Source organism: Pongo pygmaeus, chromosome 11, assembly GCF_028885625.2.
Source record: "Pongo pygmaeus isolate AG05252 chromosome 11, NHGRI_mPonPyg2-v2.0_pri, whole genome shotgun sequence".
Classification (NCBI taxonomy): Eukaryota; Metazoa; Chordata; class Mammalia; order Primates; family Hominidae; genus Pongo; species Pongo pygmaeus.
The window spans coordinates 79,627,955-79,772,133 of NC_072384.2; the positions used below are offsets into that span (position 1 = coordinate 79,627,955).

Consider the following 144,179-nt stretch of genomic DNA (forward strand, 5'->3'; position numbering starts at 1 on the left):
TCAACTGGTGCAAAATGTCAACAGTGCTGAGGTTAAGAAACTCTGGCCTATAGCAAGATGCAGAGGGAAAGGCAATGTTTAAGACAAAACCCCTGCTCCCAATGATTGTATAACCTGCTTGAGGGGGTAAGATAAATGATAAGGGTATTTCCTAGGTTTTCTTCTAGGATGTTTATAAATTGAGGTCTTACACTTAAATCTTTAATCCATCTTTAGGTAATTTTTGCAAAATTTTTGTAAAAAAGTTTGTAAAAGGTAAGAGTCTAGTTTCATTCCTCTGAATATGGCTAGCCAGTTATCTCAGCACCATTTATTGAACAAAATAAATCATCAACAGAGTAAGCAGATAACCTATAGAATGTGAGAAAATATTCACAAATTATGCATCTGGCAGAGGTCTAACATCCAGAATCTATAAGGAATTTAAACAAATCAACAAGCCAAAAATAAATAACCCCATTAAAAAATGGGCAAATGACATGGACAGGTACTTCTCAAAAGAAGACATTCAAGTGACCAACAAACATGAAGAAAATGCTCAATATCACCAATCATCAGAGAAATGCAAATCAAAATCACAATGAGATACCATGTCATACCAGTTAGAATGGCTATTATTAAAAGTAAAAAAAAAAAAAAAACAACAGGTGCTGACGAGGCTGAGGAGAAAACAGAACACTTACATGCTGTTGGTGGGAATGTAAATTACTTCAGCCACTGTGGAAAGCAGTTTGGAGATTTCTCAGAGAACATAAAACAGAGCTATCATTTGACCCAGCAATCCCATGACTGGGTATATATGCCCAGAATAATGTAGATTATTATACCAAAAAGACACACACACTCCTATCATCATCACCATGCTATTCACAACAGCAAAGATGTGGAATCAACCTAGGTGTTCATCAATGGTGGATTGGATAAAACAAACATGATACACATACACCATGGAATATTACACAGCCATAAAAAATGAAATTATGTCCTTTGTCGCAACATGGATGCAGCCAGTGGTCATTATCCTAAGCAGATAACAGGAACAGAAACCAAATACCACATTTCTCGGTCATAAGTGGGAGCTAATATGGACATAAACATTGGAACAACAGACACCACAGACTACTAGAGAGGGGAGGGAGGGGATGGGGATGGGGGCATGAGTCGAAAAACTACCTATTAGGTACTAGCTCATTACCTGGGTCTCACATACCCATGTAACAGTCCTACACATGTATCCCCGTATCTAAAATAAAAGCTGAGGCCAGTCAGGGTGGCCCACGCCTGTAATCCTAGCAGTTTGGGAGGCTGAGGCAGGCAGATCATGAGGTCAGGAGTTTGAGACCAGCCTCGCCAACATGGTGAAACCCCATCTCTACTAAAAATACAAAAATTAGCCAGACATGGTGGCAGACGCCTGTAATCTCAGCTGCTCGAGAGGCTGAGGCAGGAGAACCACTTGAACCTGGGAGGCGGAGGTTGCAGTGAGCCAAGATCACACCGCTGCACTCCAGCCTGGGTGACAGAGTGAGACTCTGTCTCGAAAAAAATAAAATAAAATAAAATAAAATAAAAGCTGAAATTTTAAAAAAGGATAAATGATAAAAATGATCTCAATGCACAATGCATTAAGTACTGATCACAGGGTCTTTTAACACATGGGGCTTGAATTGCATACTTTTATGAGTAGCAAGGTAGATGTGCTGAATTTTGAAAGATTTGGATAGGCAAACAGAAAAGGATATTTCAAGTGGAGGGTACACTGGAGGCAGACATCCAGAGATGAGAAAGAACAACGTCTTTTCAGGACAGTAAATAACCAGCCCTGTCCAGCAATGTTTGTGCAGCAAGGCAATCAGCAAAAAACGTTTTCACTTGTCAAGCGGGATCACGTGACTGATGCAGTCCTGGCTCTGCCATGTCTTAGCTGGGTAAACACCAGTGTGTAAGCTGTAAAATTGGGATATCTCTTACCTTACAGTTGTTCCTGTAAAAATCAGACACTGACATGCCTGTCACATCGTCTTGCTTTTAAAGGATGGCAGCTCCTAGAGCAAATGTTAAGAAAAGACAGGTTGAATTTGGACTTTAAAGAAACTAAAGTAACAGGGTGGAAATTTACATTTATCCTATGGGCTGGAAGAGTCATTGCTTCAATGTATAAGGCAGTGACAAGATGAAAATAATGCTTTCGATTAATCTGAATCTAGGTGGATGATACATAAGTGGTCTCTCAGCTTTTCCAAATGGCTAACATTTTTCAAAGTATAAGTTTTTATTTTTTAAAAAACTTGATTATTTTCTGCTTCCTCCTGTAGTAATTTAGGCTCAACTGAGAAGAGGTCCCCGTTGCTCATGGCTGTATCCTCAGCAACTAGCATAGTACATGACACACAGCAGAGATAACCAATAAACTATTGTCTAACAGTTGAAACAGAAAAGAAAAAGTAAAAAGGGCCAGAACTATGGTGACAGCAGTTTGTGTGGGAAGATAGGGGTGCATGCCAAAGTTTTCCAAAGCAATTTGGTGATTTGGTTATAGACTAGCAATGAAAACTCAGGTGATGGGAGATTGGTGGAACCAATTGCAGGAGATTAGAAAATATGCAGATTTTAGGAAAAACCAATTGTATTTTACATCCCTGGATTACAGGGAGGGAGTAGACCAACGAAGTGCAGAACTAAAACTTGACAAAAGTTTTAAAGCAATTTAGCTAGCAGGGATTACTGAGGTTAGCAAAGTAAAAGGTGTTTCAAGAAAGATGAAGGACCTTATCTTCCCACTCTACGAGGAGCAGAAACTGAAAAATGACCTTCTATGTCGAACACTGCCATTCCAGAATTAAGTAATAGTTTTTGAGCGTCTAGAGTGGAGTCACAAATTAGCTACTGTAAAGTTAGTTTGCCTGTAGATCATTTTGTTTGGACAGCTTAATTCTGGCCTATTTAATAGTCAACATTTAAAAATCAGAAGCTCCATAAAAATTTGGATTCTTTAATTCTTTCAAATACCAGGGAAATGGCCAACCTTGTCTTCATTTTAACAGGCAGAATTGGATGAAGTTGAGTAAATGGTGCCACCTTTAAATGACTCCAATTCACTACCCAATTTGTCTCATTTGTGATATTCACCTGGCCCCTGTAGGTATTAGAGTTTGCAATTCCTGGTCTAATGGTATTATGTCAGCTTTAATGAAAATGGTTAAGAATAAAACCAGTAACAGCAATAATAGCACACTGAGCACTTAGTTGCAGGCACTAAGTATGCCACAGAGATCACCCACCATTTGAGGGAGGTGCTATAATTGTACCATTGTACAGGTAAAAAACTAAGAGGTTCAAAGACCTGCCTAAATGTCAACAGCCAGAAAGGGGTAATGGTAAGATTAAAAATCCAGTCAGACTTAATTTGCAGTTGCCAAATAGTATTCAAATTAAATGGTACTAAGTTACTCTATATGAAATCTGAGTCTTTTCCTAAAAGCAGATACCTCCATTTCAGCCACAGGAACTTGTGCACTTTTCTGCAGTATGTACACAGACATGCACAGCTCTGTGTGACTTTGGGTTGTTATCTCATTGCCTCTTACCTGTGCCTAAGATGATCTGAGATGAACTCAATAGCTTAGTTTCTCACCATAAATCATGAACTTTGGGTGGCAGGAGGGGAAGGTGGGAGTGGTAGAGACAATTGTCTTCATTTTTATGTCTAGTAAACATAAAATGCATAGATGCAATTAACCAACTTCAAGAAACTGAAGTTCTAATTGGAGATATGCAACAGACTCAGAGATTTTTAATGAGGTTTAGTAATAAGTGGGTGAGTATAAATGGAAGTCGCAGAGCATATTCAAGGTTGAGGGGACACAAGACATCACAATGAGAGCCAGGACCACCATTTGGAGATGTTTCAGTGAGTGTTTCAAAGTGTATAATGTGAAAATGTCCATGTTAAGGGAACAGGTTTCCGAGATGTCACACTGGGCACTCTGAGCTCTCTCCTAAAGTATGAGTGGGTGTTAAAGTTTGCTTGGCCGAATAAATATCCCATGGAATATACACAGAACAGAATGAAAGAACTTGAAAGATCAGACAGAAAAGACATTTGACTACATTGGAAGAAGTGAGAATTGGATTGGAAAACAAAGGCATCAGGATTCTAAAAAATAAGGCATCAGGATTCTATGGGGAAGATTTTAATCTGCTAATCTATGAATTTTGGAGGGGGGGGATTACATGTCAGTTAAGTCAAAATCAAAATGGTGTAACAAAGCAAGTCAAGAATAAAAACCTCACTCATAACTATCTTGGATAGCCAAAACCTTTGTTTCTGATAATACATTTGAGAAATGTGAAGTAGTGGTATAAGACACAGGAAGTAGGTTGCTTGACTAACAGGATATGTACATCTGGGAAACAGGTACTATCATAAAAGTGATGGATAATTACTCTGTCACACCTTGACTCCAAAACAATCAATTCATTTTGCTGTGCTACTTTAACATGATTCTGTTTTTTTTCAACTATAAATGGCATTACAGACGGAATGAAGCAATCAGTGAACCAGTTGATGAGCCTGATTTTCTTCCAAATCTTTGCGGTATGCTATGAAAAAGAACTCTGCTGAATGCCCACTGTGTTACATGGTATTCTAAGGCCTTTGACTTCATTATTTCATATAATTATCACTACAACTGTGTAAGGTAGACAAAAGTATTTTAAAGGTGAATCACAAGGTCAGAAAAGTGAAATAATTTGCCTAAGTTCACACAGCTGCTAGGAGACAGAGCTGATTCTCAAATCCTTCTCTCTGGCTTTTATTCATCTTCCAGTTGTGCTTTGGAATGAAGATGATCTGAGTTAAATCCTGCTACTTACCAACTTTGTGGCCTGAGCCTAATTAGTCTCTTTGGACTCCAGTCTCCTCTTCTGTGATGTAGGAAGACAATATCAATTCTCATGGGGTTGTTTTGAAAGAATTAAATTCGTTATTTGTTCATTTATCTATTGGAATGATAGATCATGGAATGAGGGAAGTAAAGAAGTGCTGGGGTGGGGATTGGTAACTGATTATAACAAAGTCAATGGATCAGAAGGTTTGCTGAGGTGAAAGGATTTCTAGAATAGCAGTACTAAAGCAGGTGAACTGGTTGGGAAATGGCCAAAGTATGATGCTTCAAGGAGGGATTTCAGAGGTGGTATGATTTGAAAGCCAACCTAACGGGGATGACAATGGGAGTAGGTAGCTAGGGATGTAGAATTAGAACTTTGGAAGTAAGGAAATTGAGAAGCTGAAAAGGAATGAGCATGCAAAGTATCTAGAATTCAGTTGATCCTTAAAAAATACTAACTCTGAAATAGTGTAAAAATATAGAAATAGCAAACATAGGCAACATGTTTCTTGTTTACACATTAAAAGAATGAAGGTGAAAAATCTGCCTGAGCGGCAGACAGTACATGTGAATACATCATAGTTGATGCTGCAGAAATGCATTTTCAAAGCAGAACAGGATAGTTCCTCAATCCAGCTTCTAGTCTCTGCTTCTGATATAACTCACTTATACTCAAAATACTTCTGCTAGAGGTAGTTAGGTATTAATTGCTTGTATAAGAGTATAGAACATAGTGAGGAACACACACACACGACAAAACACAAATTAAGTAGAATAGGAAATGTTAACAAAAATTTCCAGGCACTATTTTCTATCAAAAAACATCTGTATTACAGCTGTTCCTTCTGCCTACAAGGTTCTTCCCAAGCAACCCACATGTCTCAAGCCCTCACTCTGTTCAGATATCTGGGCAAGCATCACCTCATCAAATAACTGCTCTGTCTATACACCCTGTCCCCCAATCACTGTCTCGCCTTTCTCTGCTTTACTTTTCTTCATAGCACTTATCACTACTGGATATATCACATATTTATTTACTGTCTTTGTTTACCATCTCCCTCCCCAGAACTATGGCTCAATGAGTAGAGACTCTTCACTGTTTTATCTCTAGTACCTAAAACAAACCTGAGCAAACAGTAGAAGATTAATACATATTAATAACATTTTAAAAATAATCGAATAACTCTAAGGTCTTAAGCACTTAATAAAATGAATGGGTTCCCATTTTTACATGTAAAAGTCATGAACTAAGGTTAAAGTGTAGAAAATAAACTAAAATTTCTAGTCTACTGCTTTTTCCTTTTTACCAACCCTGAAGATGAGGGTTCAGGTAAAAAAAATTAACTGTTTCCCTTAGGGCTCATGGCCTACATGTTTGTTAAATCCAATTTGCTCAGCTTGTAGTTCTGTGGAATGCACTGTCCATGATGGTCCCTTCCAATGACACCAAATTTTAACCACCACAAAGGGAGAAAACACTAAAAGGAATTTATCCAAGCTGTCTCATTCGAATGAATGCTTTTTGTGAGTTGGTGGGGAGAAGGAGCGGATATTTCTTTACATGAATTTTATTGTTATTTATACTCAAGTTAAACAACAAAAATAGGAAACATTTTGAATCAGCATATGCCCAAAAACTAAACATTAAAATGGTGGTCCCACTATTCCTGAAACCAAACATTGGCTAAAATGAACTATATGCACTTTTAAGGTGAACAAACACAAGAAGTCTATATTTAGCAAGGAAGTTAAAATGCTTGTCAGCAAGTCTAATATCTTAGAGGAAATATTTATTTCAAAAGTAATAACTAATGTGGTCATATTAATTAATTGGTTAACAGTTACAATGATGGAAACCCTTAAAATTCGTATAAAAAACTGAAATTACAGTTAGGCTGCTTGCATATTTCACAACTATATGTTTTCCAATGATCTATTAACCTAAACTAAAAATTAAATACACATTAATTCATCAACAGTGATATAACTTCAAGGCTGAGAAAAATGCACTAATCACAAAGAATTTCAATTAAATGATATCAAGGAGTCCAGAGAGAAGAAATATTTCCTGTGGGAGAAGTTCTAATTATAAATAACTGTGTATTGGTTTAAAGACTAACATACACCTAGCTTTACCAACACTTGTGAAAAAAATTACACATTACATACTTTGTTCAAAGCCTAATATGAAAATTGTAACAAATCCTCTACTTAAAAAAAAAAAAAAGTGACTACCTGAAAAAGATTCATAACATCTCATTAACAAAGCAAAAATGTTAAACTGAAAAGGTTCACCTGTTTTGGTCTTCAGTTACAAACAAAAAAGCACTGATAATTCACTATAACAGCTTCTTAAACAATTAAAAAATATTTTGTCAACTGAAAAAACATCACTGAATCAATGAGCTTTTGATCATTTTATTCACAAAATATAAGCGAGACTTACATCCCTTTCTGGTGAAAGTTTTCAAATAATTTTATGTGTAGGGCCTTGAGATGTACCAATTATAAAACATGTTAAAATGAAAACATTTTTTAAATTTACAAATACAAACCAATACTTTATACAAGAATTCTCTATAAAGTTCGTCAATCAAAGTAAAAAATAATTTGTTTCAACTGAATATAAGGCATGTCCAGTTTATGTTATTTTGTAGAATTATTTTTGTTTTGCTGGAGACTTTTCTCTTCGCCGGTCCTGATTTTTCTTTGATTCTCTGGATTGTTCAGAGTATCTGCTAGATTTTTCCCATCGTCTCTCAGCACCATTTTGATATCTATCTTCATCACTTCTTGAGCCTGAGTGCCTTCTATTCATTTCCCTTGACTTTGATCTATCTTTTCTTCTGAAATTTTCACTGTCTTTATTTCGGTGTGTATGCTTCTCATTTTCAGAAAAAGAATTTCTTCTCTCTCCTCTCTTCTTTTTCGGATCACCATGCTTATTTTCCAAATCTATATGCATTTCTTGGTCTCTGTCATTCGCAACTCTACTGTAGTTATTTCGTTCAGAAGGAACATCTTTGTCTGATGTGTACTTTGTTATAGGATCTCTCCAATTTGAATCTCTTGAATTTTGATCTCTGTGTTTTTCTGATCTTCTTTCTCTCTCAGTCCTTGTTTCCTGGTGCCCGTGTTCTTGTCTTCTTTCTTTTTGTTTCCTATCATTTGTTTGCTGGTTTCTGATCAATTTATCTACCTCTTTACTTCTGGTCTTCCCATGTCCCTTCTTTCTTACATCATTAGCTGCGTGTGTAAAATAAAAGACAGTTAGCTTTTATTTCAATCTTAATTTCATAATTATAACAATCACATTTACTGATACAGTGTAGGTTTACTAACTCAGATAAACCAGGTGCAAAGCCAAATTGATTGAATAGAAAGTCTGATGACACAGAGTCTTACCAAATGCTTAATTTTATTTTTTGAGACAGTTTTGCTCGTTGCCCAGGCTGGAGTGCAGTGGCGCAATCTCGGCTCACTGCAACCTCTGCCTCCTGGGTTCAAGTGATTCTCCTGCCTTAGCCTCCCGAATAGCTGAGATTGCAGGCGTCTGCCACCATGTCTGGCTAATTTTTGTATTTTTAGTAGAGACAGGGTTTCTCCCTGTTGGTCAGGCTGGTCTCGAACTCCTGACCTCAGGTGATCTGCCCAGCTCGGCCTTTTAAGAATATACAACATTTCAGGCCAGGTACAGTGGCTCATGCCTATAATCCCAGCACTTTGGGAAGCAGAGGGGGTTGGGGACAGACTGCTTGAGCCCAGAAGTTGGAGACCAGCCTGGGTAACGTAGCGAAAACCCCTTCTCTACAAAAAATTCAAAAATTAGCTAGCTGTGGTGGCGTAAGCCTGTAGTCTCAGCTACTCAGGAGCCTGAGGTGGGAGGATCAATTGAGCCTGGGAGGCAGAGGTTGCAGTATGCCAAGAATGCACCACTAGACTCCAGCCTGGGTAACAAAGTGGGACTCTGTCCAAAAAAAAAAAAAAAAAAAAAGGGAAGGGGAGGGGAGGGAGGAAGGGGAATATATAATATCTCAACATTAGTTACTAAAGTACTGTTTTGATCTTGAGATTTAAGACAGTAAACAGAAATTTTATAGCAAATGTAAAAATTTTAGAAAGCAACTCAAATGGTACATTTCTACTTAACAAATTGAATCCAAAAGCTAAAATTCCAGCCCATAGAGTGTTATTCATAGGACTATTAAGTCAGATCAAAATACAATGATCACCCAAACTAGCATTCACTTCCTAAACATAGGAGGAGTAGAATAACTGGGTTTGCTTAACAGCATGAACATGTATTTCTCAATGAAAGGCCTCTTCCTGCAAAAACAATAGTTCTCCCATTACTATCAGAGAGGCACTAATTGCACCAACAAGAGCAGATATGTTAAGATTTACAGTCATAGGCTTTAGTTTCTGTAGAAACTCTTCTGAAAAGACCTCAAACAATTTGATTTTGCTGATATAATCACAACTATAAATATAAAATGGCTATACTGAAATAACCACTTTAAGCAATAAAACAAATTTAATCAGTTTATCTGTTAATTTGGGTGCATAAATCAAAGATGCTAAGATAACAAAAATTTCTGTCAAATTCATACATAGACAAGAAAGAGAAAATATGATAGAAAAGTGCCTCTTGTCACCCTAACTCTACCTAAATCTCACTGTACCAGCCTCTATTTCTTCCGCTAAATGCATATCTTTGGCACATGGTACAGTCAGTTGGTTTGCCACTAAGGACCTATTTCTCTGGTTCCTATCAAACAGCTCAGCTGAGCTGCAGCTACCCAAGCAGAAACCATCTGGCTCTGTGCTAAACCAGCGTCCCCCTGATCCTACTGTACACCACTGTCGGGCTTTACTGATATTAAAACCCAGCCATATAACAACAGGCAATCTCTTCTCCGTTTGCTATGTTTGCATTATAATTTGCTAATTTTGGGGCAGTTCATGCTGCTTTTATGCTATTTAATATTTTATTAATAAAACAAAGTTCTCTACTGAAATTGTATGAGAAGGCAAATTAATTTTGAATCAGCAAGCTTCCTTATTGCAGCAATTCATGCTGTGTTATCATCTGTTCTCAAAATGGATACCATGAAATAACAAATTCTGTAGAATATAAAAATGGTGAATGTTAAATGAACAATGTTTGTACACTTCAATTCATGAATAAAAGTTCCTGTAAGCAAACAATCTTTCTCTGATAATACAAAAAACAGTCCCACAATTCTGGATGTCACACAGTATGTAAAACACTTTGAAACATAACCAGCTATGGAACAAAGGTGTAAAGATTAGCCTTTCAATTTAAGGCTACAGAGGAAAGTACTGATGCCATATTTGATGAAATATTGCATCCAAACAAAACAAAATGAGAAATGACATGCATGTAGGATAAGCAGACAATCCCTTATTTGGACCAAGATACTGTAATGAAAGAAAGCAGAGCTGACCTTGGGTAAAACAACACAGATCTTTTCAGAAACTGTGAACCAGATCAAACTTTGAAAACATCTTTTACTATAGCATTTCCACTTCCAGGTAGGATAGAGAAGACTGTGGCAAACCTGTGCTCCTGCTGAAAATAACTAGAAATGCCAGATACAATTTTAAAATGTTGCATTGAAAAACGTTGAAAAGTACACAGAAATCAAGTTGAAGGAACTCCTAATTGCCAAAGCTAAGATGATTTGAACAAAATAAATGACAGTATTGGACTTTAACCCACAGGATAAGATAAATAACCGTGAGTCTATATTGATATATACAGTTGACTAAATAAATAAATGAGGGAAGAGGGACAACACTTTCTTATAGAAGAAATTCAATTACTAGATGTAGAAGAAAACAGACAAATAAAAAATCACCATTAGGAAAACACCATAGTAAAAATAAGCGTTGCAGACAAGATCCAAAGATGGATGTTAAAATTAGTGAGTAAAAGCTGGAGGAAAAAGAGATTTGCATAGTATCAAGTTACCTCCCTACAAGATATTTTCACAGAGAAAAATAGTTTCCCTGAAGACATCCAGTGGACACCACCTTACTCAAGTGATCAAGGTTGTCACCCAAAATAAAATTACGAACCTCTTGATAAGATGCACGAAGAACAACACATTGTTTCTAATGTACTCTTGCCAAAAATGTCTAATCTCATTCTAATAATGAGAAAACATCAGACGAAACTCCATACTGAGGGACAGGTTACAAAATAAGTGACCAGAGGACTTCAAAAGTGTTAAAGCTATTAAGAACAAGGAAAGCCTGAGAGGAACTATCACAGAATGCAGAAAACTGAGAATACAGTTAAATGCTAGCAGAATCCTGAAATAAGAAAAACGACACTAGTGGTAAAACTGGTTTTCAAATCACATCTGTAGTCTAGTCAATAATGCTGTTCCAATGCTAATTTCCTAGTTTGATAAATGAACCAGGATTATGTAAGATGCTACCATTAGGGGAAGTTGGATGAAGAGTATATGGAAATTCTCTGTACTGTTTTTGCAACTTTCCTAAGTCTAAAATTAGCTCAGAATAAAAGGTTACAGTTACAAAGTAAAAATTATAAAGGCATCAGAGAGCTAGTGGAAAAACAAGGACTAGAGGGGCCAAGATGCAGGAGAAAGCAGAAACATTGAGAAGTGATGTTCTACAGCCACTTTCTCCCTGGGAGCATCTGCTGATTCAGGGAAGCTACTGAGGGACAGAAGACACCAGAGGTCTGGTAGCCTTGCAGGGCTAGAGAGACAAGAATGGGACTGGTTATTTGCAATACACATATGTACAAAAGATATCATATCTAGAATATGTAAAGAAAACCTACAAATCAACAGAGAAAACAACTTAATTTAAAAAAATTGGTAAAATACTTGAACAGCCGCTTGACAACAAAAATCCAAATGGTCAATAATGGGTAAAATGGCATTTAACTTCTTTAGTTGAAATGCAAATTAAAACTAAAACCACAATGCAGTACCATTACACATCCACCAGAATGGCTGAAATGAAAAAGACTGTTAATTTGAAGTATTAATGAGAATGGGAGCTACTGAAACTCTTATACATGGCCGGTGGGAGTGTAAATTGGAATAACCACTTGGAAAACTGACAGTATTCACTAAAGCTAAATATATGTACATCTTATGACACACTGACTCCACCTATAGGTATATACCCAGTAGAAATGTGAAAAAATAAATAACGTCATCAAAAGATATGTGCAAGAATATACATGGAATATCACTTGTAAATCTAAAGTCTGTTGAGCAAAAATGATAAATATATATTGTGGTATATTCATATAGTAGGAAACTACACAGCAATATTACTGAATTAACTATAACTAAATGCAGTAATGCACCTAAATCTCACAAACATAATGGTAAAAAAATAAGCCAGACATAAAAAGGAGTCCATAATACATAATGCTAAAGGTAAAAACAGGCAAAATTAATTTATGAAATTACAAACCAGAATAGTAGCTGCCATGAGGATGGAAGGAGTAGGAACTGGGAGAGGAAACACAGAGAACTTCTGGGGTACCGGTATGTCTTGATCTGTGTGCTAGCTATGAGGCTGTGTTCCCTTTATAAAAATTCATATAGCATCTGAGATCCATATTGAATGTATGATATATGTCAATTACAAACAGCTTTAATATTAAAAGTAAAAAACTAAAATTTATTTAAAATAAAAACATCAGGATAGCTCCTATAAACTAAATTACAAACATTATGAATGGATGGTTCATATCAGTCATCACTCAGATAAGTATCTGCGAATGAAATATTTTCATTTCTATGATGAGGATGTCAAAAGGTAATCCCAGGATTATAAATGTTGTACTACAGACTGCAAGAATGATAGATGGGACCATTTGTATTAATTGTGGCTTTTAAACAACTGATCTCTAAAACAAATAAGCAATCAAATTATTTTCTTCCTTCATATATATCAGCAATATATTTATTAGAAAAGAGCAAGCCAAATTACAAATGAGCTTCAATACCTGAGGCAGAGCTATGACTACTGATGGATGAAGAGTCGCTCTCTTCACTGGAAGACTCTGAACTGCTATCACTGCTGTCAGAATCAGAGTCGGATGAGTCAGACTCTGAAGAGGAGGATGCTGAAGAGGAAGAGGATGGGGAGGATCTATTTTGCTCAACATCTGGTTTCTGTGCCACGATGACCTTTGGTGTATTTTTGAGATGCTCACGCAGTTCATCCCTAATTTAAAATATAATCTGTTAGATTCTATTTCAAAGACGATTATGAGATGATTTTATAATCTGAACATAAATTCTGAGAATAATCCTTACGTTAAACCTCCAAGACCTATAGAAGTAAAGAAGTTGATGGCAAACCGAGTGTTTCTTGGATTATCTCGGGGTAATAATCCTTCAAAGAATGGCTGTAGAGTTCTAAAAAGGAAAAAAATAAACAAAAGAGAATACATTGCTTAAAGATAAAAAGGTAAAATCCTTAGTCATTTTTCAGACTTTTCATATATTAAATTACTAAATGAAATACAACCAAGTAACTAGTTGATGTCATTTATTAGGTTAGGTTACGTGCTATCTAAACGAAATGAGTAGGGTCAAGTAATAATGTACCAAACTTGATTTCTATCATTATACAATGTAGGAGGTTTTTAAAAAACTTTTTTTACACACACATAGAAAGATAAATATATACACATATATACACGTGTGAATATATATAGTGTGTATATATATATGCACACATATGTATATAAGTGAGTATATGTACAAAAAATTTTAAAAACCTTCTCTGTTGTATGTGCATGTACACACACATACATAGAACTGTGTCAAGTACTGGGGGAGAGGTGTAAGTCATCAACAGGGAGAAATCAAGGATGAAGACCATATAATTACAATATATATGGAGTGAGACAACCAGAAAGACACTAACAATACAAGGTGGTTTTGGACATTTGGTTTTCAGCACCACACTGAGTAACTACTCAGTGGAGTCAGAAAAAACTTTCTCACAGAAAAAGGTAAAATATAAGAAGAATGATTAAGAGTTTGCCAGATAGATCAATAAGACAGGAAAATGCCAGCAGTGGGAACTGAGGTAAGGAAGCATGAAAGAGCCAGATGTGTTTAACAAGCTTGGCAGTGTTGGTATGGCTGGAGTGCAGCTTGCTGAAGAGAGAGAAGATGAGCCTGGTCAAGTAGACAGGGACCAAATAAGCAAGTATATGAAGCCAAGAGAAGTGGATGGAATAGTCCAGAGACAGCGTGTGGAACCCAGGAACAATGAAGAGGCAGGCTGAGGAGAAGACTGAGAGAGGAAGTGAGAAGAAAGTGTGGAGCCACAGTGAGTAGGTGGTCAACTGCATAAGTGAGGCAGAGAAGTGAAGAGGCATGCAGCCTGAGAAAGACAACTGAATATGGCAGGTGGTCACTGAGAAATCTCAAAGGATGATTTCAGTAGTGTCAATGGAGTAGAAGTCAATCTAAGTGGCAATCTGAACAAATAGGAAATAAGAAAGGTGAGAGAGGATTACATAATAGTCCTGAAATAAGGCTCTAGTTCTATGTAATAATTTGAACAATTATTAATAGATGAAATATATACTCAAAACTGTCCACTGATAATATTAGTTATCATTCTAAGGCTTAAAATTAGGGTAAAAAGAAAATAAAATTATAAATATCGCTGGAGAATTCAAGTGAGCATACAAAAATAATTCTGTATTTTCTAAGAAAATTTAAAAAGGCATTAATCTGAACTCCACTTAAACTAAAAACCACCACTAAAAGTTGCATGTTGTCCTGTGTGACATAACATGAGATTCATAGTGATTCATGGATGAAGAAAGTCTCAGGGGGCTTAGTTCTTGTTTTTACAATCTCGGATGGGCTTATGTCTGCTACAATGGGAGAAAACCAGAGGTCAATAAGAATAAAAAGTGCTTAATGGCAAACTTACTCATCCTTTAATCTTGCATTAAGTTTAGGAAGACCCATGTATTCACACAGTTCCTGGAAAAATATTTTGACAAAAATTCTACTGGATGATGTAGTGGTTTCTTCACTCAGTTTTATACATTCAAGAACCTGAAAATTAAAATCAAAAAAGACAAGTATATTTTAATTTATAAAAGACAGGACAGAGTGACCAATATTTGTAGGTTTAAGTGTTTCTCAAAATTACTATTTATTCCCATCTTCAACCAGAGTTATCTCTGAATATCTCCCCTTATGCTGACATAAAGTTTAAAACTACTTCTTTATACTAACTTTCAAAATGTTAAGATGCTACAGAAATAGATTTCATTCTCTGTTTTGAGTAATGTGCTTTTTATAGCAGGGAAGATATCCTCTCTTGAGCATATAATGGTAAAGATTACTAGCTCCTAAACCTTACTCATCAAAATGTGGTGTATATGAAGGTTTGGGGCAAAATGCCACTTAGCACTTTAGGCTACAATTTTGTTTAGCACATATAATATATGATAAAAAAAAAAAAGACAGAAAGTATAATGGTTTATTCAGAATATTAAGAATGTGGCTTAAAAACTGAAATGCCTAAAGAAATATTTTTAGGGCAAATAAAAATAAAAGTAACCTCTAGTTTTTATGGGTTATGTGTTTGGGGGGCCCATTAGTTAGCTAATTGTTTAAAATTCTCACTTCATTTTCTCAAAGAGGGGAAAAAAAGAAGTCAAAAATTATTACAATTAGTCTCCTGGGTTAGATTACAAATGCCTATTAATGTAGCTGGACATACTTGGTACTTAAAGTACTAAAAAAATCTAACCAATGTTTTTAAGTTTGAGATATTGCCTCATTCTACCATTAGTAGGATGGCACTCTACAAGATAATCCTGTTCTTTCCTCCTGGATGTCATTTCTCTTCTCTTTCTTTCTTTCAATTCCTTTAGCAATTTTGCTTTTCTTAGAATCTAAGACTTTTTATTTTGTATCATTGCTATGGGCATATCTTACCTCTGGTCTTATACTGTAACCCTCTTGAAAGGAGGGGCCATGTATAATTCACTTTGAATACCCAGCACCTCTCTCAATGACTCAGTATATAAGTGGTGGCTAACTAACATTGGTTGAATAATAGCTGTAAAATAAATGCCAACTTAATGAATGCCTTTCAAATTTCAATCCAGGGCACATTTTCCCATCAAGAATATATCTTTCTTTGTTCTATGACTATAGGATATTCTCTCTATAGCTTACCCAACTTCAATGTCTGCTAAAAAGAACACATCCTTCTAGAACAATCATTTTTTCTTAAACACAACAAGAGGACCCATGGAGAGTTATTCCCTCGGGAATCAAGGGAGAGTAATTCAGAGACACATTTACCACCAAAATAGTGGCATATGTGGATGTGAGTGTGCATGCATGTGTGTGTACACGGAGAAGATGAAAATCTGCAGTATTTTTCCTGAAGACACTCCTAGCCATCACTATTGAAACACTGGCATGTTTGGACTATTAATATAATACAAATATAGTATTTCTTGTATATTATTTACCTAGCTTTCTGATTCCTTATTACATGACGATAATCTCAAAGACAGCAGTTCTACACATTTCATTTTAAAGCACATTTCATAATAGGATAAATATGGCTAGCTTATATGAAAATCTATTTGAGAACAGGGAATTAGGAAGGAAGTATAAATATTGACCCATGTACTTACACTCCATGGAAGTGAATCAGTGTATAAAAGGTGAGCAAACATCTTAGCAACATTTCTCAATTTGTTTGTTTCCAAGCGATGGATGGTATCATACTGTTCTTTGAATATACCTTCAAAGGATTCCATGTACTCTTTCTTTAGCATGCAAAATCGCTAATAAATAAAAAATCAGTACCATTAAAAATTGAATGTTAATAAAATTATGAGCATATTAAATCCTAAATTTACTGAACCAAAACTTAATAAATATGTTTTATATTTTCAAAGAGCATATATCACTAAATCCTTTTGTGCCATATGATGCTCAAAAAAGAAGTTAATATATATGTTTCTAATTACCTGAGATTTACATGTTAAAACAAAATCATACATGTAGCTGATCACATGTGGGTAGAGCTTAAAGAAATATTTTAGATCATGCTTTAATTGTGCTGCCTGAACATGTACTTGACTTTAGACACTGCTTTGAGATTTTGAAAAGACAGCATTTACTTGTCGTCTATTGGGAAATTATTACAAATCATGGAAAATTCCAAAAAGCTCTGGAAAAGTGATATGCAAAGTTAAAGCACTGCAAAAATGAAGTAGAAAAAGAGGAAGGTGAAGAGAGTGGGAAACCTGAGGAAGGAGATAATAATTTGCTTTTAGCAAAAGTGGTAATATGTTGTTATATGAGACCAGACCATAAAGCAGACACCATTAATTTACAATATTTGTTTTAAGGATTCCCTCAGTAGAGGCTGGAACTCACCCCAGCTAATAAGCCAAAAAATTTTTCGTATGTCCTCTGTTGGGCACAGCAATCAAGTATCATGTTGCAGAGTTCTTTCTATTTGCGGAAAAAAAATACATTAATGATTCAAAACACAAAGAGACTAAATATTGTATAATTTACCAGTATGATAGTGACTGCCTGCGTTTTTAAATAAGGGTTTAAAACAGTTCAAAAATTTTGTAAATAAAATAAAAACCTCAATCTATGTCAAACTCATAATTTTTTACAGCCTTGGGTCTGGCTGACAGCTTCCACAGTCATTTATGCTAATTACATTAATTATAAAATTCTAAATTCATGATAAGTATGAACCACATCAAGAAAACCTAGTATAGGAAACAGACATATGAGGGAGAGATTTAATACACTGCATTCTTAAAGGATTCTATGCAGAATTCTTTTAAATACAGTCTCACCAACACAACATCTAACAATTCAGTTACATATGTCCCAAGGATATGAACTCAATTGCTAAGGAATATATTTAGCATGGAAAAGGCAGATCATTATTAGTCTTTACTGAGGCATAAGTCGGTACAACTTCAACGTTAACATAAAGTTAACGTTGATAAAGAAACATCAAAAAATACCTCTGTGGATGAATTTTCTCACCTCAAAATAAATGTTATTCATATAGACCTATCTATATGGATCTATACAAATAAATGGAATCATTCCATAACTGCTAGTATATTGTTCCAATTAGCTATTCAGGTGCCATGTAAACCTCTCTGAAAATTCTGTTAAACTAATGGATAAATGCCCAGTCAAGAAATACTATCCTCACAGATGATTTCTACTTAACAAATTAGTTTTTTAATTAACATGTTAATTGCTGAAATAATTCAAATGAAATATGTATTGATTATAGCAATGTCATAGATGAAAAAACTCAAGCAACATAAGGTGAATAGAGACAAAATGAAAAAAGGTGTTAATTCATCTACGATCAGTGTAATCTTTTCTATAAAGATTTACCAGAAACTTAAAACAATTTTCCAAATAGAGTAACTGTAATATACTTGCTTTGTGCAAACAGAAAGTAAGCATATAAAAACGTGTTGCTTTTTAATTTTTACCTTTATATTTTCAATGAACAATTTTGACATTTTGTCATATTTACTAACACAGGATATAACCTAACTAAAAATAGTAAATATTTAAAAAAATTATATTATTAAGTATTTACTGCATGTTAACAGTATTGTCAGAGACTCCAGAGGAGGACTTAGAGCAAGAGGTACGAAGGGAACCTTGGAGAAGCACAGAACAGATACTCTAGAATTATGCTGTTCAACATGGTAGCTGCTAGCCATTATGGCCAGTGGCTATTTAAATTTAAATTATGTTAAATTATACATAAAATTAAAATTTTAGTTCTTCAGCCACATTACTAGTCATATTTCAAATACTCAAAAGCCACATGTGACTAGTGACTACTGTACTAGAAAGTGCAGAATATAAATACTTCCATCAGTACAGGAAGTTGTATTGGACAGCACCGTTTTAGATACTGATACTCAAGGAACAATCTACTCAAAGCTCAAAGGCCTCACTTTACAACACAGGGATGGCTACTTTCAGATGCCATTATATTGTGCTATATATATATAAAAATATATATAAAAATAAAGATAAGTCTCAAGTTATCTCAAGTTATCGCAACTAAATGTTTATAAATGTGTAAGTTCTGAAAAGGTGTACTTTATCAAAATTTCATAAAGTACTAAAAACTAAAAATATTAGGCTTTTCTAAATTCTACCAAATTATGTTAACTTCATATATGAAAATTCACTTTCAACTTTTTTTACCAACATTACATTTTATAATATAAGTTAATCAGGTTTTAAACAACAAAACATGGTAATATGCTGATAGCACTGCTATGCACTACTTGCAAAACAAATTACCTTCTTCCCTAGACTAAACGCAATTATAAGAGTTATTCCCTCTAGCTTATAATAATTAAATATTTTAACATTTTAATTAAGTATTACAGCAATTTTAGGAGTCTTTTGAGCACATGAAAATAAATGCACTAAGATACTTTTCCAAATATTATCAAAATATACTGAGGTTATTTCTGGAATAACTATCTTCTCAGTGAATATTAATACAATTTATAATGGCTTAATTATCTTCCTCAGATAACACGACAAGATCATACAGTAATTTCAGTGACAATTATAATTTTAAAGGTTTTAATGTATTAATTTCCTTCCAGTGATGGCATATCAAGCATGGCCAGTGTACAAACAAGCACACTATTACTAATATACCAATAACAAAACTTTGAAAGGGAAAAAAAGGAATCTTTTACATTTTAAAAGATAATTTTTTGTCAAAATTCCGTATCACTATAGTTCAAGAATTAATCTATATTCTAGAACAAAGACTGGCAAACCTTTTCTGTAAAGGGCCAGATAATAAATATTTTAGGCTTTAGAGTCCATATGGTCTCTGTCAAAACTACTTATTCTGCGGCTGTGGTGTGAAAACAGCCATTGACAATATATCAATGAATGAGTCTTGCTATATTCCAATAACACTTTATTCATAAAAACAGGCAGCAGGCCTCCGCTGCAGGCTGCCAACCTCTGTAACACATAAACATTTTTAAAGGCTTTGGACAAAGAATTTATATCTAACAGTAACTTAGCTCCGATAATCAAGAAGACCTAGAAGAACCAGAAACTGAACAGCCCATCAGAGCTGATACATTCACTCTGGCATCTGTGCCCGGTTTACCACATGTAAAGCAAAGTGAGAAAAATACAATCACCAAAGCTTTGGCTCAGTTTCTAAGGATGTAATATCTAGATGGGAAGGAAGCAATATATACAATATACATTAGAAAAAAAAAAACAGAAGAAAGAGCAACTTTATCTACTTAATCTGATCTTCATTATCCTTGGCATTAGGGTTCTGATACTTTGAAAAGTGAAGTATACCAAGCTGTAAGACAGTGAGAGCCAAGATGGAGCTATCTTCTGGTGTGCCTGACATATATTATCTGCTGAATACATTTTCATTAAAGGAATTAATGAATGAAGTCTGGGAGTGGTGGCTCACGCCTGTAATCCCACTGCTTTGGGAGGCCGAGGCAGGCGGATCACCTGAGGTCAGGAGTTTGAGACCAGCCTGGCCAACATGGTGAAACACCATCTCTATTAAAAACATAAAAACTAGCCGGGTGTGGTAGAGGGTGCCTGTAATCCCAGCTACTAGGGAGGTTGAGGCAGGAGAATTGCTTGAACCTGGGAGGCAGAGGTTGCAGTGAGCTGATATCATGCCACTGCACTCTAGCCTGGGTGACAGAGTAAGATTCTGGCTCAAAAAAAAAAAGAATGAAAAAATTATATACATTTTTCTATATCCAACTAGAGCAATGTAATATGTGCTGTGATCTTTATCATTTCTACTGCAAAGAATGCGTTAGTCGCAAGCTCGTCCAACCTGTGGCCAACAGGCTGCATGCAGTCCAGGACAGCTTTGAATGAGGCCCAACACAAATTCATAAACTTTCTTAAAACATTATGTTATCTTTTTGCAAATTTTTTTTTTAGCTCATCAGCTATTTTTAGTGTTAGTGTATTTTATGTGTGGCCAAGACAATTTGTCTTCCAATGCAGCCCAGAGAAACCAAAAGATTGGATACCCCTGCAGTGCATCCAAAAGATGGACCACATAATCCATTAAAGAACAAATTTCCTACTATACTTAAGCCAAAATTTGATTTATAGGCAACAACTCAGAAATTCTACGTAAAGTGCAGTGTTTCAGAGACTCTCTTTTTACCATCTCATTTGAGCAGAAAATTTAATTCACTGGAGTGAGCAATATATCTGAAACACCCTAAGCTTTGTGTTATCTTAAAATGATATAAAACCTACACTAAAAAATAAATATTTAGTACTGAGGTATTGCTTCAATCCACAAAACGTACCCATTAACAGCCTTAAACATTTTTAAAACCAATATATACATTTCCTAATAGAAAAAGTATTAACATACTGTTTGGCTTTCAGGAAACTCCATTTTCAGCAATTTGTGAGCACATTCTTCAAAATCTAAACTGTGGAAATGATCACAATAGGTTAAAAGCTTGCAACATAGACTGTACACTCTTATACACAAGAATCTTACTTTAATAATGGTTTTAAATCATCTTTTTTAACTGTAATTTCATATTGTTGTACTGTGTATATAAGGAAAATATAGCTCTTAACTCTACAGAGAAGTGCCAATACATACAACATGGATGAATCCTTGAATTATGCTAAGTGAAAGAATCTCGACACAAAAGACTACATATAGTATGATTCCATTTATACAAAATGTTCAGAAGTAACAAATCTATGGACACAGAAAGTAGATTAAATGACTAGAAAGTGACTGCTAATAGCCTCAGGTTTAGTTTAGAGTAATAAAAATGTTCTGGAATTAGACAATGATGATGGTTGTACAACTTTGTAAATATAATAAAACCACTTGCAGTCATGCATCGCTTAATGACACGGTTATCTAATGAGAAATGCATTCTTAGGAAAATTTTTCATGTGAGAACATCACAGAGTGTATTTACAAAAACCTAGATCGTACAAGCTAATATACCTAGGCTACATGCTATGGCTGTTGCCCCTATGCTACAAACCTGTTCAGCATGTTACTGTACTTCTGAATACTGTAGGCAACTGTTAACACAATGGTAAGTATTTATGTATCTAAACACGCCTAAACATAGAAAAGGTTTAGTAACAATATGGTATTATAATCTTATGGGACCACCATTGCCTACGTGGTCTATTGTTGACTGAAAAACCGTTACATGGCACATGACTGTAAATGTATACTTTAAAAGGGTATCATAGCATGTTAATAAAATCTCAACCTTAAAAAGGCAAAAATAAAAATAAAAAAGAGGTATATGCACTGAATTGTATTACTCTCTGAAACCAACCAACTTCAAGCCACAACTAATCAGATAAAAGGGTTTCTATTCTATGTGATTTTCTTCATTTTAAGAAACAAAACACATGATGTGTAAGTTTCTCTCATTTCTGCAGTCAGATAATGCTTATCGAATGTTTTCCCACTACAAACTGGTCACTCAAGTATGACGGTAGTAAATTCTTAAGTGTTAGCAATATCTTTTCCTTCAAGCATTGGAGGATAATAACTGTATATAAAGAATTTATTAAATGTTCTGACTTGATAATCCCATATTACAGCACAAATCTAAATACTCTAAATCTGGGTAATCAGGTTCAGGTCTCAAAGAGTGCTTCCCAATGCTCAAGGTTTTAAAGAGACATAGCTGTTCTGTTCTACAATTAGTTGTTAAATAAATCTAAGAAAGAAAAAGATCAATAACTCTATTCAAAAGCTTAGATAAAACAACAGGTAGAATGGTTAACAATGAGGACAAAGAAATAAAAGCTTTTAAAAGTTAACACTTTAAAAAAATAATTACACCTACCTAAAATTTTTAAGAAATACATTTTTATTCACAAATGTACACCTAAATTAGAAATAACTGGAGGTAAAAACACCTATAGGATACTATACTGATTTAGGTTTATACACAGGATTTCAGAAGGATTTAGAGACAATCTAATTTGACTCTCATTTTTATAGATGAGAAAAATGAGACTTAGGTATTAGTATTTGAAACTTGCTCCTGGCCACATCGTCCCAGAAGTAGAACTTGAAAACAGGAATATTTACACTTTCTCACCCAATATTTCATAAGAAAAGGCTATAATTAATACTTAATTTGAAAAGTCATTTCTTGAAATGCATATCATGTGTTTACAGAAGCCAGGAAAAGTCCTAATTAAGACAGCAGCAAGCACAGGTCAAGTTTCTCTGCTTGCATTACAATCTCAGTGTGGAAGAGTAAATGATATATTATTCTATCATAACTCTATCTACTTTTACTAGACATTGCCAATTTCTTATATTTTTCTATACTGCTTCCAAGAGGTGAAAGGCGTACCAGGAGCTCAGCATGACGTTAGTGCTTAATCACTACTTTTACAAGTTAGCTTGGTTCATCCTAAACACAGGGCATCCACATTTTATAAATACCACATATAAAAATAGTAAATATAAAATAACTTGCAAGAAAAAAATATGCTTTTACCCAGTATTCATATGAACAGAATTTAAAATATTGTCAGTATAGTTCACCTAAGAGAATTAGCAAACTCAATTTGTTAATTGTTCATTGATTCAGAAATAATGCTACTATATTTGCATTTCTGTGGAATGCCCACATCCTTACTTTTGATAATACAGCATAAAATCATCACTAAGTAATGATTATGGACTTAGTTTTGCAGTTCATCTATATTCCTCAGCTTCTATTACTTAAAGGGTTTCCTAAGCACAACAGGGTAATAATCCAGGATGGTGCAAAGCAATGAAATAAAAAAGAAACCTATCAGGAAAGAGATTATATAACAGATAACATTAAACAGTATCTAACATTAAGATTAAAATACTAAATGGTAATTGATACATTTTAATAACACAGCAAAACCAAAAACATTTAAAACAGATGTGACTTTTTCTTTTCCAGCTTTTTTAAAAAACGAAATTAGTACTGAGACAAAATCCTGAAATTTCTGAAAAACAGTCAAGTAGTTGATGAAGAAATGTTACTACTTTTATCTACTAAGTGAAGGATCAGGGAGAAAGTTAGCTACATGACAGTCTGTTTTTCCTGTTCTTGTTTTATTTTGAAAGTATTTAATGACCCCCCTACACCAAGATAGTTTTTAGGTTGTACTAATTATAAATATTAAATGAATTAAATTTTCTTGATATTTTAGTTCTCATCTTAGGCTGCTAAACCAAATGAGTTTCAGGTTTAACACAAATTAATAGCAATTGAGGAGAGGGTAAAGAAAAAAGAAGACATTTACTGAATTACTGTCTTCTTTACATGATGCCAGATTCCAAGTTGTGTTTACAAATGGTTTTGTTGATGTGTCCAATATCAGAAACTTTAAACAGGTGGGGACATGGTAGTCCGTCTCCCGCTGATGTTACAACTTCAATAAAATAAAATCAGACTGGATTATCGTTTAAAAGCAAGAACAAAGAGGAATGTTTTATTTTTAATAGCAAAGGCAATTGCGTAGTTTAATGTTTTATGCATACAAAAAAGGGTATTTAAGGAGCCATAACAGAAGGAAGATAAGACTACTGGTGAGATCAGTCAACAAAAACAAATTTAAAAAATAAAATTTCCACACAGTTCAGTTGCCAGAACTTCGCTTTTGTTCACAAGATTTTCAAAAGTGGACTGTTTAAGATGCCCTCATAGCCACCTGGCTTGATTATTACATCCTATTCCTGATTTTTAGCCTGGTATATAATAAACATAAACCTCCCCTTAAAATACTACAAGCACAATTCTATATAGTTATATAGTTTTTATCCGACTTAATATTACATCAGACTGTTTGCTCACATTTAAAACAATTCTCTATTAACCTAATTTTCAGTGGTGGCATAGACTGAACATTTTGATTATTTGTGGTAGAAAATAAGATTGTCTCCATTTTTTTTTTTGCACTAAACAATTCTTTATATAATTATGTGTCCATATTTATATCTTTAGGAAATACAGTAATAAAAATCAAGGGTCAAATAGCATGAACAAAAAGCCCTTGATTCACATTGTATACATAGCAGGGTGGCTATAGCAAATAACAATGTAGCCAGATTTTGATTGTTGTTACCATAAAGAAACGATGAAAGTTTAAAGAGACAGATATGGTAATTACCCTGATTTGATTATACAATGTATAATCACCCTTAGGGTATAAATATGTACAATTATTATGTGTCAATTACAAATAAAAATTAACTAATTAAAATTAATAATGTTTAAAAAAATAACAAAAAATCCCCACAGAAAATCAACATATAAGACAGGAAATTACTGCTACTAGGACTGATACCACTATGTAGTAGTGGCTATTACTTGTTTTTTAATGCTTTAATTTTTCAAGTCTTTTGTGTGATTCAGAGATTATCAAGGTTACGTTTCTTTCAAATAATTATTCAAAGAGCTCCACTGTAACTCTTCAAAGTTAATGTTAACTGCAACACTAACACAGTAAATCTGCTGCTCACAACTGATGACTGTTGGATTTCTAAAAGGACAAACAAATGAAAGGTCAAACCCAAAGAATATTTACCTCTGACAAAATATTTCTCACTTTTCACTTTAAGTTTATATGAAAAAATATTTAATACTTCTTATGTGAACAGAAAATAAGGATAAAGCAAAAAAATTCCCAACCAATGTTTTGCTGTTTAACATTCCTCTATTTGAAGATAAACTTAAAGCCAAAAAATGTTCAGACTGAAAACAGATGACTCCTACTTATGAATCATTACTGCTATTACATCATACTAAATGGAAATATACTAAACCTAGTAATGAAACAAAACTGAGGAAACATTTCTCCTCCAGTGTAAAATGTAAACACTGTGCCTATTAAATCAATAGGTTGATTCACATACAAAGTACCAGATGCACTAAGATTTAACATCCTCATTTATTTCTCTTCAAAACCAAATTCACAGCCTTCAAAGGGAATAGGTTTTGTTTTCATGACATCACATCACACTACTTCTTACTTAGCATTACTTCAAAGAGTCCTCAAAATCTTCCTAAGTCTAATTCCTATTTCTGTTTATACTCATTTACATCTGCAGAGCAAATCACTGTCCAACAGTCATCACAACAGTGCTTCTTTGCCTAGAATCAGAACTAGAAACCAAATTTTAAAAATGTTAAATATTACATTTTCATTATAAAATTAGGTACTCTGCTATCTTGTAAAACAGAATTATTTTCAGGTTTTTATTAGTGGCACTTAACTATAAGAAATGATATAGCTAAAAAAACCATTTAATTAGGTAACACAATTAGACCTTCCAATTAAGTAAAAACAACTTGCCTGTAAAGCAAAGAACCAACAGAAGGGTACTATGAGCTTGGGCACGGGATGGGGGAGAGAGGTAGGTAGTCTAAGAATGCTGAAATGGTGTCCAGTTTTCTGTTATGAGACCCTAAAATGTATCCCTGATCTCTTTACCTATCCCTTATCAAAAACAAAAAAAGGATGAACTGAGATATGATGCCTTACCTTGACTGAATAGCAAGATAAATTGTACGACGAAATGAGACCAGGTTAATTTCTGTTTTGTCATGAATAGTTACTTTTTGTCCTGAAAGAAACATAACAAAATTACAAAACTGCAAAAATAAATGTGAAGCTAAAATGTTATCTCTGTATAGCATTTTCTTCAAAAATCTATTTAGAATCAATACAAATTTAATAATATTCTCTTTTACTGTGTAAATTAGTATTTATAGAATTGAAAGTAACTATTTCAAGTCTTTTGCTGTATCACAATGTTAGCTCAAAGAAGTCCAGAACCAGGCCAAGAAAACTATTTTTGTTTATCTGTTATCTGCTCATTTAGACACTATAAAAGGCTGCACTCATGCAGTTGTTTGCTAAAATATTATTTCTAGAGTTATAAACAATATCTTGATAATTTAGACGCACTATATAACTCATGCGTAAAAATTCAGTTTCAGAGAACACTGGATCATCACAACAGGCTGGATGAGTCCAACATAAATATATATATTTGTTAAAATTTTCTCTTATTTAATGCATGAAAACTTTCCTTATAAACATTTAATAGTTTTTATCTGAACAGTAAAATGTAGTACATGGATAGAAGATAATTTTAATAAGAAAAGTTGGAAAAAATTAAATCTATTTTTACAAAATACGTTATAGAAGAACAATTGTACTATAAGACAGAAGTATTTATTATGCCCTAAAAGGCAAATGTATACTTTTAATATCTTCACACATGCAATACATGTAAATAATGACCAGTTTATTTATGTTCTGATGTATTAACTGTGCCTTAACCAAAGTAAAGTTCCGAGCTTATTTCTGTGAAATAATGTAATCAAAGCTGAAGAGGAAGAACATACTACTTCTGTGTAAATATAGCTTTTGGCCTCTTCACTCTATTTTGCCAAAATGAACAGCAAATATGCAGTCACTCTCATTTGTCACATTCCTGCCAGGGCTACATAAATCACATGAACTCAATAAGAAAACATGTTTTTCATTGTCTAGAATATAATCAAAGGCATAATATACTAAATTAAAATTGTGCTGATGTTAAAAAATGAATTTCTTTAATACTTTTTGAGCAGTTTCTCAGTCTTGGCAATACTGGCATTTTGGGCTAGATCATATCTTGTTGTAGGGGGCAGTCTTGTGGTTTGTAGGCTGTTTAACAGCAGCCCTAGTCTTCACCCACTAGATGCCATCAGCAGCCGTCCTTGCTCTCCCCAAAGACTGAGAACTATTGTTTTAAAAGATTACATTAGAATTAATTTTAGAGTATCTTATAATATTATTTGAATATGCTACATGTTTACCTTCTTCATCTTCTTCTCCCTCTTCCTCTTCTTCTTCCTCGTCCTCTTCACTACTCCCAGCATCTTGGTCTGTGTTTGAGTCAGTATCTCCCTCATCAAGAATTTCTGTAAAGTACAAAGTTTAGGAAAAAAATGTGCAAGTCATATACATGTATTTCATTCTAAGAAGATAATTCTCAGTTCATTGAAATCCACTGTGGTGTAACAGTTTGCTAGCCAACAAAGATAACCACCAAGCCACGTGTTATTGCCTAGGTTGTCAAAAAGCATTATAACTGATTTGACTAAAGAGAGCTGTATGTATCACTCTTCTGCCACATAAAAAGTGCCCATGAAACAAGGAGATGAGAAAAACAAATAAAAAGTAGATGATGGTTTTTGAAAAGAACAAGAGCACTGGCAAATATTAGGAATAGAAGTTAGTATATGGGAGTCAAAATATTGTTTCATCATCAGAAAGAAGACAGTCCATTATAAAAAGTTAAGGCTACATACAGAAAACAAGAATTTAGGCTAAGAATGTACCTGGAAAGACAAAGAAGGGAGAGAAAATAATTGCATAATTTAGTGTTCACTTGAAATAAATAGTAATGAGATTTTTATTAAAATACATGCCTACTAAATTGAACATTACAATAAATTCAAAGACTTTTCATATATAAAACAGAAACAGAAGTTTAAAGCCCTTTATGACAACTGGTAAGACAAGCACTGTATTAGATTATCACTTTTAAAAATACAAATGATATATTCAGAACTGGATGAAAATAGTGATGTATACGAGACTACATAAGGCCAGTCATTATGTTAAAAGCAAACAAATGACAAAAACTAAAATTATATTTTGCCCAATGGTGCTCTGATAAAAGACTTTGCAAACCTTACTAACTCTTTACTTTTGCATTTCTATTATAATCAGAGGGTTTTTAATACAAAGTTCTGAGATCAATTCACTTTAAGAAAAATTCTAATTTCTTTATATTTAAGCAGTATAAATCAGGAGACACATAATGAAAGTTAGCAGAGAACTTCACATTATGAGAAACAAATCATTTTACAAAAATGAAGAGTAGTCATTTAGCCCTTATCTGACATATAAATCTCAATAATAATTCAAACAAATGTGAATTCAAGAGATAATCTGAAGTATCTAGTTTATTACTATGCAACATGGCTTAGACAGACTTTTAAAAGAAACTATTTAGCATTCAATAGTAGGAAGACAGGCATTCCTGCTGTTTTCCCAAATGCTGTCAAGATCTAAAACACAAGTACACCTGGGTCAGTCGAAGGTGCTAATTACTAAAGCTGTGCCCACTTCCTGCTGGGGCCATTTTTTTATGCCAGCTCTAGAAGAATGTTTTACAAAACAATGAAGGTGAAATGAATTGTCTAATCATTTACATCATCCTCTTCTCATCTCTCCACTTTAGACTCTACTTATTAGAATCACTTAGGCAAGGACAATTGGATTTCATTAACTGAATAAAGTAGTGGTTTCAAAGCATGGTCTAGGAGTCCATGGGGGATCACTGAGACCTGTCAGGTGGTCTGGAGGTCAAAACGATTTTCATAATAATACCAAGACAGTATCTGCCCTTTCACTGTGCTGACATCTGTGATGACGATCCAAAAGCAATGGAGGTTAAAACTTCTGTAACCCAAGCACTAATCAAGGCATCAAACTTCACTAGTAATCAATGTATTGTTTACTGCCACCCTCTTGAAGTAGAAAGCCAGTTTCATCTGAGAATGTCCTTGATGAATTTTATTAAATCTCAGCCCTGAATATAGGACTTTATCCTAATCTGAGTGATGAAATATAAAGTTCATATATATAGCCCTTCTGTTAAAGACATATATACAATGTGTGACTGCTTGCTTTGCAAGATGAATTAGCTATTTTTTTCATTTTTACTTGAAAAAAATGGCCAACTAACTATAGTTGTTAGATATTTTGCCAACAATTTCTCAAATGCAAACAAACTGAGACTGTCACTTTGGGGAAAACAACTAACGATATCTGCGACGATGATAACATTAGGGTTTTCAAGAATTTTGAAAAACCTATATCCATCTCTGCGAGCTTGAGAGTTCCCCGATACTTAGATTTTTTTGGACGAGAGCGGTGGTAATATTATTAAATGTGCTATCTAGGTATTATATGAACGTTATTGATTTTGATAATATTAATGTTAACATTTAAAAGATATGCATAACTCAGTGAATTAGTATTTTCTAAATGACTAATGCAACGTTACAAAATCATGCATGAGTAAAAGATTTATTTAAAGTGACAAATGGATTCTAATGCAACACTATCAAAGTTCATTGATATTGTTTCAGAATTCACACTGCAATTAATCTTAAAACTACTAGTTGTTAAACACTGGCATTTATCTGAAAAGGCTGTTAAAATATTGCTCCCTTTTTCTAACTACATATCTATCTGGGGCTAGATTTTCTTCATGTACTTCCATTAAAACAACCTACTGCAATAGATTGAATGTGGAAACAGATATGAGAGTCCAGCTGCTTCCCAGTAGGCCAGACAGTAAACTTTACAAATAAAATTTTATAAAATATATATATAATACAAAATATAGAAAACATCATTCTCACTAAATTTGTTTTGTAAAATAACAACTATATTTTTATTTTTATTTTTATTTATTTTTTTTTTTGAGACAGAGTCTCACTCTGTCACCCAGGCTGGAGTGCAGTGGCGTGATCTTGGCTCACTGCAACCTCCACCTCCCCGGTTCAAGCGATTCTCCTGCCTCAGCCTCATGACTCGTTGGGATTATAGGCGTGCACCACCACACCCAGCTAATTTTTATATTTTTAGTAGAGACAGGATTTCACCATGTTGGTCAGACTAGTCTCGAACTCCTGACCTTGTGATCTGCCCACCTCAGCCTTCCAAAGTGCTGGAATTACAGGCATGAGCCACCATGCCCGGCCCATAAAATAACAATTTTCATAAAAATATGTAATTTATGTTAACATATACTAGGTTTGCTATTATTTTGAAATAATTTAATAAATATTCTTTTATATTGTTTTAACCTTTAATATAGTAAATAGCAATAGATACAACCCACATAAAAAGAAGCTCTTTGGAGTTGTCAATAATTTTCAAGAGTGTAAAGGGATCCCGAGACCAAAGAATTTGAGAACTGCTATAATAAAAGAAAGTACTACTTTCCACGCATTGGCCAATTGCCTAGATGCTAAAGAAATGGATAGAGAATTCTCAAGTTTAAAAAAAGAAAGAAATCAAATCAGGTGTATCTAAGAATTTCACAAAAAACATCTGGCATTTTTCAGGGAGATTGCAGGAAAAGAGGTTCATAAGAAAAGAAGGCAAAATGGATCTATGGAGTTCTCTGTTTGGAAATGAAATTATAACAGAAAAAAAGAATCTGGCATATTACAGTAAAAAGCTCCTAGGAAATCAGCATCTAAGAAGAGAAACCCATTATTATTATTATAACAGATTTTTAGGATAATGCATAGGAATGGAAGATTTCTCCCAATTTTACTTTTCATTTCAACCTTCTACTTCTAAGCACTACTGAACAATGGAATGCAGACAGAGATAGAGTTCTAGGTTTCTGCTTTCTCTGTATATGAGACTACATAAGGCTGGTCTTTATGTTAAAAGCAAACAAATGACAAAAACTAAAATTATATTTTGCCCAATGGTGCTGTTAGCCTGAAAAAGATTTTGCAAAGCTAAGCAACTCTTTACATTTCTATTATAATCAGAGAGCTTTTAATACAAACTTTTGGGGTTTAATACAAAGGTAAATATTTATTGCTTCCATAGCAATAAATACTTCTCCAGTAAAACTACAACTCAAGAGAAATAAGCCCATAAAATTATTATGTAAGTAGGCCTGAGTGTTAGCTTTAGTTGGAAAATAATACAAATGTGAAAATAGTAACAGTAATAATAGCTATCATTGTTGGTGATAATACACAACACTGTTTTATATATCCTTCCATAGAAAGGTAACATTTAGTCTCCCATCAAACAAGTAACTTGCTACAGGTCACTCAGCTAGTAATGTCAAAGATAAATTACACATCAAAACCTGTCCAAAGTTAGTGCTTACAATATACCAATGATGTACAAATGAAAATGATCAATTTATTTTATCAGAGAGGCACCAATACTATGATTCATCCTACCAGAAGGATACCAACCTGACCTCAAGAAACAATAAAGTATAGCACTTTACAATAAAGTATACCACTTAATTGAATATTAAACTGGGTGGCACAGAATGTAAATGGTAGAGAAGCTAAATAAAGGTCACCACTAATCTACGAATATTTCTTAAGATGGGTGAGATGCAAGGGTTGCAAAGTTTAGAGGGAAAGAGGAAAGGAACAATGGGGTAAGTAATTCAGAATGAAGTAAAAAACCATGGGCAAGCACCAGGAAAAAAAAATGCCCGAGGAAACAGCTAAGAGAATAACTTTATAAGAGCAGTGATTCATTAGGTGGGGATCTCTAAATATTTCCTGTCAGTATTACATAACTACTTAAATTGCTTCTACTTATCCAAACTAAATTATTTTATAAAATTTTACACACCTTTCTTAATAGCTTTGTACTTCTCTTCATTCTCCATAAAATTAGGATCCATCTTGAAAACATCTAAAAAAAATTTTAAAAGTTAATGTTTATTTTCTATATTTACATTTGTTGGTACACCTCTTTCCAACTAACATGCCCCAGACTTACTAAGAACATCTTCTGGATTATAATCATCCTCCAGAGGGAGCATATGGGTGAATTGATCATCTTCTTCCACCAAATCAAGACCTTCTAGGATAATGGGGTGGTCCTTGAATCCATCTTTCCGTACAGCAAACATCACTTCAATCATATATTGAACTCTTTTGTCAATTTCAGACTCATGCAGAATGTTTCGAAGGCGTTCAAATATAGCTAAAGGTTAACAGAAAGAAAAGACAATAAAATAAGCAATAAATATTATAATAAAAACTTAACATCAAACTATGAATGTACACTTACCATTGATTCCTCTTGGTGACACTTGTGTTAATTTGAGGCCACATTCCTTAAGAAAACCAATAGCTACTTCAACACTATCATCTGTTGGTCTTTCCAGGAGCAAAGTGAGCATCTCTAAGCATAAAACTTCATGTGCCTTAAATAGAATACATATACAAGGAAGAAAGAAAATGCTTTTACATACATTAAATTATTTTTATAATTTCTAAAAATTAGTAAATCTGTTTACAATAATTATATTGCACATATGATGGGCAAAGTTTTATAAAGCACATGGAAATACTCCAAATATGGGATACAATTTTTCTATCACTTTTATTATCTATCTACTAAGAATTTTCAGACGACTGTTCCAAAAATCTTAATTTTCTATGCTGAATACAACTATTTGAATTATCTTCAGAAGAAATATTCTTAGCCATTACGTACAGAAAGTGTCATAGATAAAATATGTTAAAAATCATATACTACTTTCTAATAAGGTAATTATTTTCATAATTACTACATAAGAAATAGTAATATGATTTATAATACCCTTCTCCATGATCACAATTCTTTATACACATTTCCCAATTCATTCTATCAGCAACTCTGTTAGACACAAATAGTCCTTAAGTTACATGAATACTAATTTTTTCACAAAATATCTTAACAACTTCTGGAACACAACAGTTTTGAATAGTCTATCTTTCTTAAAAAAATTAAATCAAACTATTACTGGCCACGTTCAAAAACTGACATTTATAAACAATGCCAGGAAGAGTGGGAATAAAATTCTATTGAGCAGCTTTGCTAAGAGAAGAAAACGAACTACAAAGAATGTTTAAAACACCATACATATGCCTTTCTAAAGTCAGACAGTGATTTGAGATGGTGAGGAAAGAAGTCTAAATCTCAACTCAGGAGATATCTTCTTCCAATTGTGCACCACATCAAAGACACCCACTACTTCTTTTTACTAGGGGAGGAAGGGTGTCAAACAGTCTTACATCAGTGACAAGAAAATACTGCCCTGTACCACAGTTGGAAGATGCAAAAAATTTATCATATCGAGTATTTTATGGCAACGCCAAAAATCTCTAGTCTAAGTGTAGTACACATTTAAAAACGGAAATATATCTCTGTGGTTACAGATGTGAAATTAAGTTTCCATGGTCTTAGGTAGCAAGTTATCACTGTAATAATTTGATGACTAATTAGGTCAAAATCTAAAAGATTTCTAAGAGTGAAAGAATTTTCATGTAAATAAGAATCAAAATATTTAATATTAGTGAAATAAGACTAAGCATGACTTTAAAATTATTCCTGTTATACATGATATTAAATTGGAAATGATAATATATATCTGAAGGAAACTTTTGAGTATGAGCAAGAACAATTTTACCACTTTCATGGTTAAACAAAAGCTAAATCAAAACCATCAAACAATGAATACAAAATAAACACAAACTGAATAACAGCATGATAAAATTACTTGCATTTGAAACAGATTAAAATCGATCAACTCTATTCTATCAAGTGATTCTAAAAATATATGACTATACCTGTGTGGTTGCAAGGAATAGAGGTTTTTGTAGAATATCAGATATTTATTAGATTCTCATGAACAGCAGGGAATGAAGTGGAGGAGATACCAACTTTATTGTTTTATAAAAATGAAGGGAATGGTTCTTCAAAGGAATGGTTTGCAGTCAAGTAACCATGTATAGTATTAAGTCAGATTAATTTGATAAATATCTAAAGTGTTTTGATCAGCATCAAAGTGTTATGTTAAAGAATATTAAATATGGCCAGGCGTGGTGGCTCACACCTGTAATCCCAACACTTTGGGAGGCCGAGGCGGGTGGATCACGAGTTCAGGAGATCGAGACCATCCTGGCTAACATGGTGAAACCCCGTCTCTACTAAAAATACAAAAAAAACTAGCTGGGTGTGGTGGCAGGCGCTCGTAGTCCCAGCTACTCGTGAGACTGAGGCAGGAGAATGGTGTGAACCCAGGAGGCGGAGCTTGCAGTGAGCCAAGATCGTGCCACTGCACTCCAGCCTGGGCAACAGAGCAAGACTCCATCTCAAAAAAACAAAACAAAACAAAAAAGAATATTAAATACATTTATTATAGTTTTAAAATGAAAATATCATCCAACATATTTATCCCAAGGACTATAAAGCAAAGCAAAAATAGAGAGGTATCAGTGAAGTGGCATCAACTCTCTGGTCTAATGCCACTGAATGGGACCAAGTATTGAAGATAATTACTTACCACATTTTGGTTAATAAGATGCGCCACAAATTTTGAAGCAGTCAGGCAAAGTTGCTGAAAAATAAAGGTGGAAAGTTAACCTATAAACTAAACCCAATTTTCATTTATTTACATAATCTATGGCCTACTAACATCATCTGTTTAAAACATGTACCACACAAGTATAATTTTTACATTATAAGAAAGTTACAAGATAAAACACATGAAAGAGTATCCCTTCTGGTTAAATAGTTATAGTTCTACAGTTATAGCCTTCATTTTTGTGGCTCATCAATAGTGGCCAGGGATATTTAACAGAACAAAGAAGTTCTCATGTAAGACGGTTTTTAAAAAGCATTATGTTATGTAGCTGTGTCAAAATCAACCTTGCTTACTTTTGTTGATACTGGTTTATTAGTCTGTTCCTATGTATCATTCTACTTACAAGCCATTCATATATACCTTGTCATTTCTTCGATAGCCTTTTCGAAAATTAAGAATTAACCTTTTGAGGATTAATTCTCCAATTTGTGGAAATTTTGAGTTGATAATTGCCACTAATGCTGCATAAACATGGGTGAAGATTGGAGAAGCACTCTGTGCTTGCAAAACAGACCTGGACAGCAGTCCTCTGTTTAAAAAAGAATTTAAAAAGGAGTCAACAATAATCACCAAATTAATTAAACAAAACAAAAACTATTAAAATTCAGTAATATTTCTCTATAAGTAATCATAAAATCTAAATCAGAACTAACTGGAAAGAGTTTGTCTTACTAATAAATAAAAATTGTTTTTCAGAAAATGAAATGTGAATTTGTGATTTTGTAAAATAGAATGAAGATTTTACTGCAATTTATCACCAAAATTTTTCTCTCTACATATAATTCCTCTTTTCGCAGTCTGTTATATCTAATCATGAATTTGAGGCTTTTAAGGTTCATATAAATAATTTCTTTAACATTTTCAAAAAAGTAAACAAAAGCAGACCTGCTTCAAAAGTATAAAAGGTAGACAACATAAAGTTTCTACTACAGATCTGTCATTTTTATAAAATTAATTTTGTGATTAAAGACAAATTTGGGTTTAAATCTTTAAGTCTAATTTTAGTAGAATAAAATGAAGATTTGGAATACTGTGAGAAATAAAGACACAAATTAAAAGCAATGCAAGATTAATGCTAAAACAATAACAGGAAATTAAAAGGTACCTACTTGTAACTCATTTTGAAAATGGTCATGTTTCTATATGCATTTGATGAGGAAGGGGAAAGGCAAATTGGGCAAACTAAAGTTATTTTTAGCAATGTAATGACAAGTAATTATTGGATTGCCAAAAGTCAGGAAAAAAAAGTCTTAATGGTAGTTTTAGATATGACAACTGAATCACTAGAGTAGAAAATGAGAAAAAGGATGCAGCTTATAAATTATAATATCTTTAGCAATCCATAACTCTTCTAAGTCTACTTTTTTTCTAAGTAAATTGGAGAGATCTCTGCCCACTTTTGAGGATAATGGCTGTCTCTTGATCAACTTCCTGTACCTCTAAAACTTGCTGCTCCTACTTTATACCCCCACCTTTTTTGGAGAGGCTGGGGAGAGACAGGGTCTCACTCTGTCACCCAGGCAGGAGTGCAGTGGCGCGATCTTGGCTCACTGGAAGCTCTGCCTCCTGGGCTCAAGCAATCCTCCCACCTCAGCCTCCGGAGGAGCTGGGACTACTGTGTGCCACCACGCCCAGCTAATTTTTGTATTTTTCATAGAGACAGGTTTTCACAATGTTGCCTAGGCAACTCCTGGACTCAAGTGATCCTCTTGCCTCAGGCTCCCAAAGTGCTAGGATTACAAGTATTGAACGACCATGCCTGGCCACTACATTCCATATTTTTTAAAAGATGAATCATAGTCATGTAAAATGACATGAGAAAACAGCCCTCAGATTTTAAAATAATAAATACAACATGGAGTAATTCTATTTTCTGACCCTTTTAAATATCACCAATTGCTTAAAGCCACATATCATAGAATACGGTGATTCCCTTCTGCTTTTCTAAAATTTATTGCTCATCTTTCCCATTTCTCTCACATTCCCATTTCACTCTCACTAGAAATTAAATTGGAATAAAGGCCATATACGACGAACCCATAGCTAATATACTCAACAGTGACAAGCTGAAAGCTTTTCCTCTAGGATCAGGAATAAGAAAAGGGTGCCTACTCTTTCCAATTCTATTCAACATAGTACTAGAAGTCCTAGTCAGAGCCATTAGGCAAGAGAAAGAAATAAAAGGCATCCAAATCAAAAATAGAGAAGCGTGTTTGCTGTAAACAGGATCTTAATATAGAAAACCCTACAGACTTAACCAAAAAATTGTTAGAACTAATAAACTAATTTAGTAAAGCTGCAGACACAAAATCAACATACGAAAATCAGTAGTGCTTCCATATGCTTACAATGAACTATCTTTCTGAAAAATCAAGAAAATATCCCATTTACAATAGCTATGAAAAAAAAACTTAGGAATAAATCTAACCATGGAGATGAAAGATCTGTACACTAAAAATTACAAATTGCTGATGAAAAAATGGAAGAACATGCATGACATCCCATGTCCACGGACTGAAATAATACGTTAAAATGTCCATAGTACCCAAAGCAACATACAGACTGGACTCAATCCCCATCAAAATTCCAGTTACGTTTTTCACAGAAATAGAAAAAACAATCCTAAAACTCACATGGAACCATAAAAAACTCCAAATAGCCACAGCAATCTTGAACAAAAAGAACAAAGCTGGAGGCATCACACTCCCTGACCTGGAATCTGCTACAAAGTTATAGTAATCAAAACAGCACGACAATAGTATAAAAACAGACACACAGAGCTACAGAGAACAAAGAAACCAGAGATAAATCCAGACATTTGCAGTCAACTGATTTTCGACAAAGATGCTAAGAAGACACAATAGGGAAAAGACAGTGTCTTCAATAAATGGTGCCAAGAAAACAGAATACCCAGATGCAGAAGAATGAAAATAGACCTTAGTCCCACACCATATGCAAACATCAACGCAAAACAGATTGAAGACTTAAACATTAGACCTGAAACTGTGAAACTACTACCAGTTTCTAAAAGAAAAATACAAAGGAAAAGCTCCGAGACATTGGTATGGTTAATGATTTTTTGGATATGACCACTAAAGCACAGGCAACAAAAGCAAAAAGAGACAAATGGGATTACATAAAACTAGAATGCTTCTGCACAGCACAGGAAAATATCAACAGAGTGAAGAGACAACCTACAGAATGGGAGAAAACATTTGCAAACCATACACCTGATAAGGGGTTAATATCCAAAATACATTAGGCATTCAACTCAATAGTAAGAAAACAAATAACCCAATCTAAAAAATGAGCAAACGACAAGAACATTTTTCAAAAGATGTACAAATAGCATATGTGTATATATAATATATATATATATGAGAAATGCTCAACATCACCCATTATCAAAGAAATACAAATTAAAACCACAATGAGACATCTCACAACTGTTAACAATGGCTGTAATAAAAAAGATGAAAAATAGCAAGTGTTGCCAAGGACATGGAGAAAAGAGAACGCTTGTACACTGTTCATAGAAATATAAATTAGTACAGCCATTATGAAAATAGTATAGAGGTTCCTTAAAATATTAAAAACAGAATTACCAGCCAGGTGCGGTGACTCACGCCTGTCATACCAACACTTTGGGAAGCCAAGTGGGGAGGACTGCTTGAGCTCAAGAGTACGAGACCAGCCTGGGCAAAATGGCAAGACCTCATTCTCTACAAAATATTAAAAAATTAGCCCAGTGTGGTGATGAGTGCTTGTGGTCCCAGCTACTTAGGATGCTGAGGTGGGAGAATTCCTTGAGCCCAGCAATTCAAGGGGGCAGTGAACTATGACCATGCACTGTACTCTGGCCTGACAATAAAGCAAGACCCCCATCTCTAAAATAAATCAATACAAAAAAATTTTTTTTGATTATAACTACCATTTGATCCAGCAATCCCACTATTGGGTATATATACAAAGAAAATGAAATCAGTATGTTGAAGAGGTATCTGCACTCCCACATTTATTGCAGCATTATTCACAATGGTGAAAATATGGAAACAACAAAAGTGTCTGTTGTGAATAAATGGATAAAGAAAATGTATACATGTATAATGGAATACCATTCAACCATAAAGGAAATCCTGTCATTTGCAAAAACACAGATGAACTTGGAGAACATTATGCTAAGTGAAATAAGCCAGGCACAGAAAGACGAATAATGCATGACCTCACTAATATGTGGAATCTAAAAAAAACTGAACTCATAGAATCAGAGTATAAAATGATGGTTACCAGAGGCTGGGGGTTGGGGGAATTTAGATATTGGTCAATGGACACAAAATTTCAGTTAGACAGGAGGAGTAAGTTCAAGAGATCCATTCTACAATATTTTGACCATAGTTAATAACCATATATTATATACTTGAAAGCTGAAAACAGAGTAGATTTTTAAGTGTTCTCACCACAAAAAATGACAGGCATGTGAATGCATGTTAAACAGCTTGATTTAGTCATTCTACAAAGTACATATATATCAAAACATCATGATGTATACCACAAATGTATACAATTTTTACTTGTTAATTTAAAAAAGAAATAAAAAATTAAATTAGTTTGAGGTAGTATATTTTAACATTCATTATTCCTCATGAGTTTAAATTATTGGAGGCATTAAGTAAATGTCTGCAAAAACCATTATGTGAAATCAAAGCTTCTCAAAAAGCAAAAATTCCATACAACCTCTAACAGCAAGGCACAAGTTATTTCTTAGCAGTCTATATTTTTATTAGTACTGCATTTTAAATAAATATTCTCAATGACCTTTGAAATGAAGTAGCATAATAAATCAATGATTATTGTTCATGTAGATATTATATTCCTTTGAAAAAATTACTTAGAAATACTACAAATAAAATAGCTGATACTTACCTTCCTCTAACTATATTTTCTTGAAGAAGCTCTTGAATAATAATACTTATGTTGGAAATGTTGACTTTGTTGATAAGGCCATTAATTGACTTCTTTAGGGCCTCCCAACTCATCCTCTGGTATGCTAAGCTAAAAAGAATTGATTTTAATAAAGATGAAAACTTAATTACAATAATAAGAAGCTATAAGAATATAAAAACTACATAGTGTTCCTTAATTTTTAACATTATTTTCATGAAACGACCCCCAAGTACAGTAAAATATATGATGCCTATCAGGATACATAGATTATATCCTGAACCATATTTGATGTTCTGTACATATGCTTAAGTATACACCATTTTCCTTTAATAATACAATAAGATTATGTAAGGATATATAAGGATAATGTTTTGTTCTTATGTCTAGTATTTAATTTATTAGTCAAATTCAATACATGCTTATTTTACATATAATGCTTGACTTAAACTTGTCTTTAATGGAAACCTTTAAAATAAATGCAATTTAAAAAATTTAAATGGTAACATGAAATACCCAAATATAAGCTGCAAAAAAAATTTGTATGTCCCTTCTCATAAAAAGATGACAGAGACAACAAAATTAAATGTTTTAAGCCACAAAGAAATGGTAACTACAGGAAAAGGGAGTCACATGAAATCATGGGGCTGAAATACCGTTCAGAGTATTTTAAAGACAATCTCTATGTTGATGTAGTAGTCCTACAGCTACACCAGTTGAATGTTAGATAGCTGTACTGCTTTTTACCCTAGATTTTGGGGAGATTACTTGGCCTCATTGAGTTTCTTTAGGTTGAATTGGACAATGTCTAAGATCTTTCAATGCTCTACAGTTCTATGGGTTTTGTAACTGCTTTTCTGTGGAATCCGATTTCAGCTGCAGGAAGTCTTAACCTTTTTTCTTCCATACACGTCTCTCTCGGGAAGTCTGGTGAAATCAGTAGACTTTTTGGAATGATATATACAATGAATGGGATTACAAAGGATACTAATCATACTAAAATTCAGTTTTTGAAACATGAAAATAACAAAAGTTTGATATAATATTCTATGTGCTTCATAACACATTAAACAATAAGAACTGGCAGTATGTTTAATAACTACTTAAATTTCTAAGTAGCATGGCCATAATCCGTATCATGAAATATCTGTAACAGACTGTCAATACTCTGATCTATTGCCAACATTCTCAAAAGAAAAAAAAAAAAAAGCTAAACTTTAGAGAAGAGTAAAAATAAAGATTCAATTTTTTTCCCAAACACATTCATGGACTGATTGCTTGAATTCTATTCATGGACCTCTTGAGGGGCTTGTAGATTAAGAATCCCTGTTCTGGAGTGGTACAAGGAAGGTTGGTGAGAGCAGTTCCTGGTGGGTACGAATATTGTATCACTGACATTGTTTAGTATTGCTAGCATGGTGAGGATAAAAAACAGACTCACTTTGCAGTTAATTTTATTTTGTTTCTAAATTCTCTATAAATTATGTACCCCCTTACTGCCTGTACCCAAGGTGGATTATTCCACTGTTTCATAACTCCAACCTTTTGGTATCCCACTATCTCTATAAACAAGATGCATGGCTTAACAAGTGGCCTGATTAATAAGATGTTGCTCATATACAATCACAACCTATCTTATTAAACTAATCAAACGGCTACATCAACTACAATTATACATCCTAATTAGGAAGCCCACAATTCACGTATCTACTGAAAGCAAAGACTATGGCCTTCTCTTACAGATGTCTACTTCTCCTTGTACCCTTTACAGCCTACAAACAGACTTCAACTGTATATAAAATTATCCTAAAGGAATCTGCTTTAAATTGCATGTATTGCTGACTCTCCTGTCTGCTTTATTTAAAAGGAAGTAAGACTTGGACTGACAAAGTTTCTAGTCTTTTACAATCAGGATTGCTTTGGACTGGACTGGAGAAAGTGAATACCTTTCAGTAATGCTGCCACTACTGCCTTATGCATGAGCAAAACGTTTACATGACAATGAAAGTCCTACTAACCACAGAAACCATCTCCAAATTCCTTTTCAACCTAACACTTCAAATATCACTGCCAAGTGCTAAAATATGACACATGAAGAAAAACTTATTAGTTTTGAATTTAATGTCATCAAATACCCCTTTCTGGCTCTTAAATTCGGTTTTAATTTATTTCAAATCTTCATAGCTTCTTTTAGATAAATGACATTTCTTTTTTTTTTTGAGGCAGAGTCTCTCTCTGTTGCCCAGGCTGGAGTGCAGTGGTGCGATCTCGGCTCACTGTAAGCTCCGCCTCCTGGGTTCACACCATTCTTCTGCCTCAGCCTCCCAAGTAGCTGGGGCTACAGGTGCCCACCACCAAGCTCGGGTAATTTTTGTATTTTTAGTAGAGACAGGGTTTCACTATATTGGCCAGGCTGGTCTCGAACTTTGGGAGGCCGAGGTGGGCGGATCATGACATTTCTACTTCAAGCTAATCCTTGAAACAAATTTAGATTTAACTTAAATAAGGTTCTCAAGCACTTCTCAAATTGCTATTAAAACGCTCATGAAAAGATGTGGAAATATTCCTGTCTGGCTCACCTTCCATCTGTTTCTTAAATTATAACTATTAATACCTTCTATCCCAATCTTTTAACTAGTTATCTGGCAAATGAATAATCATTTCAACCTGGGACCATACTTTCCCTAGTTATCAACTCATCCTATCAGAGAAAAATATCTTAAAAACTTAGCTGTACTTTCCTAAATAAGCTCCTCACCATCTCAATTATTCTGAAAAGGGAAGGAAGAGTGTTTTAAGTGTGACTGTGTGACTGTTCATATATAAATTTTGTCTGTCTGCCTTAGAGTAGCAAAAATGTATAGTCTAATATATCATGATCTGAAGAAAATGTACAAAAAGAGATAACTGCCAGCTTCAGTTTTATAGATAAGTACAGATGTTGGCAAACTACACCCATGAGCCAAATGCAGCTGACCACCTGCTTTTGTAAATAATGCTTTATTGGAACACAGCCATGCTTATAATTTTCTACATAATGCCTATGACTGTTTTCACATTTCAAGAGCGGAGTTAAGTAGCAACAACAGAGATAAAATGACTCACAGTGTAAAATATTTACAATCTGGGCTTTTACAGAAAAAATTTGCTGACTCCTGGTTTACAACAGGAAAAGTCAATTTTAGAACTAAAATGTCAATATTACTCTTTTCTACAAAAAATAGACATTATCAATAGGAATGCATCCATGAAACTATGAAAGGAACAATAGTTTGAAAATACTATAAAAAGGGTAAGCAATCTTTTCCTCAAACTTTTTAATTCATTCATGCAAAAAAAAAAAAAAAAAAAAGAAGTAATGCGCTAATATAACGGCACATAGTGTGTGGCTCTCCAATGGAGCTATAAAGTAAAGAGGTCTCTAATTTGAGGTCTCTATCACTATAGACTAACGTAGATTCTCAAGAGCCAGGGTTAATTAAACCATAGTTGACTTATTTTTCAATGACAATTTCATGGCTTTATATACTGATTGATATAAACATGCCTGTTTTTATCTGTAATCTGTTCCTGCATCATCCTGAGCTTTGCAGGGGGAATATATGCTCCACCAGTGCGAGTAAGAAGAGGATCCAGCTCATCTTTCTTTTTCTTTGTAGCAGGTTCATCCTGAGCAGGGGAACTCTGAGTTACTGATGTTTCTGGGTTTCTCCTCCCAGGAGATGGGGATTTCCGAGACCTTTTCCGATCCGTATCTCTTTCTCTTTCTCTGCGTTTTTCTCGGTCCCTGTTTCTGTAATAGAAATTTTTTTTAAGAGCAGAAAAGACAATATAAAATACACTCTTAGCAATTAACTGCACACAAGTGAGTGAGACCATAAGTGGGTCCCACAAATTCAGACTAGGAAAAGTGGTTTAGAATGGTGACAAAGTGTTTCACAGAGAAAATTCAACAAATTAGGTCCTGAAGGCTTGACAGGATTTAGATTGGGGGCAAGTCGGCAGGAGGAAGGGGAGAGGAAGGATGACATTTTGCAACTAGTAGAAGAGGGAATACTTACTGAAAGACTGAGCAGGGAGGGGTGTTAAGGTCAGAATGAGTAGGACAATCAGGAAACAAAGGATTATGTGTCATGGTCGTTGGAAAGATGAGTTAGAGTTAGACTAAAATCTTAAAACATATGTAAAGACTTTAAGGTTTTTATACTGGAGGTGATGGGGAATCATTAAAAGTTTCTCAGTAGGAGAGTGGCATGAAAAGAGTGTTTTAAGAAGACAAATTAGCCTGTGGTGTATATGACAAATTGTATAAAGGAGAAGAAACCAGAGTTAATCTCCAATAGTGGTTACTTTAGTTTTAAGACTGCTATAGAATATAATATTTGAAATTGTTTCTTGATAGAACTAATATTTTTATTAGAAATCTCAGAATATTGGAAGCTTCTGCTTATTTGAGACAATGTGGGGGGAAAAATTTTTCTAGCCACAATAAGTCTTCCCTACTAACGTACCTGATTATCCTTTCTTAAGCTGAGGCTTTTAAAACAATCAAGGTACAGTTCTCTGAAACCATCAAGAATTAACGGGAAAGAACGAATCCTTGCTTTTTGCTATCTTTCCCCAGAGCAAAGTTTATCCACTGAGCTGCTTTTTACATATATTGCCTTGGAAACTCAGATCATTCTGTTCGTGTTTTGGGTAACCATGAGTTATATATAATATAGTAAATAAAAGTAAATTTCATATTATCACTGCATTACCAGGAAACTGTGGGATAGATTTTAGCTAAATGTAAGGAGTATGTTTGAGATGGTCTTTTAAATATATAGTAGTAAAACCTACATGGAGATTGAACAGCAGTCATCTTCCCAGGTAGCTGTGGAGGAACAGATTTTTTTTGTTCGTTTGTTTACTTTTATTTTAAGTTCAGGGGTACAAACGAGTGCAGGTTTATTACACAGGTAAACTTGTGTCATGGGGGTTTGTTGTATAGATTATTTTATCACCCAAGTATTAAACCTAGTATTCATTAGCTGTTTTTCGTGATCCTCTTCCTCCTCCTACCCTCCACTTTCCTTCACCCTCCATAAGGCCCCAGTGTGTGTTGTTCTCCATGTGTTAATGTGTTCTCATAATTTAGCTCCCACTTATAAACGAGAACATGTGGTATTTGGTTTTCAGTTCCTGTGTTAGTTTGTTAAGGATAATGGCCTCTAGCTCCATCCATGTCCCTGCAAAGAACACAATCTCATTCTTTTTTATGGCCGCATAGTATTCCATGGTGTGTAAGTACCATATTTCCTTTACCCAGTCTATCACTGATGGGCATTCTATGGCTTTGCTATTGTCAATAGTGCTGCGATAAATATACACATGCATGTGTCTTTATAATATAATTATTTATATTCTTTTGGGTATATACCCAGTAATGAGATTGCTGGGTTGAATGAACAGTTTTGAAACTGAGGTATAAGAGACTTAAATGACTCCTAGGGAGGATAGACAATCTGTATACACCAAGAGTGAACAGATGGGGGAAAGAGTGATTTCAAATATAAACCTCAATTAGTCACAAAGGCAGATGCTCTAAGTTCTCTGCACTAATTTGCAACTGAGTTGCTTCTTCTTGTGAATATACATGCTCCAAGAGAGTAGCTACAGCAGGGATTTCCTGACATTGGTTATGATTCTTCTGAGAAACACCAGGTAAGAGAGCTAGCTGGCTGATAAAATCAGATCCTTACCATTATTGTGTTTGTTCCTTTATAGTGCAGAAGTAACAAAATATTCTAAAAGTCTAAATAGAAACATTTTTGGACTGTTAGCCTTTATGTTCTGCATAATACCTAGCCTGCTTACTTCATAGTGTGACTGTGTGGATAACATGAGACTTCATTTTCATATACTAGACCTAACATAGAGTTATACTGAAGTACTAGTCAGGGATTGTGAAAAATACAGAGGCTCTGGAGCCAGAACTGAGTTCAAATTCCAGTTTCAACATCTACCAGATGTTTAAATGCAACTTCAGGTAAGCTACTTAATAAACTCAAAGCCATTTCCTTATTTGTAAATTGGAAAAAATAGTATTTAGTTTCTAAGAGTTTTAACAGTATTTGGGAAAATATACAAAAAGCTTAGCTTACCAATTATGGTTCTAGTAGTCATTCTCATTAAGGTGACAGCAGACAAGCCTGGATTTTGAAGGTTAATATAATCTGACATTATAGGATTAGGTATATACTAGAAAGTGATGAGAAGGAAATGTTTGGCTATAGATATCAAAGAATGTGCTTAGCTTCAAACTCCAAACTGCAGAGGAATTTGGTCAAAATTCCTGTGGGGGGTATAATATTGGCAGTAAAGGGGTGGATAATATCTGAGAGACATCAAAAAAAGATATTGATCTTAGTGAACAATAAACCATGAGGGTCAAGTTTTGGAAACTAGATGACTAACAAGAGAATACAGGAAAATCAGGAGAAAGCTGGTTTTATGAAAACAATGACAAAGGCAGAAAGATGTCCATGAAGGGATAATGAAAATGGTTGTTACAGAGACAAATCACAGTTCCTTTATAAAATACTAAAATAATGTTAGTTTTGTAAGATTAATTAGAAATACATTCAGAATCAACCACGTTGTTCAACAATAGTTTACCTGAACTCTTCTACTGTTTTCCATATAAAGTGCCACTGGTTCACCACTTATCACTACTCAAACTGATATGCTCAAGAAACTAACATTTTAAAGTTGTCATTTTCTTAGTATCTACTATGTTCAGACATGGTAGTAGGACAGGCATTATTTTTAAACCTAAACAACCAGACAAGATACATGTTATCATCCTCATCTTACAGATAAGGAAACTGAGGCTCAGAAGAAGTTTGTTAAGAAATTTTGCCAAATTTCTGTAACTAGTAACTAAAACTTGAACTCTAATCTGCATGAATATGGAATCTATTCTCTTTCTACCATGCAACACTGCCTCATTAAAAAGTGCAAAATATAGACATTCCAAAGTCAATTTCAAATGACCTGGAAATTGTCTGCATCACTACCCCTCTCCTAAGCAAAGATACATGCAAGTTAAGGAAATACTACCCATTATAGTGACTTCTGTTTTAAGTACTTGAGAGTATTTCCATCTGCAGAATGCTACTTAACATCTCTTCCCTATATTGAGCATCTCAAGTATCTGCCCCACTACTTTCTTTGAGACTACCATTACTTCTACCTAGAGAGTCTCTCCCCACATGTACTAAGTAACTTTTAATTCCATTATACTTTCTCCTGAGCAAATACAGAGGCCCTTTAGTGAAGTTTTAAAGGAAATTATTAAAACGCCGACATCTTTCTAACACAGTAGTCACCCTTATCTGTGGTTTCACTTTCTGAGGCTTCGGCTACCAGTGATTAACCACAGTCCAAAAATAAGTGACTACAGTACAATAAGATATTTTGAGAGAGGGAGACCACATTCAATAACTTTTATTAGAGTATATTCTTATAATCGTTCTATTTTAGTAGTAGTTACTGTTGTTAATCTTTTACTATGCCTAATTTATACATTAAACTTTATCATAGGTATGTATGTATTGGAAAAAACATAGTATATATACATGGTTCAGGTATTATCCGCAGTTTCAGGCACCCACTGGGGTCCTAGAACACATTCCCCATGGATAAGCGGGGACTAATGTATTCTCATTGTAAAAACTATTACTAATTTCTACAAGGGAGAAAAAGAATTGAAAATAAATACAAATCAATAACAAGGGGTTATAATACTCTGCCTAGTTTTCAATGAAACATGAATGGCATTTAATGTCTGACTCTTCTTAAATATTACCCCTCGGAGTCTCCAAACACTCTCATTCCAATGTTTCTTGCTATCTGCCTTCCATTCAGTTCCCTTGCCCATTTCTCAACCAAGTAAATCTTGCAAGTCTTGTTAGCCAGAGGAACAACAGGTGGGTAACCAAGTTCTCTAAAGCTCAAGTAAGAATCCTTCACATGTAGAAAAAAACTACAAATTGGAAACTTAAGTCTCAATGTCCCTCTGCCATTACGCAGGAAAGTAAATTTAGACCACTCTGTATCATACAATATAAATTTCTTTCATTGAGTAAAGAATCTCAAAAAATCACATAAGCCAACCCCTCTTGCGGTACAATACAATGAATGAGCTTGGGCTTTAGAGTCAGACAGACTTAGGCTTGCCACTATTATGTTTCAAAACATGAACAAATTACTAAACTTCTCTAGGCCTCAGTTTCTTTAGCTGTAAAGCAGAGATACTAGTACCTACTTCACATATTTACTGCAATAAGAAGTTAATTCACATAAAGCCCTTATTAGAAAGCCTAGCACCTAAGAACATTCAATTAATGTTAGCTAGTATTATCTTTGTTTTTATTACAAATATAGCATAAAGAAAGTTTAAACAAATATAATTTTCTACAAGTTAGAAATTCCCAACACTAACCGTGACTCCATGCTACTATCATAAGAATGTCCTCTTCTTGAATGCTCATAATCTGATCTGCTGTAATCAAAGTAATCTCTATCCCGGGGGGATCTTTCTTGTTCTTCATATCTAACATAAAATAAGAAAACCAAGTTGCAAATTAAAAACAACTATGTTATAAATATTTCGGAAAGTCATATATTGGTAATGGTAAAGCAACTCTATGACTGAACAACATCGTGTCAAACTGTTCTTAACAGCTCATTTTGCTAACACCCATTCATTCCATCAGAATTACAAAAGCTTTCAGTTTGTACACAGTAAAACAACTCCTAGGATTCACTTAACCAAACTTACTGGTTTAGTGAATTATCCTGATTCACTTTGTTCTCAGTAGGAGACATATATCTGGATATCATATATAGTTAGCATGAAAAAGGCTGTCCTACAAATGACTCCTTTTGCTTAGTTGGCTCGTTTATCAAAACACTGAATGTATGAGACCAAGTTCATTGGCTGGCCTCCATAAGGATCAGTTTAATTCCATACCAAAAGACCATATTCATCAGCTGTTAATCTTGAAAATGCATTAATGGACAGCAATGAGAATGGATTGAAATTATTAGCAAACAGGGATGGATAGCATCAGATCTGTTATTTGAATCTTAAAAGTCAATAAAATCAGAGAACCTTAAGAGAAGTTAAATATATACGTAATAGATACATAGTAACATAATCCATATTTTATATACATATCTACAATTAAGTTATACACACAAATACCTGTGTGTGTGTGTGTCTGTGTGTAAAGAGTTTTTTTTGTTTTTTGTTTTTAAATATATAGGGAGTAGACAATTGGTGAAAGATAGTAAGTAATCATGAATCAGGGCAATTAACTTGATGTTCACAAAGTTTTTAGAGATATTTAGCAGAGTAGAATAAGAAAGTACATATGGAGTAAGGAAGCCTAGACAACTGAAAGAAAGTTTGAAGGGTGCTTCTTCCTTCACAAATTATTTTTAATGGGCATAAAAAATTTTTTTTACAGTCATTACTTTTAATAGACCATATGCTTAATGCTCTTTCAATGATCATAAATGAAATAATTGTAGTGCTAATATGAATTCATAATGCACATTAATGTTAACATTTTTGGATCGCTGACCTTAACATAATTATACGATATAATCCAGCGGTCTCAAACCTTTTTGGCACCAGGGACTGGTTTTGTGGAAGACAATTTTTCCACAGATGTTGGGGGGTGAGGGGATGGTTTCAGGATGAAACTGTTCCACCTCAGATCATCAGGCATTAGTTAGATTCTAATAAGGGGCACACAACCTAGATCCCTCGCATGCGCGGTTCACAATGGGGTTTGTGCTCCTATGAGAATGGAATGCCACAGGTGATCTGACAGGAGGTGGAGCTCAGGCGGGAATGCTAGCAGGCCTGCTGCTCACCTCCTGCTGTGCGGCCTGGTCCATGGCTCTGGGGGTTGGGGACCCCTGATATAATCTATATAAAAATATTTTAAAGACAACACAGAGCTATGTACATGTAAGAGATAATACTAACAGTAGCAAAAGCAGCACTTCTACATAGTGTAATTTCAACTCAGTTTTCCATTTTACACTTTCATTCCATTAGTATTTGAAACATTCAAAATTACTCCCTTTCACATAAAAATTACATAATATCTGGAATTATTTACTAGAAACTCCTAGAAGAGTCATTTAAGGATGATTCCTCCTACAGCCCATTCAAGTAATATTGGTTATAAAACCATTAAAACGAAGTTATCCACCCTAAAATTAGAAATCTAAGAGCTAAATTATTACATAAACCTTACTATAAAAATTTACATTGCATTCAGAGCATATTAAACTATTTACCTGTCTTCTGGAGAGGAGTTCCTCTGATATGAATTAAGGTTTTCCCTTCTGTCATGACCAGAAGAAAGCTTTAAAAGAGGAAAAAAAGGGGAAAACGTTTCAAAAATTATTTATGTTAATAACATAGACTGAAATACATGGCTTAGAAAGTTGGAAGTACTTTAGAAATTGTATCAAAACATTTTTAAAATCATTAAGAATAATTCATGTAACCTAAACAGTCTATAAGATAAAACAAAATCTTCAGACCATCCCAGATAGGCCTGTCTGTGGCAGGCACCTGTTTCATTACGGACCAAAAACTTCTTTTTTTTTTTCTGTTTATTTTTATTTTTTATTTCTTTTTATTTTATTTTTTATTTCAATACTTTTATGTGGAACAAGTGGTGTTTGGTTACACGGATAAGTTCTTTAGTGGTGATTTCTGAGACTGTGCTGCACCCATCACATGAATAATGTACACTGTACCCCAATGCGTAGTCTTTTATCCCTAATCGCCCCCCTACTCTCCCTGACCCTTTCCGCTGAGTCCCTAAAACCCATTGTATCATTCTTACGCCTTTGCGGAACCAAATACTTCTTTCTAGCCAAAAAAATTCAAGGCAGAAAAAGATAATTCTCAAATTTTCGATGACAACTAGTTTATATTTTACTTCTATGTAATAAGTTATAATTTTTATTATTATTTTTTGAGACAGGGTCTTGCTCTGTTGCCCAGGCTGGAGTGCAGTGGCATGATCACGGCTCACTGCAGACTCAACCACCCAGGCTCAAGTGATCCTCTTGCCTCAGCCACAATATTGTACTTACCTCCTATCTCCTTTGGCTTATGAAAACCACAACTTTAGTACAGGGTAAAATAGCTAGAAGAAACTGACTCTAACATGTTTATAAAAGTTAATTTTTGTTTTCAACAAACATCAATTGAGTGTCTGATATGCATTATACTGTGGTAGGCTCTAGGGAATCGAACAACATTACTTTTAGGGTATAAGCACTATTCCAAATTTTTTGAAAAACAATCAATATACAAATAAGTAACTTCATGTAACATGAGACTGACATGAGACAGAGATGTGAACCATCCAGTTTGAGACTATATCCTAATTAAAAAATCCAAATACATTAAGGAACCAAAATGTTTACCTCTGTATATAGGTAAAATTTTTTATATAACTGGTCAACATTCAAATATCAACAAGCTTTTTTTAAGAATTAAAATAATTTTAATTAACCATACTGTAAAGAAAAATAGCATTTAACATACCTTAATCTTGAAATCTAAGATAAACTAAATCAAACAATGAGTAACTGTTCTGCAAACTTACATGCTTGCCTCCTTAATGAAGAAAGGATATATTTTAAAAAAGAAAATTATTCTGAGTAGAAATATAAGATCCAACTTCCTCTGATTTTATGACTAATTAACAGCAGTTTGAGTCTAACATAATCACAAGTACAATGCAAAACAGTCTCATTATTGAATTTTTTGAATAGTATCCACTAACTAATCTATATAGGTGAATAAGCATGTAACCAAAATTGATAACTTAAAGTAACCATAGTTTAGCTGTTACTTTGCATTAAATTCAACCATTTTAAAATTCTGTGTCTAATATAAGAAAGTTTTACAAATTATTTCACTCAGCAACACAGTGAAATAGAACTGTTCAATATATATGACATAGGTTTCTCTAAAACTTCACATAAAGATCTTAGGTCAAATACAAAGCACAAGATTCATTCAATTCAATGGTAACATAAAATACAATATTTATACTGATCACTTATTACAAGACATAGTCCTTCCTGTGTAGACATTCTGAAGGATACAATAGATAAGAAAGGCCAAGGAGCTTATGATCTTGTAGAAGACAGAGAGGCTTATAAAGATTTCTATGATTAAACACATTAGATTATATGTTCCCCAGAATGAGAGAGAGTGAGTGAGACAGACAGAGAGAGAGAGAGAGAGAGAGAGAGAGAAGAAGAAGGAGGAGGGGGCAGGGAGAGGAGAGGGGAGAAGACAGAGAACAATAAAACTGCATTATCTCCTTTATCTTTTACAAGGCAAGGAAGTTATTTTTATTACATTAAGGAGAAGGCCCCAATTCTGTGCTAATGATTTTTAACACATCTCCGCAACATCTGTTGTGAGCAAGAGGAAGAGACCAAAAATATTGAAGTTGTGAAGAAGGATTTCATAAATATGATCAAGTAACAAATGACTGGCACACATAGTAAGTGCTAACAGGAGATCTTGAGTAGGAAACAATCACTGTGGCATAGAGTGCTAAGGGATGAAAGTGGGAAAACAGGGACTTGAATTTGGCTTTGGTAGATGAATAGGATTTCACCAAGTTAAGAATCACTTTTGGGTATGAATTAAATATTAAGAACCTGAATTTCCCTATTTCTTTTATCACAGAGTTTAGATTGTAAGTCAGTGCAGTAGTTGAAAATACTATACAATCAGAATTACCTTTAAAATTTTTCTAAATTGTTCATGAAGCAAAACAAATATGGTGACATCATGTAGTAACCCATAGTCTCCAACAACGTAGGGAGAGCAGTATGAGGAGACAAGGGGAACAAGAAGCCTGAGTGCAGTGGCTTTCATGATCCACTAGACTTTAAAAGAAAGAGGAAGGAGGGGCTGGAAGAGGTAGGGAGCTTGCTAAGGAAGCTACCGTGAGGTTCAAGGGAAAAACGGGATTCTCAGTTGAAGCCTTATGAACCTAACAGGTGAGTCCTCAGAACATCAAGGGAAGAGCTGAGCTTCACCTAAAGAAAGAATCAGCATCAACGCAGCTAGTGGACCCATTGTGGCTAACAGAAAGGAGATAAATGGAAGCAGACCAAAGAGAGCTGGCTGGTAGAGCCAAGCCATTAAGTGTGAAGGGCATGCTAAATGAAGCCACCCACGGGCACGCTGGGGGAGAAAATGCTACAGGAGACCCATCTGGGCCACAAGAGGGAAGCATGGAGAAGCAGAGACTAACAGGAACCAAAAGAGGAGTCTGAGAAAGGCTAAACATTTCTCCCTTTGAGTAAAAGGCATTAGTCTAAAGATCTGAGCACTCTTGTCTAACACGGCTCTGTCAAGAGCCAGTTCTGTACAAGGTCTCCTTTACGTCCCCAGCTCCTAACCCAGAATCTGCCACCTACTAGGTCCTCAATAAATTAACTGTTTAAGTAACTATGGTCCAGTGAGTACAAGTCCCAAAAAGGCCGATTTGAGAACAATATACAAGGGTTACTGACAGATGGAACTACCTTAGGAAACTGTGAGCCCCTTGCCAAAAGAGATATGCAAGCAAAGCCTGGATGTCTACCTAACAGGGAGGTGGGTGAGTGTCTTCTCACACTTGACAGAGGTTGGAAAAGATTGCAGCAGAGGCTGCCTTACTCTACAAGTCTATCAGTTCAGCTTAATAAGCACCTACTACAGGGCCTGCTGTCAAGGAGCTTGCAATCTACTGCTTCTCTTTAAAGAAGGAACTTTAGGTGTGTACAGCTGTAAGAGGATAGGAAGGGAGGAGCGCCTACATTTATAATAAAATAAAAATACAGTTCCCCCTTTACAGACTCCAAGGCCCAAAAAGTGATGTCCTGGTTTTAAATCCATGCAGTTGAAGAGAAAAGGAAGTTGAGTAGTTTGCTCTCCTGCCAAGTCCACTCACAGGCAGAACAGTTTTGAAAGCAGATGGAATGACTGCCTTGATCTCACCTCCTACAATTCTCCCCTTCTGATACCTGCTCCACTCTAGATTCTTTGCCTTTGCTGTTCCTTTTGCCAGGACACTCTTTCCCCAGATATCGGCATAGTTAACTCTCACATTTTCAAGTCTCTGCTCAAATGGCTATCTTTTCAATGGGCCCTACTCATCCCTCTATTAAAAACTGCAACCCCTCAATGTTGAATCCCCCTACCCTGTTCTACTTCTTTTCTCCATAGGACAATTCTATTACCTAACATTCTAACATACTACATAACTTATCAAGTTTATAATTTATTTTATCTCCTCCCCACAACTATAAACTCCATGAAAACAAGGATTTGTTTTATTCACTATTTTGTTCAAAGTTCTTAGAACAATCACTATAACATCTAACAATCAACATAACATATAACACATATAACACTATTTTGTTCAAAGTTCTTAGAACAATCACTAGAACTCAATATGCATTTGTTAAATAAATGAACGCACACTGTCTAAAGTACAGCACAGAATAAAGAGACCATCCATCTATTCATAAGAAATATCCAAGAGGCTCACATTGTAAACAGATATGCAGAAATTTCCCTGCACTGTTTGTTACTTGTTTTTCTTTTACATGTGATCACTCACATGATATATGCAGGCCCTGATGCATGCATCCATGTGTACACACACACACACACACGTGCACACACATACACACACTTCTGTATGTTCTCTCAACTGCCCTCTTGCACACTAATACTTCCATATAGCTAAGTATCTACATTTAAAATTGTTTAAGTTAGATGGATCTATTAGGTTGGTGCAAACAGTAATTGTGGTTTTTAAAATTGCAAAAACTGCAATTACTTTTGCACCAACCTAACTGCCACTCTACTGTCTGGCTTTAATGTCCTCATTACATAAATGCATTTATATTTAAAGAATAGGTAATTGACTATAAGTTTACATCCTCTATTTTAAGTTTCAAACACTTACTTTTATCTGTGCCACACCACTTTTCATTTTCTGTTGCCAGTTGGTCCAATAAATCAAAGACTCCTCAAACTGGTCCAAATAACAAGTGCCCAATGCTCTGAATTCCTTGACAGTTTACTTTTTCTGTCTGTAAACATCACCTATAAAATATACCAAAGAAAGCTTTATTAACACTACTAAAGTGTGAAAAATGATGATATATATTTTCTATACAATGGATATTTGACCTCCTTATTTTTCTTAATCCATAAACAAATATAATAAAAATTGTAAAAATCCTTAAGTAGTTACACATAATAATGTATACCTAACACATACAAGTAGAAAAAAAATCCATGAACAAGAGAGCAAATAGAAGGTTTTATTCTAAGGACCAAGGGGAACAAAAGTTAATTTAAAAAGGGACGTCCTATAACTTTATTAAAAATGTTCTCACAGTGAGGGAGATATATACCTACATCATAAAATAGTAGTGTGATATTATTAAAAAAAAAACTGAGGAAACAATGATAGAAGAGAAACTCTATATAAACTGAGTATAAAAATCCAATGTTTCTATATAGACTAAGAATGAAATACCCAATATCCTTGCAATAATGATCATTAAGAAATAAATTTAATCCACATAGAAATTTAAGGTGCTAAACTACAATAATTATGTCTCAATGTGATCTATTAATGGCACAAAGCTTCAGATACATGCACATATGAGAACTAAGTATTTAGCTCAGAATAAACCTAGTCATCAGCATTAAATCTAAAATCTTCAGATGTGTCTTAATACTCTAAGTAAATTTTAGCAATCTCTGCAAGATGCTAAATTGATACTTATGTTCACAAAGAACTTGCATTCAAATATTTTATTGTAAGTACATATCTAAATGGTTTATAGTATAAGGCAATGAAATCCCAAAAATAAAATAGAAAAAAAATAAAAGGATTAAAAGATACAGAGAATGCAGAGAAAGCAACGTGCTTAGTAGCAAAATAACTGAATACAACTGGAAAAAAAATTAATTTGAGTGTCAGAAAGGGTATAACAGATTATCTGGTCCAATTCCTTCTTTTAAAAGAGAACACTGAAAACCAGATATGCTATTTCAATTATAATTATAATAACTAAATTATAATACCAGCTAAACTTACAACTAGAAACCTACCATAAGGACACCCTGTTAAGTATTCCTTTCACTGGCACACACATACAGATAGTCTTGACATTATAAAGTGATACAGAGCTGCTATCATTTAATGCAGATGGGGATGTATACGAATTACTAAGTCAAGAAAGGTTTCTATTACAATGATTGGCATGGGGTCAAGGTTAGTAAAGGCAAACTTATCAATCTATAAAATATAACTACAATCTAAAGCACATCACTGCTTATGTACGAGGCCTACAGTTAAAGAGACAAATGTGTGTAACTTTACATAATACGCTTATTAACAGGCTCTTTCTTCAATTAGTTATTATTGCAGTTGTTTAGAAAGCTCAGCCTTGTTTTCAGCTGGCAAGTTGTCCCCAAATCTTTTCTTTATGTATCTTTTTAAAGTTTATCAGCACTTTGGGAGGCCACGGCGGGTGCATCACAAGGTCAGGAGATCGACACCATCCTGGCAAACACGGTGAAACCCCGTCTCTACTGAAAAAATACAAAAAATTAGCCAGGCGTGGTGGCGGGTGCCTGTAGTCCCAGCTACTCGGGAGGCTGAGGCAGGAGAATGGCACGAACCCAGGAGGCGGAGCTTGCAGTGAGCTGAGATCGTGCCACTGCACTCCAGCCTGGGCAACAGAGCGAGACTTCGTCTCAAACAAACAAACAAACAAACAAAAAATTACTCTGGGTCCTAAATCCTAATGCCCACAGACTAGTCTATCTAGGACCTTATTATGCCCACAACTATGACATCATTGTTTGAACTTAGTTTCAGAGTAACTTTTCCTACTGGATGCTATACCTTAGATAAACAATTGAGAAAATCCAGAATAAGTAATGTAAAACACTTCATAAAATCAGACCCTGTGACGGCAGCAGAGAGGAGAGGTATGCCCCTCCACCTTAAACAGTCTATTCTGATACCATGCAAGAGTTACTATCTTAATAAGCCTATGTTATCAAAAGTCAAATAAAAAACGTGTTTCAAAGGGGAAAGAGAGGTTCGAGACTAGAGAGAATTACATTATGTTCCTCTAAGAACTTAAATAATAAGGGTGTTTTGATTCCCAGGGCCACTGGGTAGTTTATGTGGCACTTCTGAACAAATTTTTTAAAACGGTAACTGAACTTCCACTTCTGAAATGGCTAGGAAGTTCCTAATGAACCCAATCCTTTCACAGGTAACAACCATAAACTCTTGACAAAACATACAACAACCACCTGAAGGCACTGGAGAATGAACAAAACCAGGCTGAGTCTAGAGGAGAGTAGATGCCTTGAGAAAGGAGCAACATGAGTGAGTTATCCCATTTAATATAGCTTTAGTCTGAGGGCAAGCTGCAGTCTGTACCACGCAAGGGTGGCTAAAACTGATGAAAAGCTGCAGCCATTCTCATTTGAAGAACAAGAGGACAGACTCTGAGGCAACCACAGCTGCTGGAAACTGAGGGGGAATCCAGGAGGGGAGAGAGTCAGTGGAGGGGAACCCCATATGCTGGGTATAAATTGTTCCCACATCTCTGACTACCTCTGAACCAACACATGTACAAGACAGATTCCTGCCAAGAACTGAACTAAGATATGAACTGCTGCTCAAGAGACTAGAGTTTGCAATTTAAGTCCAACCAAGTTAACTGCCTAAAAAGTCACCACTCCTTAGAGGAATGTAAGGAAACCAAAGTCTCTATAACATAAAAATAATATCCAGGAGACAATTAAAAATAACATTTAAAAAATGTGGCCCAATCTTAAGGGAAAAGACAATCAAAATAGATCAATGTTGAGATGATCCAGATCCTGGAATTAGTATATAAGGTTTTTAAAGCATGGTTTTTAAAACATATGGAACGATGCAAAGAAAAATATGCCTGGGAAATTTCAGCCAAGAGAAACGATAAAATAGAGCCAAACAGAAATTCTAAAACTGAAAAATATATGAAATAAAAAATTCACTGAATATGCTTAACAGTAGAATGGTTAATAGTTAAAGCCAAAGATAAAGAGAAAAATCCTGAGAGCAGAAAAGAAAAAAACAACATATTATATACAAGAAAATAACAATTCAAATTACTGTTGACTTCTCATCAGAAACTAAATAGACCATGTTCTCATTTACATGCAGAAGCTAAAAAAGTGGATCTCATGAAGATAAAGCAGACTGGCGGTTATCAGAGGCCGGAAAGGGGAGTGGGGTATGGAGGATGAAGGAAAAAAAAGGAGTATAAATGTATTTATTACCACTGAACTGTACACTTAAACATGGTAAAGATGGTAAATTACATCTCTATATATTTTTATATCAAAATTTTTGGAAAAAAAACTAGAGAGACTTGAAAATAGTGAAGCAATTTTTAAAAGTGTTAAAAGATAAAAAAAAAAACAGTTAACCTAGAATTCCAGCAAAAACAATCTTTAAAGGAAGACAAAATGAAGACATTTACTGATTAAACAAAAAACAACAACTAAGAGAAACTAAGAGAATTTATCACCAGCAGATCTGCACTACAAAAAATGCTAAAATAAGTTCTTCAAGCTAAAGGGAAATGATACTAGATGGAAACTGTTTTTCAGAAAGAAATGAAGAATACTGTAAATGACAACTTTCTCAGGAAATACAAAATACTGTTTTATTTTAATTTATCTAAAATACATAGGACTCTTTACAGCAAAAATTATGTCTTGAGGGGTTATAATATATGTAGCCAGAGTATATATATGTATAGTATACAGAATTAGCGACCAAAATGGATCTGCACTATGCAAGGTTTTCTACATCTTTCGTGAGGTGATACAATATCGACTCTAAGTAGCACATGAAAAGTTAAGGATATATATATACTGTTCCTTAGAGTAATGACTAAAAAAAAAGTATAAAATATAGCTTAAAAGCCTACACATTAAAATAGAATTTTAAAAAATATTTAAAACAGAGGCTACCCTCTCCCTCACTTGAGGATGAGATCCCTGTAGGGATAACCCTTATCTCAGCTGGATTTTAGGACCATTTGCCTCAACAAGATGACTCTGTTGAAACCAAATTGCATGCCTCTTTCCAAAGGTCCTGTTTTAATGGCTATAAAGGTATAGAGACCCATAAAACTCAAAACTTCGCTTGACTTACTTTTGCTCAAAGATATTGGTATTTTTTTCCCTACCTCTACAAGCACAACCATTTAACATTTTTAACATATCCTTTATTACCTTTAAACCCAGTGTTATTTATACAAACATTTGTTCCCCAACAAATAATACAGCACTTCTGTTATTTGCCCAGCATCTTTCTAGGCATTGGATAGGCAGCAATGAACTACCCTAACAAAATCTCCTGTTCACGTGAAGCTTACATTCTAGGTATAAGAAACAAATCTATAATGATAAACAAAACACTAAGCCCACTCAGGCAAGGTGACAGGTTGGGCTTTTTTCCTACAGGTCAGTTTTAAATCACTACTTAACAGTGTAAAACTAGTCTGATGTCACTATATTAAAAACAACTTGAATCAAGAAAAAATGCATGAGAGGAGAATTACTTGTACATATATTGGGGCCCACCTCTGACTTACGAAATCAGAAAATGGGCAGAAAGTGTAGGGGAAACCCGTGCATACTTGTTTTATGAAAGTATTCCCAAGGTAATTCCAAAATCCAACTTTTCCCCAAGTCTCCTCAGCTTTTCAATTCTACATAAGAAACTTTGGTTCTTAATTTGTTCTCAAACCATAAGCCACTTAGGCAGACTATAGAGACCCCACAGCCTACCTACTTTATAGTGAAGAACTTAGTTGTAAATCAATTGGAAAGGGAAACAGAAAATCCAAATGTATTAATTCTTAATAATTCACAGTTAAGAAGTGTTTTTTAAACCTGAGAAATTATGGCCACAATTTATAATCACTTATACAATCTTACTCAATCCTCATAATTACCCTGTTCTGGTGATTTTTTTTTTTAGCCATGTTTTTCAGTGAAACAACTGAAGTACAGAGAATTCAAGCAATTTGTCCATGTAAATTACACCTAGTAAATGGCAGAAGCTAAACTTCAAAGCCAGGTTTATCTGATGCCAAAGCCATATATTGTGCCCCAATAAAAACGCCAACACTAATGAATTGAAGCCAAAATGGTAAATTATAAAATGTAAACAAGTACAGACTCTACTATCCAGAAAATTATCCTAGCCTAAATTGATCCATTCGTTCAAAGTTCCAGATAGCAAAGACTGTGATTTAATATAACGAAGCACTACTTCTTTTCAAACATTCATAATAATTTTAAGGATTCCTTTTTATTTAATTTAGCATACCTAGAATTCACTGTGACTAGGTATACCACGAGCAAAAAATAAAAATAAAAAATCACTTGACCCCATTGCACAAGATTTAGCATTTTCCTTTGCTATTCTCCTGGAGTCTTACACCTGGTTCCTCTTCCCAACCTACTTACACATTTCAGAACAAGCAATTTCTGTGTATTTTATTTCTATTTAAATTTACATATTTCAATTTACATATTTAAATTTAATGAGTTTTCTTTCTGATCGATATCATCTTTCCCCTTTCAACTTTCATCAGCAAATAATTTCTGGCAATAAAGTACAATCTGTTACATTTCCATGTCTCAAAACGTAAGTGTGAAAATGACAATATGGTAAAGTAGACTGCTATCATAGTTCTAACAAAAAATGAATAAAGTATTGTCATTGTCCAGATTTATACAGAATATGCCTGTTCGGAAATTCTGAGTTCAACATATGCATGCTAATACTTACACTAATTGGAAATTCCTGAAATGAGAGCAATTTATCTAGAGTTTATAGCACTCTCTGTTCTTCTAAGCATCACTATGTGAATTTTATGGTGAATTATTAAATTTCTTTCCCCCTCTCACAAGAAAGCAACTCAACAAAACCACACCTGCTCTCTCGAAGAAAAAGGATATTTTCCAATAGGAGATATAGTATTCATGAGAGCACTATTAAAAAAAAAAGATAGAGTTTTTCTTTCAGTTTCATGAAGCAGTAGAAAGCAAAATATTTAATAACATATATAAGTACTTCAGACTGTTAACCAGAAAATTGTGAATTCTGCAATTATCTCAAAAATTAAGAAAATGAGAAAATATTCAACTAATGGCTGAAATGCACTGCTTTCCAGAAGATTTCCGTAGCAAAACACTTCCACCATTGTCACTTCGGTGTCCTCAGTCCAAGTTAGAGGAACTTGCTGAAACATACTGTCGTAAAATTGCTAAAGTAAAGGAGAATCAACAGTGAATTACCTTTAGTTGGCTCCTCTGGCTTCTAAATAGTAACAACAGGTTTGGTGAATTTCAAACATTTTAACAGAGTTCATATTTAAAACAAAAACAAAAACAAAAACAAAAATCTTAGTTGCACAATGGGGAAAGTGGTAATATTATACAATACAAAATAAAAACTGTCTTAAAATTATTCTGAATGCCAAAATATAATGGGAGGGGAATTAATGGAATTCTCAGAAAATACCTCAACAAGAGCCAAGTCCCCAAGGAACGGATTTTCCTTTTCAGGGAACAAACAGGAGTAACAGATTGGCTTTGCTCTTGAACAATATAAAACAAGATTGCTATGTACTTTCCATATCTGTACTGAAGGAAAACTTACTTGTTTAGAAAAACCATTTCTTGCTATTTTTTCCCATCTTAATTTACATATTAGTGAAAAATTTGCCTCATGATATACCTCATAAGGCCCAAAAATTATAATTTGATGTCAGCATAGAATCACAATTTCAAGAAAATAAAAGGGTCAAAATACTCCTGTCTCTTTCTGGAAAAGTAACCAGGTACAGGTTGAAAATCCTTTATCTGCAGTTCTAAAATCCGTAAAGCTCTGAAAATACAAAGATTATTCTTAAGCATGTGGCAACTCACTTGACAGCAAAACTTAGCATATACTGACTTGATACTTAATGTGACTTGATACAGTGCAGAAATATTAATGTGTTTGACTAGAGGATGTTGCTCCAGACCCCAAAAGCGGGGATTACTTAATATGTAGTATAGGCACTGCAGTTTTCTAAAATCTACAAGATACTGAAATCAAAACACTTCTGGCTCCAAGAATTACAAATAAAGAGTTGCAGAGCTGTCCTCCCTTTTGCTTCCTAGTCATTGCATATGCCAGGTGTGCTGACTCATAACCATTTGAATGACTAGATTGCCAGATTCAAGTACGAGGCTAGAAGTTGTGCAGATAGTTCTGGACATTGTTTGTAAGAAGTAAGTAATATAAAAGCATTTGACTGGTCTGCAACTGTGTGTGGAGAGTAGACAGCCCAAATTTTCAGACACTTTAAGACAGTAAGACACAGATGAGTGAAAAAAAAAAAAAAAGACATTTTAATGAACCCAATGACACCATTATCTATACTGAAAACTTCACATTATAAATTGGGAAGTAGTATTACCCCCATTCATTTCCTGTATCATGAAGCTAGTCTATTTTAGGCTGTTTAAGTAGCCAAATAAAGAGTTAAGTGATCCAATCATTTGGAAATACTATTAATTTTTTTATGCATAGGAAGATTCCCCAATGTGCTTCTTTTCAACAGAATGCAGGATCTATGAGAATAGGAATTTGTCTATTTTTGTTAGTTTCCACATTTCAATAAGCTGTCTCTTGATTTACAGTACAGTATTGATTTCTATTTAAGTTGGTTTTAAAGAAAAATTCTACATGTTGAACTTTTTAATGATTCATTTAAAAATAAATTATGACATTAAGGGGCAAATTCCCTTTATCCTGTCCCCTCTCTAGTTTTACTATCTCATCCCTACACGCTATTTTGTGATAGGTAAGTTCACACTTGATGCCTCTAAGTTTTTTTTTCTTTTTTTTTTTCTTGAGACAGAGTCTTGACTGTCACCCAGGCTGGAGCACAGTGGCATGATCTCAGCTCACCGCAGCCTCCACCGCCCAGGTTCAAGTGATTCTCGTGCCTCAGCCTCCTCCTGAATAGCTGGGATTACAGGTGCGCACCACCATGCCCAGCTAATTTTTTGTATTTTTAGTAGAGATGGGGTTTCACCATGTTGGCCAGGCTGGTCTCAAACTCCTGACCTCAAGTGATCCGCCCACCTGGGCCTCCCAAAGTACTGGGATTCCAGGAGTGAGCCACCATGTCCAGCCTGATGTCTCTAATTCTTAACCTCTCCTACCCACTGTAATTTGGCTTTCCCTTCCCACTACTCCACAGCACTTACCAATGTTACACAGTAACTTTTTTTCTTGTTGCTAAATCCAGGGGCAGCTTCCTTCTTTCATGGGATATTGCTCTAGCATTTGGCACCTAATCCCCTTCTTGAAGTTCTCACTTGTCAACTTACAGGGACACCACCTTCATTTATCCATCCCTTTAATATTTACTATGCCTGAGAGTTTAATATTTGCTCATGAATTTATGTTTTGTTCATTGCTACATTCACAACACTACAGGCTCTCAATACACATTTGTTAAATGCATGAATGAATAGTCCTTATCTTTTCTTTCTCCATATTCTCTGTGGAAGATCATCTCCATCCCCATAGCTTTAATTAACATGTGAAAACAACTTTTTACTCCAGCCAATCTTCTCTAGAGTTCCAAATCATTATGTCCAATTTGCTATAGGAAACCTCTATGTGGATGTGCCAAAGGCCATCTGAACTAAAGAAATCCACAGTGGAACTAATTATTTCCTTCTCCCCATCTCAAACCAGCACTTCTTCTAAGATATGATTTGGCAATTTCCTTTTCCTTACTCCCTGTAAGTCACCAAATCCTACTGATTCTACCAAATCTGCCCATGTTTCCCCCTCATTCTGTCACTGTATATAGGAGGCTGGGGGAAGGTTCCATTTAGGCTAGGGCCATAATTGATATTTATATTCAGTGGCTGAGAAAAGCTGGGTGCAGTGGCATGTGCCTAGAGTCCCAGCCTGGGCAACATAGTGAGATCCCATCTCAAAAAAATAGTAAAAGAAGAAAAAAACAGAAAAGTGCTTACAGAGAAAATAAGGAAGTATGAAGCTAAGAGAAAGAAAGTACAGTCATGGTCTTTACTAAAGGCAGTGCCTATGTATGGTGCGGAGATATATACATTACACAACAGACAAGGCATTGAGGACTCTGTCCTTGGGTAAAGAAGAAATGTCTAAGTGCTACAACAATGTCATAAACAAGTGTTACTAGAAAAGAGGGTTTGGGACATACAGAAAGAAGTAGGTCTTGAAGCTGAGTCTTAAAGAACAAGTAGGACTTGTCCATATAGAAAGGGGAAAAGGTCATTCAGGAAATAAGATAAGCATGTGTAAAGACTCAGAGACAGAGAATTTGGGGATTCCAAGGTGTACATGAAAAACTGAACATGAATAAGATGGAACATGAGAGACTCATTAAGCTAAACTATGAAAGGCTCTGTATGAGTACACTGGATCCTCAAGGTTCTTGGTCACTGCTACACATCCAGAACCTAGGACAGTGTCTGCTACTTAATAAGTTCCAACTCTAAAATTAAATAAAAAATGGGGACTGTAGATTTCTGCTGATTACTCCTATTTCTTCGTACATAGAACTCCCTATAATGCCATTTTGTCAACTTGTTCATCAAGGAATACAACAGCAGCCTTGTCTCACCTATTAACTCCTACTTCTTGGAAATACTAAGATTTCCAAGTCTTAGTGCATCAAGACAACACTATCAGATGCCACCCCCTATTAGTCTTCACTCAATGTTAACCTGTGGAGCAGCTTGAAAACACTTCCTCATTGAGTGAGATGAAAAAAATACTAGTTCCTTTGCAGGCACTGCAAAAGGAAATCTGTCCCTGAAGGTGCAGTTCTTTTAACTTACAAAATCAACCCTAATTACTGAATATGCCATATGCCTTCATCACACATTCAAACCACTCTCTCCTGCCCCAAATCTGTTCCTCAGCTTGCCTAATTAAGTATATGGGTGAACACATTCTGCCAATTTTCAAGGCACAGCTTTGAAAGTCACCTGATTATTTAATTAGAGAGCCACGTAGTAAACCACATTCTGGTATAAAGAAAACTTGGCGGTGTTGGCCTCCACAGAGAAATTTAGCCCCTAGACAATGTAAGCACTGCATTCTACTACAGAGGCTCCTGTAGCCAGGTCTAAAATAAAGCTATCCTGACAAACTATTTCAGGACGGACTCACAGGGTAACTTTCCAGGTGGAAGTGCTGAACTCTGTCTAGCTCCACACATTTATGAGTTAGGCTGAAAGACAGGTTAAACATGAGTCACCACTGAGTTCCTCCTTCCCACTAGCTAACCCATTCTACAGGAGTTAATATGTCCCAAGGCCAAGGCAGCCCATACCCCGTTTTTGGTATCTGTTCACTAGGAAAGACTTATTAACTTGACTATATAAAGGCTGGCTTTAATCCATGCTTAAAGTTTGCACTTTGTTGTAGGCATTCAAATATCTCTTCCAATGTCCACTTGGGAAATGTATACACTGAGAAAAAGTGTAAGTCTGGGAGTTTGCTGAAACTAGTATGCTCTCTGGCTTTATTGTTCCACCACCCTCCCATGCTCAGATAAACAGAAAAGTAGGGAAATTCAACAAGGGAGCCTTCAAAGTTATAAGCGGGATGCATGAATGTATTACCAATAGCCACTTTTTTCTTGGACTAGCTCCAGGCATCATGAACAAACCATGACCAAGTTAGGGATATGATGAGTAGTATCAAATTCCATTTAAATACAAGTGGACAATAAATTGAAAATATTATTCAAGTTAAGGCACGGGCATTTGAAATACAAAATGCGTCACTGTGTTGTCTTTTGGTTGGTCTCAGGTACAAGCCACTGTAGGTCACTCAACAATATGCAATCATTGGGAAGGAGAGTTAACTTCTTTTTTTCTTCTTTTTTTTTTTCTTGAGACAGAGGCTCACTTTATCGCCCAAGCTGGAGTGCAGTGGAGAGATCTCGGCTCACTGCAACCTCCGCCTCCCAGGTTCAAGTGATTCTCGTGCCTCAGCCACCCGAGTAGCTGGGGCTACAAGCGCACAGCACCACACCCTGCTGATTTTTTTTGTATTTTTAGTAGAGACGGGGTTTCACCATGTTGGCCAGGCTGGTCTATCTCAAGTGATCCGCCCGCCTTGGCCTCCCAAAGTGCTGGGAATGCAGGCATGAGCCATAGCCGCCCCCGCCCCTAGCCCCCCCCAAGGAGAGTTAACTTCTAAAAATTCAGCAGCTGGGAAAGCTAACAGAGCTAAGAAAGCTGGCTTAGAAAAACAATTAGGTAGTCTAGGAAATGTCAGAACTCCAAAAAGTGATTGGAGGTTCCCTATCCAAAGCAGGAAAGGATGTGGTGGAATAATAATAAATACTGGCTGGCCATGCATCAAGTACTTTGGAGCAAGGAGGGCAGCAAACATGATTCTGAGGACAGGGGGAGGATGAACCATAGCATGCCCCTAAAGGATGAGCTAGAGCAGAAGTTCTCAAACTAATTGGCATGAGAATCACTCGAATGCTTTCGGGGAAAAAAAAAAAAAAAAAAAAACAGACAGACAGACAGACTGTTGGGCCTCCATTTCCACGTTTCCGATTCAACAAAACTGGTTGAAGCCCAGTAATTTACATTGCTAACAAGCTTCAAGGAGATGATGCTGCTGATTCAGGAGACTACATTTTTGGAACCAATAGACCAGGGTATTAGATCAAAGTTCTTGGCCTTTAACTTCTAACCAAGACAGTCTCAGAGCCCCAGTCAACTGAGTTGGGAAAGACTCCACAAAAGTGGTATGGACACTTAAAACTAGGACACCGGCCGGGCGCGGTGGCTCACGCCTGTAATCCCAGCACTTTGGGAGGCGGAGGCGGGTGGATCACGAGGTCAGGAGACAGACACCATCTTGGCTAACACGGTGAAACCCCGTCTCTACTAAACATACAAAAAATTAGCCGGGCATGGTGGCGGGCACCTTAGTCCCAGCTACTCGGGAGGCTGAGGCAGGAGAATGGCATGAACTAGGGAGGCGGAGCTTGCAGTGAGCCGAGATAGCGCCACAGCACTCCGGCCTGGGCGACAGAGTGAGACTCCGTCTCAAAACAAAACAAAACAAAACAAAAAACAACTGGAAGGACACTTATAGGTGGAAAGGCAACATTCAGAACCAGAGAACAAGAATTGAGGAACAGAGAGAACTCATCAACTGTATCATAGTAGTAATTTACAATAATACAATGCTAACACTGTATAACAGGCACTGTGCTCAGTGCCTCATCTGCATTATTTTTCTTTATACTCAAAAAAGACAACACAGTGAGGCAGGTATTGTATTATTACCTACATGTTTCCAGATGATGAAGCTGACACTAGAGACTTTAGGTAACTTGTTCCAAGTGATAGACCTAATAATAGCTGGATAAAACTGAAATCTTTGGTCTACTAATCCATCACCCAGGACCAACACAAGTGGCTTTCCTCTACCTACTGATAACGCCGGTAACAACGCTTCTCCTCTCCTGGTCAAAACCACACTTTTATGTCAATTTTAAATCTGCCCTTCCATAGTAGGATGATAATTTATGTTAACTCCTGAATTCACAAGCAATCCTAAAACAAGGTAAGTCTAAATACAGATAAGAGGTAGGTTAACTGATCTGCTGAGGACCAAGTTTGCTTGCTTATCTGCTATTTCGAGTCTCTGCACATCTAAAAATGCAAAGGAAACTCTTACCTAATTCTTGCATCTAGAATAGGCTTTCTCCAAATCCTGCCTTCTCCACTTACCTCAAAAGAATTGTTAGGATTAAATGGAAATAGGTACCGTGGTTTTTGCAGTTAAACTCAGTGAAATTAACTATAATATTTCCGTTGTATAATGCTGTGTTGTAGGACCCAGAGCTCATTAGAGAGGTGGAGCCTAGAGACCCGAGTTTGCCAGTTATTACCTCACTGGAGATAGTTCAAGTCATGGAAGGATCAAGAATGACAGATGAAGCGGGCACATGAGAAGCGAAGTGTCTTCAAGACTAAACACTAGACACTATCAGTATTTACAGGGCAAATAAATGAAAAAGAAGCCGCTAATGAAATTTAAAACCAATAGTCAAAGGGATATAATGCCGGAAAGAGGCATAAGAGTGCAAGTAATTCAACTAACTTTTAATCAACTAGAGCTCATTAATCCCACTCCCCTAGCCCTGGGACCCGGGCACTAGGAAAGGGGCTTTGGCAAGCCCAGTGGACTCCAGAGGCTGTAAGTATAAAACACACTGCACAAGAAACAACAGAGCACCAGCGTTGGTGCAGGATTTCAGACAGCTCCAGGAACTTCACAAAGAAGGTCAGCCGGTCCGCTCAGGCAGTTAGTTCACAACAGCCCATTCCCTCCCCACCTGCTCGGACCTAGCCGCTCTCACACCCCTCTTGCGGGCCCGAGCGTAGCCAGAAGACCCACGCACACTCCAATGCCGCTCACAGCCGTATCAGTGAGCCCGCACCCACTCCTGGGGGTCTTTCACTTCCCACCCGATCCGGCGACCCGCCACCCCGACTCCGCGTCCCTGCCTGCGGGGACTCCACGGAGTTCGATAATTACCTAGAGCTCCACCGCGCCGCCATTACACCGGACGTACGTCACTTCCTCTTCCCGAGCACCGACGGTAGGAAGAAGGCGAATAGTGAAATACTTAAAAACTTGACGCTCAATTGGCTTGACACGTTATCCCATTAATTTATTTAAAATACCATATCATAATACCAGAGTCAAAGTAGTCGATCCAGGCACACTGTCTTCTTATCAAAATGGCGGCAAAAAAGAGAAGTTGGCATGAACTACAAAGTCCGAAATCCAGCGCCTGTGCCGACGGAAATGACGAAAGCATAATTGTAGTTTAGTGTGAAATGGCGCGGTGTACGATGGGAATTGTAGTTCATCCAGATGCGCGCCGGCGAGTTAACATCCACGCTGCTCACTGACAGCCTAGTAGTGTTCAGGGTCTAGCCGAATTTACTTTAAAACTATTTCACTGCATTTTGGGGAAAATTTTTTTTTTTAAAGCAGTCAGTTGTCACTTTCCTTGAAAAATCTTAAGAGAGAGATTTTCCTGAGACTTTATAAGAGTTTGACCAAGAGTTAAGTGCCTAATAAATTCCAAGATATCCAGGCCATGAGAATGGGAGAATATTAGATCATAAATAGAGTGAAATAATGAGGAAAAACTAATTCTATAGAGACTGTGTTGCCTCTCTTTTAGGTTAAGTTACCAACTGGTATGACCTGAGAATAAGGAGATTGCCTGGCTGAGTAGGAAGTAGCAGTTTGTACAGCGTGCAGAACTAGGGCATCAAACAGTTTCTTTAAACTTCACTTTTCACTAGTAACAAAACCTAAAAGTTCAACTACTTGCTATTTTGGAAACTCTCTTCCTAAAACAAGAATATCTTTATGTTATCAAATCTTTCAGAAACCAGGCCTGGTTTCTCCACACACTTCTCTATTACAGTTTTAGGGTGCTGTGCTTCCACTCCTTTCTGGAGGCAGAGTGTGATGATTAAGAATAAAAACACTGCAGTTGGACTACTTATTTTGAATCTTGAGTCCTTTTATTATTTATGGATGATTGGGGCAAGTAACTTCACATTCTATGGCCGTTTCCTGATCTGTTAAGTGGAAATACTAATAGTATCCATCCAGGCAGTAGTTTTAAGCATTGAATTAGTTGATTCACAAGATGCATTTAAGATAATTGCTAGTATACAATAGTGTTATCTATTTTATTTCATATTTAACATATTTGGCCATTGTTGATGGTGCATTTTGGTGCACCAATACAGGGCACAGGAGATGGATCTGGAGATGAACATTTGTATTCATATATTTAAAAACCCACAATACTACCTGTGATGGTTAATTCTGAATGTCAACTTGATTGGATTGAAGGATGCAAATTATTGATCTTGGGTGTGTCTGTGAGGGTGTTGCCAAAGGAGATTAACAGTTGAGTCAGTGGACTGGGGAAGACAGACTCACCCTTAATCTGGTGGGAACAATCTAATCAGCTACCAGCGAATGTAAAGCAGGCAGAAAAACACGAAAAGGCGAGACTGGCCTAGCCTCCCAGGCTTTATCTTTCTCCCATGCTGAATGCTTCCTGCCCTCAAACACTGGACTCCAAATTCTTCAGTTGTGAGACTCAGACTGGCTCTCCTTGCTCCTCAAGCTTGCAGACAGCCTATTGTGGGACCTTGTGATTGTGTAAGTTAATACTTAATAAAGTCCCCTTTATATATATATATATGGATATATATATTAGGATATATATATAAGGATATATATAAAAAATAGGATATATATGTAATAGGATATATATATATACGTGTGTGTGTGTGTGTGTGTGTGTGTGTATATATATCTCCTATTAGTTCTGTCCCTCTAGGGAACCCTGACGAATATACTACCTCTACAATTATCAACAGAAATAGGAAAGTTAGGGTTGAGCAGAGGAGAACTAGATGGAGCTGGAAAAGAATGGATTTGTCAGTTGGGTCCTTCAGGAAGCAGACACAGAGAAAGAGTTATGAATAAAAAAGGTGAAAGAAAAGGGAGGAAATAGTATTGGGCAGGGGTAGCTCCAGAATAAAGATGAAGAGGCCTACAACGGGATGAAATGGGTAGGCCCTTGTACCACAGTTTTGCTCAGTCACTGGCTAGAGCCACCCCAAGAAGAGTGTGACTTCAACTAAAAACCCAAGGTGGACATGAAGATGTCAACAGTTGAAGGCTGTCACCTAACCACACTGCTTGCAGCTAGGCTACAAACAAGTCCTTTCCTGAAGAAGTATCTGAGCAGCATATCTCTGTGCCTGTCACAGTCCACACATTACACCATGTGAACCCAGTCTCCATACACTTTTCAGGAACAACTTTTCCAGGGTTCTAGTGCACATTTCTTCCTAAAAAAAAATTAGAAGTGGCAAGTTAATGAGACAAATTACACTCCCCATCTTTGGGTCCTGAGGCCACACTGAATCCATTGCCTCTCTTCTCCACTATTCATTCTAAATTTCCCTTGCTGTCAGCTACTACTCTACTGCTCTCTGTGGTCAAACTGGTGGTGTAAAAATCCTAATTCCTGGGAATTCTGAGCGCCTGGTAGTGATCTTCTTTTCAGGCAGGTGCTGCTGCATTTTTTCATTGATGGTCACTGTAAGGTAAGGGATTACCAAGAGATGCTCAAGTGGATCGCCTAAGTACCACATATATTCTTACTTGCTCCCATTGTGTAACAGCAAGCCTATCTCCTCCTGCTGTTTGGATTTAGCTACCTCTGACAAAGCATTGATTCCTTTCTTGCCTACTAGCCCCTGAACTCTGGAAGTCCCGTGTTTCCAGGCACCTGCTGAGCTTAGTTCAGTGGGACACTGTGTCCCCTAGCAAGAATACACCACCTTTGGGGATTAGGACCACCAATTCCACAGAGCTCAGAGTTGCAGGAATGGGAAATACTATGTCCCACAGCAGGTCATTGAGAAAAATAGTAAGTTGGGTTACATTCCTGTTTTCATCCCTTGTTTCCTGGATCCAAGTGTTGTTCTTACTAGGGACCCTGCATCCTGAGAGACAGTACCTCATTCTTGCAGAATATTGTCTTCTAGCTGATACTTTAACTGAACCTTCAGCAGGTCATTCCAGTGCTCTATTAGGCCACCACCTTCTGGGCGTGCAGCATGTGATACATCCAGTGGAACCCATGGTCACAGGCTTGTACCACCTTTGCTATAAAGTAAGTCCTGCTTGGATGTTATGTTGTGTTATATTCCATACCTGTGGATCAAGCATTGTGGAAGTCCACAGATACTGGTGCTGGATGAGTCTTGGTGAGTATAAAATGTGAATGCATACCCCAAATAAATATTCCCATAAAATTGAACTGCTAGAATGGAAACATCTCAATGTAGTCTACTTACAACCAAGTGTCTACTTGATCTCCTAAAGATACGGTGTCAAATCAAGGACCAGTTTCACAGGTTAAGCTTTCAGATGAGGCAGTAAGTAGGTAGATCAGCTGTGGTAAGAGGGCTTTGTGCTGATGGACCTGTGCATATATTCCATTTTTGCCACCCTGGCCATTTTGTTCATGTGCCAGTTGTATCAGCACTGAGGTGGCCACTAATAAAGAGAGGTTGACATCAACTAACTGAGTAATTTTTCTACTTTTTTTTTAGTGCTTACTCCATAGATTATACTTTCTTGTGGACATTGATGTGTGATAAAAATATCTTCACACTTTTTGCTCACACCAATATGTATATCCAAGTTCCTCTAAGACCCTCAGGACTCTTTATTTGTGATCTTCTAAACTCATTATTTTCAGGCCTCTGACCAGCCAGCCAGGATGTTTGTCATTTCTTGTAAGTATATTTATATTCTAACCCCAGGCTACTTCTCCCTCTACAGAAAGTGGATGACAAGGTGCACCATCCAAAGCTTTGCCCACTAGGAAGACTGTTTCTCTCCACTGTCTTCAAGGCTATTCCTTAATGAGATTGTAATATAAGCTGCTGCCCAATTTCAGCTTTCATCCACATACTTGGGCTCAGCCAATTCATAAACTAAGCTCATCCATTTTTTTTCTTTAGCTTATTGATCAAGACCACACCTCTGCTCCATATGGTCACCAATATGAGCTGAGGGAGTATTGATGCAACTCTAACAGTGATGTCAGAGTGTATGCTATCTAATCCTATAGATTGATTGTGGTCTTCTTTGTGCTTCATCCCAAATGTAATTCTTTTTATCTTACGATGGATTACAGTTCAGCTTCCCAGATCTTATAACCTGGTGTGTCCAACAAGCCAATTTTTTTTTTTTTTTTGAGATGGAGTCTCGCTCTGTCGCCCAGGCTGGAGTCAAGGTACATTTTGTTTTGTGGCACTTAGTGTCCCACAGTAAGCATTTCCTCTTTACCAGTAGCATTATAAGGGCCATTTTTCAAAAGACTTGCAGCCTTCATCTAGATCCCCAGGCTCCTGAACTGTGATTTTCCCACTGAGATTTCTATAAACTTCGTACTACAACTTTTTCCACCACTGACACCTCTAACATCATAGGATCTGCCAGATCATATAGCCCAGTGTCAAGGCTATTTTCACTACAGCTCAGTCCTGCTGTAGAACCCTTTCCTGTGGCAGGTTGCAAAATTGGCAGCCTTTTATGTCACCTGGTTTATGGATGAGAAAAATATTTCTAGGTGTAGAGTATGTGGCTTACAGAACCCAAAGCAGCCTCCTAGGCATTGTGCTTTTTCCTTTTTCATATTGGATGTAAGATGCTGCCATTTGTCTTGTATTTTGGAGGGGATATCCTAGCACTCCTCTGAACAATGGGCCCTTAAGGTCTTTAATAAAGAACCAGGTACCTCCATGATTCTTCCAAGGGTTCATTTCTCTCTCTCTCTGGAGCACAAACCTCGAGCATGCTAATAACCTCTTGCTAAACCTGTTTGATCAGCATGATGTCATTGATATAATGAATCAATATAATATTCTACAGAATTTCCAAATGATTCCTCTCTTTGGACTATAAGTGTGAGTAGGAAAGTTAATATAGTCCTGGGGAACAGTTTCAATGTATATTGATATTATATTTCATATGGACATAAACTATTTTAAATTGTCTTGCTTGATTGGGATAGAAAAGAATGAATTCTCCAAACTGATAGCTGCATACCATATACCTGGAGCCATATTATCCTGCTTTATCAATGATACTATGCTTGGCATGTCAATTGCAACCGGGGCTGCTACTTTGTTAAACTTTTGGTAGTCTACAATCATTCTTCTATTATAGTTCATCTAGTTTCTGCAAAGGCCAGACTGTTGAATTAAATGGAGATGTGATGGAAACTATCAACCCTGCATTTTTTTTATTTTTATTTTTTATTTATATTTTATGGGTATCATTAATCTGCACCATTTTCTAGGCACATTATATTGTTTTAGATGTTGTCTCTTGGGCAAGAGAGGCAGTTTTGAAGACTTCTTTTTAGCCTTGCTCACTATGATAGCTGTTACTCCATAGGCCAAGAACAATACATGGAAGTTGCTCCAACTGTGAAATATGTCAGTCCCAATTATACACCTGAAGATGGGGTAAATGTCCACTGGGTTGATTTGTGAACCCAGTGGACTCATTGTGAGCAGACTCTGAACAGACTCATGGACATGACTCATGGCCTCCGTATGCTTTCATTCCAAAAGGAGAGTCGTGATGTTTCTTCAGATCTTTAAGTATCAGTGTTAATTCTGATCCTGTGTGCAATAGTTCTCAGGAAGTGTGGGTACTCCTTTTCTGAATGTACAGTCATTCAAGTATGTGGAAATGGATCTCTTTGGGGAAGGAGAATCATTACATGTCATACTTGACTTGATATCACAGGATATTTCTTCCTGAGACCCAGATAAGTCTCAATAGCTTGACAACTGGCACAGATCCAGGAAGTGGGCAAGATATTGTGACTTTTTATTGGGGTTACCACCCTCAGCCTCCTGTTCATCCATTCTTTCCTTTAATTGCATGTATCAAGCAGCATCCTCATTGGAAGCCCATGTATTTTGCTCCTAGTGACACTATGTTTTATTAACCGTCTTCACAATTCTCTCTTAGCTGCTGCTCTGACATTGTTGGGCACAATGATAATTGTGACCCACCCCACCCCCAGCATTGAGGATTAAGTTTTACTTCAACCTCTCTTGCTCTTGGGCTCCATGATCGTCATTGTTACTAAGGAGCCAAGTTCTATGACTGCCCCTCCTACAGTCAGCACTGACCTGTTGAGAAGAGCCAGCACTGGATGTCTTGGTGATGTTGGTGCACCACTTACTAGCAAATTCCTGATGACCTTGGGGAATGATGTGTCCTCATGGCCTCCTGTGGAAAATAATTGTTTCTAGTAGGCTTTCTGATCTCACATCCACTCCAGCATGTCCGCTTTCCTGGTCTTCTTACTGCCTTCCTCCATTGTGTGCTGTGACAATTTAGGCATTTCAGTTTTCCTCAGCATGGGCCATCACTGTCTCCAGGTGTCTAGAGGTACCCTAGCAGCAAATTTGCTCTACCTCCTCAGATCCTTTCCAGGGAGTTTAATCTTATATCCCAAGAGAGTGCCCCAATGTCAATAAATTCTTATTTATCTGGTATTATGTTCCAGTACTATTTACCAGTGAAGTATTTTAGCAGCTGGGCTACTATATTGTGCCAGGGACTAATTGTGCCCCATATGCCACCTGCAGTGGGCTCTTGTTTGTCATTCAGATAATGAGGGGTCCAGTGTCAAAGTCTCAACTTACCACTTGTTTTTTTTTTGAATCATTCCTGGAATCACTGTGTCAATTGGATCCTCTAAGAAGCAGATACTGAGATAGAAAAAGGGGTGTCAAAGGTGTATTAGAAAGTAATACCTGTGAAAGGAAAAGACAGAAAGCAAGATTGAGAAGAAAAACTCAGCAGATCATGATGAAAATCTGACAGGTCTCTGAAAGCCCAACAGAGAGGTCCAGAGCAAGGATTGCTTGTTAGAAGAGTCTTACATTGGGTGAAATTTTAGGCCATTTAATATAGTTTGGATGTTTGTCCCCTCCAAATGTCAGGTTTAAATGTGGCCCCCCTTCCCCCACCAATGTTGGAGGTGGGGCCTGATGGGAGGTGTTTGGGTTATGGCAGCAGATCCCAAATGAATGCCTTAGTGCCCTCCCCACAGAAATGAGTGAGTTCTTGCTCTATTAGTTCATGTGATAGCTGGTTGTTTAAAAAAAACAACAACAACAAAAAAAAGAAGTGTGCCCCCTCCTGCTCTCTTTTGCTCTCTCTCGACATGTAACCCGCCTGCTCTCCCTTTGCTTTCTGCCATGAGTAAAAGCTTCCTGAGGCCTCACAAGAAGTCAAGAAGATGCTGGTCCCCTGCTTATACAGCCTGCAGAACCGTGAGCCAAATAAACTTCTTTTCTTTATAAATTATCCAGTTTCAGGTATTCCTTCACAGTGATACAAAACAGACTAACACATCATTATACCACATTCTTGCTTGGTCTTTGGCTGGGGTGACCCCAAGCCCCCATGACTCCAAGAAGAGTATGACCCGGGCTCTGAGGCAGATCTGAAGGAGTTAACAGCTGGAGGCCACAAGTCTGAACATCGGAAGGTTGCATTTCTATGCCTGCCACAATAGGTATTAGCATAGGGAGATGCTAGAAGTAATTAGATATGTTTGGTATGCTCCATATTTTTAAACTAGCTCAACACTATTATAAGAGTTGCATGGGAAGAACTGTCAAATCGGAAGAGATACTCAGCCTCCCCTAGGTTCAGTTAATATAAACATTTCAGAGATTTTAGATTTTAAGGGACGACTCTGGAGAGTTATCACTGCCCTCACTGTTCATATTAAGTTCTCACTTTATAGGAAGCATTGATTAAACACTTATGAAATACTAATGGAAAATTTTATTCCGACTCATTCTGATAGTATTGGTATTATAATAAATCGATCATAGCTATTCAGCCTAATTCTCAAGCAGATTTCTGTTTCCCTCTGAAGCTTGCCTAAAATAACAGGCTAGTCTTTGTTTTTAGCGAATATAATCTCAGAGTGCTGCAGAAAAGACTGTGCTAGGTACTCTGAACTATGGATATTTCAAAGAATAGTCTTGAGTATAATCTTCCAAGATAAGATTGCTTAGAAACTTTTCAGGCTGTACTAGTGGACAAAGTCAGGATTTCCAGAACCCCTTTCTGTTCAGAAACAGTTATGCTTTATCAAATCCAACTGCTTAATCCAAGGCCCAGTGGAATAAGAATTAATTACAGCATGCTTAAGCTAATGAGGGAAATTTTAATGTGGTTTATTCAGAATATTTTTGGTATTAATTTTATGTTCTATTTTTTCATAGATACATAACAGATTCTTTTTCTTCTGAAGCTATCTTAAATCCTCAATTAAGTAGACTCTTTCTTTTGGGGTTTGATTTTCACTGACATATAAGAATTGAGAAAATTATTTTTACAAGTCTCTTTACTTTTTCAGAGCAATATAATTTTTGCATAGGATAAATAAGAATATGTCTTCATTTTTATCAGGGTATAATTGGACAAATCAATTTTGCAATAAGACTATATTTGAAATGTTACATTTGAAAATAATTCTCATTTAAGTATATATGAACAAGAATTGACTTTATATGTGGAGACCAGCTCATAAATGACACCAGCTGTTGTCATTACTGGGAAGGTCAGTAAGCTGAACAATGACCATTTCCTTGGAGACCAGGGCACCCAGGGACATTGAACTCATCAAAGAACTCTCACTAATCCCTTTTCCTGTAAAGTTCAGATGCTACTTTGGAGAGGAGGCGGGAAAGGATGGATTGGACACGCTAGAAGCTTTACTGAAATACCTCAGCATCAGTTAGAGTTTTTGTTGTTGTTTAGTGGGGAGGGCAGTACTTACCCTCAAGGGGGTGTTTGGAAATATATAAGGTCAGTTAAGGTTGCCCCCATGCCAGGAGAGGCAGCTGCTGCCATTTTGTAGGGGAAGGAAGTAGGGTAAGGGAGAAAGTACTGGTGCTAAATGTCTGTGCAGCTTTAGGAAGAAATGTCCCACCCAGTATGCCCCTTAGGTTATCATAAGGAATATGGAAAGGTGCTGTTAAATCTTACAGTCCATTGGATTTAGGGAAATGGGTTAATAGATTTCTTTTCCTCCCCTTTGCACAACCCAGTGGGTGGAGCTCTTAAGGAAGATAAGATTTGTTTAAACAAAATAAAGAATTACCTTTGTGTCCCAGATCCAATTTGTAATATGACTGGTTCTGTTAGTTGCAGATATATTTAAAAGCACGATTAATCCAAATGCAATTATGTCCATATTTTTTAAAGCTAGGAGTATAGATTCCTAGAGGGAACAAAACATACTCTTTGTTTTTTTTTTTTTAAGATTTTTTTTTTGCAGGGCACCTAAATTTCAGAGGATCGCGTTAGTCACACTGTAAAGCTGAAGCTTTGACTCACTGATTTGTCACTTAATTCATATCATATGTTGAATGTTTTAATGAGTCTCCAGTGCTTATGCAACCCACATGTAATAACTTAAAAGTGCTCTTGGAACTATTTCTGACAGTTTCTACAAAAACACTTTAATTGGGGTAGCCAACAGCTTTTAATTACCATAGGGGATATTTTGATATGAGAGTTTGGTGGGAACAAAAACAACAACAAAAAACCCACTAAAGAGGGTTCTCTTGTCCCACCCCTAGCCCACCCCCAACCTGTGCTTTTCTTCCTGATGCTGTTTCCAAAAAAACAGTCCTTCTCAGACCAATGTTAATATTTCCAGAGGGTAAATAGTGCCTTCTTCTGTAAGTGAAAGCAGAAGCAGGAGAAAACAGTTTACAGGAGAGAGAAGATAGAAATGAAGAGGAAAATAGATTTAAGGGTAGAAAAGAGCAAAACGGAGCATGAAAGCAATGAAAAAAAAGAAAGTGGAGAATGAAAACAAATGAAATGGTAAGAAGAGTTGACATTTCTAAGTCACAATCCAACAGGAATGATCAATAATGATCTTGTGGTGCAAGCAAGAAGACAGGAATCTTTGTTTAGTACCTTAGAGTTGATTGTGTTGTATGCTGTGTGCTAGACTCCCGGCACCACCTGGGCCCCTGGGAAGCAGAGGCAGCACACTAGGCCTGGCTGTAAATGTTGGTCTCTGTGAGGGAAGCCAAGGGGATCAATTCCCAGTGGAATATGGTGATTATAACATGGTGTTCAAAGCCAGGTTATCTAAGTTTAAATTTGTCAACTGTATTAGTTATTGGTTGCTGCACAACACATTAAAACAACATTTATTATCTCACAGTTTCTGTAGGGTGAAAATCCAGGTATAGCTTAGCTGGGTCCTCTGGCCCGCCCTTGGCCTCTCACAAGGCTGCAGTTAAGGTGTGGGCCAGGGCTTTAGCCACCTCAATGTTCAACTGGGAGGGGATTGCATCTGCTGTAGTCTGTATGCTTGTGTCATCACAAAATTCACATGATGACATGCTAACCCCCAAGGTGATAGTATTAGGAGGTGGGGTCTTTTGAGAGGTGATTAGGTCATGAGGGCCAAGCCCTCAAGAATGGAATTAGTGCCCCTGTAAGAGAGGCCCAAGACAGCTTGTTTGCCTCTTCCACCATGTGAGGATGCAGCAAGAAGGTGCCCTCTATGAGGAACAGATACTCACAAGCTACCAAATCAGCTGGTGCCTTGATTTTATATTCCCCAGCTTCCAGAACTGTGCAAAATGCATGTTATTGTTTATAAACCATCCAGTTTATGTAACTTTTGTTTTATCAGCCCAAACTAAGATAGCTTTCAAGTTCACTCATGTGGTTGTTGGCGGGGCTCAGGTTCTTGGTGGCTGTTGCCCAGGGACATTGGCTCCATGCCACTGATGTGAACCTCACCCTAGGACAGCTCACAACATAGCAGCTGGCTTCCATCAGGATGAACAAGTGAGAAAGGGCATAGCCTAATCTCGAAAGTGACATCCCATTATTTTTGCCATATTACATTTGTTAGAATCAAGTCTCCAGGGTCAGCCAATGTTCAGGGGTAGGGAATAACCCAAGGGCATGAATATCGTCACCCTTCTATGTCACTGGTTCTGTATCTGTGGATTCAACCAACTGCAGATAAAAAATATTCTTAAAAAAACAAAAATAACAGTGCAACAACAAAAAATAATGTAGATGGGCATAATGACTCATGCCTGTAACCCCAGCACTTTGGGAGGCCAAGGCAAGTGGATCCCTTGAGGCCACTCTCTCACCCCCTGGATACTATGAACCATATCACAGTGGGGTGTAAACCCCCCGTGATATGGGGAGTAATATCACCCTCTCCCCCTCTGGATATTATGAACCATATCACAGGGGCATGTACACCCCCAGCAATATGGGAAATAAAATCACCCTCTCCCCCCACTGGATATTACAAACCATATCACAGGAGGGTGTACACACCCCGCGATATGTGGAGTAATATCACCCTCTCCCCCCACTGGATGTTACAAACCATATCACAGGAGGGCGTACACCCCCCGCGATATGGTGAGTAATATCACCCTCTCCCCCACCAGATATTACAAACCATATCACAGGTGGGTGTACACACAGGGTATTTACTCTTTTGGGAGTAATATTATCTCCCTTCATGGATATTACAAACAATATCACAAGGGGATATATACCTTCTGTGATATTGAAAGTAATATCATCCTCTCCCTCCCTGTATAATAAAAACAATATCACAGGGGGTATGTACATCCCCTCTGATATTGGGAGTAATAACATCCTCTCCCCCACTGGATATTAGGAACAATATCGCACAGGGAGTGTACAACCCCTGCGATTTTGGGAGTAAAATGCTCTTTCCGCCAGGATATTAGGAACAATATCACATGGGGGGAGTACACCCCTGCGATACTATGAGCAATATCATCCTCTCCCCCACTGGATATTAAAAACAATATCACAGGGAAGGTGTACATTTCCTGTGATAATTGGGAGTAATATCATCCTTTCACCTCCTTGATATCAGGAACAATATCACAGAGGGGGTGTACACCCCCTGCGATTTTGGGAGTTATATCATCCTCTTCCCCCCTGCGTATTAGGAACAATATCACAGCGGGGGTGTACACACCCTGCAGTATTGGGAGTAATATTATACTCTCCCTCCCTGGGTATTAGGAAAAATATCACAGCATGGGTATACACCTCAGCAGTATTGCAATTAACATCAAACTCTCCCCTCTGGATATTAAGAACAATATCAAAATGGAGGTGTACAACCCCTGCAATAATGGAAGTTATATTATCCTCTTCCCGCCCAAATATTAGGAACAATATCACGGGGCGGGGGGGAGGGGTGTAAACCCCTTGTGATATTGGGAGTAATATCATCCTCACACCTGGATATTAGGAACAATATCACGAAAAGGGAGTACACTTCCTGCGATACTTGGAATAACATCCTCTTCCCTCCTGGATAGTATGAACAATATATCAGGGGAGGTGTACACCTCCTGGAATATTAGGAGTAATATAATAGTCTCCCACCTGCATATTAGAAACAATATCATGGAGGGTTGTAGAGCCCCTGCGAAATTGAGAGTAATATCATCCTCTCCCCTCCCTGGATTTTATGAACAATATCACAAGGGGGGTGTATACTCCCTGCAATATTGGGAATAATGTCATTTTATCCCTTTCTGGATATTAGAAACAATAACACTGAAAGGGTGCAAACCCTCTGTGATATTGGGAGTAATATCATCCTCTACCCACCTGGATATTTGGAACAATATCATCCTCACCCCTGTAAGGTCAGAAACAATATCACAGGAAGGGTGTACACCCCCTGCGATATTATGAGTCATATCATCCTCTCTCTTTCTGCACATTAGAAACAATATCACGGGGTAGGGGGTGTATACCCCCTGCAATATTGAGATTAACATCATGCTCACCACCACTGGATATTGGGAAAAATATCACAGGGGAAATGTACACTTCCTATGATATTGGGAGTAACATCATCCTCTCCCCATCTGGATATTGGGAACAACATCACATGGTGGGTATACACACACTGCGATATTGGGAGTAATATCAACCTCTCCTCTTCTGGATATTAAAAACAATATGACAGGGTGGGGGTGTACAGGCCCTGGGATATTGGGAGTAATATCATCCTCTACCTCCATTGATATTAGGAACAATATCAAAGGAGGCTGAACCCACCCTGCAGTATTGGAAGTAATATTATCCTCTCCCTCTCTGGACACTAAAAACAATATCCGAGTTAGGGTGTACAACCCCTGCGATATTGAAAGTAATGTCATCCTCTCTTCCCCTGGATGTTAGGAACAATATCACAGGTGTGGTGTACACCCCCTGCAATATTGACAGGAATATCATCCTTTCTTCATCTGTATATTAGAAACAATATCACAGGATGGGTGTACACGCCCTATGATATTGGGAGCAATATCATCCTTTTCTCCCCTGGATATTAGCAACAATATCACAGGGGGAGTGTACACCCCTGCAATATTGGAAGTAATATGATTTTCTCCCCCCGCCGAATACTAGGAACAATATTACAGGGGAAATGTACACTACCAGCAATGTTGGAAGTAATATATTCTCTCCCCCTGGATATTAGGAACAATATCACGGGGAGGATGTATACCAGCTGTGATATTGGGAGCAATGTTGTCTTCTTTCCCCCTGTATATTATGACAATGTCACATGGGGAGTGCACACACCCTTCGATATTGGGAGTAATATCAGCCTCTCCCTTTTTTGGATATTGGGGACAATATCACGGGAGACTGTACAACCCCTGCGATATTGGGAGTAATATTATCCTCTCCACCCCTGGATATTAGGAACAATATCACACGGGGGGTGTACACTTTCTGCCATATTGAGAGTAATATCAGCCTCTCCCTTTTTGGGTATAAGGAAAAATATCACAGGGGGGTGGTGTACAGCCTCTGCGATAGTGGGAGTAATATCATGCTCTTCCCCTCTGGATATTAGGAACAATGGGGGGGGTGTACACCCCATGCGATATTGAAAGTAATATCATCCTTTTCCCTTTTGGATATTAAAGGCAATATTGGGAATAATATCATCCTCTCCCCCCACCCCCCATATATTAGGAACAATACCACAGTAGATGTGTATGCCTCATGCGATATTGGGAGTAATATCATCTTCTCACCCTCTGGATTTAGAAACAATATTAAGTGGGGGTTGTACACCTGTTGCAGTATTGGGAGTATTATCATCTTCTCCCCTCTTGATGTTAGGAACAATATCATAGAGGGGATGTAAACGCCCTGTGATATTGGGAGTAATATTATCCTCTCCCCCAGGGATGTTAGAAACAATATCACAGAAGGCGTGTACACCCCCTGCGATATTGGGAGTACTATCATCCTCCCCCCCCCGCCCCGGATATTAGGAACAATATCACAGTGGGGGTGTATATCCCCTGCGATTTTAGGAGTAATATCATATGTTCCCTCACTAAATATTAGAAAAAATATCACAGGGGGTGTGTACACCCCCTGGGATTTTGGGAGTAATATCATCCTTTCCTAACCTGAATATTAGGAATAATATCACGGGGGGGTGTACAACCTTTGTGACATTGGGAGTAATATTACCTTCCTCCCACCCCCTAGATATTAGGAACAATATCACAGAGGGGATATATACTCCCTGCGATATTGGGAGTAATATCCTCTCGCTTCTGGATATTAGGAACAATATCACAGGGTGGGTGTACACCCCTTGTAATATTGGCAGTAATATCATCCTCTCCCCGCCTGCCTGCGATATTAGGAGTAACATCATCCTCTTTCTCCCTGTGTATTTGGAACAATATCACGGGTGTGTGTGTATAAACTACTGAGATATTTGGAGGAATATCATCCTCTACCTACCAGGATATTAGAAACAATATCACAGAGGGGTGTACACCCCCTGCAAATTTGGGAGTAATGTCATCCTTTACCCCACCTGGACATTAGAAACGATATCATGGCGGGGGTCGGGGGGTGGGTGTACATCCCTACGATATTGAGAGTAATATCACTCTCTCCCCCCCAACTGGATATTAGGAACAATATCACAGGGAAGGTGTACACTCCTTGTGATATTGGAATCGATATTATCGTCTCCCCAGTTGGATATTAGAAACAATATCACAGGGGGTTGTGCACCCCCTGAGATATTTGGAGTAATATCATCCTCTACCTACCAGGATATTAGAAACAATAACAGGGTGGATGTACACCCCCTGCGAATTTGGAAGTAATATAATCCTTTACCCCACCTGGACATTAGAAAAAAATATCACAGAGGGTGGGGTGTACATCCCTGCCATATTGGGAGTAATGTCACTCTCTCTCCCCAACCCGGGATATTAGGAATAATAACACAGGGAAGGTGTACTCCCCTTGCGATATTGGGATCAATAATATCCTCTCCCCAGTTAGATATTAGGAACAATGTCACAAGGGCATGTACACCCCGTGCGATATTGGGGGTAATATCATTCTATCAGGCTCTGGATATTAGAAACAATATCACAAAAGGGTGTACACTTCCAGCGATATTGGGAGAAATATCATCTTCTCCCTCCTTAAATATTAGGAAAAAAACCACAGAGAGTTGTACACCTGCTGCGATATTGGGAGAAATATCATTCTCTGATTCTCTGGATATTAGGAACTATATTACTTAAAAGGTGTACACTTTCTGCGATTTTGGGAGAAATATCATTCTCTTCCCCCTTGGAAATTAAAAAATATATCACGGTGGGGGTGTACACCTGCGATATTGAGAGTAATATCATCCTGTACCCCCTGGATATTAAGAACAATATCACAGAGGGGCTGTACACCTCCAGCGATACTGGGTGTGATATTATTCTCTTTACTCATGGATATTAGGAACAATATCACAGGGTGGGTTTACACCCCATGCGATATTGGGAGTAATATTCTCTCCCCTGTGAATATTAGGAACAATATTACAGGCTGGGTGTACTAGCCCTGCAAGAATGAAAATAATATCATACTCTCCCCCCCTGGAGATTAGGAACAATATCACTGTGGGGGTGTAAACTTCCTGGGATGTTGGCTGTAATATCTTCTCCCCCCAACCCCCAGATATTAGGAATGATATCACAGGGAAGGTGTACACTCCATACGAAATTGGGAGTAATATCGCTTTCTTTCCCCCAAGATATTAGCAGCAATATCAAAGGGGGGGTGTACACTCCCTGGTATATTGGGAGTAATATCATCTTTGCTTGTACACCCATGGTGGTATTAGGAAGGTAATGTCTCCCCAGGATAGTACGAATAATATCCAGGGTGTACGCACATGGTGTACATACAATGTGATGTTAGGAGAATAATATCTCCCCTGGATATTATGAATAATATCCCAGGGTGTACACACAAGGTGTACACTTTCTGTGATATTAGGAGACTGATATCTCCCCAGGTATTACGAATAATATCCCAGAGTGTACCCACATGTTGTACACCCACTGTGATATTAGGAGTAATATCTCCCCAGGATATTATGAATAATATCCCAGGGTGTACACACATTATGTACATCTACTGTGACAATAAGGAGTAATATCTCCCCAGGATATTATAAACAATATCCCAGGATGTACACCCACTGTGGTATTAGGAGTAATATCTCCCCAAGATATTATAAATAATATCCCAGAGTGTATACCCACTGCTATATTAGAAGTAATATATCCCCAAGATATTACAAATAATATCCCAGAGTGTACATTCACCGTGACGTCAGTAATAATATCTCCGCAAGATATTATGAATAATATCCCAAAGTGTACATGCACTGTAATATTAAGAGTAATGCCTCCCCAGAATATAACGAATAATATACCAGGGTTGACACCCACTGTTGTATTCAGAGCAATATCTAAGACATTATAAATAATATTTCAGGGTGTACACGTTGTCTGTACAGCCACTGTGATATTAAGATTAATGTCTCCATAAGATATTACAAATAGTATCACAGGGTGTAAACACACTGTGACATTAGAACTAACATCCCCCTAGAATATTAAAATTAATATCACAGGGTGTACACACATGGTGTACACTCACTGACATTAGGTGTAACATCCCCTTAAAATATTATGAATAATATCACAGGTTGTACACACATCATGTAACACACTGTGAAATTAGCAGTAACATTTCCCTAGTATATTACAAATAATATCACTGGTGGTTTACACATATCGGGTACACCCCCTGTGACATTAGAAGTAACATCACTTTAGGATATTATGAATTATATCACAGGGGCTGTGCACACATAGTGGACATCCCCCATGACATTAGAAATAACATCCCCCTAGGATGTTATGAATAATATGACAGGGGGTGTACACACATGGGGTACATCCCCTGTGATATTAGGAGCAACATCACTGTAGAATATTATGATTAATATCACAGGGTGTACACACATAGGGTACACACCCTGTGACATTAGAAGTAACATCTCCCTAGGATATTACAAAGAATATCACACATGGTGTACACCCCTGTGACATTAGAAGTAACATCACTTTAGGGTATTATGAATAATATCGCAGGGGGTGTGCACACATGGCGGACATCCCCTGTGACATTAGGAATAACATCCCCCTAAGATAGTACAAATACTATCACAGGGGGTGACATTAGGAGTAACATTCTTCTAGAATATTAAGAATAATATCACAGGGCGTGTACACCATGTGTGTACACGCCCTGTGATATTAGGAGTAACATCTCACTAGAATGTGATGAATAATATGACAGGTAGAATACACACCCGGTGTGCACACCCTGTGACATTAGAAGTAACATCCACCTAAAATATTACAAATAATATTGTATGTGTACACTCCCTGTGACTTTAGGAGAAATATCTTCCTAGCACATTACGAATAATATCACAGAGCATGTACACACATGGTATACAACCCCTGTGATATTAGGAGTAACATCATTTAAAATATTAGGAATAATAGCACAGGTGGTGTACACACATGTACACCCTAAGTTACATTAAGATTAACATCCCCCTAGAATATTACAAATAATATTGCAGGGCTTGTACACACATGGTGTACAAGCCCTGTGACATTAGGAGTAACATCTCCCTAGGATATTAGGAATGATATCAACCCCTTTGGTGTACACACACGGTGTACAACCCCTGTTTCATAGGAGTTACATCCACTAAAATATTAGAGATAATATCCCCCTAGCATATTATGAAGAATATCACAGGGGTTGTACACACATGATATACAATCCCTGTGACATTAAAGGTAAAATCCCCAGAGGTTATTATGAATAATATAACACAAGGGTGTACACACATGGTGTACACCCCAAGTTACATTAGGAGTAACATCCCTCCAGGATGTTACGAATAATATTACAGGGTGTGTACACACATGGTGTACACCCCCTCTGACATTAGGAGTAACATCTCCTTAGGATATTATGAATATTATCATAGGAGGTGTAGACACTTGGTGTCACTCCCTTTGACATCGAAAGTAACATCCCACTAGGATATTACAAATAATATCACAGGGGTGTACACACCATGTGACATTAGGAGTAACATCCCCTTAGGATATTATGAATATTATCATAGGAGGTGTACACACATGGTGTACACTTTCTGTGACATTAGGAGTAACATCCTTCTAGGATATTGGGAAGAATATCACAGGGTGTACACCTTCTGTGACATTAGAAGTAAAATCCCTTTAAAATATTATGAATAATATCACAGAGTGTACAACCTCTGCAACATTAGGAATCACATCCCTCTAGGATATTAGGAATAATATTACAGGTTGTACAATCCCTGTGACATAAGTAGTAACATCCCCATATGATATTACGAATACTATCACAGGGTGTACAGCACCTGTGACATTAGGAGTAATATTCCCCTAGGATATTATGAATAATATCACAGTGTGTACACCCCCTGTGACATTAAAAGTGACATACCCCCTAAATATTACGAATAACAACTCAGGGTGTACACCCTCTGTGACATTTGGAGTAACATCCCCTAAGGTATTACGAATAATATCACATCGTGTATGCCCCCTGTGACATGAGGAGTAGCATCTTTTCAGGATATTACGAATAATATCACAAGTTGTACACTCCCTGTGACATTAGGAGTAATATCCCCATAAGATATTATGGATAATACCACAGGGAGTACACCCCCTGTGATGTTAAGAGTAACATCCCAGTATGATACTATGAATAATATAGCAGGGTGTACACCCATTGTGACAGTAGTAACATTCCCCTAGGATATTACCAATAATATCACTGGTTGTACACCCTCTGTGACATTAGGAGTAACATTTTGCTAGGATATTACTAATGATATCACAGTGTACACATCCCTTGTGACATTAAAAGTAGCATCCCCCTAGGATGTTATGAATAATATCACAGGGTATACACATTAGGAGTAACATCCCCCTAGAATATTATGAATAATATCACAGGCTGTACACCCACTGTGACATTAGGAGTAACATCCCCCTAGAATATTGTGAATAATAGCATAGGGTGTACACCCCCAGTGACATTAGGAGTAACATCCACCTAGGATATTACCAAAAATGTCACAGGATGTACATTCACTGTGAAATTAGGAGTAACATCCCCCTAGAATATTACATATATTAAAACAGTGTGTACACCCACTGTGATATTAGGAGTGATATCTCTCTAGAATATTACAAATAATATCACAGGGTATACACCAAATGTGATATTAAAAGTAAAATCTCCCTTGGATATTATGGTGTACACCCACTGTGATATTAGTAGTAATATCTCCCTAAAATATTATTAAAAAATCACAGGGTGTACACCCACTACGATATTAGTAGTAATTACTACTTAAGATATTTTGAATAATATCACAGTGGGTGTACACAGATGGTGTATTCATTATAATGAATAATATCACAGGTTATACATCATCTGTGACATTAAAAGTAACACTCTCCTAAGATATTACAAATAATACCACAGGCTGTACACACACTGTGACATTAGGTGTAATATCCCCCTAGGATATTACTGCTAATACCACAGGTTGTACACCCACTGTGATGTTAGGAGTAATATCTCCCTAGGATATTATGAATAATATCACAGGGTGTACACCCGCTGTGATATTAGAAGTTATATCTCCCTAGGATATTATGAATAACATCACAGGTTGTACACACAGTCTGTACAAGCACTGTAATATTAGGAGTAAAATTCCTCTAAAATATGAATATTATCACAGGGTGTACACATATGGTGTACACCCACTGTGACATTAGAGGTAACATCCCTCTATAATTATATGAGTAATATCACAGGGTGTATACACATGGTGTACACTTACTGTGAAATTAGGAGTAACATCCCCTTAGGATGTTAAGAATAATACCACAGGGTGAACCCACATGGTGTATACCAACTTTGACATTAGGAGTAACATCCCCCTAGGATACTAGGAATAATATCATAGGTTGTACACTCACAGTGACACTAGTAGTAACATCCCCCTATAATAGTATGAATAATATCACAGGGTGTACAGCCCCTATTACATTACTAGTAACATTCCCTTAGGATATTATGAATAATATCACAGTATGTACACCCCCTTTGACATAAAGAGTAACATCCCCCAAATATTATGAATAATATCTCAGGGTGTACACATTGTTTGACATTCGGAGTAATATCTCCGTAAGGTATTACGAATAATATCACAGCGTATACACCCCCGGTGACATGAGGAATAATACCTTTTTAGGATGTTACGAATAATATCACAAGGTGTACACTCCCTGTGACATTAGGAGTAACAGGCCCATAATATACTATGAATAATATCACAGGGAGTACACACCGTGTGACATTAGGAGTAACATCCAAGTAGGATACTATGAATAATATAACAGGGTTTACACCCATTGTGACATTAGCAGTAACATTCCCTTAGGATATTACAAATAATATCACAGTGCGTACACCATTGTGATATTAGGAGTAATATCTTCCTAGAATATTACAAGTAATATCACAGGGTGTACACCAACTGTGATATTAGGAGTAATTTCTCCCTTGGATATTATGAATATTATCACAGGGTGTACACCCACTGATATTAGAAGTAATATCTCCCTAGAATATTATGAAAAATATCACAGGGTGTACACCCACTGTGATATTAGAAGTAGTAACTACCTAGGATATTATGAATAATATCACAGTGTGTACACCTCCTGTGACATTAAAAGTAACAAACTTCTAGAAAATAACAAATAATATTACAATGTGTACACCACCTGTGACATTATAAGTAATATCACCTTAGGATATTATAAATAATATTACAGGAGGTACATTCTTTGTGACATTAGGAGTAACATCACCCTTGGGTATTATGAATAATATCACAGGATGTACACCCATTGTGATGTTAGGAACAACATCCCTCTAGGATATTACCAGTAATATCACAGGGTGTACACCTTCTGTGACATTAGGAGTAACATCCATCTAGGATATAAAGAATAATATCACAGAATGTACACTCCCTGTGACATTGGGAGTAACATCCCCCTAGGATATTACGAATAATATCACGGGGTGTACACACCCTGTGACATTAGGAGTAACAATCCTCTAAAATATTATGAATAATATTACAGAGTGTACACCCCCTGTGACATTAGGAGTAACAATCTGCTAGGATATTATGAATAACATCACAGCGTGTACACTCCCTGTGAAATTAAAAGTAACATCTCCCTAGGAAATTATGATCAATATCACAGGTTGTATACCCCCTGTGACATTAGGAGTAACATCATCCTAGAATATAATGAATAATATCACAGGTTATACATCACTTGTGACATTGGGCATAATATCCCCCTAGGATATTACTGCTAATATCACAGGTTATACGTTCACTGTGATATTAGGAGTAATATCTCTCTAGGATATTACGAATAATATCACAGGGAGTACACTCACTGTGATATTATAAGTAATATATCCCTAGGATATTATGAATAGTATCACAGGTTATACACACAGGTTGTACAACCACTGTGATATTAGTAGTTAAATCTCCCTAAAATATTACGAATATAATCACAGGGTTTACACATATGGTGTACACCCATGGTGACATTAGAAGAACATCCCCCTATAATTATACAAATAATATCATAGGGTTTACACACATGGTGTACACTTACTGTGAAATGAGGCATAACATCCCTGTAGGATTTTATGAATAATACCACAGGGTGAACACACGTGGTGTACACCAGCTGTGACATTAGGAGTAACATCCCCCTAGGATATTATAAAAAATAGCACAGACTGTATACACATAGTGTACACCCACTATGACATTAGGGGTAACATCCACCTAGGATATTACAAATAATATCACAGGGTATACACCCACTGTGACATTAAAAGTAACATCTCACCAGGATATTATGAATAATATCACAGGGTGTGTACATACATGGTGTACACTCACTGTGACATTAGGAATAACACCCCTCTAGGATATTACTTTTAGTATCACTGGGAGTACCTACACATTGTGTACACTCACCGTGACAGTAGAAGTAACATCCCCCTAATGATATTATGAATAATAACACAGGATGTACAAACATCGTGTACACCCACTGTGACACTAAAAGTAACATCACCTAAGATATTACAGATAATATCACAGAGTGTACACCCACATAACACCCCCTAGAATATTACAAATAATATCACAGAGTGTGCACACATGGTGTGCACCTACTGTGACGTTAGGAGTAACATTTTTTTAGGATACTACGAATAATACCACAGGGTGTACACACATGGTGTACACACACTGTGACTTTAGGAATAATATTCCCCTAGCATATTATGCATAATATCATATTAAACATTATTATTGTAATTATTAATTGTTATTATTTGTATTATCCAAGGGAGATGTTACTTCTAATACCACACAGGGTACACCCCCAGTTATATCATTCATAATATCCTACTGAGATATTACATCTAATGTCACAGTGGGTTTACACCTTGTGATATTATTCATAATATTGTAGGGAGATGTTACTCCTAATGTCACAGTAGGTGTACACCTGGTGAAATTAGGTGAAATTATTCGAAATATTCTAGGATAAGTTTACTCCTAATTCCAAGGTAGGTATTGCAAAGGACTGTACACTCCCTCACAATATGGGGAGTAATATTGCCCTCTCCCCCCTGGATATTACAAACCATATCGTGGTCAGGGGTATACACCCTACTTCCCCATGATTTGGGGAGTAATATCACACTTCCCCCCCCGGATATTACAAACCACTTCGCGGGGTCGGTGTATAATACCCCCCCAGCGATGTGGGGAGTGATATCACCCTCTCTCACCCTGGATATTACGAACCACCTCGCGGGGGGTGGTGGTCCATAATATCCGGGTGGGGGGAGAGGCTGATATCACTCCCCACATCGCAAGGGAGGGGATGTACACCGCCCGCCGCCACGCGAGGTGGTTCGTAATATCCAGTGGGGGAGAGGGTGGTATCACACCCACATCGTGGGTGGTGGGAGGGCATGTATACAGGATATTATGTTGGTTGAGGTTACTGACTCTGAGGCAAGGCGGCCAGAATATGTACCTTGGCTCTGCCACTTACTGCCCCGTTTGATCTTGATCAAGTTATTTAGCATTTTTTTTTACCTGTTTTCCTACCTATAAAGCAGGAATAATAATATTCCCTAGATTATAAGAGATAATCTGTGAAAATGTTTAGAACATGTTAGTTCAAAAATGTCTGGCTCAATAAACATGCGCATACTATTTTTAGCTGGTTGTTGCTCACTTTTCTCCACAAAAAGACTGTTTCTGACTTTTCTAGTCATCACCTATTATCATCTTGTAAACACTTCATCTGGTTGCTGTTTGCTTTCTACTTTAGTTATGCCTCAAAGATTGGCATGACTCCTAACCTTTAATTGCCTATAGCACAGCTGTAGCATTTGATAAAAACTTTACTCGAGCTTATTATGAGATGATATATGCATAGATAAGCATATATGAGACTATAATTCAAAAAAGGAAATCCTAAAACAAAGATGCACCATTTCTCCTAGAGTTCAGTAGTCATGCCCTTCCAAAGAGGTTCCCTAGCAGGCCATCCCTGTTCTTTCTTTCACTTTGCTGCCATGATCCAGGGCTTGCTTTATTTTCCCTCAGGGGCCAGGCCCCCACCCCAACCCCAAACCAGCCAATATCATCATAATTTCTACAGAGATAACACTTGTTCATAAAGAAAACAGAACAGATTTCTTTCTCCTTGTCTCAAGCATTTCCATAGCCAGTTTCTCCTTTGCTTTGCATAACCTGAAAGCCCAGGAAAATGCATGTTTACTAAAGAGCTGTCTTTCCTCAAATATAAATATCCTGCCACACGTAGAACAAGAAACACATATTTCAATCTGATTTCACCTATACCGAACTCCATCCGACAAACCCTCATCATAGTCTGTATCACAATTCCTGGATTAGTATTTCAGGGTAGAAAAAGGTGAGGAAGATAATGAATCAAATCCATATCCCAATAACTTTTATTCTGCATTGGATCCAAGTCTCCTTTTATAAGGAGACAACTGAGTATCTGATCTCTGAAGACAAGTATCAGTTACCATGTCTTTTCATAATAGCCTGTTCTCGTGAGTAAACAACTTCACTTTCTCTAACACGTTGAATAAACTAGGAAAATCACTCCTTAATTCTACCAGCCCATGAGCTCTAGGTGAGTTGGAATTTATTGTTTTGCTGGAAGTAAAGCATTTCTTGAACATTTTCCTGGATTCTCAATTTATTTTGTTAGGAATGGTACTCCCATTCCAGAAAAAGGAGCATGATGCTGGGGTTACATTTGAGAGCTTCCATTCAGGATGATTGATTTGTGGTGTGGAATCAGCTGTTAGAGTCATATAATACCAATGTAGTAAACCAAAGGCCTTCCAGCATTGCAGCAAAGGCTGTTGGTGGAATGGCACTGGGGAAGTGGAAGTGGCCCCGCAGAGATGGAATGACATTTGAACTAACCTCTTCAGTCTGATGGGGTGGAATCTCTGGATCCCATCCCATCTCAGTGTAAGAGGGAAGCAGCCTCCTTTCTCCTTTGCAAAGCAAAGGAGAAACTGGGTATGGAAATGCTTGAGACAAGGAGAAAGAAATCTGTTCTGTTTTCTTTATGAACAAATGTTATCTCTGTAGAAATTATGATAATATTGGCTGGTTTGGGGTTGGTGTGGGGGCCCGGCCCCTGAGGGAAAATAAAGCAAGCCCTGGATCATGGCAGCAAAGTGAAAGAAAGAACAGGGATGGCCTGCTAGGGAACCTCTTTGGAAGGGCATGACTACTGAACTCTAGGAGTTCTATAACTTTTGTTCTGAGCAAGCAGCATTTGAGCCTGTGGAATCCAGGCATCCTAGAAAAAGATGAGAAGAATAGTATCACTGACGAGCAAGGAAATTACAGGAAGAAGCTTCTGAAGCTGAGTAAAAAGAACAGTTTTTACAGATTAACGTTGTCAAATTTAACAAATAAAAGTATAGGACACTCACATTTTAATTTGGGGTAAACAACAAAAATGTTTAGTATGTCTCACACAATATTTGGAACAACTTTATACTAAAAATTTATCTGAAATCCCAATTTAACTGGCCATTCTCTATTTAATTTGGCAATCCTACTACAATGAAAACCTGGAAATCTACCCCAAAACTAGATTTACTCATAATAATTTAAGGGTTCTTAGAGAGGATGCCTTCCATATACTTAGAAGCTGAAGGATATGAGGGAACAATTACATCAATTTTAATACCTCAGTCCTTGTTTACCTACAGTATGGGGATGGTGAGGTTGAAGAAGCGGACAGTTGGAGTATAGTACCTCTGTATGCAAACGATGAAAGAGGGAGAGTGTGGAAAGACAGATTTTACACTTTTTTAAGTGATTAAGATTGCAATGACCAGATTTCTATAATTACCATATTCTTCATGCCCTCCGACAACCATGTTTGATCTGTGTGACACAGTGGTTGGGACTATAGTTTGAGACAGAGGTAGGCACTAGTCCCAAGCTGATACAACTACATTCTTCTGTTAACTTGGAATTGGGCTGAAAAGAAGACTAGATAGACTTGGAGGAACACGCAGACTTGCGGACAGTGAGATAGTCATTCTCTACAGGTTATATAGACAACATAAAAAGCCAGTCTCTAGAGGAAGCAGAATAAAACAGACATGCACAACGAAATAGAGACAAAATATTACATGCTGCCGGGGGGGATGTGGGAACAAGACACAGTCAGATAAAGGTTTAGTTCTTTATGATTTTCTAGATTTAATGTTATATATCCATCCATGTTTCCTTATAATAAGTTCCCTTTTTGTATTAGGTAGGGCATAGGCTAAGAAATTTTAAGAAAGAGATCTAAAGAACACAGTGGTTTACTTCTCTTTCACATTAACGCTTGACTGGTCCAGGCTGGTGGGGTGTCTATGCTCCAGGAGGTCATGCAGGATTTCGGGTTCTTCTGCCTATTGTTCTCTTCCACCAGGGCTCATGACCAATCCCCAACTCTAAGTATGTTAATTCTCTAGAAGGACTCACAGAACTTAGGAAAGTGTTCTCATGTTATCAGTTTATTACAAAGTCTACATACAATTCTGAAACAGCCAAATGAAAAAGTTGCATTAAGATAAGGTATAGGGGTGGGGGTGGCTGTGTGTAAAGCTTGCATCCCCTTTCTTGGCACACCATCCTCCTAGCATCTCCATGTGTCTCACCAACTTGGAAGCTCTCTGAACCCCATCATTTAGGGGTTTTTAATAGAGGCTTCATTACATCGGCATGATTAGTTACATGATTAGCCATTGGCGATTAACCCAATATCCAGTCCGTGTCCTCTCCTTGCAGGTTTCAGATGGAACTGAAAATTCCATTTCTAATCCAGGCTTGGTCTTCCTGGAGACCAGCCAAATCTTGAAGCCATCTGGTGCCTTCCCTTCAAGTCATGTCCTTAGCATACAAAAGACACACTCTTCACTCCAGAGAGACCAAGAACTGGGGACAAAGAACAAATATCTTCCTAGGATACCACAATAGGATAAAGAGAAAAATCCTACAAGTACAGAATAGAAATATCAGGTTACCTACAAAGAACAAGAATCAAAGCTGCCTCTTCTCTAAGGGGCTAAATAACGGAAAGCAGTGAAATCAGTTCATAAGACTTCCATGAAGAAATGTTATGATGCCCCAAATATATATCAGTTCAAATTGTATTATTGAATGAAACTTATAAAAGGCATTTACAGACCCATATTTCATGAAATGAGTGCAAAGTTTTCAGTATCCACATTCTAGTATTGCACTTATATATCTGTTTTTCTGGCTTCCTATTAAAAAAAGAGCACGTATATTCCAAATAGTTGATTTTCTTCATACATGTGCACAATTATATCATATATCAAATTATTTATTCTAAAAATAAGAATAAGACTTTGAGGGAATAGCTAAAGTAATAACATGCATTTTAAACAAATCGATTGACTATTTTAATAGGAACTTATCCATTATTGCTGCTTTTTGTGGATTCTGAAATTATACTTTATTCTAATTTTAAATAAACATTTTCAGGTTTACAGAAAAGTTATAAGACGAATACAACAAATTCTCACACGCTTTTAAAGAAGATTTTTCAAAATTAACATTTTACCACATTTGCTTTCTCTTCTCTCTCTCTGTGTGTGTCTCTATGAGCACTTGTGTGTGCATGCGTGGACACACACATATCTGAATCATTTGAGAGGAAGCTCTAACAATGATGCTTACTTATGCTTAAATACTGTTGCAGTCTATTCTGGCATTGCCGTAATGAACTACCTGAGACTGGGTAATTTATAAAGAAGAAAGGTTTAGTGGACTCATGGTTCTGCAGGTTGTACAGGAAGCATGGCTGGGAGACCTCAGGAAACGTACAGTCACGGTGGAAGGCAAAGGGGAAGCAGGCACATCATGTGTGGCCAGAGAAGGAGAAATAGAGGGAAGGGGGAGGTGCTACACACTTTTAAACAACCAGATATTGTGATAACTGACTCGCTATCATGAGAACAGCAAGGGGTAAATCTGCTCCCGTGATCCAATCACCTCCCCCAGACCCCTCCTCCAACACTGGAGATTACAAATTCGACCTGAGATTTGGGTGGGACCACAAATCCAAACCATATCAAACACTTTAAAACAAATACCTTCTCTTATAAAACCACAGGACAGTTAACAAAATCAGGAAACTAACATTGACCAAACACTACCATCTAATCTACACACCTGTACATTTTTACATTTGTCAGTAACATCCTTTGCAGTAAAAAAAAATCTTAGATCACAGGTTGCATTAGTTGTCATATCTCCTTAGCCTCCTCTAAAAAAATTTTTTTTGTGGGTACATAATATGTGTATATGTTTCTGGGGTATATGAGATATTTTGGTATAAGCATGCAATATGTAATAATCACATAATGAAAAATTGTGTATGCATCCCCTCAAGAATTTATCCTTTGTGTTAAGAACTATCCTATTATACTTTTTTACTTATTTTAAAATGAGCAATTAAGTTACTGACTGTATTATAAGTAATAACATGAATTTTAAACAAATTGATCTACTATTTTAATAGGAACTTATCCATTATTGCTGCTTTTTATGGATTCTGAAATTACATTTTATTCTAATTTTAAATAAATGTTTTCAGGTTCACGGAAGAATTACAAGATTAATACAACAAATTCTCACATGCTTTTAAAGAAGATTGTTTTATTACATTTGCTTTCCCTTCTCTCTCTCTCTCTGTATGCCTCTATGTGCACTTGTGTGTGCATGCATGGACACACACACATCTGAATCATTTGAGAGGAAATGATTATTTTTGACTATAGTCAGTAATAATTTAATGTATTTAACATATAATAATAATAATTTAATATATAATTGACTACAGTCAATAATAATTCTCTTGTGCTGTCAAATACTACATCTTATTCATTCTTTCTATTTTTTTTGTACCCATTAACCATCCCCATCATCACCCCCCTCCCTACCCTTCCCAGCCTCTGGTAACCAGCCTTCTATTCTGTATCTTCATGAGTTCAATTGTTTTGATTTGCATATCCCACAAATAAGTGAGTACATGCAGTGTTTGTCTTTCTGTCTACCTGGCTTATTTCACTTAACATAATGACCTCCAGTTCCATCCATGATGTTGCAAATGACAGAGTATCATTCTCCTTTTTATGGCAGAGTAGTACTCCATTGTATATAAGTACATTTTCTTTATTCATTCATCTGTTCATGGACACTTAGATTGCTTCCAAATGTTGACTATTATGAACAAGGTGGCAATAAACGTGGGAGTACAGATCACTCTTCTCTATATTGATTTCCTTTCTTTCGGTTATATACACCTAGCAGTGGGATTGTTGAATCACATGATAGTTCTATTTTTAGTTTTTCAAGGAATCTTCAAACTGTTCTCCATAGTGGCTGTACTAATTTACATTCCCACCAACAGCGTATGAGGATTCCCTTTTCTCCACATCCTCACCACCATTTGTTATTGCCTTTTTGAATAAAAGCCGTTTTAACTGGAATGAAGTGATATCTCTTTGTAGTTTTCATTTGCATTTCTCTGATGATCAATGACGAGGACTTTTTCATATGCCTGTTTGCCAGTTGTATGTCTTCTTTTGAGAAATCTCTATTCAGATTTTTTGCCAATTTTAAAATAGGATTTTTAGAGTTTTTCCTATAGAGTTGTTTGAGCTCCTTATAATATATAAGGAGCTGGTTATTAATCCCTTGTCAAATGTGTAGTTTGCAAATATTTTCTCCCATTCTCTGGGTTGTCTCTTAATTTGGTGATTGTTTCCTTTGTGGCGCAGAAGCTTTTTAACTGGATGTCATCCCATTTGTCCATTTCACCTTTGGTTCCTATACTTATGGGATATTTCTCAGAAAATTTTTACCCAGATCAACGTCCTGGAGAGTTTCCCCAAAGTTTTCGTGTGGTAGTTTCATAGTTTGAAGTCTTAGATTCAAGTTTTTAATCCATTTTGATTTGATTTTTGTATAGGATGAGAGATAGGGATCACGTTTCATTCTTCTGCATATGAATATCCAGTTTTCCCAACATCATTTGTTGATGACACTGTCTTTTTTCTAATGTCGGTTCTTAGCACCTTTATTAAAAATGAGTTTACTGTAGGTGTGTGGATTTGTTTCTTGGTTCTCTGTGCTATTCCATTGGTCTGCGTGTCCATTTTTATGCCTGTACCACACTGTTTTAGTTACTATACCTTTGTAGTGTAATTCAAGGTCAGGTAATGTGATTCCTCCAGTTTTGTTCTTTATCCTTAGGATAGCTTTGGCTATTCTGGGTCTTTTGTGACTCTGTATAAATTTTAGGATTGGTTTTTCTTTTTATCTGAAGAATGTCATTGGTATTTTGATAGGGATTGCATTGAATCTGTAGATTGCTTTGGGTAGTATGGACATTTTAACAACATTAATTCTTCCCATCCAGGAACATGGAATATCTTTCCATTTTTTGGTATCCTCTCCAAGTTCTTTGATCAGTGTTTTATAGGTTTCATTGTAGAGATCTTTCACTTCTTCAGTTAAGCTGATTTCTAGGTACTTAATTTTATTTGTGGCTACTGTAAATGGGGTTACTTTTCAGATTTTTTTCATATTGTTCATGTTGGTATATAGAAATGCTACTATTTTTTGTTGTTGCTTTTGAATCCGATCTTATCAACTGCAAACAAGGATAATTTGGATTCTTATTTTCCAATTTGGATACCCTTTATTTCTTTCTCTTGTCTGATTGCTCTAGCTAAGATTTCCAGTACTTCATAGAATAACAGTGGTTGAAGTGGGCATCCTTGTCGTGTTCCAGATCTAGGAGGAAGAGCTTTCAGTTTTTCCCCATTCAGTACAATACTAGCTGTGGGTCTGTCATATATGGCTTTTATTAAGTTGAGGTATGTTTTTTCTATACCCAGTTTTTTTGAGGATTTTTATTATGAAAGGATGCTGAACTTTATCAAACACTTTTTTTAGCATCAATTGAAATGATCATATGGTTTTTGTCCTTAATTCTGTTGATGTAATGTATCACATCGATTTATTTGGGTATGCTGAACCATCCTTGCATTCCTGAAATAGGTCCCACTTGGTCATGATAAATGATATTTCTAATGTATTGTTGAATTTCGTTTGCCAGTTTGCTAGTATTTTGTTGAAAATATTTGCATCAATATTCATCAGAGATATTAGCCTGTAGTTTCCTTCCTTCCTTCCTTTCTTTTTTTCTTTCGTCTTTCTTCTTTTTATGTGTCTTTGTCTGGTTTTGCTACCAGGGTAATATGGCCTCATAGAATGAATTTGGAAGTATTCCTTCCTCCTCCATTTTTTAAAACAGTTTGAGTAGGATTGGTGTTAGTTCTTCTTTAAATGTTTGGTAGACTTCAGCAGTGAAGCCGTAGGGTCCCAGGCTCTTCTTTACTGGGAGACTTTTTATTATGGCTTTAATTTCATTACTTGTCTGCCTAGGTTTTGGATTTCTTCATGGTTCAATCTTGGTAGGTTGTATGTGTCTAAGAACTTATCAATTTCTTCTAGATTTTTAAATTTATTTGCATATAGTTGCTCATAGTAGCCACTAATGGTCCTTTAAATTTTTGCAGTATCAGTCATAATGTTTCCTTTTTCATCTCTGACTTTATTTATTTGAGTCTTCTTTCTTAGTTACTCTGGTTATTTCTTCTTTGTTATTCTGGTTAAAGATTTGTCCGTCTTGTTTATCTTTTCAAAAAACCAATTTTGTTTTATTGATGTTTTGTATTTTTTCTTCATTTTAAATTTACTTTTTCCTGCTCTAATCTTTAGTATTTCTTCTACTAATTTTGGGTTTGGTTTGCTCTTGTTTTCTCATTCTTTAACATGGTTCTTTATTTAGTTGAAGTTTTTCTTCATTTTTTTACTGTTGGAGATTATAACTACAAATTTCTCTCAGTATTGTTTCCACTGTATCTCGTAGGTTTTGATACGTGATATTTCCATTATCATTGATTTCAATACGTTTTTCAGCTTTCTTCTCAATTTTTTTATTAATCTACTGGTCATTCTGGAACATATTATTTAATTTCCATGTGTTTGTATAGTTTCCAAAATTCTTCTTCTTGTTGATTTGTAGCTTTATTCTATTGTGGTTACAGAATATGCTTGATATTATTTCAAATTTTTTGAATGTTTTAAGGCTTGTTTTGTGGCCTATCATATGGTCTATCCTTGGGAATGATTCATGTGCTGAGGAAAAAAATGCGTGTTCCATAGCCATTGGATGAAATGTTCTGTAACTATCTATTAGGTCCATTTGTTCTAGAGTGCAGATTAAGGCTGATGTTTCTTTGTTGATGTTCTGTCTGGGAGATCTGCCCAGTGCAGAAAGTGGGATGTTGACGTTTCCAGTTATTATCATATTGGGGTCTGTCTCTCTCTTTAGCTCTAACAATATTGTTTTTATATATCTGGGTGGCCCAGGTTAGGGTGCATGTATATTTACAATTGTTATATACTCTTGCTGAATTGATACCTTTATGATTATATAATGGACTTCTTTGTCTCTTCTTACAGTTTTTGTCTTGAAATCTGTTTTGGCTAATATAAGTATAGTGAATCTGTTCATTTTTGCCTTCCATTTGTATGGAATATCTTTTTGCATTTCTTTATTTTCAGCCTACATGTATTTTTATACGTGAAGTGTATTTCTTTTAGGAAACCGATCACTGGGTCTTGTTTATTCATCCATTCAGCCGCTCTATGTCTTTTGTTTGGAGAGTTTAGACCATTTACATTCAATTTTAATTGACAAGTGGGGACTTACTCCTGCTACTTTATTTATTTTCATTTTATTTTTTTTTTTGTGGTCTTCTCTTCCTCTTCCTTCTTTCCTTCCTTTCTGTCTTCCTTTTAGTGAAGGTTATTTTATCTGGTAGTATACATTAATTTTTTGCTTTTAATTTTTTTGTGGATCTGTTATGTTTTTTGGCTTGAGATTACCATGCGGCTTGCAAATACTATCTTATAACCCATTATTTTAAACTTATGACAACTTAACACTGATAACATAAACAAGAAACAGTCATGCAAAAAGAAAACTAATAAAAACTCTACAGTTAAACTTTGTCCCCCCACTTTTTTCATTATTGTTTTTCCTTATGTCTTATTGCACTATGTCTCGAAAAGTTGTTGTAGTTATTATTTTTTATTGGTTTATCTTTTAGTCTTTTAAGTCAAGAGAAGTTTTTACACCACATTTACAGTGTTGTACTACTCATGTTTTACTGTATGCTTACTATTACCAGTGAGTTTTGTGCCTTCAGACAATTTCTTCTTGCTGATTAACATCCCTTTCTTTCAGATTGAAGAACTCCCTTTAGTTTTTCTTGTAGAACAGGTCTAGTGTTGATGAAATCCTTCAGCTTTTTTTTTTCTTTTGGTCTGGGAAGGTTTTTATTTCTCTTTCATGCTTAAAGAATATTTTCACTGGATATACTATTCTAGGGTAAAAGTTCTTCTCTTTCAGCACTTTAAGTGTGTCATGCCACTCTCTTGGCCTGTAAGAGTTCCACTGAAAAGTTTGTGGCCAGACATATTGGAGCTCCATTGTACATTATTTGTCTCTTTTTTCTTACTGCTTTTAGAATCCTTTCTTTATCCCCCCACCCGGCTTTGGGAGTTTGATTATTAAATACCTTGAGGTAGTCTTTTTGGGTTAAATATGCTTAGTGTTCCAAAACCTTCTTGTACTTGAATGTTGATGTCTTTCTCTAGGTTTGAGATGCTCTCAGTTATTATTACTTTGAATAAACTTTCCACCTATCTTTTTCTCTACTTCCTCTTTATGTCCAAAAACTCTTAGATTTGTCCTTTTGAGGCTATTTTCTAGACCTTGTAGGAATGCTTCTTTTTTCCTTATTCTTTTGTCTCCTGACTATGTATTTTCAAATAGCCTGTCTTCCAGGCTACTAATTCTTTGTTATGCTTGATCAGTTCTGCTATTTAGAGATTCTGATACATTCTTCAGCATGTCAATTGCATTTTTCAACTCTAGCATTACTGCTTGACTCTGTTTAATTATTTCATTCTCTTTATTAAATTTATTTGATAGAATTCTGAATTCCTTCTCTGTGTTATCTTGAATTTCTTTGAGTATTTTTATATCTTTTTATATGTAGAGATAGGATTTTGCCATGTTATCCAAGTTGGTCTTGAACCCCTGGACTCAAGTGAAAACAGCTATTTTTTATCTGTCTGAAAGGTCATATATCTCTGTTTCTCCAGGATTGGCCCCTGGTGCCTTATGTAGTTAATGTGGTAAGGTCATGTTTTCCTGCATGGTGTTGATACTTATAGATGCTCTTTGGTGTCTGGGCATTGAGGAGTTATGTATTTATTGTAGTCTTCATAGTTTGGGCTTGTTTGTGCCTGTTCTTTTTGGGAAGGCTTTCCAGGGATTTGAAGCCACCTGTGCCCCAAGCCCAGTAAGTAATGCTGTGATTTTTATAGACTCATAGAATTTCTGCCTCGGTGGCCTTGGATAAGATCTGGAAGGATTCTCTGGATTACCAGGCAGAGACACTTGTTCTTTTTCCTTTTTTTAACCCAAAATATACAGATTCTTCCTCTCTGTGCTGAACCACCTGAACTGGGAATGTAGTTATGCAAGCACCTTTATGGTCACCACCACTGGGACTGTGCTGGGTCAAACATGAAACCATCACAGCACTGGGCCTTACCCCAAACCTTTCAGTTCGGTGTGGCAACTTTCACCAAGCCCTTGGCATGTCCAGAGATGTGGTCTGGGATTGGAGTAAAAAACCTTAGCAATTTATGTAATGTTCTATTCTACTGCAGCCAAGCTGGCACTCAAACCACAATATAAAATTCTTCTTATTTTTACTCCCCTTTCCACAGGCAGAGGAGCATCTGTCACCCTGTGGCCACCACCACCACTGGTCCATGGGAAATTTTGCCAGGCCAGTGCTGACATTTGCTTAAAGCTCAAGGGCTCTTCTGTCAGCTTGTGATGAATGCTGTGAGGCCTTGGACTCACCCTTCAGGGAAGTGGGCTCCCCTCTGGCCCAGGGAAGGTCCAGAAATACTGTCTAAGAGCCTAGGCCTGGACTTAGCAACCCCAAGAGCCAGATTGTTGCTCTACTTTACTGTGGCTGACCTGGTACTTAGGGTGCAAGACAAAGTCCCCTCTATTTTTCCCTCTGCTTTTCTCAAAAAGAAGTCTTTCACCATAGCCACCACAGCTGAGAATATATGGGTCTCCCCTGAGTTTGTACATCTCCAAGCCCATGGCCCACAGTACACTCCCTGGGTATCGCAGGTGGTTATTCAGGGCTCAAGGGCTCTTTAGTCAGCAGGTGGCAAATCCTGCCACAACTGGTTCCTTCCTCTGAAGGCAGCAAGTTCCTGTTTGGCCCAGGGTATGTCTAGAAATGTTTTCTGGGAGCTCAGTGCCGGAATGGAGGCCTCAAAACTCTGCCTGGTCCCCTGTCCTAGCTAGTGTCCAAGATGTAAGACAAAATCCTCTTTATTCTTCACTCTCCTCTCCTTAAGCAGAAGGAAGGAGTCACTTTTATTGCTATGAGCTGTACTGCCTGGGGTTGGGGGAGGGGTAGCATAAGCCCTCCTTTAGCCATGCCACCTGATACCTCCCTTGGTCATGTGCTACTCTCATTCACTGGCTCTAAGCCCAGCCTAACAGTAGGAGTTCCCTAAGAATTGCAGACATTGTGTCCTAGAATGCGCTTCAAGTTTATCTAGAACTCCAGAGCACTTTAGCCCATGGTAGCATAATGGCAAAGTTTGCAAAGAAATTCAAGTTATGACTGCTGGGATGGGCAGTTTCCCTCTGGCTAGGGCTGGTCCAAATTCTCTTTTCATGTGGGGGCACTGGCTGACCCAGCACAGCTTTATTCTCTGCTGTGACAGGGCAGCAGTAAGTTCAATGTAAATTCCCCCAGCTGCTGTACTTTCCCTCCCCAATGTACACAGATTCTCTCTCCATACCACACAGCTGCTATCAGGGGATGGGGGAGGGGTGGCATCTATGATTCAATACTCTCTCTCCTGCCCACCTCAATGAGGGCATGATATGAAGTTAAAACCAGATACTGTGGTTGCTCCATGATATAGAGTTAAAACCAGGTACTATGATTGCTCACCTGATTTGTGGTTATTGTAATGGTGCTTTTCTGTGTGCAGATAGTTGTAAAAATTTGGGGTTCCAGCATGTGGGTGGTGGGGTGGTGAACAGTGTAAGCTTCTATTCTGCCATCTTGCTTTGCTCAAGCCTCCTTTAATTTAAAGCAGTTTCTCAGTTTCTTTTCCTTTTTGTCTTCATAACATTGACATTTTTGGAGAACACACACTGGTTATTCTGTAGAATGCCTTTTAACTTAAATTTGTCTGGTGTTTTGTCATGATTAGATTCATGTTATGTATGCATTTTTTCAGGAATACCACAAAAGCGATGAATTGTTTTCTCAGTGGATCATATCAGGAGGCACATCAGGCCAATTTCATTGGAGGTAGTTTTATTATAAAATAAATATTGACTAAATTAAGTAGTCTATTCATTCACATAGTTGACTTACTCTGGTGCAAGTTTTTTTTTTGAATCTTATGGTTGATTGGTAAAAAATAATTCATGAACTGGCATTTTGAGTAGCACTTTTACAATATAAATTTGTTAGTTATATTTTCAATGTCTATTTACCAACTTGTCCCCTTCACAATAGTCTTTAATTTTTATTTGGGGATTGCACCTTTATCTGGGGACACTAACTCAATCCATCACTCTACCAAAGGGCCTATGATCAAGACTAGACCAATAAAAGCATTGCATCCCTCTGGATACTTGTTTTAGTTATGGAATGTGAACAAACGAGTCCAATCACAACAAATCTTGGGATTTGGATGGAAACCTTGGGGCAGAGATGCTATTTTCTTGTGGACAATATGGTAGAAATGTGAAGTCTAGAATTTCTGCAGCCATTGTTACTCTGGGGTCAATCTGAGAACAAAAGCCATTGAAGGAGGAACAGTTGAACAAACTGAAGAGAGCAGAAACACTGTTAGCCTTCTGAATGTGGAGATTAACCTTGACCTGTAGCATGCTGCTGAACTGTCTAGCAGCAGTTCTAAACCAAGCTTTGTACTATTCACTCTGGGAAGAAACACTGCTTGTGTTTGGGGCTGCTGTCACCAGCATTTAGTACCTAAGGCCAGGGATGGTAAATATTTTGTGATGTAAAGACTAATTAGGAATAATAAAGAATTACTTCAGAAAAAATGTCAATAGCATGTCCCCCCATTAAGAGATACTTTTTAACTTTTTAGATTTAGATTTAAATTTTGAATTATTTTGGGTTGGACTCAGTGGCTCACATCTGTAATCCTAGCATTTTGGGAGGCTGAGGCAGGAGGATCACTGGAGCCCAGTAATTCGAGGCTGTACTGAGCCATAATCATGCCACTAGTGACAGCCTGGGTGACAGAGACCTTGTTTCTAACTAACAAACAAACAAGCAAACAAAAACCAAGTATGGTATTGGCAAATAGATCAATGGAATAGAATAGAGAACCCAGAAATAAACCCTGGTTATATAGTTGATGATCTTCAGCAAGGGTGCCTAGACTACTCAGTGGGAAAAGGACAGTTTCTTCAACAAATAGTGTTGGGAAAACTGGGTATCTACATGCAAAATAATGAAATTGGACTCCTCTTTTACTTTATATACAAAAGTTCCTGGAAAATGGACTACACACCTAAATGTAAAATCCCAAACTATGAAACTCTTATAAGAAAATGTAGAGAAAAAGCTTTGTAACATAACACTGGACTTGGCAATGATTTCTTGGCTATGTCCCCTACAAAGTACAGGCAACAAAAGAAAACTAGGCAAATAGCACTATATAAAACTTAGAAACTTTTGTGCATCAAAGCACACAATCAACTGAGTAAAAAGGCAACTGGCAAAATGGGAGAAAATATTTGCAAGTTTTATGACTGTTAAGAGGTTAATATCCAGAATATATAAAGAACTCCTACAACTCAACAACAACAAAAATCAAATAATCTGATTAAAAATTGGGCAAAGACCTTGAGCAGATATTTCTTCAAATAAGAAATACAAATGGCCAAAATTCATATGAAAAGATGCTCAATATCACTAATCATCTGAGAAATATAAATCAAAACCACAATGAAATAATTCTTCATACCTATTAGGGTGGCTACTATAAAAAAGATCCCAGAAAATAACATATGTTGGAAAGCATGTGGATAAATATGAACCCTTGTGCACTACTGGTAGGATTATAAAATGGTGCAAACCCTATAGGAAACAGTATGGAGGTTCCTCAAAAATTGAACTACCATGTGATCTAGGAATCCTACTTCTCAGCACATAACTGAAAGAATTGAAGGCAGGGTCTTAAAGAAATACTTGCAAACCCATGTTAATAGCAGCATAATTCATAATAGCACAGAGGTGAAGTAACCCAAATGTCCATCAACAGATGAAGGCCTAACCAAAATGTAGCATATGCATACAATAGAATATTTTGCCTTACAAAGAAAGAAACTTATCATATGCTACATCATGGATGAATTTTGGAAATATCATGTTAAGTGAAGTAACCAAGTCACAACAAGAGTCTACTTATGTGAGATATTTAAAGCAGTAAAATTCATATAAATAGTACAATGTTGGTTACCAGGGATTAAGGGAAGAGGAAAAGCTACATTATTTAATAAGTATAGAGTTTTCAGACTTGCAAGATGAAAAAGCTCTGGCAATTTTTTTGCAACAATAAGAACATACTTAATACTACCGAACTGTACACTTAAACATGGTTAAGATAATACATTCTAGGTTTAAGAGCTATTTATAGATTCTGATGTATCGATTGAAGATATGCTACAGATCATTTCACAACTAATTTTGACCATAAAGACATCTTCAAATCTTTATCTGATTTCTTTCTCCTCTAGTAGGAAGGATACAGTATTTAGCTGCAGAAGGGAAAATAAAAACAAAAAAGCAAACAAGCACATGGTTTATTTCCAGACTGCATTAGAAAGTGACTTGACTAAATCAAGCCGCAGCTCTCTCTGACGCTAGCTCTTTAAAACTTAACTTTTCAAGGGCACATGGTAGGTGCATAAAGAATCAAAACTTATCTTCTTCACCATGCCCCATTAGAAAATTTTTGTCACTAGGTGTGTACCATTCCATTATAGGTACAGTGCAGTTTCATAGAGTGGATGTGTGAAAGAAAATGAGGAATAAAAAGAAATGTAAATTGAGAGAGAACCAAAACCACATTTGGCAAATTAAACATTTAGAAGACATCTCTCAACAATTTCATTAACATGTTTTTGTGACCTCAATTAAGTTGCTTTTTCTTTAGTTGTCAGCTGAGGATAACTTGGTCTTTCATTTGCTCCTTTTTTTTAGTTTTTTTTTTCTGCTTTGCTTATTCATTAATTAATTCAGTAGGGATGGGGTGCCTATAATCAAGTAATGAGTTTCTAGCAGATCTTTAATTTCTTAAAATATTTGTGTCACATAATACAGTTTGAAGGTTAAACAGCACACCAAAAAGCAAGGAATGAGCAGAGATATTATTTTGCTATGAGCAAAGTTGAGCAACTGTTGCTTATTTATTGTCAGATGTACTCCAGCGATTGTCCTGCTCTCAATTTTCTTCTTCTCAATTTGCACAGGGAGCTCTACTGGAACTATTTCATTAGGTATCATACAGGGTTGGAGAGTGAGAGGGAGTAGAGAGGGTATACATGTAGACTACCAATAGTGTGTGGTCTGCCTCTGGTATTTAGAACAGAGAATAAATCTGCCCAGTTACTAAGGAGCAAGCAACATTTCTTGAATGGTTCAGTGGTGCCATCACTGACATTGTCAATTTACACTGAGATTTCAGAATTTCAAGGTAGAAAAGTTTTTTGATTACTTACTATTGTTAGGCATATTCTTGGTTTTCCTTATTAAGAGACGGGTAAATTTATTCTTCCATGTTTTTACAGATAAGGGAACTCACGTTCAAAGAGTTAGGCAACTTGTTCAAGATCACACAACAAAGTAAATGAAAGATAAGGGGTTTAGATCCCTTATCTCTCTTAGCTTTCTATCTTTGTGATTGGCCAAATTAAAAATATTGAAATAGCTAAAATTTTACCTCGAGGAAGAATAATTTTCTATACCATACCTAATTTCACTTCAGCAACCCATAGAACGGTCCTTTAATTCATTTTCTCTTGACACAAAGATATTTGCATGAAAATGAGCTAATTTCTTAGTGGCTTATCTGCTCACATTTTCGTTATTCTTAATATGAAAGTACAAACATCAGTGTATGAAAGACACCAGATAAAGAATTAGTGGTCAGAACCTGGAAGAGAAAGCAAAAGCCAAAAGTCCCTGGAAACCAAAACGTGAGTTAAGAGGAATGGCATTGAAATCAGTAAGGCTCTTTTACTGGCAAACAGGGTATGAGCATGTGCCTGTAGGGAACAGCATGGTAAAAGTAGAGACATTTTAAGACTTTGTTAGTTCCTAACACTTACTTTTGGAAATCCTGCCTCGCATTATATCAAACTCACTTAAATGTGCCCACATGCCACATTAAATGCAATATCTGTGCAGTGAACAGAATGTAAATGCTTTTTATAGTTTTGTTTCTGAAATTGTTTAATTTATAGTTAGTTCCATTTTCTAAAGAATCATTGTGCTTACTGGGGAAATATTTTGAAATGAGATAATTTGACCTGCAGATTTCTCTCCAGGGTAATGAAATTGTTAGTAATATTAAATTTAATGATTAATGAAAGAAACATAGCATTCCTTTTGTAGATATATATTTTGCTTTGTGTTTGAAACCAATAACTTTTTAAAAAATAGAGCACTGCTTTTTAAAAAGCAGCTTTATTGAGATGTCATTCACATACCACACAACTCACTCATTTAAAATGTACAATTCAATGATTTTTAGTACATTCACAGATATATGAGATCATCATAACAGTCAATTTTAGGACATTTTAATCACCTCAGAAAAACCCCCTGTGCTTTAGCTATTATTGCTTTCACCCTCCATCCGCTCTCCAGCCCAAGGCAACCACTAATCTACATTCCATCTCTATGGACTTTCCAATTCTGGATATTTCATATAATGAAATAATATAATATGTGATATTTTTGACTGACTTCTCTTACTTAGCATAATGTGTTCAAGATTCCTACATGTTATAGCATGTATCAGTAGTTCATTACTTATTATGGTTGAATGATGTTTCATTGTATGGATATATCATATTTTATTTGTCCATTCATCAGTTGATGGACATTTGAGTTGTTTCTGCCTTTTGGCTGTTGTGAACAGTGCTGCATGAACACCTGTATTCAGCTATTTGAATACCTGTTTTCAATTCTTTGCAGCATATACAAGGAGTGGACTTGCTGTGTGATATAACTATGTTTAAATGTTTGAGAAAATGCTAGACTCTTTTCCAAAGTGTCTGCACAATTTTACATTCTTACCAGTAGTGTATGAAGGTTCTGATTCTTCCACATCCTTGCCAATGCTTGTTATATTTGGCACTTGATTCTAACTTCCTAGTGGATGCAAAATGGTATCTCATTGTGGTTTCCATTTGCACTTTCCTGATGAGTAATGTTGAGCATCTTTTCAAGTGCTTTTTGGCCATTTGTACATCTTCCTTGGAGAAATGCCTATTCAAATCTTTTGCCAATTTTTAAATTGAGCTATTTGTCATTTTACTATTGAGTTGTAAAAGTCCATTGTATATTTGGTATACAAGTTCCTTATCGGGTATATGATTTGCAAATAATTTTTCACATCCTGTGGTTTGTCTTTTCATTTTCTCAATGGTATCCTTTGAAGCACAAATGTTTCTAAATTTAATCAAGTCCACTTTATTTTTCCTTTCATTGCTTATGCTTTTGATGTCATATTCCGAGAATCTTTTGCCAAATCCAAGGTCATGAGGTTTACTCTTTGGTTTCTTCTAATGGCTTTGTAGTTTTAGCTCTTATATTTAGGTCTTTATTTTGAGTTAGTTTTTGCATATGGTGTGAGGAAAGGGTCCAGCCTGACTCTTTTGTGTGTAGCTGTCTAGTAAATACAGCACTCTCTTTTGAAAATACTCACATTAAATGGTCTTGGCATCCTTGTTGAAAATCAGTTGATCATAGATGCATGATTTTATTCTGAACGCCCATTTCGATTCCATTCATGTGTATATCTGTCCTTTTGCCAGTGTTGATTAACATTGCTTGGTAGTAAGTTTTGAAACTGGGTCATGTGAGAGCTCCTACTTGTTCTTTTTCAAGATTCTTTTGTCTATTCTGGACCCTATGCAATTCCATATGAATTTTTAAAATTGGTTTGTCAATTTCTACAAAAATGTCAGCTGGGATTATTATGCAGATTGTGTTAGAAGTTGGTAGATCAATTTGGGGAATATTGCCATTATAACACTATTGTCTTCGAATCCATGATTGTGAACTTTTTCCATTTATTTGTATCTTCTTCAGTTTCTTTCAAAAATGTTTATGGATTTCAAAGTATAAGTTTTGCACTTATTTTGCTAAATTTATTCCTACATATTTAATTATTTTGATGCTATTATGAATGGAATTGTATTCTTATTTTCATTTCTGGATTGTTCATTGTTAGTGTGTAGAAATAATATTGATTTTTATATATTGACCTCATATCCTACAACCTTGCTGAACTAACTTATTAGTTCTAGTAGTTTTCTAGTGGATTTCTTAGGACTTTCTGTTCACAGCATGATATCATCTGTGAATAGAGATAGTTGTACTTCTTACTTTGCAATCTGGATGCCTTTTATTTCTTTTTCTTGACTAAATGTCTTTACTAGAACCTCTACTACAGTTTTCAATAAAAGCGGTAAAAGTGAATATGTTTCTCTTGTTCCTGATTTTTATATTATGATATATGAAGAAATATATATTGGTCTCTGCCCCTGGTTCCTGACATAGAACTCCAAAACCCTTGTAGGTAGGGGTGTTAGGATAACCTTTTGTTCTAATATTTGGTCTTTGACTCCAGTTCCTGACACAGAGTTCCTAAGACCTTTGTAATTTCCTGAGTGATAGGAGCATGATATGGTTTGAATGATGGTGTCTCCTCCAAAATTCATGTTGAAACTGAATTCCCAATGCAAGAGTATTAACAGGTGTAACATTAGAAAGATGATTACATCATAAGAAATCCACCTTCATAAATGGGATTAGCACCCTTATAAAAGGCTCTTCTACCCTTCTGCCATGTGAGGACCCAGTGTTTGTCCCAATTTTTGCCTTCCTTCTCTTTTTCTCTTTTTTGCCATTCTATCTTTTGCTATTTAAGGATGCAGCAAGAAGGCCCTCATCAGACACCAAGTGATGGTGCCTTGATCCTGGACTTATCAGCTTCATAACTGTGAGAAGTAAATTTGTTTTTTTTTTTTTTTTTTTTTTTACAAATTACCTTATCTGTGGTATTCTGTTACAGCAATCACCAATAAACTAAGGGCATCTGATACAGAGCTCCTACATTTCTTGGAATGTCCTTCAGAGTAGGAACATCTTTTATTCTAATAAGGCAACTCTTACTGATCTCCTTGACAGCCTCATGATGAGAGTTGGTTGCCAGGGGAATCAGCCTTATGGATGGAGAGTTGGAACTTTCAGTCTCATTCCTCAGCCTCTTGAGAGGTAAGAGGGGCTGAAATTTGAGTTGATCACCAATGGCCAATATTTTAATCAGTCATAATTATATAATGAATTTGCCATAAAAACCCAAAGGACAGGGTATAGAGAGCTTCTGTATTGCTGAACACACAGAGGTCTCAGGAAGGAGGTGTGCCCAAAGGGGCCATGAAAGCTCTGCATGCTTCCCCGACCCCCATCCCTTGCCCTATGCATCTCTTCATCTGGTCATTCATCTGCATTCTTTGTAATATCATTTATAATAAATGTAAACCTAAGTGTATCCCTGGTAACCCTAAATAAGTGTTTCTGTGAGCCTTCCTAGCAAATTAATCAGATCCAAATTGGGAGTTTTTAGGAACCCTAATTTATAGCCAGTCAGTCAAAATAGGTGACAGCTTACTACTTGCAATTGACACCTGAAGTTGGGGGCAGCTAGATAGTGTCAAAATTGAGATAAATTATAGGACACTCAGTTGGAGTTCATTGGAGAATCCATTGTTGGGGAGAAAAGCCACACACACTTTGGTGACCAGAGTATTGCACTCTGTGGTGAGTTATGTGAGAGTAGGATGAAACTTTTCAGTTTTTGTTTATCTCTTACACTGATTTTAGGGGGAAGACATGTAGTCTTTTGATATTATGTATGATATTAGCTATATAATTTTTGTAGATGCCCTTTATTGAGTTGAGGAAATTTCCTTCTATTTCTTGTTTGCTGAACATCTTTTTATGAAAATGTATTGGATTTTATAAAATGGTTTTCTACATTTATTGAGATGACTATGTGATTTTTAAAATTTTACTGATATGGTGCATTATATTAATAGATTTTCAGGTGTTAAGCTAACTTATTAATCCCATATGGTTATGATGTATAATTTTTTATATGTTACTGGATTCAGTGAACTGGCATTTTGTGGAGGATATCTGCATTCATATTCACAAGAGATATAACTCTGTAGGATTTTTTTCCCCCTATGATGTTTTGGTCTGATTTTGGTATCAGGGTAATACTGGCCTCATAAAGTGAGTTGGGAAGTATTCCTCTTTTTCTATTTTTCTGGAGGTGTTTGTGAGGAATTAGTATTAATTCATTATGTGTTTTGTAGAAATCACCAGTGAAGCCATATGGATCTTGGCTTTCCTTTGTGGGTAGTTTCTTGATTACTAATGCACGCTCTTCACTTACTATAGGTCTATTCAGATTGTCTATATGTTTTTGAGTCAGTTTTGTCTTTCTAGGTAGTTTATGTCTTTCTAGGAATTTGTCCATTTCATCTAAGTAATCTAACTTATTGGCATACAATTGTTCATAGTATTCCTTTAGAACACTTTTTAATTTCTGTAAGGCCAGTAGTAATAGCTCCTCTTTCATTTATGATTCTAGTAATTTTAGTCTTTTTCTTGGATTTATCTATCTAAAGATTTATAAATTTTGATTTTTATTAAAAAAACAGGTTTTAGTGTCATTTATTTTCCTTATTGTTTTTGTATCCTCATTTTCCTAAGTTCTACTCTAGTCTTCATTTTTCCTTTCTCTGCTTGCTTTAAGTTTATTTTGCTCTTGTTTTTCCAGCATTTTAGGGGAAAGTTTAGGTTTTTGAGTTGAGATATTTCTTCTTTCTTAATTTAGGTATTTTTAGGCACAAATTTTTCTCTAAGCACTGCATTAGCTGCCTCCCATAAGTTTTGATATGTTATGTCTTCATTTTCATTTATCTAAAAATATTTTCTTATTTATCTTTTGATTTCTTCACTGACCTATTGGCTATTTAGGAGCATGTTGTTTAATTTCCACATATTTGTGATTTTTCCCAATTTTTATTCTGTTATTGATATTTACTTTCATTCTGTTTTGATTGGAAAACATACTTTTTATTATTTCTACCTTTGAAGTTTTTTTGAGACTCATCTTATGGACTATCCTGGAGAATCTTCCATGTGCACTTGAGAAGAATGTATATTCTGGGCTGGGTGTGGTAGCTCACGCCTGTAATCCCAGCACTTTGGGAGGCTAAGGCGGGCGGATCACGAGGTCAGGAGATCGAGACCATCCTGGCTAACAAGGTGAAACCCCGTCTCTACTAAAAGTACAAAAAATTAGCCGGGTGTGGTGGTGGGTGCCTGCAGTCCCAGCTACTCGGGAGGCTGAGGCAGGAGAATGGCGTGAACCTGGGAGGCAGATCTTGCAGTGAGCTGAGATCATGCCACTGCACTCCAGCCTGGGCAACAGAGCCAGACACCATCTCAAAAAAAAAAAAAAAAAAAAAAAAGAAGAATGTGTATTCTGTTGCTGCTGAATGAAGTGTTGTATAGACATCTATTGAGTCTGGCTAGTTTATAGTGTTATTTTAGTCTTCTATTTTCTTATTAATCTATGTGGTTGTTCTATCCAGTATTCAAATTTGAGTATTAAAGTCTTTATCATTATTGAATTGTCAGTTTTTCCTTTTATATCTATCAGTTAATAACTCTTTTATATTCCCACTTTCCTTAGGTCCTTACATATCACAGGCCATGGTCACTGTGCTACCTAATGGGAAAATGGTGCAAGCTAAAATATCCCCACTGGCAAGGCCTGAATATCTCAACAGATATAAAACTATTTTGTGAAAATTATTGCTGCTGAAACTTCTGAATTTCCAGTGACCTAATTTACAATCTAGTGATCAAAGGGGAGCCCCAAACTCTGGTTGCAAGAAGAAAGGAAGGAGAAAGCTTTTTTAGCTTACTAGAAACTAAAAACCAGAAGACATTCTATGTATGAGCTGGGGAAAAAAGAGAGAGAAAGATTTATTGCTTCAATATGATATGTGGAAGCAACAAAATAAGAAAAGGACAAGAAATAATTACAGAACAATGTAATTTTTTGTTAGGGGAAAGAACCAATAACCACTCAAAAGCCTTATTTGCTTCTATCAAACCCACATACCCTCTAGTCACTATTTCTGTACTTAGAGTCTCAGGAGACACAAAAATGAAAACACTCCTAGTCAAATGCACTCTTCATTTCTAAATAGGGTTGCTATGCCTAATCTTTTTTTTTCCACTTTTTTTTTCCAGATAACTTAGACATAAATACTCTTTTTAAAATAATCCTTTAATTACCTTAAGAGTCAGGTCTGGGCATCCCCATACTGTGGTCTCCTCAGCTAACTATAGTCAGGGTTGTCCTGAAACAAAAGGCTGGGTTACCAAATGCTTACCGGGAGAGAATAAAAAGTGTTGGATGTAACATCACATTCCTATAATCTTTTAATTCAATTGATAAATAATTCCATCTGCTTGTATTTGGGAAAGGAGTGAGTTCAAGGGATCATTTCCTGGTGGTCTCACTGTGTACTCTTTGGAGTAGCTTTGTGCCTTGGCACATAACTGAATCTTTGCTTCTGGCATTTGAAGTGGGGGTTCTGCTGAAGATTTCTTGGTCACCAACTTGGCAAAGGTTCTTGTGGAAAAATACTGGGATCTTATGAACTTGTTTTTGATATATTTGTGTTTAATAATAGAATCACAGAGTTAAAGTTAAAGTTAACTTTAACTTAATACTAATAACAAATTTTAAGCAGAAAAAGTCTAAAAAGAGTAGAATATATAATAAGTTTTTGATTAGAAGTTAGTGTGAAGTAAGAACCTCAGTAATGAAGCCCTGCTTGAGGTGGGCTAATCAGATGAGGACATTACATAGGAGGACTCAGCCCACCAGGAGACATTAAGAGAGATTTGAGTGCTAAGGGGTCTTCACAAAGAGACAAAGCAAAGAGTAGATACTATTTTCAGGGGGCCAAAAAACCTTTTGCATTTTCATAAATTTGCTTACAGCCAACTCTGCCTTGTTGACATCAAACTGAACATCACAATTTCTGGATCCTAGGACATATAAAAGTCAAAATATTATCTTAGCTAGTTAATTTTTAAGTAACTTCACTTGTTACTTTGGGACACTTTCTCAGATTGCATCATCCATGACAGCAAGTAATGGTAGACATTTATTACTTTTAATGATCCAAATGAGTGTTCCATGTACTCCCCATGCTGTTCCCCAGGGTTACTCAGAGTAAGTCTTTGGGAATACAGGGATTCGATGGAACGTTCACTTTGAGTTGCCTGTAGGGCTTTCTGGTTTGAGAAATGAGTCTTTAGAAACCTAGCAATCTTTAGAGACACTTTTAATTATCTGATTATAGCAAGAATTCTAGGAGGAAATATCCTTTGTAGTACTCTAATTACCCTTAGAATCACAATAGAGATGGTATTGATTATAAAAGGCAAAAATAATACCCAAAGTTCTGTTCCTAAAGCCCCAAACTCTCCTAGAATACATTGTCCCACTCCTTGAGGACAAACAAAGACCAGTCTTCTGAGCTTTGTCCCCAGAGTCTGAGCCTGCATGAAGGCTGATGAAGTTAAAGATGTTATGATTTACAGATGAGAATGTTGAATCTTAGTCAGGTTAAGAGCCTGAGGTCTCCAAATGGAATAACTCAGGGTTTTTGACCGGACTACAGTTTTCTTTCCACTATGTTATGACTATTAACACTTTATTATTTTATGTTTCATTTATTTTTTTAAAAATGGCTGTGGCCAAGGGAATTTCCCTACCATAACATATGAAGTTAGTCTGATTTGAGTCAAAGGAATCAAGTCTCAGGAAAATTTCCAAATAGAAAAGGAAGAGAGAGAGAAAAAAAGAAAAAAAAGTAGATTAAGTATTATATATCAAAGACTTATTTACAGTAAAGAACCAATAGATACCTGATAGTTGTTTTATTAAATATATTATGTTGGTGCAAAAGTAATTATATTTTTTGCCATTAAAAGTAACGGCAAAACTGCGATTACTTTTGTGCCAATCCAAATAGATTTAATTTAAAGATCTACAGGGACTTACTGGAAAAAAGGTGTTGCCTATCATTGAATTAAAAAGAGCCCTCAATAAAGGGCATCCAAATCAGTAAAGAGGAAGTCAAACTAACTGTTTGCTGGTGATATCATTGTTTACCTAGAAAACTCTAAAGACTCTTCTAGAAAGCTCCTAGAACTGATAAAAGATTTCAGCAAAGTTTCTGGATACAAAATTAATGTACACAAATCAGTAGCTCCTCTTTACACCAACAGTGACCAAGATGATAATCAAATCAAGAACTCAACCCCTTTTACAATTGCTACAAATAAAATAAAATAAAATACTTAGGAATATACCCCACCTATGAGGTGAAAGACCTCTACAAGGAAAACTACAAAACACTGCTGAAAGAAATCATAGATGACACAAACAAATGGAAACACATTCCATGGTCATAGGTGAGTAGAATCAATATTGTGAAAATGACCATACTGCCAAAAGCAATCTACAAATTCAATGCAACTCCCATCAAAATTCCACCATGATTCTTCACAGAGTTAGAAAAAACAATCCTAAAATTCGTATGGAAGCAAAAAACAGCCTGCATAGCCAAAGCAAGACTAAGCAAAAGAACAAATCTGGAGGCATCACATTACTTGATTTCAAACTATACTATAAGGCCATAGTCACCAAAACAGCATGGTACTGATATAAAAATAGGCACACAGACCAATGGAACAGAATAGAGAACCCAGAAATAAACCCAAATACTTACAGCCCCAACTGATTTTCGACAATGCAAAAAAAAAAAAAAAAAAAAAGAAAGAAAACAAACAAAACCATAAAGTGGGGAAAGAACACTCTATTAAACAAATGGTGCTGGAATAATTGGCAAGCCACATGTAGAAGAATGATGAAACTGGATCTTCATCTCTCACCTTATAAAAAAATCAACTAAAGAATGGCAATATAGGTTGAGCATTCCTAATCTGAAAATTCAAAATCTGAAATGCTTCAAAATCCAAAACTTTTTCAGTGCCAATTTCCCATCCTCCTGCAGCTGCAATATATCTTTTCTCACATACCCAGATTTCTCTACACAAGGGGGGATGAAAAGACAAAGGGTAATAAAATGTTATATGTGCAGGCCAGACACGCTGATGTCCTACATGAGGCCAAGACCTACATGTATTACTCACTGTTTTTCTTTTATTCTCTGCTCTGTAGTTTAAAGATACTGTTGAAAATGTCAAAAGGCCTACATAACACCCATAGGGTAGTGCAAATGTTCCAAAGTCTGAAAAAATCCGAAATCTAAAACACTTCTGGTCCCAAGCATTTCCGATAAAGGATACTCTATCTGTAATAGCCAACAATTATTGAATGCATATACTATGACAATTATTTGCTAAGTCCTTTTTGTGGATTGTCTCTTTTATTCTAATAGTATCCCCATGAACTAGGCTATCTAATCATCTTCATTTCAAAGATGAAACTGAGACATAGAAATATCAGTGACTTGTTTAAGGTCACACAGCTAGGAGTGATAAAGCTGGATTTGAATCTAGATCACCTGAGTCTAAAGCTTCATACTCTTAAGAACTGTGAGTTATGATACCTTTATTTATATGTTTATTGTCCATTTGGAGTACTTCTTCTTAAATGATCTATTCCTATCCTTTGCTCTTTGTTTTGTTTACATAACAGCTTGATCAAATTTTATTACCTAAGTAAGAGTGATACTTCTTGATTGTGTTTCCAATGCCTTGGACTTGTAGCACATCAAAAGACCAATTTGTAGTGGATTAACATGAAATGGCTTTCATAATGTTTAGACATTTTCTAGCTTATAAAATTATTGTGTTGTAAACTATTAGGAATTACTTCATATATTTTGTGTTTTCATAATGGAGAAAATTCTGGGTCTTCATTCTCAATGTTCCTAAATAGTAATTTAGAAAATGCTTATGAGATTTTAAAAATGAATATTTAGTGGTTAGGTCTACTTAAGATATTCTTAAATAAAACACTTAAAAACCCACAATTTTATTTTTTTCCAAGGATACGTAGTTGCTGTGAATATTTTAATCTTTGAGAATATTGCATAATTTTAACTGGCAGAAAACATAAATGTACCAACCAAGTTAAAAATTATGAAGAGAAGCTTCCAAGAAAAATTGTGAAGCTCAGATGTTGACTTCCTTTATCCTGTTGATATAGTAAAGGTCATTGGTTCCAGTTAATATGACCTGGTTAGTTTTACAGAAATGAATGTTACAGACCAAATCCTGCCCTTTCTCTTCACTTTCTTGCGCTGATTTGTTTACTGGTTAACATAATTTTTGCCTTTTGCTGTTTTCACTATTAAATTGGTTTTTCAAAGGAATATGGAAAAATTGTCTGCTTGACTTCAGTAATGTAAACCAGCCAGAATACACACACACACACACACACACAGAAACACACACATATGCACACACACACGTGCATAGCCTTCTGTCTGAAGCCAAATGAATATTTCAAATGTTACTCTCAGTTGTTTGAGTCTAGAATTATATGACAACAGAAACTGTGCTATTAAGACAGGAAGTAAAAGAGGAAACCTTTGCTAAAGCAGTGGCTAATTATGTAATTAAGTAGTGGAACATTACTTTGAAATGCTTAGTTAACATCTCTGCTGTGATGTCTGCAGAATGTCTGCCATAAATGTAGGTGAGATCATGAAACGTTTGCTTGGCTGACATAGGCAACACTGGACTTTGGCCCAAACAGTTGATGGATGTCCCGTTCATAAGAGTAGATACAGATATTGCCCCTCAGTTCAGGTCTCTACCTTCCTTTTCTCTACATCGGCCCAGGCTATTCTCTCCCCTGTGGCTTTCCTGTCTCTAGCTTTCTCAAAATTGTTTCATCCATTGTTCATTCTCTGTGTCTTTTCAGGTAGGTTCCATGGAGACAGGAGGAGAAAGGTTGAGGAGATGTACGGGAGAGTAAGTCTGTAAGCCACTGATGTAAATGTTTCCTTTGCTACCCTTATCCTCTCTCCACCTCGGGGTAGTTTCAGAGTATTTCTTATCACCTCTCCACAAGTCTCCCTTTTGCCTGTTCAGCTTCCTAACTACAAACTATGCCTCATCTGCTCTTACGAAATGCTTGGGGGTTCTTCTGAACATGAGGCAAATTTTACTACATAAACCTTCCATTATCATCTGCATCATTATTATCTTTGCTACTAGAGTGGAAGCAGAAGAAAGAAAAAAAAACCCTAGATAGATAGTAAGCAATTTTTTAAGTCACATTTTACCTTTAATTACTAAAACTGTGAGAAAAACCATAAAAATAGTTTCATGCTTGCTTTAAGACCAGGAGAATAGGGCAAATGCTGTGAGGTTACTAAATTTCTCATTTGATGAGGGAAAGGCTCTAGACAGAAGCAAAAGATGTGGTATTAAATGTAGAAGTAGCCTGACCAATTCTTGAGGCTTTTAGGAGGTGATAGGGCACTGTTCAAGATGGTAACATCATTTATCATCATTCCTAGGAGCCTCTGATTTCAGTTAACAAGATCTCTATCAAGCCACCACGTTCTGCTGGAGGCCCTCCCTAGCCCATGAGAACTGCATCAGGTGCTTGGATCTAGGAGTAGGAGAAAGTCCTAGGGAGAAAACTGATGAACAACAGCTGATTTTACTGTGTTGATGTGTTTCATTTGGCCAACATGGTGTCTTTTTCTTTGTTTTATTACTTTGAAGGATTTTAGGTGTAGAATATGCACTCTTCAGTTTACCACTCTCCCCACCACTCTCTGGTACCAAATACATTACAGTTTCAGTTATTTATGTTGGCTGCCCAATGTTGAAGACATTTATGATTCTGATTACAATTCCATAGCTGGAAAAGCAGTATAGAGAGGCACATTCTTACTTCCTCCCTGGGTTTATGTAGAGTGGGGTCTTTTGTAACCCTATATTGAGGAAGAGGGGAAAGGGCTGCTCTCTGATGCCCCTTAAGTATTGTTTTATTGTTTCATTTGCCTTTCTTCTTCTTATTATTATTTATTTTTAAATAGAGCTGGAGTTTCACTATGTTGCCCAGGCTGATCTCAAACTCCTGGGCTCAAGCAATTCTCCCTCCTCAGCCTCCAGGGTAGTCGGGACTACAGGTGCATGCTACCAGGCCCAATTTAGTTTTGTTTCTAATTTTGTTTTTCTTAAGCTTAACTCCTATAGGTAGGCTCATAGACTACATTCTCAACCATGGTCTGTCTCCTTTCACACTCAAGCCTACATTTTGCTATACTAACAAATGTGTTTTTCTGCTACACTAACAAAGTATTCATTCCGAAATGCTGAATACAGTTCCCCATAGAAATGTGTGTGTATTTTTATATACTTTCTTTTGAAAAATCAACAACAAAATAGAGCAATATAAATTCTGACACACCCACATTTCCCTGACTTCATAAGTTTTTTTTCTTTAGCAAAAACAGTTCAACTGAAAAGAACTTATTTGTTGAAAGTTGTAGTTTTAGATTGATTTATGTTTCAGTAAAAATATTTGTTAATTGGGGTTCAAATACGTACTTTTTTCTTAATATATTATCTATAATTTTAATGTAATAAACAGTATTACTATAAGAAATTTAAATCTTAACCTCATTTGTTTTGTAACTGACAATGTAGTCTATTTTCCTTTCACTGCTGGCTATTAACTGGTAGATTTTGTGGATAGTGTGACTGTTTGGCTACAAACAAAAAAAGAAAGACAAAGAACTTAAAAAAGTCTAAGAATAGTGTAAGAAGAAGTCTTTCTTCTTTCCTAATTTCCCTGTAAAAATAAACAAAGCAGTGAGCTGTCTTCATTTCCAGGGAGAAGTGAGAGAGAGCTAGACACAGTTTGAAGAACCATATGATCCAGCAATCCCACTTCTGCATATATATTCAAAAGAATTGAAATCAACGTCTCAAAGAGATGCCTTCACTCACATGTTCATTGCAGTATTATTCACAGTATAGCCAAGATATGGAAATAACCTAAGTGTTGACAAATAAAGCAATAAGAAAAATGTGAAAGGTACACACACATAAACACTAAAACACACACACACAGGAATATTATTCAGCCTTAAAAAGAAGAAAATCCTGCAATTTGCAACAATATAGATGAACCTAGAAGACATTATACTACCAACCAAAAAACCCCAGGACCAGACAGATTCACAGCCGAATTCTACCAGAGGTACAAAGAGGAGCTGGTACCATTCCTTCTGAAACTATTCCAAACAGTAGAAAAATAGAGACTCCTCCCTAACTCATTTCATGAGGTCACATCATCCTGATACCAAAACCTGGCAAAGACACAACAAAAAAAGAAAATTTCAGGCCAATATCCCTGATGAACATCAATGCGAAAATCCTCAGTAAAATACTGGCAAACCGAATCCAGCAGCACATCAAAAAGCTTATCCATCAAGATCAAGTCGGGTTCATCCCTGGGATGCAAGGCTGGTTCAACATACACAAATCAATAAACGTAATCCATCACATAAACAGAACCAATGACAAAAACCACATGATAATCTCAACAGATGCAGAAAAGGCCTTTGACAAAATTCAACAGCACTTCATGCTAAATACTCTCAATAAACTAAGTATTGATGGAACGTATCTCAAAATAAGAGCTATTTATGACAAACCCACAGCCAATGTCATACTGAATGGGCAAAAACTGGAAGCATTCCCTTTGAAAACTGGCACAAGACAAGGATGCCCTCTCTCACCACTCCTATTCAACATAGTACTGAAGTTCTGGCCAGGGCAATCAGGCAAGAGAAAGAAATAAACGGTATTCAAATAGGAAGAGAGGAAGTAAAATTGTCTCTGTTTTAAGATGACATGATTATATATTTAGAAAACCCCATTGTCTCAGCCCCAAATCTCCTTAAGCTGATAAGAAACTTCAGCAAAGTCTCGGGATACAAAATGAATGTGCAAAAATTACAAGCATTCCAATACACCAATAATAGACAAACAGAGAGCCAAGTCATGAGTGAACTCCCATTCACAATTGCTACAAAGAGAATAAAATAACTAGGAATACAACTTACAAGGGATGTGAAGGACCTCTTCAAGTGGAGATACATACCACTGTTCAGGAAAATGAGAAGACACAAACAAATGGAAAAACATTCCATGCTCATGGATAGGAAGAATCAAAATCGTGAAAATGGCCATACTGAACAAAGTAATTTATAGATTCAATGCTATCCCCATCAAGCTACCATTTACTTTCTTCACAGAATTAGAAAAAACTACTTTAAATTTCATATGGAACCAAAAAAGAGCCTGCATAGCCAAAACAATCCTAAGCAAAAAGAACAAAGCTGGAGGCATCATGCTACGTGACCTCAAACTATACTACAATGCTACAGTAACCAAAACAGCATGGTACTGGTGCCAAAACAGATATATAGACCGATGGAACAGAACAGAGGACTCAGAAATAACACCACACATCTACAGCCATCTGATCTTTGACAAACCTGACAAAAACAAGCAATGGGGAAAGGATTCTCTATTTAATAAATTGTGTTGGGAAAACTGACTAGACATATACAGAAAACTGAAACTGGACCCCTTCCTTATACCTTATACAAAAATTAACTCAAGATGGGTTAAAGACTTAAACATAAGACCTAAAATCATAAAAAACCCTAGAAGAAAACCTAGGCAATACCATTCAGGACATAGGCATGGGCAAAGACTTCATGTCTAAAACAGCAAAAGGAATGGTAACAAAAGCCAAAATTGACAAATGGGATCTAATTAAACTAAAGAGCTTCTGCACAGCAGGAAAAAAAAAAATAACTATCATCAGAGTTATAGGCAACCTACAGAATGGGGAAAAATTTTTGCAATCTGTCCATCTGACAAAGGGTTAGTATCCAGAATCTACCAAGAACTTAAACAAATTTACAAGAAAAAAAAACCCATGAAAAAGTGGGCGAAGGATAGAGATAGACACTTCTCAAAAGAAGACATTTATGTGGCCAAAAACCATATGAAAAAGAGCTCATCCTCACTGGTCATTAGGAAAATGCAATCAAAACCACAGTGAGATACCATATCATGCCAGTTAGAATACGGATCATTAAAAAGTCAGGAAACAAGAGATGCTGGAGAGAATGTGGAGAAATAGGAACAATTTTACATTGCTGGTGGGAGCGTAAATTAGTTCAACCATTGTGGAAGACAATGTGGCGATTCCTCAAGGATCTAGAACCAGAAATACCATTTGACCCAGCAATCCCATTACTGGGTATATACCCAAAGGATTATAAATCATTCTACTATAAAGACACATGCACATGTATATTTATTGCAGTGCTGTTCACGATAGCAAAGACTTGGAAGCAAGCCAAATGCCCACCAATGATAGACTGGATAAAGAAAATGTGGCACATATACACCATGGAATACTATGCAGCCATAAAAAAGGATGAGTTCATGTTCTTTGTAGGGACATGGATGAAGCTGGAAACTTTACCATTCTCAGCAAACTAACACAGGAACATAAAACCAAACACCACATGTTCTCACTCATAAGTGGGAGTTGAGCAATGAGAACACATGAACATAGGGAGGGGTATATCACATACTGGGGCCCATTGGAGGGTGGGGAACTAGGGGAGGGATAGCATCAGGAGAAATACCTAATGTAGATGATGGGTTGATGGGTGCAGCAAACCACCATGGCACATGCATACTTATGTAACAAACCTGCATATTCTGTACATGTATCAGAGAACTTAAAGTATAATAAAAAAAAAGTAGAGCAGTAAAAAAAAAAATGCATTATATATGTACTTGAAATTTGCCAAGAAACTAGGTCTTATGTGGCCTCACATACACAGAAAAGGTAACTATGTAGAAATTTGTTAAAGGATACCAAATTATAGATAGATAGGAGAAATAAATTCTGGTGTTCTATACCACTGTAGGATGACTATAGTGAGCAATAATATATAGTTTCAAATAGCTAAAGGAGGATGGTGCATGTTCCCAACACAAAGAAGTGATAAATGTTTGAGATGACAAATGTGCAATAACCTTTATCTGATCAGTATGTGTATCAAAACATCACCATGTACCTCATGAATTGTACAATTTTTTGCCAATTTAAAAATTTAAAAGGGTAACTATATGAGGTGATGAATATATTAATTAGCTTGATTGTGGTAATCATTTCACAGTATATATGTATATCAAAACATCAGTTTATACACCTTTTGCATATATACGTATAAACACAATTTTTATTGATGAATTATATCTCAATACATCTGGGGAAAATTAATTATTTTAACATTTGAGGTGAAAATGCAATAAAAAAATTGTGTGATTTTTGTTGTGCCTGTGAATAATATCAGTAGAAATCAGTAATAACTGAGACAAGTCATGAGTCATGAATTGATAGAAAAACTTTAGTTTCTGAAGATCACAAACCCAGTATAAGAATGTCTGTTCAAATAAAAAAAGTAAATTGGCATTTGTTTACATTCTTCCATGTTAAGTAGGATTAATTTTGGACATTTTCCCCTTTTAGACTATGATAGCTTTAAATTAAATAGCAGGAAAAGCAAAGCATAAAATTTACAGCAGAGAATATTCTTGGAAACTGATACCCTTCATCAACATCCTGTTCAATTTGAAAGTAAATGTTTTAATTGGGTGAAAAATCAATTAAACGTCCATTAAGGAGCTGCTTCAGAATACTGCATCATTAAGTAATAGCAGTTGCTGATTTTTTCTTAACCACAGTGGAAAATGTGAACAAGAAACTGAAGTAAAGGGGACATTTCTGAATGATGTGGTTGACCTATGAAACCTACTCTGAAGTTGTTATAATTCTGCCCAGCTCATTTATTATACTTATTGCAATTTTAGTGGCCCTTAATAGTAGGGAGGAGAAAGACTGGGAGGGATCAGAACAGGAAAAATATATCTGTCTTTTGGATGGTGGAACATAAACTTTTTTGGGGCTATGGATCCTAAGAGACTTTGATCAAAATGCATTTGCATATGACCTAAATTATCCATACATAAAATTAATACTAGGGGTTGAGGGATTGCTTGAAACTTATTCATGGGTAATCTAAAGCTTTTTAGACTTTGTCTTAGGACCATATCCTCTATGGTTTGCCTTTAAGCTGGGAAGTTTGTTGGGAAAAAGCTGAGTGTTGGGAGGGAAACTGGGGCAGGGCTTGCATAATGTCTTTGGAATGTGTCTAGACTTGCTGGCTCCTTGTTTCTAGCCTTCGTAGGCTCCTATTCCCATTATCTCAAGTAGCAGGACATGTTCCTTATAAATGCTAAACCATCACAGCTGTAAATCATGTGCTTAATCAGCTGTGCCCTTTTGACCTCCACGTTTTCACCACCTGTTTCTTTGTTGCGTTACCAATAAATACCGTGGGCTCCCAGCGCTTAAGGCCTTCGCAGCCTCCATACGATAGCGATGGCCCTCTTAGCGTCCTACCTTTTTCTCTCTCACTGTTTTCTTTCTCACTGTCTTTTTCTCAATCCTTTGACTCTGCCGGATTTTGTCACCCCCACGATCTGGTGTTGGGTCTGATCACCTTAACATTCCCAGCTGCCTAACGTGGGGCAATAAAGACCCCAGTGAAGGAATGCTATGAGCGTGTGCAAAGCGAAGAATGTCTAAAAGCTCAGCGGGAAAGCTGAGCACTTGGAAGAACCAGGGTAACAATAGGATAAAGTAAAAGCAGACATTCTGCTTAAATTTCTTAAGGCATTTATTACGAAGAGGGGGAGCAAAAATTAGTACACAAAACTTATCACTCTTTCATACAGTAAGTTTTGCCCATGGTTTCCAGAACAAGGGACTGTGGAGTTGGGTGAATGGGAGAGAATTGGAAGAGACTTTTAAAAGACGTATAATAGAGGGAGCAGAAATTCCAGTTTTAGTCAACGTGGGCACGAATAAAGGCAGTTCTTGAGCCATTTCAAACGTGAGGTAGGCTCAGATAAGGAAGAGGAGGATGAGCGTAAACTGCAGATTCTTAATGTGAGGAACAGGAAACGGAGGAAATTAAAAGGGAAACTGAAAAAAGTATGTCTTACTAGACTGTTGGCTCCACCTGCTGAGTTAAGTGAAAGGCCACCTCTCCCCTTAATGGGCTAGAAAATGAATTAGCTAGAAAACGTACTGCTCCTATAATTGCAAAATTAAAACCTGGAGCAATTGGTGGTGCTATACAAAATTCTACTCAAAAGGCTACAGCTGAGGGACACCTCGAAACATAGCAATTTCCCATAACTATAATCCAGCACGGAGGATAGCAAACGTCTTTCCACTGTGTTTCCTAAATCTATCTACAAAGGAGAAAGATACACAAGTAGTTAAAGGAATAAGGTATACTTTTCTCTTCAAAAGCCAGGGTAAATTTAAAACCTATAATTGAAGGTCTTCTCCGTGGCCCTACAACACTCCAGTACTACCTTGTCTGTAAACAAGGCCGAAAGCACTGAGACCACGGACAACCAATAGCCTTCCTATCAAAAATCCTTATCCCAGTAACCTGCAGATGGCCCAAATGCATTCCATCGGTAGTGGCAACTGCTTTGCTAACAGAAGAAAATAGAAAAATAACCTTTAGAGGAAAACCTCACTGTGAGCACACCTCACCAGTTCAGAGCTATCCTAAGTCAAAAACCAAAAAGGTAGCTTACTAACTCAAAAATCTAAAAGTATAGGGCGATTCTGTTAGGAAAAAAGTGATTTAACATTAACCACTGGAAATTCCCTTAATCCAGCAGGTTTCCTAACGAGGGATTTAAGTCTTTAATTACCATACAAAGGCCCGACCAGACCTAGGAACTCCCTTCAGGACAGGAAAATAGATGGTTCCTCCTGGGTGATGGGGGATGGGGGGGGAACACAATGGGTATTCAGTAATTGATAGGGAGACTATTATAGAAGCAGAGATAAAAAAAAAATTGCATAATGTGTCTGCTCAAACCTGCGAGCTGTTTGCACTCAGCCAAGCCTTAAAGTACTCACAGAATAAAAAAAAAACAACTCTCAATCCTGACTCCAAAGGTTATCTACACCCTCTCTGAAATGAATTTGCCTAAGAACTGCTTATGGGAGTGCATCTTGATGGGGCAGCTGGGTGGGTATGAAATACTCAGGAACCCAGCCCAGCTCTAGGACTCACCTCTGAGCGCAAAGGCAACGTTGGGCACGCTGGTAAAGGACGACTAGAATCCAGCAGCCCAGACCCATTTCTTTGTGATCAAGAAAGGTGGGAAAACAGGTGCCGGACTGCTACATCGGTGAGCGTAACTAATCCGATAAGCAGAGGTCCATGGGTGGTTACGCATCCTGGAAAGGAATAAGCATTAGGACCATAGGGAATGCTCTAGGACTAATGCTTACTGGAAAATGACTAGGGGTGTTGGCATCCCTGTTTTTTTAGATGGGAAACATTCCCCACAAGGTAAAAACGCCCCTAAGTGTATCCTGGAGAATTCGGCCCAGTCAGTATAGTACCTTTTTTCCTCTCAGACTTGAAACAAAATAGACCTAGGTAAATTCTCAAATAACCCTGATGGCTATATTGATGTTTTACAAGGGTTAGGACAATCCTTTGACATGGAGAGAGATAATGTTACTGCTAGATCAGACACTAACCCCAAATGAGAGAAGTGCCACTGTAGTGGCAGCCCGAGAGTGTGCTGATCTCTGGTATCTCAGGTCAATGATAGGATGACGACAGAGGAAAGAACAATTCCCCACAGGCCAGCAGGCATTTCCCAGTGTAGACCCTCATTGGGACGCAGAATCAGAACATGGAGATTGGTGCTTGTAGACACTTGCTAACTTGCGTGCTAGAAAGGACTAAGGAAAACTAGAAAGGAAAAAGTCTATGAATTATTCAATGATGTCCATTATAACACAAGGAAAGGAAGAAAATCCTGCCTTTTTGGAAAGACAAAGGGAGGCATTGGGGAAGCATACCTCTGTCACCTATGTTGAAGGCCAACTAATCTTAAAGGATAAGTTTATCACTCAGTCAGCTGCAGACATTAGAAAAAAAGTCCGCCTTAGGCTCAGAGCAAAACTTAGAAACCCTATTGAACTTGGCAACCTCGGTTTTTTATAATAGAGATCAGGATGGAGCAGGCAGAATGGGACAAACAGGATAAAAAAAGCCACCGTTTTAGTCATGACCCTCAGGCAAGCGGACTTTGGAGGCTCTGGAAAAGGGAAAAGCTGGGCAAATTGAATGCCTTAATAGGGCTTGCTTCCAGTGCAGTCTGCAAGGACATTTCCAAAAAGATTGTCCGAATAGAAATAAGCTGCCCCTCGTCCATGCCCCTTATGTCAAGGGAATCGCTGGAAGGCCCACTGCCCCAGGGGACAAAGGTCCTGTGAGTCAGAAGCCACTAACCAGATGATCCAGCAGCAGGACTAAGGGTGCCTGGGGTAAGCGCCAGCCCATGCCATCACCCTCACAGAGCCCCAGGGTATGCTTGACCATTGAGGGCCAGAAGGTTAACTCTCCTGGACACTGGCATGGTCTTCTTAGTCTTACTCTCCTGTCCTGGACAACTGTCCTCCAGATCTGTCACTATCTGAGGTGTCCTAGGACAGGCAGTCACTAGATCATCTTCCAGCCACTAAGTTGTGACTGGGGAAATTCACTCTTCTCACGTGCTTTTCTAATTATGCCTGAAAACCCCACGCCTTTGTTAGAGACATCCTAGCAAAAGCAAGGGGCCATTATACACTAGAATTAGGAGAAGGAAAAAGGGTAAATATATATGCAGACTCTAAGTATGCTTACCTAGTCCTCCATGCCCATGCAGCAATATGGAGAGAAAGGGAATTCATAACTTCCAAGGTAACACCTATCAAACATCAGGAAGCCATTAGACCCCAAAATTCTCCTTACCTGAGTCTACTTCCTCTGATCCCTGCCTAAATATAATTTTATGGGGAAGAGGACTTGCTTGCATCAGGTGCCTGTGTGGGTGCCCACCAAACATCTGAAGATCTACCATGAGCCACAGCATCTAGTGGACCCGCCTATCCAGTGCGAATTGAAGGTTTGAACAAGCCTCGATTTGCTTTCTCTATGCCTTCAGTTAATCAGAAAAGGCCTGTTTCTCATTATCAGTGGCCTCCCGGCTACAACCACAAAAGTGTTTGCTTCTGTTTCAGTAGATTTACTAATGTAGAGGTTGAGGGTATGCTTTTGCGGGAGATGAATGAACCGTGTGGGTGACCTCAAGATGTGTACGACTATGGAATGGGGAGACTGGAGGGACCCATGGATCCCAACCATGGACCAGGTTCTCCCCCAGTACGAGCCATGAGACAGTTGAATCTGAATGTGAAGATGGAACAAGGACTTGACTAGAGTCACAATGCTTAATGGACGAATGCTTTCTGACTCTTTACCATGAATACAAGAGACCCTAATAGTTACAGGAGTATCATCGCCCCTATTCAGCATGAAGAAGTTACAGAAGACAGACCTTCATCCTTCTGCAATCCCTAGGATTAAGGGTCCCCTTGTAAAAAGGCAAAGGGGGAGGTATGTGGGAAGCATTCAAACCAGAGTGACTCCAGTTTTGAATAAGGGCTAAGAGAAAAGCTGGGTCACTGGCAATTAAGGACTGCACAGCCTGCAATCGCCTGGCTAATGATAGCTAGTAATAGTAGTAATGATACCTTCTCCCTTACCAAAAAAGGGGGGCATGTTGGAGAAAAAGCTGAGTGTTGGGAGGGAAACTGAGGCAGGGCTTGCATAATGTCTTTGGAATGTGTCTAGACTTACTGGCTCCTTGTTTCTAGCCTTCCTAGGCGCCTATTCCCATTATCTCAAGTAGCAGAACATGTTCCTTATAAATGCTAAGCCATCACAGCTGGTAAATCATGTGCTTAATGCAATGTGCCCTTTTGACCTCCACGTTCTCATCACCTGTTTCTTCGTTGCATTACCAATAAATACCATGGGCTCCCAGAGCTCGGGGCCTCTGCAGCCTCCATACAATAGCGATGGCCCCCTTGTGTCCCACCTTTTTTTTTTTTTCTTCTTTCAGTCCTTTGACTCTGCTGGACTTTGTCACTCCTACGACCTGGTGTTGGGTCTGATCACCCCAGCAAAGTTGGTGGTCAAATGCCCAGCATACACTTGGGCTGCATGATGGTCTATTCTGGAAGATGGAAAATAGTGGCAGGACAAGGTAGGTGGTGCTGACATGCATAGCTAGACGTGTGTGACAAATTCTCTAGATCATATTCCTAATCAGACTATAGACTGCAGCTGAGAGTGGAGGAGACTGGGCTCCATCTCTATAAATGAGCAGCTTCAAATAGTTAACAATTATTTAACAGTTCACAATTATTAAACAGGACAGCCATAATAGTTTGACTAGAATACAAAGCAGGAAATTGAGCCAAATCTTCTAGCCTAGGCTAACCCAGCAGGGATTTGGAGAGTATGTGCTACCTGGAGGGCAAATGAAGCTAAATTTTTGCTGATCTCATACCATACTTTTGGCAGCAAACTAAATTTACAATGATCAAGGATATTCTTTTAGCACTTTATGCCCTGGTTATACTTGTCTTGGTAATTCCTAAGCTAAAGCCTGTAGGCAGAGTTTCAGAGACTGCAGTTTAGCATGGCTAAAGATGAGAAGAGTTAATGGTGCTTGTACATCTTATTTCTGGATATGCACTTGGATTCAGTTGTATAGAAGGTGTGGAAGTAGCTCTCCCCCTTACATAAAAGGCCACACATCAAGCCACTTCATACAGAAATGGTATGGTAAGTGCTGCTGTACCTCCTTAGTTGAAGAACAGGTTAGACCTCATATTATGCTGTTTCCCAGCAGATTCTCTATTAACCCAATTCTTTGGCATGATCTTTTTTTCTAAGTGTGATTAAGACTGCTTTTAAAGAGAACATATACATTTAGTATTTCTTCTTCTCTCTCAATGACTGACATCATCGGACCTATCACCTGAGCATGGTCTGACTCAGTGTGTCATCTAGCGTATCCACACCTGCCACACTACAGCCCTGCTCTCATGCATGTAAGTCCAAGAAACAGGTTATCTGAATCGCAGCCATGCAAACAGTTTCCTATTCAAATAATGACTGAGATTTGCATGGATTTAATATTCAGATGACAGAAATCTAGTTTTTATTCAAGTAAAGAAATAAGGACTAGTTCATTTTAACCACAGGCCAGTTGAAGATTCCCATCTTGTTGGAACTAATCAGTGTACGTTATTTTACCAAAAGTTTTTCATCTAGCCTTACAATGTATTTAAGCCAAGGTCCTAGTATCTTTACAAAGAAAACATCACAGGGTATGTAACACTGTTTCTTAGAGATTTCACTCAACTAATTAAAAAATGTCCTCAAATGTCCCCTCTGCTCACTGCATTGGGAAAATCTGCTTTTGGAATATATAGGTTCATCTTAACTCATACCATACCTACTTAGTTCTCCAAGAGAATGGGATATGAGTCCGTGGAGGATAGAATGACAGTCATCTTTCCAGGATTGATTTTGGTCAGTAACTCTTCTATGCTCTGTGACCTGAGGGAGGTTGTTGGGAGGAGATGGTGGGAGACAGGATGCAGAACATGAGGTGCCTGTAAATCTCATCTTTTCTGGGAGCTGATGGCCTTGTCTCCACATTAAAGTGTGGATGCCTTGCAGGGAACTGCCCATCTGCAAGTGCAGATCTAGAGACAGCTGACAGAGCACCAGTCACAAACAAGGTGGCTTGATGTTTCTTTGTGTAGCATAAGCTGGGTAGTCTTAGAAAGAAATCACTTTATTACTGTAAATACTGAGTCATAAATATAAGCGTTGACATAACCCTGAAGTGCTTGAACTCTTTTCCAGGCTATGCCTAGAAAAAATTGTGGGATAGAGCAGGTTAGTGTTCAATGCCTTCCTGTTTTTCTACCCCCAGTCTCCTCTCCCCCTCACGTACCCTGAACCACAAGTCTTTTTTCCTTATCTCCATCACATCCTATATCTTGCTTTTTAAAGTCAGAATCATATTAAGTTTAAAAAAACTGACTTTTGCTTCTAGCTAAGGTGAAGTAACAGACTTGATTTATAGTTATGCCTGAAATAAACTTGGAAAAACATGAAATGCTTTTTCAAGACATCAGATGATACAAGACATTAATTTCTGAGAAACTGGAAACAAATGAGGTGAGCCCTACAATTGCCCTAATCTACTGCCTTGAGAGAGTGTCCAGGTCATGGCATGCAGGGAGGTGGAAACTTGGAATAGCCTGGCTGACTGCTGAATTGAGGAATGAGAATGTGTTTGGTTGCCTCTATGACTGAGGATGCTGTAGACATCTAGTGGACAGCAGTTGATGGGATAGTCCTGAATAATTTTCCTAGCGGAATTGTGCAGGTGCCACTGGTGAGAAACAGATAGATGCTCACTGCTGAGAATGCCAAGGAGGGTTAGCAAATGTCTGAGACTCCATACTTTGACCCTGTGACACTGAGGTCAGAACAATTCCCAGATATGAGCAGCATACACACTTAGAGGAAAATATTCTGACATGGTGCATAATTTCACTGCTCTAAAGTCTTCAGGGGGAATTTTGTTCAGGGTGTTGTAAAAACCCATGACCTCGGAGCACCCTTTTGTTAGTAATATATTCTGATCTCTTGAATTTTAATTTTATGCTGGCATTGCCTTTTGTGAACAGGCATCTTTAAATAAACATGGCTTTAATCTGGTTTCATGAAACAGGAGTAGCATTCCTGCAGATGAAATGGCAATTCAAAGTGCAGGCTGTCCACCTTGGAACATTTTATTTATAAGTAAACACTTTTCTTGTAACAAATAGAAGAAATTCTTCCTACTTTATGACATTAATTAAGCAAACAAATCCCCTCAGTTATACTGGAAAATGTCTTTAATTTCAAAGAATAAGAATCTTGTCTTACAACTTAATAGCATAGGTAGAAATCAATAATTGTGTGTTAACAGATTCAACATGTCAATATGTTGATCTATTCAAAATTACTTTTGTAAATAGATTGCCCTTGCTGAGTAGAGTGGAAGAAAACTCTTGGCAAGTAAGCACTTCACTTTCTTCTCTTGATCATTGCTTTTTTGAGTGTGTTCTGTGGAGAGGACAGTGCTCTGGGAGATGATGTGAACCACACTCTGCCTCTGTGCTTTACCTCCTTTGAGTTGCTTTCAGTTCATAAACGTAAAGTTGCAGGAGCTGGAGAGGCTGATTAAGTGGGTTTGGTGTAGAAAAGAGTATAGGGAGGGAAGTACCCTGGGATAGAGTGGAATTTGGGTCTTGGGAATAGCTATGGCACCAACGTATGGCCCTGCACAAATCACATGACCCATTGGGCATCAGTTCCTTCATCTGAAATAAATGTATTTCTCTTTGAGCTCAAAGGTTTTTTCAGCTATAATTTATGAATGTAGCTGTTTTCCCCAAGGAATGAGTTTTCTCAACTCTGAAAGCAAAATTTATGTGCTAGGCAGAGAAATTTTACTTTACCTGCCCTGATTCTTGCTCTATGCTACTGTACTGAGCAAAATGCTAGGACATCTGAAATCGAGTATTTTCTAACTTTTTCCCTAAGATGAGTGCCAAGATTGTTCTAGATTCCTTGGGAAACTTTTCAAAAGGCTGAAGCCTCTTCAGTTCTAATGATTATTCATTCAATACAATGTATGGACAGGCCAAGTGTTCCATGTTGTGTAGACAAAGTTGCTCATGCAGTTGTATTTAACTTGGAGTTCTGCTGCAGCTGGGCTGGAAAGTCCAAGAAGACCTCCCTCACATATTTGGAGACTTTAACAGCATCCTAGCAACAATGAGCACAAAGACTGAATGTCTGTATGCCCCCCAAATTTATAAGTTGAAATTCTAATCCCCAATATGATATGAGGTAGGGCCTTCAGGAGCTAATTAGGTGGAGACCTCATAAATGGGATTAGTGCTCTTATGAAGGTACCTCAACAAACTTTCTCATTCTCTTTTTACCATATGAGGATACAACAAAGAGATGGCAGTCTGCAGCCTGGAAGAGGGCCCTCACCAGAACCTGACCATATTGGCACCCTGATCTGACTCCCAGCCCCAAGAACTGTACGAAATAGATTCCTGTTTATAAGTCATTAAGTCTAAGGTGTTTCATTATAGAAGGCTGAACTGACAAAGGCAGATGCCTCAAGTCTTCTGCACAGGGCCTTCCTGTCCAGCTAGGTAGCTTGGACTTCCTTAAAGCATGGCAGCATGCTTCTAAGAGTGTAAAAGTGGAAGTCATGGGTTTCTTAAAGCCTGGGCTCAGGGCTGCAAAGCATTACCTTCACTGCATTCTATTGGTCAAATAAAGTCACAAGTCTATCCCAATGCCAAAAGGAGAAACAAATTCTACCTGTTGATTAAAGGAGCAAAATAACATGTCCAGGGAGGGGAGAATTGATGGTGGCTGTCTTTGGGACTACCTGTCAGTCATGTGGGTCTATATCAAGGTGTCTGGTTGATAGGTTGGGATTCATATTGGCTAGTAGGATCAGCAGTCAAGAAAGAGCAGGTCATGGAGCAGAAGAGAAGGGGAGGACAAGCTGAAACTCATTGAAACCTCTGCCCATCACTGCAACTAATCATTGTCAGCTTCAAAGAGCGATAGCTGCTGATTCTCTTCCACTTCCCAAATCCCATGCAAATACCTTGCTTGGCCAATTCTAATCTGGGAACATGACTTTAGCTTAACCAAGTTAAAAATAGTGGTCCAGCACACTATTCAAAAATGACATCTCTCTCCATTCAAGTGTACTTTTATACCATTTAGAAGTGTTCTATTAGTTTTGTTCATATAACTTTTTATTCACACATGTTTAAAACAGTTTTGTCTTTATTGCTTCTGTGAATGGCATTTTTGTTATGTAGTGTCATTCAAAATGTATATTTATAACTAAGCGGGTTATTAAAATATGGTCTTTTCATCAATACAATTGTATTTTCTAGGCAGACATTCATGTGTAGACATCGAGAATTTCACTTTCTTAGAAAAATGTAAATTTTTTTTAAAGTCTGGATAAACACCGGTTACCATTACCAAGGAAGCCCTCTCCTTAAGATTCATGCTTTATATGGCTCTACCTATCTCAAGAACACACAATAATAAATTTACTGAAGAGCTTATGATTGCCACTGTCACTTGAGATTCTGCACTCAATGCTGATTTAGTATAATCTGAACTTAAATGCCCATGTCTTAGCCCATTTTGTGTCACAGAATACCTGAACCTGGGTAATTTGTGAAAAACAGAAGCCTGGGACTATCTCGTAATTCATGAAGGAACGAGGTTTATTTAGCTTAGTTTGACAAGTTGTGAAATACAAGATGCGAGGCACTGGCATCTGCTCAGCTTCTGGTGAGGTCCTTAAGCTGCTTCCACTCATGGCAGGGAATGGTCGTGTGCAGAGATATCACCCAGTGAGACAAGAAAGCAAGAGGGAAACCAAGACTCATTAACAGTTAGATGAAAGTACACAAAGATGGGCTTGGCTCTAAATTCATCTATGTCTAGATGCTTATACCTCTGAAAAATTGACAGTGGGCAAACCTTGTAAAGTGATTAGTTGCAATTGTGTAGTAATAAAGAATTATAGCAAAGAATCTTAGGCTAAGGATGTCATCAAAGAGCACTTCAAATGCAAGAAGTGAACAAATTAAAAAAAGCTCATATTTTTTAAAAAGAAACTGAAGAAGCCAAATTCTTTAACACCCACTCTTCTGGGAACTTTTCTATTCCTGTGAGGGTGGGAATTCACTAACCCTGTGGGAGGTGTATTAGTCTGTTTCCATGCTGCTGATAAAGACATACCTGAAACTGGGCAATTTACAAGAGATTTTAAAGGATTTACAGCTCCACGTGGCTGGGGAGGCCTCATGATCATGGCAGAAGGCGAGGAGAAGCAAGTCGCATCTTACATATATGGCATTGGGCAAAGAGAGCTTGTGCAGGGGAACTCCTGTTTTTAAAACTATCAGATCTCATGAGACTCATTCACTATCATGAGAACAGCCAGGAAAGACCTGTCCCCATAATTCAATCACCTCCCAGCATGTTCCTCCCATGACACATTGGAATAGTGGGAGTTACAATTCAAGATGCAATTTGGGAGGTCAAATCCCCTCCATATTGGGAGGGCATTAACCTTAATCATGAGAGATTCAAACAACTCCCACAGGCCCACATTGGGGTTTGAATTTCAACATGAATTTTGGTGAGGACAAACCACATCCAAACCATAGCAGCCCACTTTTCTAACCCAATTAGCAGAGAGATGCTTCTCCCCAACTCCTGCCTCATGTCTTTGAAACAAAAGTCAATAAAAAGTTTTGAGGATTATGCCACTAACATTGAATGGATACTGCTTTGGAGTGAAAGAAGCTTTGAACAATTTAAGTTCTTGGTCATAGAAAGGACACATTAACTAAAAAATCTTTTCTGTCATAACAGATACAATTGCATTTTGTGTAATGAATTATTTATCAGTACCGCTAATCACTGAGCATCTTCTTGCTTCTCTTCATGTTCTCTCATTCACAGTTCTGGAGGTACTTATGAATTAGCACAATGTTTGCTATAGATGCTGATGGCAGCTGAGGGATATCTTACGATATTAAACAATTCATGTTACTCTAAGTTATGTGTAGATCTAATGGGAAAACTAATGATTCTTTACATCAGCTATTGCTTTAAAAAGTGAAAATTGCAATTAAAATGTGATGAGTTACAATAAGTATTTTCTAGTATTGATACTAATTTGTGATATGTGATCCATTACAATGTTTTAACATAATGTGGAGAATTCACATTTCTGAATCCAAACATTGTTTTAAGATTTTTGACACTTCCAGTTGCAGTGAAATTCTCCAAATTGAAATTATTGCCAAAAAAAAAAATCTGATCTATGGTGACTCCAGGAAGATTGTCTAATTTGGTATTACTGCCAATAGAATACAAATTAAAGTATTAAACATAATGTAATTAGTAACTTACTGAAATAAAGGGAATGAATTTTTAGAATAAATCCATAATTTATAAACTATATTTTTATTACTCATTTGAATCTTATTTCACCAATAGAATACCAAGATAGCTGTATTAATAAGCTCAACTGTCTTTGATATTTTGATAACTTATAAATTATATAAAATCATCGGTTTACACATAGTTTATATTTTTTTGTCACCAGGGCTGGTAAGTAGATGGGACTCCAAAATAGGTTCTAGACTATGGATGCCCCTGTGAGTCACTTTTAATAAACTAAAACATTGTGTTAAAAAGCACCTTAAGCCAGGGACCTCATTCACTTGGAGTGGTATATTTGTCAAGCTATAGGATAGAACATATTTGAATTAGCATCATTTTAGTTTGATTTGTAACTCCTAATTATGTAGTCATGTGGTCTACAGGCCTCATTTTGTTCTCTCATTTTAATACCCACAAAGGTGAAAGCCTGGCCAAAACCAAATTAAAGTCACGATAGTTAAATTCCTGTCTTAGTCCTTAATATGACAGAAACATTGTTATGATTTCATAATTTTATCTTGGTACTGGTTATTCTGTGACTTGAATTCATTTGGTTAATTTTTTAGTCAGCAGGATTGAGTAAATGTTTTAAAGAGTTTATAATTACTTCCTCTATTACCAAATATCTGGGAATCTTTTTGTTCTCACATATGATCTCTTGAATCTATTGAATTCTTGTTTCGTGATGTTTTTCCCTAAAACATTCTAATTGCCTTTATATTTGAGATACTAATACCAACTTTTTTTTTCTATTGCATTCAATTCATTCAACAATTACTGTGAGCCTACTATGTATAGTGTAGGTAACTGGATCTCTCCTTGGATTCTTGTGATTTTGATAGTTAAACATTGTCAAAATCTATTTTTATCTCATTCTTAGTTTAAAGAGAATTTCTTCAAATGATCTCATTCTTGTTTGTGGTATTTCTGCAATGCGCAATCTGCTTTTTACTGTCACCATAATATTTGCAATTCAGCTCTTGCCTTTCATTTAAAAGCAGCTTTTCTTGATAGCAGAATGTGTTCGTATTGTAGATGAAATATCCTTTTAAAAATCTTTGGGAACATTGATATTTTTTAATTGGAGAATATGTGCTTTATTCCCCATCCATTCAAATATTTACTGAATACCTATTATGTCAAGTATTGCTCTAGGCACTGGGGATATGTCAGTGAACTAAAGATAGTCTAAAGTCCCTGCCCTGAGGAGCTTATATTCTAATAGGGAAAGAAACATCATGAACAATAAACATAATTTTTTGAGGGTTGCATGATCACTCAACAAGTTTGACTTGCTGGGAGACTCACAGGACACACAGGTAATTCTATTCACAGCTATGGATTCATATCAGGATCTGCAAGAAGAAAAGACAAGTCAGACCCTGTAGGAGTCCAGACACAGCCTCCCAACATTCTTTCCCCCAGGGGTTGCCTAGTGGGGGAGGGGTAGAATAGGTGGGAGGTACAAGGTGTTACACAGAACCCACTTCCTGCTGTAGCAATGAAATGCAGCAACACATGCTGAGTGGCATTGTTTCTTCCCAGATAATCCCACTTGAGACTGAGTGCAGAGTTTTTATTTAGGGGCTCATTATGTAGGCATTCTTTGCCTGTGCAACCAGCCACAATTACTGAGATTCCAGACTCCCTGAAGGAAAGTAGATGTTCACCATAAATCATTTTTATAAACAGCTCAGGCAAATGGAGCTCAGTGCCTCAGGCTCACAAAGCAGCCTTGTCAGTTAGTAAAACAGCATTCAAAAATTCAAGTTCCTAGGCTCAGCCAAGGGTTAGCCCCCACCAACCAGGTCTTTCTGAAGGACAGTATCAGGTCTTCTATGTCAACCGTTTCCTGTGCAATAACAAATAATTAAATATTACAGTTTAATATAATGTCATGAAACAAAGTAGGATAAGAGGGCATTGGAGGTGCCAGGTGGGGAAGCAGTGGGAGATTGTAATTTTAAATAGCTTTTCAAGGAAGGCTTCTTCTGAGAAGTTCATTTGAACAAAGGCATAGAGGAGGTGAGGCAGTGGGCCACGTGGATAGCTACAGAAAAAGCCATCTACAAAGGAACCATGGTGGGAAACATGTATGCTATGTTCAAAGGGAAGCAAGGAAAACAATGTTCCTGGAACAGGGTGTAAAGGAGATGTTAGGAGATGTGGTCAAAAAGGCAGTGTTTTGATTTTCATTTAATGAAGCTTTTCATATGCTAGTGTTTATCCTTACATGGAGATGTGTATTAGTGGGAATTACAATTGGTTCTAGTGAGATTGTGTGACTTTCTAATGAAAGTTTTAGTTCCAAACAAAGAAGAGAAAATTTTACATTTAAAACTTTTTATTTTGATGGATTAAAGATGTTTTTGCCTAGACGGTGAAGGGGGAGAATGAGATTGGGGGCTGTTTGGAGCCAGAGGTGGTATCATAATGCATTACTTAATTGTTATGGCAAATGAGATTTCTTTCATTGCCTTCCCCAAGTGGGATCCCCAGCACTCCTTGTGCTGACTCCTATTGCTCTCTCTGGAATTGAAGGAGGGCTGACCTTTGCCCCTCAAAACTGCCCTAGGACCAGTCCTCAAGTCAAGCTCCTGAGCTAAGAGATTGGAGTTCTAGTGTCCTGAGGAAAACATAGGTCTTGTCAGAAAATGAGTTTCAGATCTCTGCTTATTCGTGCCAGTCTGGAGTGAACTAGGGTAATGCCCTCTTTCTCTCATTGGCAACACTGCCCTTATTTGGAGTCTTTTATGGCAATTCCCTTTTGGATTTCAAGATTTACATTTTAACATGGGTTTTTCAGCCAGGGCTGGTCTGTAGGTGACAATCTCCACCTTTAGAGGATATATCCAGGAACTCCTTCAATAGAAGGGTGTAATGCTATAATGAGAAGTCCTCTTCCCATTATATGGAGGGAGTGCTGTAATGAATAATGCCTACTGTGGCACAGGGGGAAAGAACAGGTATTTGTCATCTCTGCTCTAGGCCTACTAAAAAGCATGACTACAATTGCAGTTGCAGGCACTGTTAAAAGCAAATTGAGGAATTCTGAGAACTAGAAAATAACCTATTGTAGTCCTCAAATGATACCACACAACCACCATTACAATATAATTTCTAAGTTGTATATAACACCAGCAACAGCACTAAGCTTTTTTTGTAGTTAGTTCAGAAAGCCTTGCTTTCATATAACTGGACCCCATCACCCAGTAATTGGAAAAGAGATCTAAAAGTCCTTGCAACCACTAAGGAACAGCACAGGCCTCAGAGAGGCAGTGTGATATGTAAGTGATATGTAAGATATCTAGAAGGAAATATTAAAAACCAGTAAGTCTGAGATTTTGTTCTAGTTATCTGTAGTTAGAAAGCACTTGGGAGAAATTTGGGTTAGAACATTCCTGGGGACACATGTTTATGGTAACCTAAGTCAAGTGCATAAGTCTTAAGCTTATGCACATGTCCTAACTTACAAGCCCCTTAAGGACTGCGACCATGTGTTACCTTTGGTTCCGGTTTCCAACCAGGGCCTCTGTGGGCACTCAACAGACATTTGTTGAATGGTAAGCTCTTCTCAGTGAATCCCATGGCTTTTAAAGTTTGAATTAATAGCTTGGTTCAGGCATTTTTTCCACATAGAGTTCAGAAATATGCTATGGAAAGATTGTTGCTCCCAGGTCAGTCTTTTTAGTCACATCAATATAGTATAGCACCAAGATTTTAAATGTGAAGTCCTTCATCAGAAATTTCTGGAAAGTAATGTATCACTTGCTGGAAAGTTGTGTTAAATGAGATAATTCAGTTTTGGCACTGTGCTGAAACATAATGTTAGTTTCCTTTTCTCCTTTAAAACATGACAACTTAAGAAAAAATATAGCATAATCTACAAGACGAGAATAAGATAATAAAATTCAAAATGGCTTGAAGTTTACTAAGGTTGATTACTCTTGCCTAAAATATTCTTTTGTCTGTTTTAAAGTAGTTCAAATGAAGCTAAGAATCTAAACTTTTTCAATTCATTTTGGCACAAATAGAGATAGTTTGCTCTTTATATCCTTACTCTCTGGGATCCTGTTTTCTAGTTTAGTTTGACTCTGGAAAAAGCTTTATGATCTAATCTAATGTGCCTTTTGAGAACCAATAGGAAATCTGGATTTCAGAGAAGAATTCTGTGAACATTTTGACCATTAGTTCTGCGTTACTCTTAAAAGGACACCGGTATGTATGCAAATCTTTAAGATAATTAAAATGTTGACTATTTCCTAACATTTGTAGGATTGACAGAAAATTATACTGATAATAAAAAATATGGTTTTTTGTTTTTATGTCATAGATGATATGCTTCTTTATTTACAGCTAGGAAAATACAACATAAGCTGAATGGCAAAATTTCTATGGATATTCAGCCTCTGAAAGAACATCTTTAGCTCTTAGAGCTATCATATAGCACTAATTTTTTATTTATTTATTTTTTTCTCTTATTGTAATTATTATTATTATTATTATTATACTTTAGGTTTTATGGTACATGTGCCCAATGTGCAGTAAGTTACATATGTATACATGTGCCATGCTGGTGCACTGCACCCACCAACTCGTCATCTAGCATTAGGTATATCTCCCAATGTTATCCCTCCCCCCTCCCCCCAACCCACAACAGTCCCTGAAGTGTGATGTTCCCCTTCCTGTGTCCATGTGTTCTCATTGTTCAATTCCCACCTATGAGTGAGAATATGCGGCGTTTGGTTTTTTGTTCTTGCGATAGTTTACTGAGAATGATGATTTCCAATTTCATCCATGTCCCTACAAAGGACATGAACTCATCATTTCTTATGGCTGCATAGTATTCCATGGTGTAGATGTGCCACATTTTCTTAATCCAGTCTATCATTGTTGGACATTTGGGTTGGTTCCAAGTCTTTGCTATTGTGAATAATGCGGCAATAAACATACGTGTGCATGTGTCTTTATAGCAGCATGATTTATAGTCCTTTGGGTATATACCCAGTAATGGG

At 36.8% G+C, this 144,179-nt stretch overlaps 1 protein-coding gene across 2 annotated transcripts; it reads right to left on the bottom strand.

The window, feature by feature from the left end:
* Positions 1-7,291: 7,291 nt before the first annotated feature.
* CWC22 (CWC22 spliceosome associated protein homolog) lies at positions 7,292-109,403 on the bottom strand. 2 transcript variants are annotated; one of them, XM_063647668.1, is made up of 20 exons: positions 109,381-109,403; positions 55,271-55,410; positions 50,565-50,632; positions 48,691-48,801; positions 43,750-43,995; positions 40,185-40,313; positions 35,622-35,790; positions 35,181-35,234; positions 32,921-33,056; positions 32,627-32,833; positions 32,477-32,539; positions 27,871-27,975; positions 26,546-26,627; positions 21,390-21,450; positions 17,351-17,428; positions 16,600-16,752; positions 14,868-14,995; positions 13,226-13,327; positions 12,913-13,133; positions 7,292-8,135 (listed from the first exon to the last, which is right to left on the bottom strand). In XM_063647668.1, the coding sequence occupies exons 2-20, from the start codon at positions 55,295-55,297 to the stop codon at positions 7,549-7,551; spliced, it is 2,727 nt and encodes a 908-aa protein (XP_063503738.1). In that variant the 5' UTR covers positions 55,298-55,410; positions 109,381-109,403; the 3' UTR covers positions 7,292-7,548. The 2 variants fall into 2 exon arrangements, with proteins under 2 accessions (XP_063503738.1, XP_054334193.1); XM_054478218.2 differs by lacking the exon at positions 109,381-109,403 and adding an exon at positions 69,038-69,315.
* Between the last annotated feature and the right edge of the window lie 34,776 nt (positions 109,404-144,179).

Bases quoted from the DNA above. Each gene is read 5' to 3' on its own strand.
- CWC22 (XM_063647668.1), bottom strand. From the start codon at position 55,297: ATGAAAAGTGGTGTGGCACAGATAAAA. The intron at 43,996-48,690 runs GTTAGTGTTGGG...TTTCTATTACAG, and splicing joins GATAGTAGCATGGAGTCACG to AAACAGGGACCGAGAAAAAC. The intron at 26,628-27,870 runs GTAAACATGTAG...TGTTTCTTTCAG, and splicing joins GGGAGAAGAAGATGAAGAAG to GACAAAAAGTAACTATTCAT.